At 44.7% G+C, this 144,179-nt stretch overlaps 3 protein-coding genes across 3 annotated transcripts in view; 1 reads left to right on the top strand and 2 right to left on the bottom strand.

Moving 5' to 3' along the window:
* Positions 1-17,496: 17,496 nt before the first annotated feature.
* LOC106613305 (neprilysin) lies at positions 17,497-95,832 on the bottom strand. The gene is made up of 23 exons (XM_045724839.2): positions 95,181-95,832; positions 82,123-82,302; positions 60,292-60,327; positions 60,000-60,161; positions 48,666-48,746; positions 48,436-48,531; positions 45,658-45,776; positions 42,917-42,985; positions 40,990-41,124; positions 39,150-39,251; positions 29,470-29,606; positions 26,971-27,064; positions 26,722-26,850; positions 26,198-26,296; positions 25,153-25,230; positions 24,831-24,934; positions 24,624-24,682; positions 23,121-23,240; positions 22,882-23,015; positions 22,460-22,525; positions 21,375-21,470; positions 20,857-20,933; positions 17,497-20,029 (listed from the first exon to the last, which is right to left on the bottom strand). Exons 1-23 carry the CDS (start codon positions 95,221-95,223, stop codon positions 19,930-19,932), a joined length of 2,316 nt encoding a protein of 771 aa, XP_045580795.1. The 5' UTR covers positions 95,224-95,832; the 3' UTR covers positions 17,497-19,929.
* Positions 95,833-114,262: 18,430 nt separating this feature from the next.
* LOC106613307 (urokinase plasminogen activator surface receptor) lies at positions 114,263-119,385 on the bottom strand. Its single transcript, XM_014215395.3, has 6 exons — positions 119,295-119,385; positions 118,705-118,848; positions 118,445-118,540; positions 115,469-115,621; positions 115,255-115,365; positions 114,263-115,078 (listed from the first exon to the last, which is right to left on the bottom strand). The coding sequence occupies exons 1-6, from the start codon at positions 119,341-119,343 to the stop codon at positions 114,840-114,842; spliced, it is 792 nt and encodes a 263-aa protein (XP_014070870.1). The 5' UTR covers positions 119,344-119,385; the 3' UTR covers positions 114,263-114,839.
* Positions 119,386-140,321: 20,936 nt separating this feature from the next.
* LOC106613303 (putative G-protein coupled receptor 149) overlaps positions 140,322-144,179 on the top strand; it is a 30,569-nt gene continuing 26,711 nt past the window's right edge. The window contains exon 1 of the mRNA XM_014215392.3: positions 140,322-141,638. Coding sequence (XP_014070867.3) covers positions 140,655-141,638 — 984 coding nt within the window. The 5' untranslated portion in view covers positions 140,322-140,654. The remainder of the gene's footprint in view (positions 141,639-144,179) is intronic.

Here is a 144,179-nt window from a genome sequence, read left to right on the forward strand (position 1 = left end):
TGTTGTTAACCTACAGCAAGCTGCCAAAAAAGAGAGGAGGGGGGATGGAAGAGAGAGGTAGAGAGAGAGGTGGAAGAGAAAGAGAGAGAGAGAGAGAGAGAGAGAGATGGAAGAGAGTGAAAGAGAGGGAGAGATAAAGAGAGAGAGAGATAAAGAGGGAGAGAGAGAATGAGAGGGAGAGAGAGAAAGAGGGAGAGAGAGAAAGAGGGAGAGTGAGAGAAAGAGAGAGAGAGGGAGAGAGAGAGGGAGAGAGAGGGAGAGAGAAAGGGAGGGAGAGAGAGAGAGAGGGAGAGAGAGAACAAACAGCAAAAACATATTCATGATCAAATACAAATCTTAGAATCAACTATTAAAGACTACCAGAACCCAATGGATTATCCAATTACATTGAATGAACTACAGAACAAAATACAAACCCTCCAACCCAAAAATGCCTCTGGTGTTGATGGTATCCTAAATTAAATGATACATTGGCTATACTTAAACTCTTTAACATCATCCTCAGCTCTGGCAACTTCCCCAATATTTGGAACCAAGGACTGATCACCCTAATCCACAAAAGTAGAGACAAATTTGACCCCAATACCTACCACAGGATATGCGTCAACAGCAACCTTGGGAAAAAATCCTCTGCATTATCAATAACAGCAGACTCGTAATTTTCCTCAGTGAAAACAATGTACTGAGCAAATCTGAAATTGGCATTTTACCAAATTACGGTATGACAGACCACGTATTCACCCTGCATACCATATTGACAAAAAAACTAACCGAAACAAAGGCAAAGACTTCTCATGCATTGTCGATTTCAAAAAAGCTTTCGACTAAATTTGACATGAGGGCCTGCTATAAAAATTGATGGAAAGTGGTGTTGGGGGAAAACATACAGCATTATAAAATCCATGTACGCAAACAACAAGTGTGCTGTTAAAATTGGCAAAAAAACACACATTTCTTTCCTCAGGGCCGGAGGGTGAGACAAGGACGCAACTTAAGCCCCACCCTCTTCAACATATATATCATCGATTTAGTGAAGGCACTAGAACAGTCTGCAGCACCCTACTAGAATCTGAAATCAAATTTCTACTGTTTGCTGATGATCTGGTGCTTCTGTCCCCAACCGAGGAGGGCCTACAGCAGCACCAAGATCTTCTGCACAGACTTGGGCCCTGAAAGTAAATCTCAGTAAAACAAAAATTATAGTGTTTCAAAAAAGATCCAGTTGCCAGGACCACAAATACAAATTCCATCTAGACACCGTTGCCCTAGAGCACACAAAAAACTATACATACCTCGGTCTAAACATCAGCGTCACAGGTAACTTCCAAAAAGCTGTGATCGAGCTGAGAGACAAGGCAAGAAGGGCATTCTATGCCATCAAAAGGAACATAAAATTCAACATACCAATTAGGATCTGGCTAAAAATACTTGAATCAGTTATAGAACCCATTGCCCTTCATGGTTGTGAGGTCTGGGGTCCGCTCACCAACCAAGAATTCACAAAATCGGACAAACACCAAATTGAGACTCTGCAAAATATCCTCTGTGTTCAAAGTAAAACACCAAATAATGCATGCAGAGCAGAATTAGGCCGATACCCACTTATTATCAAAATCCAGATAAGAGCCATTAAATTCTACATCCACCTAAAAGGAAGTGATTCCCAAACCTTCCATAACAAAGCCATCACCAACAGAGAGATGAACCTGGAGAAGAGTCCCCTAAGCAAGCTGGTCTTGGGACTCTGTTCACAAACACAAACAGACCCCACAGAGCCCCAGAACAGCAACACAATTAGACCCAACTAAATCATGAGAAAACAAAAAGATAATTACTTGACACTTTGGAAAGAATTAACCAAAAAACTGAGCAAACTATAATGCAATTTGGCCCTAAACAGAGAGTACACAGTGGCAGAATACAGAGAGTACACAGTGGCCACTGTGACTGCCCCAAATTTAAGGAAATCGTTGACTATGTACAGACTCAGTGAGCATAGTCTTGCTATTGAGAAAGGCAGCAATTGGTAGACATGGCTCTCAAGAGAAAACAGGCTATGTGCACACTGCCCACAAAATGAGTTGAAAACTGAGCTGCACTTCCTAACCTCCTGCCAAATGTATGACCATATTAGAGACACATATTTCCCTCAGATTAGACAGATCCACAAAGAATTCGAAAACAAACCTGATTTTGATCAACTCTACAGGGTGAAATACCACAGTGTGCCATCACAGCAGCAATATTTGTGACCTGTTGCCACAAGAAAAGGGCAACCAGTGAAGAACAAACACCATTGTAAATAAAACCCATATTTATATTTATTTATTTTCCATTTTGTATTTGCATATCATTACAACACTGTATATATACATAATATGACATTTGTAATATCTTTATTCTTTTGGAACTTCTGTGAGTGTAATGTTTACTGTTAATTTTGCTGTTTATTACACTATTTTTATTATATATTATCACTTGCTTTGCAATTTCAACATGTTTCCCATGACAATAAAGCTCTTAAATTGAATTTAAATGGAATTGAATTGACAGAGAGAGAGACAGAGATTTTATTTTATTTTATTTTGATGTCTTTTAGTCCCCATTTGGACTAATCTTCCAAGAGTCCTTAAACATTAAAATACAATTTATAATACGAACACATTTTCACATATAACACACTATTACAAACATACATAATATACTAACATAATGACCCAATAAATACTCAATCTAATTGATTCTTCATCTACTATAGTCCCACAACATTTCTATGTATTATATTTAAATCGTTTTAAAATAATGTTTACATTTATATATTGAATGGTTTCTGGTTTGCTCAGTTAATTTATTCAATTTCTTTTTTGCTCTAAATCGAAATGTTCTTTTCCCTATTTATCTTTTCTGTCTGGATAATGCATAGATGATGGACAAACTATTTCTAGTATTTATGAAATGTCTGTCTCTTACCAACTGAATATCGTTGTGCATAGAACTTGGCCGTTTTAAATGATGTATATTATGAAATAAAATAAGCATGTTTTTTCAATTATCTTGTCGATTGATGACCAACCAAGAACATTGTGCATGACTGCAACAGAAGAACCTTATCTCCACCTTAAAACAATCTTTGCTGCTTTGTTCTGTGCTTTCTGCAGCCTCCTAACTTCACTTGATGATGCATTTTCCCAGACCACAGAATAGTAGTTCACCTGACTCTCAATTATTTCTTGAGTTATTTGCTTAAGACTTTTTCCTGGTAAATATTTAGCTATCCTTCTGATTATGCATGCTGTTTTAATAATTGTTTTACATAGATTAGTTATGTGAGACGACCATGATAAGCAGCTGTCTAGCTGCACTCCTAGTAGTTCTGTTTCTGCCACTTCTTCAATTTGGACTCCCCCCCCATACTTAATTGTATCCCATGCTGTTTTGGCATTTTCCTAGTGGAACAGACCAACATAACTTTGGTTTTCTTGGTGTTTAAACAAGGTTGTTCTGGCAAACCCACTCCCTGATATTCTCCAAATCTCCTTGTAAAGCTTGCTGTACCTGTTTAACCAATTGTCTTGCTGCATAAATTGTAGTATCATCTGCAAATATAGTAGCTTGAGTTTCAGCTAAGGCATAGGGAAGGTCATTGGTATATATTAAATAAAGATATATTATATTAAATAAAGAAGTGGCCCAAGGCAGCTGCCCTGCGGTATTCCACAATTTAACGCATGAGGGGAAGAAAATGAACCATTGATATAGATGGACTGTTTCCTGTCAGTTAGATATGACTGTACCCAATTCAATGCTACCTCCTTAAAACCATAATGCATTAATTTTGTCAAAATTATTTAATGTCCACTAAATCAAATGCTGCACTGAAATCTAAAAATAGTACACCCACAAACTTGCCATTATCCATAGCATTGAACCACTAGTCAGTCATGTCAACCAATGCAGTGGTAGTGGAATGGTTTTTGCAATAAGCATGCTGATTGGCTGTAATCAGATCATTCTTTTCCATGTACTCCCATATTTGTCTACTCACAATATCCTCCAATATCTCACTGAGTGAAGGGAGTAGACTAATTGGTCGACTATTGGCAGGAGTAGCGGGTTCTTTGCTGTCTTTCGGAATAGGACACAGTTTCGCATGCTTCCATACATTTGCAAACATCCCCTTTTCCAGTGACCAATTAAATATGTATCTCAGTGGAACTGTAATCTGGGGAGCAGCACAGCGAAGTAAAACATTGTCCATAAGACCATAACCTGTAGATTGACCATCGGGTAATGACTTCAATAGGTTTAACACCTCCTCCACTGACACTGTTTGTAGACTAAAAAGTGCAGATCTTGTTGCTCATAACATGATCATGAATCCATTGGACAATAGCTTGTTTGGAAGAATGTATGTTTACATTGTTGCTCAGTAAATTCAATTTCTTTGTAAAAAAATCTGCAAAATTATTGGCAATATCAACTGGTTTTGTTATTATTCTCCCGTCAACCTCCACACTAGATGTGTTCCAAACCTTTTTACAATAATTTTTACAATCAATAAAAGCATTGTTGTAAAATAACTTTTTTTTCTTTCGATTCAATTTAACTGCATAATTACATTATGTTCTATAATTCTGTTCATCCATTTCTAATTTTGACTTGGTTGCTAAGACTTTTGCCATATTTCTTTGAGAAAAAGCCTCACCCAGTTCATCATCAATCCATGGAGATGGACGAGCACCAACTGTACTCTTTCTTATAGGGGCATGGTGGTCCATTACATCATTGAGCAAATCAGTAAAACATTCTGTAGTGTGGTTTAAATCATCCTCTAGAGGAATCAGCTCCCAGGGTACAGCAGCCAAATCATTTAGAAATAGCTCATGATTAAATGTTTTAAAATTTCTCTTGACCACAATCCTAGGGGGTTTCTTTGGAACCTTGGTGTTCATGGTTATGGTCACAATATTATGGTCTGTCCAGCCCACTGGCATTGTTCTGGCTTTTAAGCATTGCAATGGTATATTACAGAAAATCAGATCAATGCATGTGTCTGAACGATGACCCAACTTAATTGACGATCTAGTAGTATCATTAACCATTTGTTTCAAACCACAGTTCTTGGCATATCTCATCAATTTTGTTCTATTCGAATTATTGTGATCCTTCCAATTTATATTAAAATCAACCAAGATAAATACATCTCTGTTGCTATCTGTGGCCTGGTCAAACCCAGTACATAAGTCATCCAAATAGGACACCTTAGAAGCTAGGAGGTCTATACACACATCCCACCAATATGGCTGCCTGGTGAGGCAGATGTACTTGAGCCCATGGTGCCTCTATTTTACATACATTAAGGTCATCCCTCCTCTTAACAGGTATATGATTCTGAATGTACAGAGCTACACCCCCACCATTCCTATCCCTGTCTCTTCTCAGTAGACTATATCCATGATTCCTGTCCCTTCTCAGTAGACTATATCCATGATTCCTGTCCCTTCTCAGTAGACTATATCCATGATTCCTGTCCCTTCTCAGTAGACTATATCCATGATTCCTGTCCCTTCTCAGTAGACTATATCCATGATTCCTGTCCCTTCTCAGTAGACTATATCCATGATTCCTGTCCCTTCTCAGTAGACTATATCCATGATTCCTGTCCCTTCTCAGTAGACTATATCCATGATTCCTGTCCCTTCTCAGTAGACTATATCCATGATTCCTGTCCCTTCTCAGTAGACTATATCCATGATTCCTGTCCCTTCTCAGTAGACTATATCCATGATTCCTGTCTCTTCTCAGTAGACTATATCCATGATTCCTGTCCCTTCTCAGTAGACTATATCCATGATTCCTGTCCCTTCTCAGTAGACTATATCCATGAATGTTAATTTGCCCATCATTTACAGATGCATCTAAATGCGTTTCGGTCAAGGCCAAAATATGATTATTTTTTATGTTGACCAAGTTAAAAACCTAATGTATTTTGTTAGAAAGGCTACATACATTAACCTGAGCTATATGCAACCCTTTCCTTGTCAAGTGGAGATCAACAGATCATGAACATAGCATAGAGCATGTATTCGTTATAGTTGAAGGTGTCATGATACACTACAACAAACTCAGATTTGAACATGAAATTAAAATAGCCAGGGAGTCACTCTAGAGTCCCGATACAATTGCCCGTTGATATAAAGTTTATCCATCAGCATGGAGACTCGTTGATTCAGGCAATGTTTTTCCTTCATGATGGGATATTTTTTCTCCTTTCATTGATCTCGGTGGGGAAGTGATCATTCATTCCAAAATCAGTGTTTCTGAGTTCTCTGCCCCTGCTCTTCGTCATTTCCTTTTGCTTAAATTTGTCAAAACATGCAATAATAGCCCGTGGCCTATTTCCAGAGGCCTTACCTATTCTATGGACTCTGGAGAAAGTGACATTACGCACAACAATCAGTGGGCAGTTTTAGTTGAGTTGACATAAAGTCTCGGACTGTGTCCTCACAGCCTCTGCTGTTGTCATTCTCCGGTATCCCTGAAAATATGACATTGTCCCGCATTGATCGACACCGTACATCAAGCAAGGTTTCTTTAAGTTGTTTGTTCTCCCTCTGCACCACCTCCACCTTGCCATGAATAGAGTCTACAGTACCTTTCAGCTCCGCGTTCCCTTTAGCTTAGATCATCATTCTGACATTGGCTGAATTCTAAACTAGCACATAATGCATTGATGTCCTCTCGTAATATATCCAAGATATCAAGTTTGGCAAGCCTTTCATTGATGGATTTTAACAAGTCAACATCCATATCAGTAAACCTCTCCCCACTCTCCACACGCGCCCTCTTTCTAGGGGAGAGAGAGATTGAAGAGAGAGAGAGAAGTGGAAGAGAGAGATGGAAGAGAGAGAGGTGGAAGAGAGAGATGGAAGAGAGAGAGGTGGAAGAGAGAGAGAGAGAGAGATCGATGGAAGAGAGCGAGAGAGAGAGAGATGGAGAGAGAGAGGTGGAAGAGAGAGAGATGGAAAAGAGAGAGAGAGGTGGAAGAGAGAGAGAGAGAGAGAGAGAGAGAGAGAGAGAGAGAGAGAGAGAGAGAGAGAGAGAGCGAGGAGAGAGAGAGAGAGAGAGAGGTGGAAGAGAGAGAGAGAGAGAGAGTGAGAGAGAAAGATGGAGAGAGGAGAGAGAGAGAGAGAGAGAGAGAGAGAGAGAGAGAGAGAGGTAGTAATGAAAATACAGAAAAGATCATTAACATTTTGGCTACATCTAAATTCAAGTCCAAATGCAAGTCTGCAATTTAAAGCACTTCAAACCCAGGAGCTGAGCCCAGAAACGAGCCCTCTCAGTCAGCTGGTGTTGGACCTCACCAACCAAGCTGACACCAGCACTGCTTCAAAAGAATGAATTATAATAAGTAAAATCATGAACCAATCAAAGGAGTCATATTTACAACATTGAAAAAAACGAAACAAAATCCCAAAGCCGACTAAATTGCTCTCTGACCCTAAACAGAGAATATGAATTGGCTAATTATCTCTATTCTGTCAGAGATATGAAGCTGAGACAGATCTTTACCAAGTACAGGCTGAGTGACCGCCAATTGGCAATAGAAACCAGCAGACATAAAAAGACATGGCTACCCAAAGAGGACCGTGTATGTGGTCACCTCAAATCAGGGGAGGTAGAAACAGAGATGCACTTTCTCCTTTACTGTGATAAATATTCCTTACAAAGAGATTCATTATTCACAGAAATGACTACGTTTATTCCAAATTTTAACTTATTAAACCCAGAGGAAACACAAAAAATACTCATGGGCAAAGGAGCAATGGCTCCTCTTGCAGCCAAATATGTATTTGCCTGCCATAGCCTGAGGGACACTGAATGATAACATCTGCATAGTAAGCAGTAACTTACTTATTATTACTATTATTGTTATTACTGTTATTGTTATTACTATTATTATTGTTGTTTATCATTCCAAATAGTAGTGGTAAAATTGTGAAAATAATTATCTTCTTTGGTTTTTCATTTTTATTGCACACTTGTTTTCTGTGTACATACATTTTATTAAGTCATACACCTTACCACCAAGCCCACTTTGGAGAGGGCTTGGTGGTAATGATAGCAGTTTAGTGATGGTGGTAGTAGTAGTGGTATGGGTGGTAATGGTAATGATAGCAGTTTAGTAGTGGTGGTGGTAGTAGTAGTGGTATGGGTGGTAATGGTAATCATAGCAGTTTAGTGATGGTGGTAGTAGTAGTGGTATGGGTAGTAATGGTAATGATAGCAGTTTAGTGATGGTGGTGGTAGTAGTAGTGGTATGGGTGGTAATGGTAATGATAGCAGTTTAGTAGTGGTGGTGGTAGTGGTAGTGGTATGGGTAGTAATGGTAATGATAGCAGTTTAGTGATGGTGGTAGTAGTAGTAGTGGTATGGGTGGTAATGGTAATGATAACAGTTTAGTGATGGTGGTGGTAGTAGTGGTATGGGTGGTAATGGTAATGATAGCAGGTTAGTGATGGTGGTGGTAGTAGTAGTAGTAGTGGTATGGGTAGTAATGGTAATCATAGCAGTTTAGTGATGGTGGTAGTAGTAGTGGTATGGGTAGTAATGGTAATGATAGCAGTTTAGTGATGGTGGTGGTAGTAGTAGTGGTATGGGTGGTAATGGTAATGATAACAGTTTAGTGATGGTGGTAGTAGTAGTGATATGGGTGGTAATGGTAATGATAGCAGTTTAGTGATGTGTTGGAGGTATGGGTAGTAATGGTGATGATAGCAGTTTAGTGATGGTGGTAGTAGTGGTATGGGTGGTAATGGTAATGATAGCAGTTTAGTGATGGTGGTGGTAGTAGTAGTAGTGGTATGGGTGGTAATGGTAATGATAGCAGTTTAGTAGTGGAAGTGGTAGTAGTAGTGGTAATGACGATGGTAGTTGTAGTACTGATGTAATGGTGAAGATGACCGTTATTTAGTTATAAGTTAGTAATAGATTCATTTTCCATATTTAGATTTTTATATTTATTACATTTCTACTATTGACTTTTACCATTTTATTGTTGTTATTTTTGTATTTAATTTTGTATTATTGTTAACTACCATTTTATATTATTATTTGTTATTGTTTATAATTGTATTATAATGTATGTTGTATACCTTCTTGCTTTGGCAATATTGACACAATGTTTTTCATGCCAATAAAGCAGCTTGAATTTGAGAGAGAGAGAGAGAGAGAGAGAGGAGAGAGAGAGAGGAGAGAGAGAGAGAGAGAGAGAGCGAGCCCTGTCAGACATGGGCCCTGACAGTAAATCTCAGTAAGACCAAAATAATGGTGTTCCAAAAAAGGTCCAGTCACCAGGACCACAAATACAAATTCCATCTAGACACTGTTGCCCTAGAGCACACAAAAAACTATACATACCTTGGCCTAAACATCAGCGCCACAGGTAACTTCCACAAAGCTTTGAACGATCTGAGAGACAAGGCAAGAAGGGCATTCTATGCCATTAAAAGGAACATAAAATTCAACATACCAATTAGGATCTGGCTAAAAATACTTGAATCAGTCATAGAACCCATTGCCCTTTATGGTAGTGAGGTCTGGGGTCAGCTCACCAACCAAGAATTCACAAAATGGGACAAACACCAAATTGAGACTCTGCATGCAGAATTCTGCAAAAATATCCTTTGCGTACAACGTAGAACACCAAATAATGCATGCAGAGCAGAATTAGGCCGATACCCACTAATTATCAAAATCCAAAAAAGAGCCGTTGAATTCTACAACCACCTAAAAGGAAGCGATTCCCAAACCTTCCATAACAAAGTCATCACCTACAGAGAGATTAACCTGGAGAAGAGTCCGCTCAGCAAGCTGGTCCTGGGGCTCTGTTCACAAACAGACCCCACAGAGCCCCAGAACAGCAACACAATTAGACCCAACTAAATCATGAGAAAACAAAAAGATAATTACTTGACACTTTGGAAAGAATTAATACAAAAACTGAGCAAACTAGAATGCTATTTGGCCCTAAACAGAGAGTACACAGTGGCAGAATACCTGACCACTGTGACTGACCCAAACTTAAGGAAAGCTTTGACTATGTACAGACTCAGTGAGCATAGCCTTGCTATTGAGAAAGGCCGCCGTAGGCAGACCTGGCTCTCAAGAGAAGACAGGCTATGTGCACACTGCCCACAAAATGAGGTGGATTTCCTAACCTCCTGCCCAATGTATGACCATATTAGAAACGCATATTTCCCTCAGATTCCACAGACCCAGAAAGAATTCTAAAACAAACCCAATTTTGATGAACTCCCATATCTATTGGGTGAAATACCACTGTGTGACATCACAGCAGCAAGATGTGTGACCTGTTGCCACAAGAAAAGGGCCACCAGTGAAGAACAAACACCATTGTAAATACAACCCATATTTATGCTTATTTATTTTCCTTTGTGTACTTTAACCATTTGTACATTGTTACAACACTGTATATATACATAATATGACATTTGTAATGTCTTTATTCTTTTGAAACTTCTGTTTGTGTAATATTTACTGTTCATTTTTATTGTTTATTTCATTTTTGTATATTATCTACCTCACTTGCTTTGGCAATGTTAACACGTTTCCCATGCCAATAAAGCCCCTTGAATTGAATTGAATGGAATTGAGAGGGAGAGAGAGAGAGAGAGAGAGAGAGAGAGAGAGAGAGAGATGGAAGAGAGAGAGAGAGAGAGATGGAAGAGAGAGAGAAAAAGCATTATAACCATTAGAACTGGAATAAATACAAAAATCAATAAAATGCATGTCTGAAGCTGAATTAATATGAATATAACAGTGGGTCCTGATGATGGGGCAGAGAGAGGTGGTGGAGAGGAGGGAGAGATGGAGGAATGGAGGGACAGAGGTCGAGACACATGTAGAGATATGCTGAAGTTCACTGATTGCTGACCTGGGTATGGAGGGAGGGCTGGAGGTTCATATTTGATTTTCTCTCTGCTGGCTGTAAAAACTATGACAACAAATGTCTCACTACTCCTGCCACCCTCTCTCTTTCTGTATATCTCTCTGCTTTCTCCCTTTATATATCTGTTTCCTTGTATCTGTCTCCCTCTCCCGCTGTCCCCTCTCAGTAGACCTATCTCTCTCCCTCTCTTCCGCTGTCTCCTCTTAGTAGGCCTATCTCTGTCCATCTCTCCTTCTTCCAGTAGACCGATCTGTCCCTGTCTTTCCTTCTCTCAGTAGGCCTATCTCTCTCCCTCTCTGTCACTCTCTCCTTCTCTCAGTAGGCCATACTCTCTCCCTCTCTCCTTCTCTCAGTAGGCCTATCTCTCTCCCTCTCTGTCACTCTCTCCTTCTCTCAGTAGGCCGTACTCTCTCCCTCTCTCCTTCTCTCAGCAGGCCTATCTCTCTCCCTCTCAATTCAATTCAATTCGCTTTATTAGCATGATGTAACAATGTACATATTGCCAAAGCTTATTTTGGATATTTACAATATAAAAATAAATAAAAATGAGAATCAAAATTGTCAATGAGACAACAGTAACAACAATAACCAAGGGTCAAAATAACCATACATTCAACAATAACAATAAGCATACAGTAGAGTACATGTGCAGGTTGATTGGTCTGTCAGACACTGTCCCTCAACGTATGGCAGGCAGCAATGTAGTGCGCTGCCAACCCACAGCTCTTTGCGTCCTCCCCCAACAGAACGAGTAGCCTATCCTCATCAGAGAGGTCTTTCTAATTCCCTGAGATCTGGATCTTCTCTCATTATTTTTGTATTTTTGGGGTTTACTGCCAGGGCCCAGGTTTGGCAGTACTGCTCTAGCAGGTCCAGGCTCTGCTGTAGGCCATGTGCTGTGGGTGACAGCAGGCATAGGTCATCTGCGAAGAGTAAGCATTTAACTTCTGAAATGTGGAGACTAACACCAGGGTCTGAGGATTTTTCTCAAATAGTGGCCAATTCGTTAATGTAAATATTGAAGAGTGCAGGGCTCAGATTGCAACCCTGGCGAAGGCCCCACCCCTGGTTAAAGAATTCTGTTCTTTTCTTACCAATTTTAATGCTGCACGTATTGCCAGTATACATCGATTTAATTCTGTCATATGTTTTACCCCCTACACCACTTTCAATAACTTTGTAGAACAGTCCTGTATGCCAAATAGAATCAAATGCTTTTTGGAAGTCGATAAAGCAAGCATATATTTTGGTATGAGTTTGGTGGACATGTTTATCTATCAGGGTGTGTAGGGTGTAAATATGATCAGTCGTGCGATGTTTTGGTATAAATCCAATTTGGCTTTTACTCAAGACGTTGTGCTTATTAAGGAAGTTTAGAACTTTTACATTGATAATACTACAGAAAACCTTCCCCAGGTTACTCTTCACACAAATGCCTCTGTAATTGTTAGGGTCAAATTTGTCTCTGTTCTTAAAGATTGGGGTTATGAGTCCTTGATTCCAGATGTCAGGGAAATAACCTACACTCAGGATCAAATTAAACAGTTTTAATAAAGCCAAATTAAATGTTGCACTAGTGAGTTTGAGCATCTCATTTAGGATGCCATCAGGTACGCATGCTTTTTTAAATTTGAGAGCCTGAAGTTTCTTATAGAGCTCCTGGTCAGTAATTGGGGAGTCCAATGGATTTTGATTGTCCTTTATAGCTTTTTCTAATCCATTCAACTTCTCATGAATTTGGCGTTGTTCTGCGTTTGTGTCAATTTGAACGGTGTAGAGTGTTTTAAAATGGGTCGTCCATACGTCAACATTTTGTATCGCTGATTCCTCTTGTTTTTTTTTTTTATTCAATTTTGCCAGAAGTTGTTTGTGTTTATTGACTCCTCAGTTAGTGTCAGCTGCTTGCTGTTGTACTGTGCTTTTTTGGTTCTGAGTGTACGTTTATAGAGTTTTAAAGTCTCACAGTAGTGAAGGCATAATTCACCATTATTTGGGTCTCTGTGCTTTTGGTTGAATAGTGTTCTAAGTTTTTTCCTTATAATTTTACAATCTGCATCAAACCAGTTGTCATCTGTGATCTTTTTTGTTTTTTGTTTTTATCAATTTCAATTGTGCTTCTTTTGCCGTTTGCCTGAATATATAGTTGATGTTTTTTACTGCTAGATTGATGCCTTCTTTACTGTGAGTGAATGTGATATCCAGAAAGTTATCTAAGAGTGTTTGGATATTTTGGTTCCAGGTTGCTTTCTAGTATTCTTCTGTGGTGTTTTGTGCCCATCTGTATGAATTTCTTATGTTGTACAGCTTACTGGGCTGTGAATGTGTGGTTGTTTCCATGTCTGTTCTTTTGAGGAACAACGTAATTTGGCTGTGATCAGACAGAGGTGTTAGTGGCTTGACAGTGAATGAGCTGAGAGAGAAAGGGTCAATGTCAATGATCATATAGTCTACTGTACTGTGGCCAAGAGGTGAGCTGTAGGTGAATCTCCCCAAAGAGTACCCCCATAACCTACCATTGACCTGTCACTGTCTCCTTCTCTCAGTTGGCCTATCTCTGTCCCTCTGTGTCTCTCCTTCTCTCAGTAGGCCTATCACTCTCCCTCTGTCTCCATCTCTCCTTCTCTCAGTAGGCCTATCTCTCTCCCACTGTCTCCATCACTTCTTCTCTCAGTAGACCTATCTCTCTCCCACTCTCTCCTCCTCTCAGTAGACCTAACTCTCTCCTTCTGTCTCCATCTCTCCTTCTCTCAGTAGGCCTATCTCTCTCCCACTGTCTCCATCACTTCTTCTCTCAGTAGACCTATCTCTCTCCCACTCTCTGCTCCTCTCAGTACACCTATCTCTCTCGCACTCTTTCCTCCTCTCAGTAGGCCTATCTCTCTCCCACTCTCTTCTTCTCTCAGTAGACCTATCTCTCTCCCTCTGTCTCCATATCTTCTTCTCTCAGTAGGCGTATCTCTCTCCCACTCTCTCCTCCTCTAGGTAGACCTATCTCTCGCTGACTCTCTCCTTCTCTCAGTAGGCCTATCTCTCTCCCACTCTCTTCTTCTCCCAGTAGACCTATCTCTCTCCCTCTGTCTCCATATCTTCTCGCTCAGTAGGCGTATCTCTCTCCCACTATCTCCTTCTCTCAGTAGACCTATCTCTCTCCCTCTGTCTTCTTCTCTCAGTACTCCTATCTCTCTACCCCTCCTGTGTCAGTGTCTTTCTTTCCTGAGTGCCAACAAATGTGGTTCTATTCAGGGCAGTGTGGGGTATATTTAACATTTTCCTGGGGCGGCCATTAAGATAGCGCAGATACACTCTCCACAAATCAGTCTCAGGGGAGGAGGGCTCACACTGTCAAATTGTGGGTGCATTCCTCTGCCCAGGCGTTGCTGACACATTTCAGACCTCACAACACTTACGTATCATCATATAGCAATCTGTCAGTCGATGAAGCAGTTGATTAACTAGCACACAACCATTGGTTGATGTATGCAACGGAACAGTGGATGTGACCCATGTCTCAACCAGTGGCTGGTGGGAGGAGCTATAGGAGGATGGGCTCATTGTAATGGCTGGAATGGAATTCATGGAACGGAGTCAAACCTGATTCCCATTTGTTTGATGTGTTTTATTTCCATTAATTCCATTCCAGCGATTACAATGAGCTCATCCTCCTATAGTTCCTCCCACCAGCCTCCTCTAGTCTCAACGCAGCCAAAATGCCCTATTCACTCACTTAGAATCAATGGTGAACAACTTGAGTTGTGGAGGGACACAGTCCTGGAGTCGTGTTTCTCCCTAAGCCTTAAAGTATCAAAATATGTCACAATCAAACCAAAACTATTGATTTAGGTCAGTGGTTCCCAAATTGTTTATTGTCCCATACCCCTTGAAACATATAACGGACCCCCTCTAGCACCAGGGTCCGCACACCCTAAAATTGTGTTTTTTTTCCAGCATTGTCACGTCCTGACCAGTAAAGGGGTTATTTGTTATTATAGTTTGGTCAGGACGTGGCAGGGGGTGTTTGTTTTATGTGGTTCGGGGTTTGTTGGGATATGTATTTATGTAAGAGGGGTGTTTGTTTTATGTGTTCCGGGGGTTTTGGGTATTGTTCTGGTTTTGTATTTCTATGATTTTCTAGGTTGTGTATATCTTTGTTGGCCTGGTATGTTGGCCTGGCTCTCAATCAGGAACAGCTGTACATCGTTGTTGCTGATTGGGAGTCATACTTAGGTAGCCCTTTTTTCACTTATGGTTTGTGGGAAGTTGTTTTTGCATAGCTGTGTGTGTGTGTGTGTGTGTGTGTGTGTGTGTGTGTGTGTGTGTGTGTGTGTGTGTGTGTGTGTGTGTGTGTGTGTGTGTGTGTGTGTGTGTGTGTGTGTGTGTGTGTGTGTGTGTGTGTGTGTGTGTGTGTAGCCTGCATTACTGTTCGTTCGTTTTCTTGTTTTGTTTTTTCAGTGTTCTAATAAAAGTTAAAATGAGCACTCAACCCGCTGCGCCTTGGTCCATTACATACGACGACCGTTACAAGCATTGTAAGTCTGCCAATCACACACACTATACAATCAATTTATTAAACATAAGAATGAGAGAGTTTTTGTCACAACCCGGCTCGTGGAAAGTGACAAAGAGCTCTTACAGGACAAGGGCACAAATAATAATATAATAATAATCAATAATTTTGCTCTTTATTTAACCATCTTACATATAAAACCTTATTTGTTCATCAAAAATTGTGAATAACTCACCACAGGTTAATGAGAAGGGTGTGCTTGAAAGGACGCACATAACTCTATAATGTTGGGTTGTATTGGAGAGAGTCTCAGTCTTAAATCATTTTCCACACAAAGTCTGTGCCTGTATTTAGTTTTCATGCTAGTGAGGGCCGAGAATCCACTCTCACATAGGTACGTGGTTGCAAAGGGCAACAGTGTCTTAACAGCACGATTTGCCAAGGCAGGATACTCTGAACGCAGCCCTATCCAGAAATCTGGCAGTGGCTTCTGATTCAATTCAATTTTCACAGAACCGCTTGTTGTAATTTGGATGAGGCTCTCTTGTTCAGATATCGGTAAGTGGACCGGAGGCAGGGCATGAAAGGGTTAACGAATCCAGTTGTTTTTGTCATCCGTTTCGGGAAAGTACCTGCGTAATTCTGCACCCAACTCGCTCAGATGCTTCGTTATATCACATTTGACATTATCCATAAGCTTGAGTTCATTTGCACACAAAAAAATCATACAATGATGGAAAGACCTGTGTGTTGTCGTGAAAATTATGGTCAGTGAAGAAAACTTTAAGCTCGTCTCTCAATTAAAAAAAAACGTGTCAATGTGGTTCTCATCATATTTGCGCCTCTTTGATGGTCCAACGTCCCTGTCTGTTGTTCTGTGCTTTCCCGGGTAAGTGTGCAGTAGCTCTTTGGCTAAATTAGATTCCCAACAATCAGTGTCCATGCTAGAAGGGCTAACAACAAATGTAGATTTACTGATGCTAGCATTGGATGTGCTGGTGGAAACAGAACCACTTGTGTTGTTGACAGGTGCAGGTGTAGTTGGTGGTAGTAGCAGTACTACCAGGAGAGCTGGTATGGGTCTCTACTTCTTTAAATCATGAATCAATTTTCGAGCAAACGGAATGAGCAGCAGTTTGGCTACATACGGACCGTTAGTGGAATTCCCGCGAGAGAGTGGTTGGTTAATGTGGTTGGATGTTAATTATTAATAAACTCACCCAAATGTATAGCCCCCTCCCCCCCCCAATTTTTTTTTAAACATTTTTATTTGGCGTAACTAAGACTTAGGTTTTGGATGATCACAGTCAATTTACCAAGGGATCTGTACACACACCTGGTCTAAACCAATCAGAAGAGGTGGATGAGAGCCAGCACCCCCCCCCCCCCCCCCCCCACACACACACACACACACACACTCGAGGTAGACATATGCCAGCACCACTCTTGCCATTAGTAGCACAATGAGATTATAGAAAAAAGTAGAGTTGCATCTCGCAGGTTGTCTCAGGGATTAGGGAAAGTCCAAGGAAAACTCTGTGTTGCCTGGTAACTGGCTGTACAGGATGTCCATCCACTTGTTTTCATCTCAAATAGACCCTGATGGTACAGTATCACTCTCTCCCTCTCTCTCCCTGTCTTTTTCTCTCCCGCCCTCTGTCTCCCTCTCTCTCCCTGTCTCTCGTTCTCTCCCACCCTCTGTCTCCCTCTCTCTCCCTTTGTCTCTCCCTGTCTCTTTCTCTCCCTCTCTATCTCACTCTTTCTCTCCCTTTCTCACACTTTCTCTCCCACCCTCACTCGCCCTCTGTCTCCCTCTCTCTCCCTTTGTCTCTCTCCATCTCCCTCTACATCTCTCTCTCTCGCCCTCTCTCTCTCCCTCTCGCATAATTTTTGTAATGTTTTATTTAACCTTTATTTAACCATGTAGGCCAGTTGAGAACAGTTCAAGTTAAAGAACAAGAACAAGTTCTCAAGATAAAGCAAAGCAGCATGTACCACACACAATAAGTGAAACATACCACCTGATCCTGAAGGATTTATTATTAAAGCAAAAAACATCAAGATGCTCATCATTGTTGTCATCATGATTTTTTTTAAATTACAAAGTATCTAAATACAGGCAACTGAGGTATATCTGTCTGTCCTACAGGTGTAATGGTTGTGTGTGTGTGTGTGTGTGGGGGGGGGGGGGGGGGGGTACAATATACAGAGAAAGCAGTGTGAGTGGACATGGCAACACTTACAGGTGACATTTTGAGAAACAGTAATGTTTTGAGTCCCATAACACATTGTGGACTGAACCTAATTTTCCCATACAAAGAAAATCAAAACGAATACAGTGACACCAACCAGATTTACAGAGGATTCTATCTGCTTTCTTTTACAAAGGAATAAAATACTGAAACTAAACACTTAGTAAATCTGTATTTACAAGAAACCACACTAAGGATGTAATCAACAGCGAGAACATGCCGTGTCTGTGTGTGAGGAGAGAGAGAAGAGAAGAACGAGAAGAGAAGAGTGAGAAAAGAGAGAAGGAGGAGAGAGAAGAGAGAGAGGTGGGAGAGAGAGAGAAGAGAAGAATGAGAAGAGAAGAGAGAGAGGTGGGAGAGAGAGAGAAGAGAAGAACGAGAAGAGAAGAGAGAGAGGTGGGAGAGAGAGAGAAGAGAGAGAAGATAGATAAGAGAGAGAGAGAGAGAGAGAGAGATAAGAGGGAGAAGAGAGAGAGAGAGAGAAGAGAGAGAAGATAGATAAGAGAGAGAGAGAGAGAGAGAGATAAGAGGGAGAAGAGAGAGAGGTTATTCGTGGTCCGTTTTTAAATCAGGAAAATATTATTTGAGATTGCTGGAAACCAGAGAGGCTCATATAGGGATTTGAAATTGGAAATCTTTCACATTAACAGTGTGTGTGTGTGTGTGTGTGTGTGTGTGTGTGTGTGTGTGTGTGTGTGTGTGTGTGTGTGTGTGTGTGTGGAGAAACAGAAATGGAGAGAATCAGAAGAGGGAGAAGACAGAGAGAGATTAGAGAGACAGAAAAGAAGGGAGTAGAGAGAGAGGAGAGAGAGAAGAGGAGAGAGAGAAGAGGAGACAGAGGGAGAAGAGAGAGAAGAGAGAGAGAGAAGAGGAGACAGAGGGAGAAGAGAGAGAAGAGAGAGAGAGAAGAGGAGACAGAGGGAGAAGAGAGAGAAGAGGGAGAAGAGAGAGAAGAGAGAGAGAGAAGAGGAGACAGAGGGAGAAGAGAGAGAGGAGAGAGAGAAGAGGAGAGAGAGGGAGAAGAGAGAGAAGAGAGAGAGAGAAGAGGAGACAGAGGGAGAAGAGAGAGAAGATAGATAAGAGAGAGAGAGAGAGAGAGATAAGAGGGAGAAGAGGAGACAGAGGGAGAAGAGAGAGAAGAGAGAGAGAGAAGAGGAGACAGAGGGAGAAGAGATAGAAGAGAGAGAGAGAGAGAGAGAGATAAGAGGGAGAAGAGGAGACAGAGGGAGAAGAGAGAGAAGAGAGAGAGAGAGAGAGAGATAAGAGGGAGAAGAGAGAGAAGAGAGAGAGAGAGAGAGATAAGAGGGAGAAGAGAGAGAGGTTATTCGTGGTCCGTTTTTAAATCAGGAAAATATTATTTGAGATTGCTGGAAACCAGAGAGGCTCATATGGGGATTTGAAATTGAAAATCTTTGGCGTTAACAGTGTGTGGTGTATATTCAGTCAAATGAAAGTTTATTTTCTTATATATACAATAAAATCCCCCCTATACAGTGTGACCGTATCGATCACTGTCAATGTATAGTCATCTAGAACGTATTGATATACAGTATACATTCTGGTTTATATATCGTGTAAAACAAATAAGATTTTGGACAAACAAAGTGACAGTTTAGAATAATGGATCTGGTTCAAAAATCGGAAATGTCTGTCTGTCTGTCTGTCTGTCTGTCTGTCTGTCTGTCTGTCTGTCTGTCTGTCTGTCTGTCTGTCTGTCTGTCTGTCTGTCTGTCTGTCTGTCTGTCTGTCTGTCTGTCTGTCTGTCTGTCTGTCTGTCTGTCTGTCTGTCTGTCTGTCTGTCTGTCTGTCTGTCTGTCTGTCTGTCTAAAAGAAGAATCCTGATTGAAATGCAAAGGGAAAAATGTAATTCAAAAGTACATTTTCAAACCCTCCCCCAACAATATTGTGATTTGGCGTGACTGTATTCAGTGGAAATCGGTGACCTGGGTGATTGGGTGAAGAGCCTGGGAGCTGGATATGAACAGCCCTCTGTAGTCCCTTGAAGCTGGTTGTTCTGTACGATCAGTGTAGCAGTCCTGGTCCCACCCTGCAGTGAACTGGGGAACATCGACCATATCCCTGTCCCAGACTAGTGCTCTAACAGTCAAGTGGGAAAATGAGGTGATGAGGGGGAAGAGGACACAAGCCCACCTCTCACCCTCTACCAGCCTCAGTGCAAGGCTAGTGTCAGGACTACAGTATCACCAGACTTGGCAAGTCTTGTCAGGCACCATGTAGCTGTTCTTGGGACAGTTGAAGGCCTTGGCAAACTCTGGGAAGTTCTGGAGGGACCCCAGAACCCTGAAAATGAAATAGTCATTATCGGCCAGAATGACTAGGCAATCACCACACCTGGTGTCCCAGGTCTACATCCGACACTCATTAAAATGAAATAAGGAAAACCAGAGACACTGAGGAACACAAACCATTAATATGGACAGAGATGGAGTGAGGGGAAGAGGAAGTGGCATTGAGTTAATATGGACAGAGATGTGGTGAGGGGAAGAGGAAGTGGCATTGAGTTAATATGGACAGAGATGGGATGAGGGGAAGAGGAAGTGGCATTGAGTTAATATGGACAGAGATGGGATGAGGGGAAGAGGAAGTGGCATTGAGTTAATATGGACAGAGATGGGATGAGGGGAAGAGGAAGTGGCATTGAGTTAATATGGACAGAGATGGGTGTGAGGGGAAGAGGAAGTGGCATTGAGTTAATATGGACAGAGATGTGGTGAGGGGAAGAGGAAGTGGCATTGAGTTAATATGGACAGAGATGGGGTGAGGGGAAGAGGAAGTGGCATTGAGTTAATATGGACAGAGATGTGGTGAGGGGAAGAGGAAGTGGCATTGAGTTAATATGGGCAGAGATGTGGTGAGGGGAAGAGGAAGTGGCATTGAGTTAATATGGACAGAGATGGGGTGAGGGGAAGAGGAAGTGGCATTGAGTTAATATGGGCAGAGATGTAGTGAGGGGAAGAGGAAGTGGCATTGAGTTAATATGGACAGAGATGGAGTGAGGGGAAGAGGAAGTGGCATTGAGTTAATATAGACAGAGATGGGGTGAGGGGAAGAGGAAGTGGCATTGATTGATACAGGAGAGGAATGGAATGAGGAGTGAGAGATCGTACCTGAACTTCCCTGGACTGTGTACATCTACTTTGATGGAGTTGACAGCTTGTTCTGGTCGATGTGTTCCACACCACACCTGGAGGAGGAAGAGATGGGAGTGAGATAGTCTGTGACATCCATCCATCCATCCATTCAACCACCCATCCATCAATTCATCCACCCACCCACCCACCCATTCATTCATTCACCCACCCACCCATTCATTCATTCATTCATTCATTCATTCATTCATTCATTCATTCATTCATTCATTCATTCATCCACCCACCCATTCATCCACCCACCCATCCTTTCATTCATCCACCCACCCACACATCCATTCATTCACCCACCCAGCCATTCATCCACCCGCCCATCCATTCATCCACCCATCCATTCATCCACCCACCCACCCACCCATTCACCCACACATCCATTCATCCACCCATCCATTCATCCACCCACCCATACATCCACCCACCCACCCATCCACCCACCCATACATCCACCCACCCACCCATCCATCCGTCCATCTGACCTGGGCGAAGTTGACAAAGAAGAGTTGTTGATGGTTGAGGTTTATTCCAGGAAGGAGAGGCTCATTCCCATTCTTCTCCACATAGTTCAGGTATGCCTGAAATCATCACAACCACCACTTCAAACCTCTCTGGCCTAAAATAGTTACAACACCACTTCAAAACTCTCTGGCCTGAAATCATCACAACACCACTTCAAAACTCTCTGGCCTACAATAGTTACAACACCACTTCAAAACTCTCTGGCCTAAAATACTTACAACACCACTTCCAGCCTCTCTGGCCTGAAATCATCACAACACGACTTCAAAACTCTCTGGCCTGAAATCATCACAACACCACTTCAAAACTCTCTGGCCTAAAATAGTTACAACACCACTTCAAAACTCTGGCCTGAAATCATTACAACACCACTTCAACCCTCTCTGACCTAAAATAGTTACAACACCACTTCCAGCCTCTCTGGCCTGAAATCATCACAACACCACTTCAAAACTCGCTGGCCTGAAATCATTACAACACCACTTCAAAACTCTCTGGCCTGAAATCATTACAACACCAGTCTTTAATACTTGACAATAGATAGATAGGTACTTTATTTAACACCAATCACATCAGATGATCTCAGACTCTCCTACCTTGTTAGAAAACGTGTAAAGTAAGCATAGGGCTCTCAGAATCTGTGAAGAAGTGTTCTGCATCCCTCTGTCATCACTTTGTCTTCCCTCTGGACACTAACCCGAGACGCCTGGTTGGCCAATCACATTGCTCATTACTCACACCATGCTCCGGGAGCATGTCTAATTGTTCAATCAGAGAGCTGGCAGGAGGACATGGTAATTAGTAATATTACTGGCAGATGGCAATTACCCACAAGTCTATCCGATCTCATTTAATCTCACAACATGTCATTCAGACGTATAGCTAATCATCAAATGCTAAAACAATGTACATTTGAGGGAGAAATAGAGAAAATGGTGTAACAGATTACTGGAATCAATTTCTTGCCTGGGGTAAAAGACTGTCTTCATATTGTGTGTGCATATTTTTTCTGTAAGATGTGTCTTGCTACAGTATGCATCCCTACCTGGTATGACTGGCGGATGCCGCCATTGTCTGCGATGTTCTCTCCCAGAGTGTTATTCCCATTGAGCTGCTTACAGAAAACAAAAAGACAGATGAATACAGACTGTAATTTAGAGCTGTATTTCAGCAGTTCTACATCCCATTCCAGGGAAACCATTTTCCACTCTGCGGGTTAAAAGGCAATTTTTCTCAGAGCATAAAACAAATGCTATTGTTCACTGGAACAAGTCAAGGAAGGACAGGAGATGAGCAGACGTGACGAGACAGAGGAGTATAAATGTGAACCCAGCACTAATTTCCTGAAAAGAAAGGAGAGAAAACAGATTCAAATAAGAAAAAGGGAGGGGAGGAGAGGGGAGGGGAGGGGAGGAGAGTGGAGGGGAGAGGCGAGGAGAGGAGAGGGGAGGAGAGAGTAAAACATACATTCAGTCTGTTGGCCAGGTCCCAGGAGAAGCTTCCATACTGGTCCACCATGCACTTGGACAGATTCACAAAATTCTGGGTGGAGCTTGGCGTCCACCAGTCCTTCAGGTCACCATCTTTATCATAGTTACGACCTGGCAACAGGTCAAATAAACTCTGTTTAGGACAGCTGACTAGCTAGTCCACATGTCATGAAACAACACTTTGAATTTGACTGTCCATTCTGCAGTGTGTTTTACCGTTGTCATCGAACCCGTGTGTGATCTCATGTCCGATCACCATGCCGATACCGCCAAAGTTCAGAGACTTGGTCTGGCCCTTACCGAAGAATGGAGGCTGTAGGATGCCAGCTGGGAACACTGAGGAAAGGAGGAGGAGGGAGAAAGAAATAATCTCACATCTTTCAACTTCAGAGTGATGGGAGAAGACAATAGAGGTGATGGGAGAAGACAGTAGATGTGACGGGAGAAGACAGTATATGTGACGGGAGAAGACAGTAGAGGTGACGGGAAAAGACAGTAGAGGTGATTGGCGAAGACAGTAGAGGTGATTGGAGATGACAGTAGAGGTGATGGGAGAAGACAGTAGAGATGACAGTAGAGGTGATGGGAGAAGACAGTAGAGGTGATGGGAGAAGACAGTAAATGTGATGGGAGAAGCCAGTAGAGGTGATGGGAGAAGCCAGTAGAGGTGATGGGAGAAGCCAGTAGAGGTGATGGGAGAAGCCAGTAGAGGTGATGGGAGAAGCCAGTAGAGGTGATGGGAGAAGACAGTAGAGGTGACAGTGGAGGTGATGGGAGAAGACAGTAGAGGTGATGGGAGAAGACAGTAGAGATGACAGTAGAGGTGATGGGAGAAGACAGTAGAGGTGATGGGAGAAGACAGTAAATGTGATGGGAGAAGCCAGTAGAGGTGATGGGAGAAGCCAGTAGAGGTGATGGGAGAAGCCAGTAGAGGTGATGGGAGAAGCCAGTAGAGGTGATGGGAGAAGCCAGTAGAGGTGATGGGAGAAGCCAGTAGAGGTGATGGGAGAAGCCAGTAGAGGTGATGGGAGAAGACAGTAGAGGTGATGGGAGAAGACAGTAGAGGTGATGGGAGAAGACAGTAGAGGTGACAGTAGAGGTGATGGGAGAAGACAGTAGAGGTGATGGGAGAAGACAGTAGAGATGACAGTAGAGGTGATGGGAGAAGATAGAAGTGGTGACAGTAGAGGTGATGAGGAAGACAGTAGAGGTGATGGGAGAAGACAGTAGAGATGACAGTAGAGGTGATGGGAGAAGACAGTAGAGGTGATTGGAGTTTACAGTAGAGGTGATTGGAGGTGACAGTAGAGGTGATTGGAGGTGACAGTAGAGGTGATTGGAGGTGACAGTAGAGGTGATTGGAGGTGACAGTAGAGATGATTGGAGGTGACAGTAGAGGTGATTGGAGGTGACAGTAGAGGTGATTGGAGGTGACAGTAGAGGTGATTGGAGGTGACAGTAGAGGTGATTAGAGGTGACAGTAGAGGTGATTGGAGTTTACAGTAGAGGTGATTGGAGGTGACAGTAGAGGTGATTGGAGGTGACAGTAGAGGTGATTGGAGGTGACAGTAGAGATTATTGGAGGTGACAGTAGAGGTGATTGGAGGTGACAGTAGAGGTGATTGGAGGTGACAGTAGAGGTGATTAGAGGTGACAGTAGAGGTGATTGGAGTTTACAGTAGAGATGATTAGAGGTGACAGTATAGGTGCCTCTGTTACCTATTTGGTTTTTACTTGAGGAGTAGAAGGCGTTCACAACGGCTGCTCCTGTTACCCATCTGGGGATGAGGCACGAAGACGTTTCACAACGATATTGAATAGAGGAGTTCATAACTAATCAGAAGTTAATCACTGCTGTAATATTAGTGCTGTGGCTGCTATTTTGCGCCAGCGCAGACAATGGGTTTTGGAAAGGGAGGATCTTACTCTTCCTTGTTAACTTTGACCCGTAGCTTCCTCAGACGTTTCTTCTGTATGTACTCCAGGTTCTGAAGGATGTTCTCAAAGTACTCCTCTGCACTGTAGCTCAACTAACACACACACACACACACACACACACACACACACACACACACACACACACACACACACACACACACACACACACACACACACACACACACACACACACACACACACACACACACACAATGACAGATATCAGATATGATAGTTTGAACCATGTGTTCAATGTACCACGTCTACAGACAAAATACATTATCGTGTCCTTTCACCTTTTAACACTCACATTTTTATACTCGTTGTTCAGGTAAGTGTCATTCTTGATGTTGTCGGAGTAGCCAATCCGCTCACGGATAGCTTGTGCCTACAGAAGATTTGAAGAGTTTGAGGGGAATAAGCAGTGGTGTAAAGTACTTAAGTAAAAATACTTTAAAGTACTACTTAAGTAGTTTTTCGGGGAATATGTACTTTACTTTACTATTTATATTTTTGCCAACTTTTACTTTTACTTCACTACATTCCTAAAGAAAATGATGTACTTTTTACTCCATACATTTTCCCTGACACCAAAAAGTACTTGACAAGAAAATGGTCTAATTCAAACACTTATCATAAGAACATCCCTGGTCATCCTTACTGCCTCTGATCTGGAGGACTCACTAAACAGAGAACATCCCTGGTCATCCCTACTGCCTCTGATCTGGAGGACTCGCTAAACAGAGAAATCCCTGGTAATCCTTACTGCCTCTGATCTGGAGGACTCACTAAACAGAGAACATCCCTGGTCATTCCTACTGCCTCTGATCTGGAGGACTCACTAAACAGAGAACATCCCTGGTCGTCCCTACTGCCTCTGATCTGGAGGACTCACTAAACAGAGAACATCCCTGGTCATCCCTACTGCCTCTGATCTGGAGGACTCACTAAACACAAATGCTTCGTTTGTAAATGATGTCTGTGTGTTGGAGTGTCCCTGGCTATCTGTCAATTTTAAAAAATACAAGAAATTTGTGCCGTACAAGGAATTTGAAATGTTTTATACTTTTACTTTTGATACTTAAGTATATTTTAGAAATTCCATTTACTTTTGATACTTAAGTATATTTAAAACCATTTCTGTTTTTACTTTTACTCAAGTACTATTTTACTGGGTGACATTCACTTTTACTCAAGTATGACAATTGAGTACTTTTTCCACCACTGGGAATAACAAAACAGAATGTATGAATTGAGCTTGTGATTGTGACAGTTGACAGAGGTAAAACAGAGACAGGTAAAACAGGTCAGCCTGAGGTCAACAGGTAGAAATCAAAATGGCAGGTGAGTCTCACCTTCTCTTCAGCAGCCTTCTTGGTCTTTACATCCATCCATCTTAGGTGGTCTAAGTTACTGATGAACACCTCCCGTATCACAGATATCATCTCTTCCATCTAATATACACACACACACACACCACACACACACACACACGCACACGCACACGCACACGCACACACACACGCACACGCACACACACACACACACGCACTTTAAACAGATCAGCATGTACTGATAATGTCACTATTGTGGATCTCAGACCAGGTTCCCCTGGAACAGAATGTGATAGGCATCTCTTCTTTCAGAATGTTAAGGAAAACAATGCTTTAGAGTGAACTTGAAATGAGCTTAAAATAGCTGTGTATATGTCAGGGGCCTGACTAAACGTTTCATAGAAAATATGTGTTTGGATCACGATCTGTGTGAGCATAAACTCAACGGTATGAGACCCTATTGTGTCAGCCAATGGGTGATCTGAACAGGCTTACGGACACACACACACACACACACTCTCCCCCCACCCCCTCGTTAAACTCACCAGTTCTTTGCTCTCCCCAGAGAAGGCCTCCTCTACATACAGTCTTCCGACAGCGTTGTCCATATTGTTGTTGACGTAGATGACACACTGCCGCCACACCGCCGCCTCCGAAGTGGTACCGTACAGTGCCTGCAGGGGGGCAGCAGGGCATGGCTCACACTGATGACATCACACTCCAGAGAGATAGTGACATGTAGAGAAAAAGGAGGGAGGTGAGAGTGAAAGGACGAGTAGATGGCGTGTCTGTACCTTGCGGAAGGCTTTCCTGGTGTCCCTGTACTGCCTGCTCAGCCCCACCACCATGTTCATGACAAAACGCCACACAATGTAGTTCTGCAGGTCTCTGGAAACAACAACATGGAAACACTACACCAGCAACTACAGTTGATCTACAATATACTAGAAATTACAATGTTTGCATAACTGACGCTTATCATCATATTATAATGATGTGCTTTTCTCAATGTTCTCCGTGTACATGGCAAGGATAGGGTTGAGTCAGTGTCCTCCGTGTACTTGGCTAGGATAGGGTTGAGTCAATGTTCTCCATGTACAAGGCTAGGATAGGGTTGAGTCAGTGTCCTCCGTGTACTTGGCTAGGATAGGGTTGAGTCAATGTTCTCCATGTACAAGGCTAGGATAGGGTTGAGTCAATATTCTCCGTGTACATGGCTAGGATAGGGTTGAGTCAATGTTCTCTGTGTACATGGCTTTATAAGGTTGAGTCAATATTCTCCGTGTACATGGCTAGGATAGGGTTGAGTCAATGTTCTCCGTGTACTTAGCTAGGATAGGGTTGAGTCAATGTTCTCCATGTACATGGCTAGGATAGGGTTGAGTCAATGTTCTCCATGTACATGGCTAGGATAGGGTTGAGTCAATGTTCTCCGCGTACATGGCTAGGATAGGGTTGAGTCAATGTTCTCTGTGTACATGGCTTTATAAGGTTGAGTCAATGTTCTCAGTGTACAAGGCTAGGATAGGGTTGAGTCATTGTTCTCCATGTACTTGGCTAGGATAGGGTTGAGTCAATATTCTCCGTGTACATGGCTAGGATAGGGTTGAGTCAGTGTCCTCCGTGTACTTGGCTATGTTAGGGTTGAGTCAATGTTCTCCATGTACAAGGCTAGGATAGGGTTGAGTCAATATTCTCCGTGTACATGGCTAGGATAGGGTTGAGTCAATGTTCTCCGTGTACTTAGCTAGGATAGGGTTGAGTCAATGTTCTCCATGTACATGGCTAGGATAGGGTTGAGTCAATGTTCTCCATGTACATGGCTAGGATAGGGTTGAGTCAATGTTCTCCGCGTACATGGCTAGGATAGGGTTGAGTCAATGTTCTCTGTGTACATGGCTTTATAAGGTTGAGTCAATGTTCTCAGTGTACAAGGCTAGGATAGGGTTGAGTCATTGTTCTCCATGTACAAAGCTAGGATAGGGTTGAGTCAATGTTCTCCGTGTACTTGGCTAGGATAGGGTTGAGTCAATGTTCTCCAGGTACTTCGCTAGGATAGGGTTGAGTCAATATTCTCCGTGTACATGGCAAGAATAGGGTTGAGTCAATGTTCTCCGTGTACTTAGCTAGGATAGGGTTGAGTCAATATTCTCCGTGTACATGGCTAGGATAGGGTTGAGTCAATGTTCTCCGTGGACTTTGCTACGATAGGGTTGAGTCAATGTTCTCCATGTACAAGGCTAGGATAGGGTTGAGTCAATGTTCTCCATGTACATGGCTAGGATAGGGTTGAGTCAGTGTCCTCCGTGTACTTGGCTAGGATAGGGTTGAGTCAATGTTCTCCGTGTACTTGGCTAGGATAGGGTTGAGTCAATATTCTCCGTGTACTTGGCTAGGGTAGGGTTGAGTCAATATTCTCCGTGTACATGGCTAGGATAGGGTTGAGTCAATGTTCTCCGTGTACTTAGCTAGGATAGGGTTGAGTCAATATTATCCGTGTACATGGCTAGGATAGGGTTGAGTCAATGTTCTCCGTGTACTTGGCTATGATAGGGTTGAGTCAATGTTCTCCATGTACAAGGCTAGGATAGGGTTGTGTCAATGTTCTCCATGTACAAAGCTAGGATAGGGTAGAGTCAGTGTCCTCCGTGTACTTGGTTAGGATAGGGTTGAGTCAATGTTCTCCATGTACATGGCTAGGATAGGGTTGAGTCAATGTTCTCCGTGTACATGGCTAGGATAGGGTTGAGTCAATGTTCTCAGTGTACATGGCTTTATAAGGTTGAGTCAATGTTCTCAGTGTACATGGCTAGGATAGGGTTGAGTCAATGTTCTCTGTGTACATGGCTTTATAAGGTTGAGTCAATGTTCTCAGTGTACAAGGCTAGGATAGGGTTGAGTCATTGTTCTCCATGTACAAAGCTAGGATAGGGTTGAGTCAATGTTCTCCGTGTACAAGGATAGGATAGGGTGGAGTCAATGTTCTCAGTGTACAAGGCTAGGATAGGGTTGAGTCAATGTTCTCAATGTACAAGGCTAGGATAGGGTTGAGTCAATGTTCTCAGTGTACTTGGCTAGGATAGGGATGAGTCAATGTTCTCAGTGTACTTGGCTAGGATAGGGTTGAGTCAATGTTCTCCGTGTACAAGGCTAGGATAGGGTGGAGTCAATGTTCTCAGTGTACTTGGCTAGGATAGGGTTGAGTCAATGTTCTCAGTGTACTTGGCTAGAATACGGATTAGTCAATGTTCTCAGTGTACTTGTCTAGGATAGGGTTTAGTCAATGTTCTCACCTCTTAGTGTTCTTGGCTAGGATAGGGTTGAGTCGTCTGTAGTAGTTAGGTGCGTAGTTGATGACACTCTCTGTGTCAGGCACAGTGATGCCGACAGTCCCCATGATCTTCCTGGTGAAGTAACTCCAGTCAAACACCTGAGAGGAGGGGTTCATCATCACATGAGAGGAGGGGTTTATCGCATCCCGTGTATGATAGTTTTATCCTGCCTCAATCACGATGCTTGTTGCCCATTCCCTGCCTGTACTGTTGCTATTTTTGAACCTACTGTGACCTTCTGCCTGCTCCTGGACCCATCTACCTGCCTGCTCCAATGGTCACTTGCATTAAACATCTGCTGCGCTCTGAGCTTCAAACCAGCTATCTGTCTCATACGAGTTCAAAACACATCTGAGGAGAGGGGTTTATCATCATCACCTGAGAGGAGGGGTTTATCAACATAATCTAAGAGGAGGGGTTTAAAATCAACACATGAGAGGAGGGGTTTATCATCATCACCTGAGAGGAGGGGTTTATCATCATCACCTGAGAGGAGGGGATTATCATCATCACCTGAGAGGAGGGGTTTATCATCATCACCTGAGAGGAGGGGTTTATCATCATCTGAGAGGAGGGGTTTATCATCATCATCTGAGAGATTAGGGGTTTATCATCACCTGAGAGGAGGGGTTTATCATCATCACCTGAGAGGAGGGGTTTATCATCACCACCTGAGAGGAGGGGTATATCATCATCACCTGAGAGGAGGGGATTATCATCACCACTTGAGAGGAGGGGTTTATCATCACCTGAGAGGAGGGGTTTATCATCACCTGAGAGGAGGGGTTTATCATCATCTGAGAGGAGGGGTTTGTCATCATCTAAGAGGAGGGGTTTGTCATCATCACCTGAGAGGAGGGGTTTATCATCACCACCTGAGAGGAGGGGTATATCATTATCACCTGAGAGGAGGGGTTTATCATCACCACTTGAGAGGAGGGGTTTATCATCACCTGAGAGGAGGGGTTTATCATCATCTGAGAGGAGGGGTTTGTCATCATCTAAGAGGAGGGGTTTGTCATCATCACCTGAGAGGAGGGGTTTATCATCACCACCTGAGAGGAGGGGTTTATCATCATCACCTGAGAGGAGGGGTTTGTCATCATCACCTGAGAGGAGGGGTTTATCATCATCACCTGATAGGAGGGGTTTATCATCACCACCTGAGAGGAGGGGTTTATCATCACCACCTGAGAGGAGGGGTTTATCATCATCACCTGAGAGGAGGGGTTTATCATCATCACCTGAGAGGATTGGTTTATCATCATCACCTGAGAGGAGGGGTTTATCATCATCTGAGAGGACGGGTTAGTCATCATCTAAGAGGAGAAGTTTGTCATCATCACCTGAGAGGAGGGGTTTATCATCATCACCTGAGAGGAGGGGTTTATCATCATCACCTGAGAGGAGGGGTTTATCATCATCACCTGAGAGGAGGGGTTCATCATCACCACCTGAGAGGAGGGGTTTATCATCACCTGAGAGGAGGGGTTTATCATCACCTGAGAGGAGGGGTTTATCATCACCACCTGAGAGGAGGGGTTTATCATCACCTGAGAGGAGGGGTTTATCATCACCTGAGAGGAGGGGTTTATCATCATCTGAGAGGAGGGGTTTGTCATCATCTAAGAGGAGGGGTTTGTCATCATCACCTGAGAGGAGGGGTTTATCATCACCACCTGAGAGGAGGGGTTTATCATCATCACCTGAGAGGAGGGGTTTATCATCATCACCTGTGAGCAGGGGTTTGTCATCATCACCTGAGAGGAGGGGTTTATCATCACCTGAGAGGAGGGGTTTATCATCATCACCTGAGAGGAGTGGTTTATCATCATCACCTGAGAGGAGTGGTTTATCATCATCACCTGAGAGGAGGGGTTTATCATCATCACCTGAGAGGAGGGGTTTATCATCATCACCTGAGAGGAGGGGTTTATCATCATCACCTGAGAGGAGGGGTTTATCATCACCTGAGAGGAGGGGTTTATCATCATCACCTGAGAGGAGGGGTTTATCATCATCACCTGAGAGGAGGGATTTATCATCACCTGAGAGGAGGGGTTTATCATCATCATCTGAGAGGAGGGGTTTGTCATCATCACCTGAGAAGAGGGTTTTATCATCATCATCTGACAGGAGGGGTTTATCATCATCACCTGAGAAGAGGGGTTTATCATCATCATCTTAGAGGAGGGGTTTGTCATCATCACCTGAGAGGAGGGGTTTATCATCATCGTCTTAGAGGAGGGGTTTGTCATCATCACCTGAGAAGAGGGGTTTATCATCATCATCTTAGAGGAGGGGTTTGTCATCATCACCTGAGAGGAGGGGTTTATCATCATCGTCTTAGAGGAGGGGTTTGTCATCATCACCTGAGAGGAGGGGTTTATCATCATCTGAGAGGAGGGGTTTATCATCATCACCTGAGAGGAGGGGTTTATCATCATCACCTGAGAGGAGGGATTTATCATCACCTGAGAGGAGGGGTTTATCATCATCATCTCAGAGGAAGGGTTTATCATCACCTGAGAGGAGGGATTTATCATCATCACCTGAGAAGAGGGGTTTATCATCATCATCTTAGAGGAGGGGTTTGTCATCATCACCTGAGAGGAGGGGTTTATCATCATCGTCTTAGAGGAGGGGTTTGTCATCATCACCTGAGAGGAGGGGTTTATCATCATCATCTGAGAGGAGGGGTTTATCATCACCTGAGAGGAGGGGTTTATCATCATCATCTGAGAGGAGGGGTTTATCATAATCACGTGAGAGGAGGGGTTTATCATCATCATCTGAGAGGAGGGTTTTATCATCATCAACTGAGAGGAGGGGTTTATCATCACACTGAGAGGAGGGGTTTATCATCACCTGAGAGGAGGGGTTTATCATCACCTGAGAGGAGGGGTTTATCATCATCTGAGAGGAGGGGTTTGTCATCATCTAAGAGGAGGGGTTTGTCATCATCACCTGAGAGGAGGGGTTTATCATCACCACCTGAGAGGAGGGGTTTATCATCATCACCTGAGAGGAGGGGTTTATCATCATCACCTGAGAGGAGGGGTTTCATCATCACTCACCTGAGAGGAGGGGTTTATCATCACCTGAGAGGAGGGGTTTATCATCATCACCTGAGAGGAGGGGTTTATCATCATCACCTGAGAGGAAGGGTTTATCATCACCTGAGAGGAGGGTTTATCATCATCACCTGAGAAGAGGGGTTTATCATCATCATCTTAGAGGAGGGGTTTGTCATCATCACCTGAGAGGAGGGTTTATCATCATCGTCTTAGAGGAGGGGTTTGTCATCATCACGTGAGAGGAGGGGTTTATCATCATCATCTGAGAGGAGGGGTTTATCATCATCAACTGAGAAGAGGGGTTTATCATCATCACCTGAGAGGAGGGGTTTACCATCATCACCTGAGAGGAGGGGTTTATCATCATCACCTGAGAGGAGGGGTTTATCATCACCTGAGAGGAGGGGTTTGTCATCACCTGAGAGGAAGGGTTTATCATCATCACCTGAGAGGAGGGGTTTATCATCATCATCACCTGAGAGGAGGGGTTTATCATCATCACCTGAGAGGAGGGGTTTATCATCACCTGAGAGGAGGGGTTTATCATCATCTGAGATGAGGGGTTTATCATCATCACCTGAGAGGAGGGGTTTGTCATCACCTGAGAGGAGGGGTTCATCATCATCTGAGAGGAGGGGTTTATCATGATCACCTGAGAGGAGGGGTTTATCATCATCACCTAAGAGGAGGGGTTTATCATCATCACCTGAGAGGAGGGGTTTATCATCACCTGAGAGGAGGGGTTTATCATCACCTGAGAGGAGGGGTTTATCATCATCACCTGAGAGGAGGGGTTTGTCATCATCACCTGAGAGGAGGGGTTTATCATCATCACCTGAGAGGAGGGGTTTATCATCATCACCTGAGAGGAGGGGTTTGTCATCATCACCTGAGACGATGGGTTTGTCATCATCACCTGAGAGGAGGGGTTTATCATCACCTGAGAGGAGGGGTTTGTCATCATCACCTGAGAGGAGGGGTTTATCATCACCTGAGAGGAGGGGTTTGTCATCATCACCTGAGAGGAGGGGTTTGTCATCAACACCTGAGAGGAGGGGTTTGTCATCATCACCTGAGAGGAGGGGTTTATCATCACCTGAGAGGAGGGGTTTATCATCATCACCTGAGAGGAGGGGTTTATCATCATCACCTGAGAGGAGGGGTTTATCATCACCTGAGAGGAGGGGTTTATCATCACCTGAGAGGAGGGGTTTATCATCATCTGAGAGGAGGGGTTTATCATCATCACCTGAGAGGAGGGGTTTATCATCATCCTGAGAGGAGGGGTTTATCATCATCACCTGAGAGGAGGGGTTTGTCATCATCACCTGAGAGGAGGGGTTTGTCATCATCACCTGAGAGGAGGGGTTTAGTCATCATCACCTGAGAGCGAGGGGTTTGTCATCATCACCTGAGAGGAGGGGTTCGTCATCATCACCTGAGAAGAGGGGTTTATCATCACCTGAGAGGAGGGGTTTATCATCATCTGAAAGGAGGGGTTTATCATCATCTGAGAGGAGGGGTTTATCATCATCTGAGAGGAGGGGTTTATCATCATCACCTGAGAGGAGCGGTTTGTCATCATCACCTGAGAGGAGGGGTTTGTCATCATCACCTGAGAGGAGGGGTTTGTCATCATCACCTGAGAGGAGGGGTTTAACATCAACATCTGAGAGGAGGGGTTTATCATCATCACCTGAGAGGAGGGGTTTATCATCACCTGTTAGGAGGGGTTTATCATCAACACCTGAGAGGAGGGGTTTGTCATCATCACCTGAGAGGAGGGGTTTATCATCACCTGAGAGGAGGGGTTTATCATGCTCACCTGAGAGGAGGGGTTTATCATCATCACCTGAGAGGAGGGGTTTATCATCACCTGAGAGGAGGGGTTTATCATCATCTGAGAGGAGGGGTTTATCATCATCTGAGAGGAGGGGTTTATCATCATCTGAGAGGAGGGGTTTATCATCATCTGAGAGGAGGGGTTTATCATCATCACCTGAGAGGAGCGGTTTGTCATCATCACCTGAGAGGAGGGGTTTGTCATCATCACCTGAGAGGAGGGGTTTGTCATCATCACCTGAGACGAGGGGTTTGTCATCATCACCTGAGAGGAGGGGTTTGTCATCATCACCTGAGAGGAGGGGTTTGTCATCATATGAGAGGAGGGGTTTATCATCATCTGAGAGGAGGGGTTTGTCATCATCACCTGAGAGGAGGGGTTTATCATCATCACCTGAGAGGAGCGGTTTGTCATCATCACCTGAGAGGAGGGGTTTGTCATCATCACCTGAGAGGAGGGGTTTGTCATCATCACCTGAGAGGAGGGGTTTATCATCACCATCTGAGAGGAGGGGTTTATCATCATCACCTGAGAGGAGGGGTTTATCATCATCATCTGAGAGGAGGGGTTTATCATCATCACCTGAGAGGAGGGATTTATCATCACCTGAGAGGAGGGGTTTATCATCATCATCTGAGAGGAGGGGTTTATCATCATCACCTGAGAGGAGGGGTTTATCATCATCACCTGAGAGGAGGGGTTTCCCATCATCACCTGAGAGGAGGGGTTTATCATCATCACCTGAGAGGATTGGTTTATCATCACCACCTGAGAGGAGGGGTTTATCATCACCTGAGACGAGGGGTTTGTCATCACCTGAGAGGAGGGATTTATCATCATCACCTGAGAGGAGGGGTTCATCATCATCACCTGAGAGGAGGGGTTTATCATCATCACCTAAGAGGAGGGGTTTATCATCATCACCTGAGAGGAGGGGTTTATCATCACCTGAGAGGAGGGGTTTATCATCATCACCTGAGAGGAGGGGTTTGTCATCATCACCTGAGAGGAGGGGTTTATCATCACCTGAGAGGAGGGGTTTATCATCATCACCTGAGAGGAGGGGTTTATCATCATCACCTGAGAGGAGGGGTTTCATCATCACCTGAGAGGAGGGGTTTGTCATCATCACCTGAGAGGAGTGGTTTGTCATCATCACCTGAGAGGAGGGGTTTCATCATCACCTGAGAGGAGGGGTTTGTCATCATCACCTGAGAGGAGGGGTTTTTCATCATCACCTGAGAGGAGGGGTTTATCATCACCTGAGAGGAGGGGTTTATCATCATCACCTGAGAGGAGGGATTTCATCATCACCTGAGAGGAGGGGTTTATCATCATCATCTGAGAGGAGGGGTTTATCATCACCTGAGAGGAGGGGTTTATCATCATCTGAGAGGAGGGGTTTATCATCATCTGAGAGGAGGGGTTTATCATCATCTGAGAGGAGGGGTTTATCATCATCTGAGAGGAGGGGTTTATCATCATCACCTGAGAGGAGGGGTTTGTCATCATCACCTGAGAGGAGGGGTTTTTCATCATCACCTGAGAGGAGGGGTTTATCATCATCACCTGAGAGGAGGGGTTTATCATCACCTGAGAGGAGGGGTTTATCATCACCTGAGAGGAGGGGTTTATCATCATCACCTGAGCGGAGGGGTTTGTCATCATCACCTGAGAGGAGGGGTTTATCATCATCACCTGAGAGGAGGGGTTTATCATCATCACCTGAGAGGAGGGGTTTGTCATCATCACCTGAGACGATGGGTTTGTCATCATCACCTGAGAGGAGGGGTTTATCATCACCTGAGAGGAGGGGTTTGTCATCATCACCTGAGAGGAGGGGTTTATCATCACCTGAGAGGAGGGGTTTGTCATCATCACCTGAGAGGAGGGGTTCGTCATCATCACCTGAGAAGAGGGGTTTATCATCACCTGAGAGGAGGGGTTTATCATCATCTGAAAGGAGGGGTTTATCATCATCTGAGAGGAGGGGTTTATCATCATCTGAGAGGAGGGGTTTATCATCATCACCTGAGAGGAGCGGTTTGTCATCATCACCTGAGAGGAGGGGTTTGTCATCATCACCTGAGAGGAGGGGTTTGTCATCATCACCTGAGAGGAGGGGTTTAACATCAACATCTGAGAGGAGGGGTTTATCATCATCACCTGAGAGGAGGGGTTTATCATCACCTGTTAGGAGGGGTTTATCATCAACACCTGAGAGGAGGGGTTTGTCATCATCACCTGAGAGGAGGGGTTTATCATCACCTGAGAGGAGGGGTTTATCATGCTCACCTGAGAGGAGGGGTTTATCATCATCACCTGAGAGGAGGGGTTTATCATCACCTGAGAGGAGGGGTTTATCATCATCTGAGAGGAGGGGTTTATCATCATCTGAGAGGAGGGGTTTATCATCATCTGAGAGGAGGGGTTTATCATCATCTGAGAGGAGAGGTTTATCATCATCACCTGAGAGGAGCGGTTTGTCATCATCACCTGAGAGGAGGGGTTTGTCATCATCACCTGAGAGGAGGGGTTTGTCATCATCACCTGAGACGAGGGGTTTGTCATCATCACCTGAGAGGAGGGGTTTGTCATCATCACCTGAGAGGAGGGGTTTGTCATCATATGAGAGGAGGGGTTTATCATCATCTGAGAGGAGGGGTTTGTCATCATCACCTGAGAGGAGGGGTTTGTCATCATCACCTGAGAGGAGCGGTTTGTCATCATCACCTGAGAGGAGGGGTTTGTCATCATCACCTGAGAGGAGGGGTTTGTCATCATCACCTGAGAGGAGGGGTTTAACATCACCATCTGAGAGGAGGGGTTTATCATCATCACCTGAGAGGAGGGGTTTATCATCATCATCTGAGAGGAGGGGTTTATCATCATCACCTGAGAGGAGGGATTTATCATCACCTGAGAGGAGGGGTTTATCATCATCATCTGAGAGGAGGGGTTTATCATCATCAACTGAGAAGAGGGGTTTATCATCATCATCTGAGAGGAGGGGTTTACCATCATCACCTGAGAGGAGGGGTTTATCATCATCACCTGAGAGGAGGGGTTTATCATCATCATCTGAGAGGAGGGGTTTATCATCATCACCTGAGAGGAGGGATTTATCATCACCTGAGAGGAGGGGTTTATCATCATCATCTGAGAGGAGGGGTTTATCATCATCAACTGAGAAGAGGGGTTTATCATCACCACCTGAGAGGAGGGGTTTATCATCACCTGAGACGAGGCGTTTGTCATCACCTGAGAGGAGGGGTTTATCATCATCACCTGAGAGGAGGGGTTCATCATCATCACCTGAGAGGAGGGGTTTATCATCATCACCTAAGAGGAGGGGTTTATCATCATCACCTGAGAGGAGGGGTTTATCATCACCTGAGAGGAGGGGTTTATCATCATCACCTGAGAGGAGGGGTTTGTCATCATCACCTAAGAGGAGGGGTTTATCATCACCTGAGAGGAGGGGTTTATCATCATCACCTGAGAGGAGGGGTTTATCATCATCACCTGAGAGGAGGGGTTTATCATCACCTGAGAGGAGGGGTTTGTCATCATCACCTGAGAGGAGTGGTTTGTCATCATCACCTGAGAGGAGGGGTTTATCATCACCTGAGAGGAGGGGTTTGTCATCATCACCTGAGAGGAGGGGTTTTTCATCATCACCTGAGAGGAGGGGTTTATCATCACCTGAGAGGAGGGGTTTATCATCATCACCTGAGAGGAGGGATTTATCATCACCTGAGAGGAGGGGTTTATCATCATCATCTGAGAGGAGGGGTTTATCATCACCTGAGAGGAGGGGTTTATCATCATCTGAGAGGAGGGGTTTATCATCATCTGAGAGGAGGGGTTTATCATCATCTGAGAGGAGGGGTTTATCATCATCTGAGAGGAGGGGTTTATCATCATCACCTGAGAGGAGCGGTTTGTCATCATCACCTGAGAGGAGGGGTTTGTCATCATCACCTGAGAGGAGGGGTTTGTCATCATCACCTGAGAGGAGGGGTTTAACATCACCATCTGAGAGGAGGGGTTTATCATCATCACCTGAGAGGAGGGGTTTATCATCATCACCTGAGAGGAGGGGTTTATCATCATCACCCGAGAGGAGGGGTTTATCATCACCTGAGAGGAGGGGTTTGTCATCATCACCTGAGAGGAGGGGTTTGTCATCCTCACCTGAGAGGAGGGGTTTATCATCACCTGAGAGGAGGGGTTTGTCATCATCACCTGAGAGGACGAGTTTGTCATCATCACCTGAGAGGAGGGGTTTATCATCACCTGAGAGGAGGGGTTTATCATCATCTGAGAGGAGGGGTTTATCATCATCTGAGAGGAGGGGTTTATCATCATCTGAGAGGAGGGGTTTATCATCATCTGAGAGGAGGGGTTTATCATCATCACCTGAGAGGAGCGGTTTGTCATCATCACCTGAGAGGAGGGGTTTGTCATCATCACCTGAGAGGAGGGGTTTGTCATCATCACCTGAGAGGAGGGGTTTAACATCACCATCTGAGAGGAGGGGTTTATCATCATCACCTGAGAGGAGGGGTTTATCATCATCACCTGAGAGGAGGGGTTTATCATCATCACCTTTGAGGAGGGGTTTATCATCATCTGAGAGGAGGGGTTTATCATCACCTGAGAGGAGCGGTTTATCAGATATACTTAACAGAGCAGACAACACACATTGAGTCTCTTACTTGTGTGTCGACCTCCAGGCTGAAGTTAGCATTGAGAACAGCCAACTCCATTTTGTTGTAGAGGAGAACTGGGTTGTTACGGTCCTCTGGAGTATCAGTTGCCTGGGGGAGAGAGAGTGAAAGAGGGTGAGCGAGAGAGCGAGAGCAGAGGAGAGAGAGCACAATTTGCAAATTCAGCTCAAACACCAATCAAATAAAGCATTATATAGGTTTGGCTTGACGATCTGTCCTCTGGCTGTCACAGAGTGCAATTGTCAATAACAGGCACTGCTGGTACCATCATAAATGTCTGTCTTTCAATAAACACACACACACACACACACACACACACACACACACACACACACACACACACACACACACACACACACACACACACACACACACACACACACACACACACACACACACACACACACAGCATGTTTGGAGGCCCAGTGGTCCCTACCCTGTAAATCTCAGTACCAGAGCAGCATGTTTGGAGGCCCAGGGGTCGCTACCCTGTAAATCTCAGTACCAGAGCAGCATGTTTGGAGGCCCAGGGGTCCCTACCCTGTAAATGTCAGTACCAGAGCAGCATGTTTGGAGGCCCAGGGGTCGCTACCCTGTAAATCTCAGTACCAGAGCAGCATGTTTGGAGGCCCAGGGGTCGCTACCCTGTAAATCTCAGTACCAGAGCAGCATGACTGCCCTGAAAAGGCAGCAGCGTAGCACTGAGCTATGGGAAACACAGGGATCTGTTACAAGTTTGTTTAGAAAGAGCCCATGGGCTCAGCGCCTGGTTAACACAACAACTGGTAAGAACCATCGTCCCCTGGTTAACACAACAACTGGTAAGAACCAGCGTCCCCTGGTTAACACAACTGGTAAGAACCAGAGCCGCCTGGTTAACACAACAACTGGTAAGAACCAGAGCCGCCTGGTTAACACAACTGGTAAGAACCAGAGCCGCCTGGTTAACACAACTGGTAAGAACCAGAGCCGCCTGGTTAACACAACAACTGGTAAGAACCAGAGCCGCCTGGTTAACACAACTGGTAAGAACCAGAGCCGCCTGGTTAACACAACAACTGGTAAGAACCAGAGCCGCCTGGTTAACACAACTGGTAAGAACCAGAGCCGCCTGGTTAACACAACTGGTAAGAACCAGAGCCGCCTGGTTAACACAACAACTGGTAAGAACCAGAGCCGCCTGGTTAACACAACTGGTAAGAACCAGAGCCGCCTGGTTAACACAACAACTGGTAAGAACCAGAGCCGCCTGGTTAACACAACAACTGGTAAGAACCAGAGCCGCCTGGTTAACACAACTGGTAAGAACCAGAGCCGCCTGGTTAACACAACTGGTAAGAACCAGCGCTGATTAGTTAAAGCAACAACTAGTAAGATGGAGAGGTGGTTAGGGGCTGAAGTCTGGCTTCATAAACACAGTTATAGAGAGGTGGTTAGGGGCTGAAGTCTGGCTTCATAAACACAGTTATAGAGAGGTGGTTAGGGGCTGAAGTCTGGCTTCATAAACACAGTTATAGAGAGGTGGTTAGGGGTTGAAGTCTGGCTTCATAAACACAGTTATAGAGAGGTGGTTAGGGGCTGAAGTCTGGCTTCATAAACACAGTGATGGAGAGGTGGTAACGGCAGAAGTCTGGCTTCATAAACACAGTGATGGAGAGGTGGTTAGGGGCTGAAGTCTGGCTTCATAAACACAGTGGTGGAGAGGTGGTTAGGGCTGAAGTCTGGCTTCATAAACACAGTGGTGGAGAGGTGGTTAGGGCTGAAGTTACAAAACTAAAGCAGATGGTAAGTAAAGCAGGTTTTCCTAGAGCAGTAGTGTTGAACTTACATTGGCGATCTCCCTCTCCAGCTCAATGACCCTGGTGACCTCCTCTCTGATTTGTGTCTCGTTGACCACTAGGCTGCGGTCGGTACGGATCAGCCTGACCACGTCTATCATGAACTGTTCATACGCTCTACATGGCTGGGAAGACAGACAGACAGACAGACAGACAGACAGACAGACAGACAGACAGACAGACAGACAGACAGACAGACAGACAGACAGACAGACAGACAGACAGACAGACAGACAGACAGACAGACAGACAGACAGACAGACAGACAGACAGACAGACAGACAGATTAAAAACATGTATTGTAGTATCAACAGAAAAAAAGCAGTCATAAGTAGTTGGGTAGACGAGGAAGAATGAGAGATACTGTATTCACATCACTGTAAATAGAATGAGAGATACTGTATTCACATCACTGGAAATAGAATGAGAGATACTGTATTCACATCACTGTAAATATATATTAGGCTTCATCATCTTCTGTTTGGTATTAAGAGACAGGAAGAGAACACTATGAAAATAGAATCTGTCTAATCAATGAACCTCAAAGCACCACACACACACACACACACACACACACACTCCTATCCCCGCCGCGCCAAGTTTTGCAAGTACAGAATCCTTTCAGAATATCAATCAGTGGTGGTAGTCAGTAAAGTGAAACCATACAAGAGAATATCCACCACAAACACTCACATCTGGTTTGAGTTGGGCTGCGACCAAATCGGTCATCTCACTTCATTAGTTTAATGATCACATTGCTCCAGATGGTATCTCATACACACACACACACACACACACACACACACACACACACACACACACACACACACACACACACACACACACACACACACACACACACACACACACACACACACACACACACACACACACACACACACACACACACACACACACACACACACACACACACTCCAGCTAGTCACATTGACAGTTACATAAGTTGGAACACAGGTTATCCGTGGGTCAAACATCAGACTGGTGTTTAGGGGGGGAAATGGATCATAATGTGGTTTATAGTTTCTCCATAACAGAGACCTCAGGCAAACAGGCTTATTTGGAGGTCTGTGTTAAACCACACTAACACAGGAGGTTTCAAACCCATTAGAGCATGTCAATGCTAATGATTAGTTCAATCATTAAAAACTACAGTAAAATATTCAGGTTCAAATCTCATCAGCTTTAGAGTTCTTCACATCTAGTTCTGGATGTTCATTAAACCATGCTGGAGGATTGGACCCAGCGTCAGCATAATTACCTAGAGAGGGTGGTGATCCTATCCCAGACTGATGCTGAGGGCTTGCAGTCACGGATCATTGTGTGTTCTGGGTGGATGAACCAGTGATCAGAACAATAGAGAGTTGAAACCCAGACTCTGACATACCTGGCCAGAGAAATAATTTCCTTGAAACTCAGACATACCTGGCCAGAGAACTAATTTCCTTGAAACCCAGACAGAGAACTAATTTCCTTGAAACCTGGACATACCCGGCCAGAGAACTAATTTCCTTGAAACCTGGACATACCCGGCCAGAGAACTAATTTCCTTGAAACCCAGACATAACTGGCCAGAGAACTAATTTCCTTGAAACCCAGACATAACTGGCCAGAGAACTAATTTCCTCCACAGATCCAGACATTTACATTTTAGTCATTTAGCAGACACTCTTATCCAGAGCGACTTACAGCAGTGAATGCATACATTTCATACATTTATTTTCTCCATACTGGTCCCCCGTAGGAATCAAACCCACAACCCTGGCGTTGCAAACACCATGCTCTACCCGCTGAGCCACACAGGACCAGACAGAGAACTCATTTCCTCCACAGACCCAGACAGAGAACTGGATATCATTGATATGTGTGTGTGCATGTGTGTAGCAGGTACAGTCTTACCTCTGCATAGGGCCCGGTGCATGTATAGTGCTCTCTGGATAAGAGACCAAGGCTGGTTTGCTGGTCAAACTGGCAGGGGAGAGAGAATCAGGACACAAGCAGCCATTCATTCAACAGCAGGGGAAAGACAAAGCACTCACTGGAACATAAAGTTCAGAGAGATTAGTGTGTGAATACTTAACAATGCCTCGGTTAGATTTGGGTAGTTTACTGAGCAAATAGGTACACTAAATTCCTAACTAAGAGAGAGGGTTAAGGGGTACAAGTGATGGGGTACAGGTGTGTTCATGTGTCTATCATGTGATGGGGTACAGGTGTGTTCAGTGTCTATCACTTGACGGGGTACAGGTGTGTTCAGTGTCTATCACGTGATGGGGTACAGGTGTGTTCATGTGTCTATCATGTGATGGGGTACAGGTGTGTTCAGTGTCTATCACTTGACGGGGTACAGGTGTGTTCAGTGTCTATCACGTGATGGTGTACAGGTGTGTTCATGTGTCTATCACGTGATGGGGTACAGGTGTGTTCATGTGTCTATCATGTGATGGGGTACAGGTGTGTTCAGTGTCTATCATGTGATGGTGTACAGGTGTGTTCAGTGTCTATCATGTGATGGTGTACACAATGTATATACGACCCTTGGATTTCTTAAAATGTTATTGTGTTACAAAGTGGGGTTAAAATGGGTTCAAATGTTTTTTGTTGATGTTGTTGTGAATGATCTACACAAAATAACCTGGAAGATCAAAGTGGAAGAAAAATTAATAAAAAATAAAAAAAGATGAATGGAAAATAAAACACTAATATACCTTAAGTATTCACATGCTAGAAACACCATCGTCAGGTATTACAGTTGTGAGTCTTCTTGGGTAAGTCTCATAAGAGCTTTGTGCAATATTTGTCCAATTATTCTTTGCAACATTCTTCAAGCTCTGTCAAGGTGTTGGGGATCATGGCTTGTCCTCCATTTTCAAGTCTTGCCATAGATTGTCAAGCAGATTTAAGTTAAAAATGTAAACTTGGCCATTCAGGAACATTCTCTGTCTTCTTCTAAGCAACTCCTGTGTAGATTTGGCTTTGTGTTGTAGGTTATTGTCCTGCTGCAAGGTGAAGTATTTTCACATACCTGCCTCCTCTAACCACTAGGCTACCTGCCTCCTCTAACCACTAGGCTACCTGCCTCCTCTAACCACTAGGCTACCTGCCTCCTCTAACCACTAGGCTACCTGCCTCCTCTAACCACTAGGCTACCTGCCACCTCTAACCACTAGGCTACCTGCCTCCTCTAACCACTAGGCTACCTGCCTCCTCTAACCACTAGGCTACCTGCCACCTCTAACCACTAGGCTACCTGCCTCCTCTAACCACTAGGCTACCTGCCACCCCTCTAACCACTAGGCTACCTGCCACCTCTAACCACTAGGCTACCTGCCTCCTCTAACCACTAGGCTACCTGCCTCCTCTAACCACTAGGCTACCTGCCTCCTCTAACCACTAGGCTACCTGCCGCCCCTCTAACCACTAGGCTACCTGCCGCCCCTCTAACCACTAGGCTACCTGCCTCCTCTAACCACTAGGCTACCTGCCTCCTCTAACCACTAGGCTACCTGCCTCCTCTAACCACTAGGCTACCTGCTTCCTCTAACCACTAGGCTACCTGCCTCCTCTAACCACTAGGCTACCTGCCTCCTCTAACCACTAGGCTACCTGCCTCCTCTAACCACTAGGCTACCTGCCTCCTCTAACCACTAGGCTACCTGCCTCCCCTCTAACCACTAGGCTACCTGCCTCCTCTAACCACTAGGCTACCTGCCTCCTCTAACCACTAGGCTACCTGCCTCCTCTAACCACTAGGCTACCTGCCTCCTCTAACCACTAGGCTACCTGCCTCCTCTAACCACTAGGCTACCTGCCTCCTCTAACCACTAGGCTACCTGCCTCCTCTAACCACTAGGCTACCTGCCTCCTCTAACCACTAGGCTACCTGCCTCCTCTAACCACTAGGCTACCTGCCTCCTCTAACCACTAGGCTACCTGCCTCCTCTAACCACTAGGCTACCTGCCTCCTCTAACCACTAGGCTACCTGCCACCTCTAACCACTAGGCTACCTGCCTCCTCTAACCACTAGGCTACCTGCCACCTCTAACCACTAGGCTACCTGCCACCTCTCCCAGTGTCTGGTTTAAAGCCGACTGAAGCTAGAATTTTGCCTGTGCTTAGCTCCATCCAGTTTCTTTTCATCCTGAAAAACTTCAGTCTTTGCCGATGTCAAGCATACCCATACCATGATGCAGCCACCACCAGGCTTGCAAATAGGGAGGCAGTTACTCAGTGATGTGTTGGATTTGCACCAAACATAAGACTTTGCATTTTGGCAAAAAAAAGTGTACAAAGCTGTCATCAAGGCAAAGTGTGGCTACTTTGAAGAATGTAAAATATATTTTGATGTGTATAACACCTTTTTGGTTGCTACAAGATTCCATATGTGTTATTTCATAGTTTTGATGTCTTCACTGTTATTCTACAATGTAGAAAATAGTACAAATAAAGGAAAACCCTTGAATGAGTAGTTGTGTCCAAACTTTTGACTGGTAGTGTATATTCCAATCCCACTTTGTAACGCAACAAAATGTGAAAAACAATCAAGGGCCTGTAGACCTTCTATAGTGTCTGTGCATGTGACAGTCATGTGATGGGCTGTAGGTGTGTTCAAGTGTATGTGCACGTGACGGCCACCTACGTGAATGATGTGTGAATTGGAGTCTTTGTCATCAGTGCCGATAAAAAAATTAACCAAGACATGAGTTCCGTATTTCTCATTTAGTCTGGCAATGGCATCCTCCAACTTCCATGTGTTCCCTAAGTAGGAGAGGAGAGGATTGGTTTGAGGAGAAGAGAGGAGAGGAGATAATTGGTTTGAGGGGAAGAGAGGATTGGTTTGAGGAGAGGAAATAATTGGTTTGAGGAGAGGATTGGTTTGAGGAAAGGAGAGGAGATAATTGGTTTGAGGAGAGGAGAGGATTGGTTTGAGGAGAGGAGAGGAAAGGATTGGTTTGAGGAGAGGAGAGGATTGGTTTGAGGAGAGGAGAGGATTGGTTTGAGGAGAGGAGAGGATTGGTTTGAGGAGAGGAGAGGAGAGGATTGGTTTGGTTTGAGGAGAGGAGAGGATTGGTTTGAGGAGAGGAGAGAATTGGTTTGAGGAGAGGAGAGGATTGGTTAAAGGAGAGGAGAGGATTGGTTTGAGCAGAGGATTGGTTTGAGGAGAGGAGAGGATTGGTTTGAGGAGAGGAGAGGATTGGTTTGAGGAGAGGAGAGGAAAGGATTGGTTTGAGGAGAGGAGAGGATTGGTTTGAGGAGAGGAGAGGATTGGTTTGAGGAGAGGAGAGGATTGGTTTGAGGAGAGGAGAGGAGATAATTGGTTTGAGGAGAGGATTGGTTTGAGGAGAGGATTGGTTTGAGGAGAGGAGAGAATTGGTTTGAGGAGAGGAGAGGAGATAATTGGTTTGAGGAGAGAATTGGTTTGAGGAGAGGATTGGTTTGAGGAGAGGAGAGGATTGGTTTGAGGAGAGGAGAGGATTGGTTTGAGGAGAGGAGAGGATTGGTTAAAGGAGAGGAGAGGATTGGTTTGAGGAGAGGAGAGGATTGGTTTGAGGAGAGAAGAGGAGAGAATTGGTTTGAGGAGAGAATTGGTTTGAGGAGAGGATTGGTTTGAGGAGAGGAGAGGATTGGTTTGAGGAGAGGAGAGGATTGGTTAAAGGAGAGGAGAGGATTGGTTTGAGGAGAGGAGAGGATTGGTTTGAGGAGAGGAGAGGAGAGGCTTGGTTTGAGGAGAGAAGAGGAGAGGATTGGTTTGAGGAGAGGAGAGGATTGGTTTGAGAGGAGAGGAGATAATTGGTTTGAGTAGAGGATTGGTTTGAGGAGAGAATTGGTTTGAGGAGAGGATTGGTTTGAGGAGAGGAGAGGATTGGTTTGAGGAGAGGAGAGGATTGGTTTGAGGAGAGAAGAGGATTGGTTTGAGGAGAGAAGAGGATTGGTTTGAGGAGAGAAGAGGATTGGTTTGAGGAGAGAAGAGGATTGGTTTGAGGAGAGAAGAGGATTGGTTTGAGGAGAGGAGAGGATTGGTTTGAGGAGAGGAGTTAAGTGGTTTGAGGAGAGGCGAGGATGGGTTAGAGGAGAGGAGAGGATTGGTTTGAGGAGAGGAGAGGATTGGTTTGAGGAGAAGAGAGGAGGTAAGTGGTTTGTGGAGAGGAGAGGATTGGTTTGAGGAGAGGAGAGGAGATAATTGGTTTGAGGAGAGAATTGGTTTGAGGAGAGGATTGGTTTGAGGAGAGGAGAGGATTGGTTTGAGGAGAGGAGAGGATTGGTTTGAGGAGAGGAGAGGATTGGTTAAAGGAGAGGAGAGGATTGGTTTGAGGAGAGGAGAGGATTGGTTTGAGGAGAGAAGAGGAGAGAATTGGTTTGAGGAGAGAATTGGTTTGAGGAGAGGATTGGTTTGAGGAGAGGAGAGGATTGGTTTGAGGAGAGGAGAGGATTGGTTAAAGGAGAGGAGAGGATTGGTTTGAGGAGAGGAGAGGAGAGGCTTGGTTTGAGGAGAGAAGAGGAGAGGATTGGTTTGAGGGAGAGGAGAGGATTGGTTTGAGAGGAGAGGAGATAATTGGTTTGAGTAGAGGATTGGTTTGAGGAGAGAATTGGTTTGAGGAGAGGATTGGTTTGAGGAGAGGAGAGGATTGGTTTGAGGAGAGGAGAGGATTGGTTTGAGGAGAGAAGAGGACTGGTTTGAGGAGAGAAGAGGATTGGTTTGAGGAGAGGAGAGGATTGGTTTGAGGAGAGGAGTTAAGTGGTTTGAGGAGAGGCAAGGATGGGTTAGAGGAGAGGAGAGGATTGGTTTGAGGAGAGGAGAGGATTGGTTTGAGGAGAAGAGAGGAGGTAAGTGGTTTGTGGAGAGGAGAGGATTGGTTTGGTTTGTGGAGAGGAGAGGATTGGTTTGGTTAGAGGAGAGGAGAGGATTGGTTTGAGGAGAGGTGAGGATTGGTTTGAGGAGAGGATTGGTTAGAGGAGAGAAGAGGATTGGTTAGAGGAGAGGAGAGGATTGGTTAGAGGAGAGGAGAGGATTGGTTAGAGGAGAGGAGAGGATTGGTTAGAGGAGAGGAGGTAAGTGGTTTGAGGAGAGGATTGGTTAGAGGAGAGGAGAGGCTTGGTTTTAGGAGAGGTGAGGCTTGGTTTGAGGAGAGGAGATAATTGGTTTGAGGAGAGGAGATAATTGGTTTGAGGAGAGGAGAGGATTGGTTTGAGGAGAGGAGAGGATTGGTTAGAGGAGAGGATTAGTTTGAGGAGAGGAGAGGATTGGTTTGAGGAGAGGAGGTAACTGGTTTGAAGAGAGGAGAGGATTGGTTTGAGGAGAGGATTGGTTTGAGGAGAGGAGATAATTGGTTTGAGGAGAGGAGGTAATTGGTTTGAGGTGAGGTTAACTAAAATAGGTGTAGGAAACACAGAGGTCGAAGGGCATAGTGTAGTTCACCATAGACAGTCTCCCAGTGGTCTGTTGCTATTGGCCACTCAAACACATTAGGAAGTATGTCTAGTAAAGGAGCTCCACCCCTTTTCTCAATCTGACCTTCAGAGGGGGAAAAAAAACACAAAAGTCACCCAGGTTAACTCACAGCTTAAAGGTAGACAGCTCATTGGACTTGGAATGACTTACTGAATTGAAATGTACTTGACCTCAACAAAACAGACCAGCAGACTCACTCTCATTGGTGCAGGATCTGTAGAGGGTCTTGGCTTTAGTGAGGGCACTGGCCTCCCCCTTCACACTTCTCTCTAGAACACCTACAAAATATTATAGAGGTTATAGATTTGCAGCACATCTGTGTTGATGTTTGCTTTTAAACTGAAAATCAAAAAGAGGTTTGGATATGAGTTGAGCTGTGAGTGTTGCAAGTAACATGGAGCATGTGAGCTGTGTTTTGCAGGACAATGTCCCCCTCAGAGAGACTGTAACATGTCTCTTTAGACCAGACAGAACACAGTCAGACTCTGGGCCAAGGGGCTGTCGGTCTGCTGGCACTGCTGCTTTTCACTACATAACAAGCATTGAGAAACATCACAGAACTGTGGAAACCAAAAAACAAGCAGGAAAAAAACAATGCTTTAAATCTGTGGTCATTGCATGCACTGGTAATTGAAGGAAAAAATCCATTTGCTAGAGTTAAGACAAAGAATGTGCTTTTCATTTTCTCTCTACCCTTTTTGAATCTCACACTGAAATGCTACCTCTCCTCTGCCACAATCATTCTTCTTTCTTAAAGTAACAGCTCTCTGCCCTAATCTTTCTTCATTCTTACAGTAACAGCTCTCTGCCCTAATCTTTCTTCATTCTTACAGTAACAGCTCTCTGCCCCAATGTTTCTTCATTTTTACAGTAACAGCTCTCTGCCCTAATCTTTCTTCATTCTTACAGTAACAGCTCTCTGCCCAATGTTTCTTCATTTTTACAGTAACAGCTCTCTGCCCCTCTCTCTTCATTCTTACAGTAACAGCTCTCTGCCCCTCTCTCTCTCTTCATTCTTACAGCAATAGCTCTCTGTCCTCTCTCTTCTTTCTTAAAGTAACAGCTCTCTGCCCTTTCTCTTCATTCTTAAAGTAACAGCTCTCTGCCCCTCTCTCTCTCTTCATTCTTACAGTAACAGCTCTCTGCCCTCTTTCCCTCTTCATTCTTACAGTAACAGCTCTCTGCCCTCTTTCCCTCTTCATTCTTACAGTAACAGCTCTCTGCCCTCTTTCCCTCTTCATTCTTACAGTAACAGCTCTCTGCCCTCTTTCCCTCTTCATTCTTACAGTAACAGCTCTCTGCCCTCTTTCCCTCTTCATTCTTACAGTAACAGCTCTCTGCCCTCTTTCCCTCTTCATTCTTACAGTAACAGCTCTCTGCCCTCTTTCCCTCTTCATTCTTACAGTAACAGCTCTCTGCCCTTTCTCTTCATTCTTACAGCAATAGCTCTCTGTCCTCTCTCTTCATTCTTACAGTAACAGCTCTCTGCCCCTCTCTTCATTCTTACAGTAACATTTCCCTGCCCCTCTCTCTTCATTCTTACAGTAACAGCTCTCTGCCCTCTCCCTCTTCATTCTTACAGTAACAGCTCTCTGCCCTAATCTTTCTTCATTCTTACAGTAACAGCTCTCTGCCCTCTCCCTCTTCATTCTTACAGTAACAGCTCTCTGCCCCTCTCTTCATTCTTACAGTAACAGCTCTCTGCCCCTCTCTCTTCATTCTTACAGTAACAGCTCTCTGCCCTCTTTCTTTCTTCATTCTTACAGTAACAGCTCTCGGTCATCTCAACTCTCATTCTTCCTCTTTCCCTCTACTTGAAATCCTCTCATCATCCACTGTTTTGGTTAGGGCAGAACCCCTGCAGTCTCATTACCTAGTGTGCACACTTTTTATGTGCTCATGTAATGTTAATGAAGCGCTGGGTTAGGGAACCTTCATAGGGTGCTTCCTGCCAAAGGGCGCAGATCATGTGTGTGATTGGATTAACAACTGAATTCTGGGGGAGAGGGGGGGTTCTGTTTAGATTAAAGACCACCTGATGCTCGTGTGGCAAACACCCCTTTAAATACAAGTTCACCTACTTTGGAAGCTTTCGGGGCTTCCCTTTACTTTTTACACGTTTTACACTTTTTTGGGGGAAAGGATGGAGGACGAGATATTTTCATGTTTTTTTCAACCCTGCGGTTCTGTCACTCTTTACGGTGCTGTGGTTAAACTCCTGAGACCCAGAACACACACACGTGCGCAAACACACACACACACACACACACACACACACACACACACACACACACACACACACACACACACACACACACACACACACACACACACACACACACACACACTTAAATAATGTGACCTTATCTGGGCCCCAACCTCAGGGCCCATCCTGATAAAAAAAAGGAACTACACAGGAAGTGTGTCTCCCCAGAGCCAATCCCCCTGTGTATATGTATTCAACACAGAACACTGCAGAGCCCACGGGCCTCAAATCCACCACATGGACTCAACTAGGGTACATACAACTGGAAACAGCTGCATTGTTGCTGAAGAGCTGAATATGCACAGATCTAGTGCTGTCTGACCCTCTGTGATGTCATAAGATTTCTGACTTAGACATTCTGTCAAACCCTCTGTGATGTCATAAGATTTCTGACTTAGACATTCTGTCAAACCCTCTGTGATGTCATAAGATTTCTGACTTAGACATTCTGTCAAACCCTCTGTGATGTCATAAGATTTCTGACTTAGACATTCTGTCAAACCCTCTGTGATGTCATAAGATTTCTGACTTAGACATTCTGTCAAACCCTCTGTGATGTCATAAGATTTCTGACTTAGACATTCTGTCAAACCCTCTGTGATGTCATAAGATTTCTGACTTAGACATTCTGTCAAACCCTCTGTGATGTCATAAGATGCCTAATGCCGCGTTCAAATCTCCGACTTCAGTACTTTCAAAACAACTGGGAACTCTGGGGAAAAAGGACTGGGATTTTTATTTTTATTTCAACGGTCATTTTGGTAAAATACCAAGTCCATATTATGGAAAGAACAGCTCAAATAATGACTTCATTACTTTAAGACATGAAGGTCAGTCAATAGAGAACATTTCAAGAACTTTGAAAGTTTCTTCAACTGCAGTTGCAAAAACCATTCAGAGCTATGATGAAACTGGCTCTCATGAGGACCGCCACAGGAATGTTGCATAGGATAAGTTCATTAGAGTTACCAGCCTCAGAAGTTGCAGCTCAAATAAATGCTTCACAGAGTTCAAGTAACAGACACATCTCAACACCAACTATTCAGAGGAGACTGTGTGAATCAGGCCTTCATGGTCGAATTGCTGCAAAGAAACCACTACTAAAGGACACCAATAAGAAGAAGAGACTTGCTTTGGCCAAGAAACATGAGCAATGGACATTAGACCAGTGGAAGTTTGTCCTTTGGTATGGAGTCCAAATTGGAGATTTTTGGTTCCAACCGCCGTGTCTTTTTGAGACGCGGTGTAGGTGAACGGATGATCTTCGCATGTGTATTTCCCCACCGTAAAGCATGGAGGAGGAGGTGTTATGGTGTTGGGGTGCTTTGCTGGTGACACTGTCTGTGATTTATTTAGAATTCAAGGCACACTTAACCAGCATGGCTACAACAGCATTCTGCAGCGATACTGTAACGATATACGCTGAAAGTCAGGAAGCAAGTCCAGGGAGTGAATAATTTAATTAACCTGTTGGGGATAGTGGGCAGTATTTGCACGGCCGGATAAAAAAGGTACCCGATTTAATCTGGTTACTACTCCTGCCCAGTAACTAGAATATGCATATAACTGTTTGATTTGGATAGAAAACACCCTAACGTTTCTAAAACTGTTTGAATGGTGTCTGTGAGTATAACAGAACTCATTTGGCAGGCCAAAACCTGAAAAGATTCCAAACAGGAAGCGCTTTCTCTGACTTTTTCTTGGCCTTCTTGATCATCTCTAACCAAAACAGGGGATCTCTGGCATGACGTGACATTTTCTAACGCTCCCATATGCTCTCAGATGGCGCCAGAACGATGAATGGTGGCTTTGCAGGCCCTGGCTGAAAAACAGTAGCGCATTTTGTAAGTGGTCGATCTGAGGACAATGAGACTGGAGGCGCGTGCACGAGCCGACACCATGTTTACTTTCTCTCTCTTTGAACGAAAACAACGACTCCCGGTCGGAATATTATCGCTTTTTTATGAGAAAAATATCATAAAAATTGATTTTAAACAGCGTTTGACATGCTTCGAAGTATGGTAATGGAATATTTAGAATTTTTTTTGTCACGAAACGCGTCGGGCGCGTCACCCTTCTTTACCCTTCGGATAGTGTCTTGAACGCACGAACAAAACGCCGCTATTTGGATATAACTATGGATTATTTGGAACCAAACCAACATTTGTTATTGAAGTAGAAGTCCTGGGAGTGCATTCTGACGAAGAACAGCAAAGGTAATCAAACTTTTCTAATAGTAAATCGGAGTTTGGTGAGTACCACACTTGGTGGGTGTCAAAATAGCTAGCCTGTGATGGCCGGGCTATCTACTCAGAATATTGCAAAATGTACTTTCACCGAAAACCTATTTTAAAATCGGACATAGCGAGTGCATAAAGGAGTTCTGTATCTATAATTCTTAAAATAATTGTTATGTTTTTTGTGAACGTTTATCGTGAGTAATTTAGTAAATTCACTGGAAGTGTTCGGTGGGAATGCTAGTCACATGCTAGTCACATGCTAATGTAAAAAGCAGGTTTTTGATATAAATATGAACTTGATTGAACAAAACATGCATGTATTGTATAACATAATGTCCTAGGATTGTCATCTGATGAAGATCATCAAAGGTTAGTGCTGCATTTAGCTGTGGTTTGGGTTTATGTGACATTATATGCTAGCTTGAAAAATGGGTGTCTGATTATTTCTGGCTGGGTACTCTGCTGACATAATCTAATGTTTTGCTTTCGTTGTAAAGCCTTTTTGAAATCGGACATTGTGGTTAGATTAACGAGAGTCTTGTCTTTAAAATGGTGTAAAATAGTCATATGTTTGAGAAATTTAAGTAATAGCATTTCTAAGGTATTTGAATATCGCGCCACGGGATTACACTGGCTGTTGAGTAGGTGGGATGCAAGCGTCTCACTGGCCCAGAGAGGTTAATAAATGAACGAAACACAAACAGCGCACCGACATGAAACAGCAACAATGACGACTGGGGAATGAACCAAAGGGAGTGACATATAAAGGGCAGGTAATCAAGGAGGTGATGGAGTCCAGGTGAGTGTCATTATCCTGTTAGGGCTAGGGGGCAGTATTGACACGGCTGGATAAAAAACATACCCGATTTAATCTGGTTACCACTCCTACCCAGTAACTAGAATATGCATATACTTATTACATATGGATAGAAAACACCCTAAAGTTTCTAAAACTGTTTGAATGGTGTCTGTGAGTATAACAGAACTCAAATGGCAGGTCAAAACCTGAGAGATTCATTTACAGGAAGTGGCCTGTCTGACCATTTCTTGAACTTCTTTTCCATCTCTATCTTTTACTAAAGATCTCTGCTCTAACGTGACACTTCCTACGTCGTCCATAGGCGCTCAGAGCCCGGGAAAAACCTGAATGTCGTCATCCCAGCCCCAGGCTGAAACACATTATCGCCCTTCTCAAGTGGTCGATCAAGGGACTCTGGGCTTAGGCGCGTGACCTGACCGCCCCCGTCTTTGTGATTTTTTTCCTCTGTTTGCCGAAAAGGAGATTCCCGGTTGGAATATTATCGCTTTTCTACGAGAAAAATGGCATAAAAATTGATTTTAAACAGCGGTTGACATGCTTCGAAGTACGGTAATGGAATATTTAGAATTTTTTTGTCACGAATTGCGCCATGCGCGTGACCCTTCTTTACCATTTCGGATAGTGTCTGGAACGCACGAACAAAACGCCGCTATTCGGATATAACGATGGATTATTTTGGACCAAACCAACATTTGTTATTGAAGTAGCAGTCCTGGGAGTGCATTCTGACGAAGACAACAAAAGGTAATCAAACTTTTATAATTGTAAATATGATTATGGTGAGTGCTAAACTTGCCGGGTGTCTAAATAGCTAGCCCGTGATGCCTGGGCTATGTACTTAGAATATTGCAAAATGTGCTTTCACCAAAAAGCTATTTTAAAATCGGACATATCGAGTGCATAGAGGAGGTCTGTATCTATAATTCTTAAAATAATTGTTATGCTTTTTGTGAACGTTTATCGTGAGTAATTTAGTAAAATGTTAGCGAATTCCCCGGAAGTTTGCTAGTTCTGAACGTCACATGCTAATGTAAAAAGCTGGTTTTTGATATAAATATGAACTTGATTGAACAAAACATGCATGTATTGTATAACATAATGTCCTAGGGTTGTCATCTGATGAAGATCATCAAAGGTTAGTGCTGCATTTAGCTGTCTTCTGGGTTTTTGTGACATTATATGCTAGCTTGAAAAATGGGTGTCTGATTATTTCTGGCTTGGTACTCTGCTGACATAATCTAATGTTTTGCTTTCGTTGTAAAGCCTTTTTGAAATCGGACAGTGTGGTTAGATTAACGAGAGTCTTGTCTTTAAATAGCTGTAAAATAGTCATATGTTTGAGAAATTGAAGTAATAGGATTTTTAAGGTTTTGAAAATCGCACCACAGGCTTCAAGTGGCTGTTACGTAGGTGGGACGAATTCGTCCCGCCTAGCCCAGAGAGGTTATGCGCGCAACGTTGGTGACAGGTGTGCGCCCTAACGAGCAGCCTGGTGACCTAGAGGCCGGAGAGGGAGCACACGTGACAGATACGCCATCCCATCTGGTTTGGGTTTAGTGGGACTATCATTTGTTTTTCAACAGGACAATGACCCAACACACCTCCAGGCTGTGTAAGGGCTATTTTACCAAGAAGGAAAGTGATGGAGTGCTGCATCAGATGACCTGGCCTCCACAATCACACGACCTCAACCAAATGAGATGGTTTGGGATGAGTCGGACCGACAGCAGAGTGAAGGAAAAGCAGCCAACAAGTGCTCAGCATATATATGTAGGAACTCCTTCAAGACTGTTGGAAAAGCATTCCAGGTGAAGCTGGTTGAGAGAATGCCAAGAGTGTGCAAAGCTGTCATCAAGGCAAAGAGTGGCTACTTTGAAGAATCTCAAATTTCAAATATATTTTGATTTGTTTAACACTTTTTTGGTTACTACATGATTCCATATATGTTATTTCATAGTTTTGAAGAAAATAGTAAATAGTAAAAAAAAATTGAAAATAGTAAAAATAAAGAAAAACCATTGAATGAGAAGGTGTTAATACTTTTGACCGGTAGTGTACGTTATGACAAAATGTTGTATTCTTTGTTAGTTTTGGTGTTCAGCGTGGGTTTTTTTAGGCTGTTCGTGCACACATATTTTTCCCTGCCAATTAAAACCAGTTAAATGTAACTAAATGTAATCTATGTAATCCACAAAAGTAAGTATTTATCATGAGAGGGCCATGAACAATAACTAGTAATACTGCACACTCCAAGAAAGGTTAAAATCTCACCTTTCTGATTTAAATAGTTATAAATTACTGAAGTGTAGTCACTTCTGAGGATACAGGTGTCCAGGTGTGGTCAGTCCACTGCTGTTTAACACCTGACGTGAACTGTCCAGGTGTGGTCAGTCCACTGCTGTTTAATACCTGATGTGAACTGTCCAGGGGTGGTCATATTTCCATCCATTTACATCTGTCTAGCATTATTCAGACTCATCTTGGATGAAGAATATCTAGGATTTTCATCACGTGCACTGTAGGGGATCTTTAACAGATGGGAAATATTCTACACTGTAGGGGCTCTTTAACAGAGGGTAAATGTTCAACACTGTAGGAGCTCTTTAACAGAGGGTAAATATTCTACAATGTAGGGGATCTTTAACAGATGGTAAATATTCTACACTGTGGGGTCTATTTAATAGATGGTAAATGTTCAACACTGTAGGAGCTCTTTAACAGAGGGTAAATGTTCAACACTGTAGGAGCTCTTTAACAGAGGGTAAATATTCTACACTGTAGGGGCTCTTTAACAGAGGGTAAATATTCTACACTGTAGGGGATCTTTAACAGATGGTAAATATTATATACTGTAGGGTCTCTTTAACAGAGGGTACATTTTCTACACTGTAGGGGCTCTTTAACAGAGGGTAAAAGTTCTACACTGTAGGGGCTCTTTAACCTCTATGGGATAGGTGTTCGTAAACCGGGACGGTTGTTGCTAAGGTGCGCTAATGTGACTAGAATGACATTGTAAACAACAGCCAACTTTTCGGGACATAGACATGTCTTATATGGCCAGAAAACTTTAATTATTGTTAATCTGACTGTAGGGTCCAATTAACAGCAGATATTACAGTGAAAAAATACCATGCTATTGTTTGATGTCATGATAAAACAACTTTTATCACAGCATCTGGTTTGATACATTCACCTCTGAAGGTAAATAATGTACTTACATTCAGTAATCTTGCTCAGAATTGTCATCCTGCAGGTCCCAGAGATAAAATGTAGCATAGCTTTGTTTGACAAAATCAATTTTTATGTTCAAATGTAGGAACTGGGGTCTACAGTTTGACCCCACTGCTGTCTCTGGCTCCACACCCACCCTGTCCGACCATCTAGATATCCGAAAGCTATTGTATAAGCTAATGATCCATCATGTATGACATTTCTGGGAGAGTGTAAACTAAAACAATTTATTACCATAACATTCTTTATAGTTATGTACTTGAAAATGTATCAATTGACCAATTCGGCACATTTGGGCAAACTCCTTGCAGACTAGGTGTAATGTAATTCTTCACTGGATCAGTCTAAAACTTTGCACACAAACTGCTGCCATCGGGTGGCCAAAATCTAAATTACACCTAGACTCCAATCTGAAAGTATGGCCTTTCTCTTGCATTTCAAAGAAGATAGAAAAATATTTTTAAATGCATGTTTTTTTCTTCGTATTATCTCTTACCAGATTTAATGTGTTATATTCTCATACATTAATTTCACATTTCCAGAAACTTCAAGGTGTTTCCTTTCAAATGGTATCAATGATATGCATATGTTAAAAAAAGCGTACGATCCTTATTAACAGACCATAAATGTCAGACAACCCCCTCTGCCCTTCCACTTGGTCAGCCTGCTCAGGATTCCACTGGCCTTCTCAAAAACCTGCAGCAGGTAACGTGGAACATGTAACTCAGCACTGATACACACACACAGACAGACCTCACAGCCCCCACCTCCCAGGTCTAAGGGGACCCTTCCTGTAAATCCACTGTCAAGATGGAGCTAACAAGATGCTCATTCCTAGTCAATCAATCAATCAATCAATCAAATCAATCAATCAATCAAATGTATTTATATAGCCCTTCTTGCATCAGCTGATGTCACAAAGTGCTGTATAGAAACTCAGCCTAAAACCCCAAACATCAAGCAATGCAGGTGTAGAAGCACGGTGGCTAGGAAAAACTCCCTAGAAAGTCCGGAACCTAGGAAGAAACCTAGAGAGGAACCAGACTATGAGGGGTGGTCAGTCCTCTTCTGGCTGTGCTGGGTGACGATTATAACAGAACATGGCCAAGATGTTCAAATGTTCATAGATGACCAGCAGGGTCAGATAATAATAATCACAGTGGTTGTATAGGGTGCAACAGGTAAGCACCTCAGGAGTAAATGTCAGTTGGCTTTTCATAGCGAATCATTCAGAGTAACTCTACCGCACCTGCTGTCTCTAGAGAGTTGAAAAACGCAGGTATGGTACAAGGTAGTACGTCCGGTAAACAGGTCAGGGTTCCATAGACGCAGGCAGAATATTTGAAACTGGAGCAGCAGCACGACCAGGTGGACTGCACCTTTTAAAGGAAATTTTCCTGCATTGGCAGAGACTGCATTCACAGTAAAACGCTGTAGATAGCAAGGAGACAGCTAGTCAGATGGCCAGACCCACATCCGCTTCAGAGTCATCTCCCTAGCAGATGTTAAAGGCATCCAACTATTGTAATCAGATTGTGCTTGTCCTCTATGCACCTTTTAAAGGACATTTTCCTGCGTTGGAGGGGACTGCATTCACAGTAAAACGCTGTAGATAACAACAGTAGCTATTCCCAGAGTCCCTGTCTTTCCCTGAATGAGAAGCTGCTTAAACTCTAGTATATCCTCCAACCAAACCTAGCCCTCACTCTCACTTCCCTGGACAACAGATCCAAACCTAGCCCTCACTCTCACTTCCCTGGACAACAGATCCAAACCTAGCCCTCACTCTCACCTCCCTGGACAACAGATCCAAACCTAGCTCTCACTCTCACTTCCCTGGACAACAGATCCAAACCTAGCCCTCACTCTCACTTCCCTGGACAACAGATCCAAACCTAGCCCTCACTCTCACCTCCCTGGACAACAGATTCAAACCTAACCCTCACTCTCACTTCCCTGGACAACAGATCCAAACCTAGCCCTCACTCTCACTTCCCTGGACAACAGATCCAAACCTAGCTCTCACTCTCACTTCCCTGGACAACAGATCCAAACCTAGCCCTCACTCTCACTTCCCTGGACAACAGATCCAAACCTAGCCCTCACTCTCACTTCCCTGGACAACAGATCCAAATAAAGCCCTCACTCTCACCTCCCTGGACAACAGATCCAAACCTAGCCCTCACTCTCACCTCCCTGGACAATAGATCCAAACCTAGCCCTCACTCTCACCTCCCTGGACAACAGATCCAAACCTAGCCCACACTCTCACTTCCCTGGACAACAGATCCAAACCTAGCCCTCACTCTCACTTCCCTGGACAACAGATCCAAACCTAGCCCTCACTCTCACTTCCCTGGACAACAGATCCAAACCTAGCCCTCACTCTCACTTCCCTGGACAACAGATCCAAACCTAGCCCTCACTCTCACCTCCCTGGACAACAGATCCAAACCTAGCCCTCACTCTCACTTCCCTGGATAACAGATCCAAACCTAGCCCTCACTCTCACTTCCCTGGACAACAGATCCAAACCTAGCCCTCACGCTCACCTCCCTGGACAACAGATCCAAACCTAGCCCTCACTCTCACTTCCCTGGACAACAGATCCAAACCTAGCCTTCACTCTCACCTCCCTGGACAACAGATCCAAACCTAGCCCTCACTCTCACCTCCCTGGACAACAGATCCAAACCTAGCCCTCACTCTCACTTCCCTGGACAACAGATCCAAACCTAGCCCTCACTCTCACCTCCCTGGACAACAGATCCAAACCTAGCCCTCACTTCCACCTCCCTGGCAAACTCACTGGATCCAAACTACGCCACAAAACCACTCTGACCTGGACACACATATTCTGCTTCCTAGCAAAACATTATGTGTGTGTGTGTGTGTGTGTGTGTGTGTGGTGTGTGTGTGTGTGTGTGTGTGTGTGTGTGTGTGTGTGTGTGTGTGTGTGTGGTGTGTCTCTAACCTTTGAGGACCACCTCCAGTTCGTCTCGTAGGATGTCGAAGGTGCTGTATCGGGAGGTGGTCTCTGGGATGATGTTCTTCTTCAACCAGCCCCCACAGGCGTACTGATAGAAGTTGTCGCACGGGTCCACATTGGCATCCATGTTCTCTATCAGACGAGACGCTGCACACAGACAAATACAGCTCATATTCTACCGGGGTGTGTGTGTGTGTGTGTGTGTGTGTGTGTGTGTGTGTGTGTGTGTGTGTGTGTGTGTGTGTGTGTGTGTGTGTGTGTGTGTGTGTGTATTTACCTGACTGAGTGCAGTCTGCCGTGGTGCAGACACCATCTAAAAAGGGGAAAACAACATAAATCAGCCTGGTTATTCATCAATGCCAACTTAAAGAATAATTATATATATTTTTTTACAAACAAATCTCTATTTTTTATGTAATAGGCATGTTATAGAAGGTTCCAGATTCTTTGTTTGTGATTTCACTTGTTTTTCAAGTGACTCGAGCGATACCCCTCCGTCCAGTCTAGCAGCAGGCTACACAGAGAATGGAACAGCTGGAAAGGGAAAACAGCTCAAATCACACAAAATGGAATGTAATGTTACAGATGAAGTTCGGAATGACTCAATTTCAATGTACAACATCTAAAGACCCGTATCACTATACTGAGACCCGTATCACTATACTGAGACCCCGTATCACTATACTGAGACCCGTATCACTATACTGAGACCCGTATCACTATACTGAGGACCCGTATCCCTATACTGAGACCCGTATCACAATACTGACAGCGTTTCCCTTTCTAAAAGGGGTATTTGGGTGTTTTGGAGCATTCATACCAGAGTCCCCGTACTGCACAATGAGGATGAGGAAGTCATTTTATTTGTCACATACACGTGTTTAGCAGATGTTATTGCGGGTGTAGCGAAATGCTTGTGTTTCTAGCTCCAACAGCGCAGTAAAATCGAACAAGTAATATCTAACAATACACACAGTGGGTCTAGGGTGTCAGGTAAGGTAGAGACTCCTTGACTAGTTTCTCAAAGTACTTCATGATGACAGAAGTGAGTGCTACGGGGCGATAGTCATTTAGTTCAGTTACCTTTGCTTTTCTTGGGTACAGGAACAATGGTGGACATATTGAAGCATGTGGGGACAACAGTAAACACTCCAGCCAGCTGTTCTGCATCTGAGCCGGCAGCCTTGTGAGGGTTAACAGGCTTAAATGTCTTACTCACGTCAGCAATGGAGAAGGAGAGCCCACAGTCCTTGGTAACGGACCGCGTCAGCGACACTATGTTATCCACAAAGCGGGTGAAGGTGTTTAGCTTGTCCAGAAGCAAGACGTCGGTGTCCGCGACGTGGCTGGTTTTCCCTTTGTAGTCCATGACTGTCTGTAGACCCTGCCCATACACGTTGCCTGTCTGAGCTATTGAATTGCGACTCCACTTTGTCTCTATACATGCCTGTTTGATTGCCTTATGGAGGGAATAACAACACTGTTTGTATTCGGCCAAATTCCCAGTCACATTGCCGTGGTTAAATGTGATGGTTTTGTGCGAATGCTGCAATCTATCCATGGTTTCTGGTTAGGGTCAGTTTTAATAGTCGTGTAGGCGTGTATAGGTGTGTATATGGGAGGCGAAGTCAAGTGCAGGAGAGCGGAGTATAATAAACAGGCGCACTTTAATACCGGTTAACATAATACAGCAACTAACACATACCAGTGCCACTAACACGGTCTAAAACAAAAGTGCAGCGCCTGACAAATATCCACGTAACAATAAACAATCACTCACAAATACAACATGGGGAACAGAGGGTTAAATAATAAACAAGTAATTGGTTGAGTGAAGCCAGGTGTGATAAGACAAAGACAGAACAAATAGAAAATCAAAAGTGGATCGGCGGTGGCTAGAAAGCTGGTGACGTCGACCGCCGAACGCCGCCCGAACAAGGAGAGGGACCAACTTTGGCGGAAGTCGTGACAGTAACCCCCTCTTGCGCGCGTCTCCAGCAGCGCGCCGACACCGACCTCGGGGACGACCCGGAAGGCGCAGGGCGATCCGGATGGAGACGGTGGAAATCCCGCAGCAACGAAGGGTCCAGGACGTCCTCCAATGGCACCCAACATCTCACCTCCGGACCGTACCCCTCCCACTCCACGAGGTACTGAAGGCCCCTTGCCCGACGTCTCAAGTCCAGGATGGCTCGAACAGCATACGCCGGGGCCCCCTCGATGTCCAGAGGGGGCGGAGGAATCTCCCGCACCTCAGCTTCCTGGAGTGGACCAGCCACCACCGGCCTGAGGAGATACACATGGAACGAGGGATTAATGCGATAATCTGGGCGAAGCTGTAACCTGTAGCATACCTTGTTCAGTCTCCTCAGGACTTTAAATGGCCCCACAAACCACGGACCCAGCTTCCGGCAGGGCAGGCAGAGGGGCAGGTTTCGGGTCGAGAGCCAGACCCAGTACGAACACCGGGGCCTCGCTGCGGTGGCGGTCGGCGCTCGCTTTTTGCCGCCTCATGGCACGTTGTAGGTGCACATGGGCTGCGTCCCAGGTCCCCTCCGAGCGCTTGAACCATTCGTCCACCGCAGGAGCTTTGATCTGGCTCTGATGCCACGGTGCCAGAACCAGCTGATAGCCCAGTATGCACGGGAAAGGAGAGAGGTTAGTGGAGGAGTGGTGGAGTGAGTTTTGGGCCATCTCTGCCAAGGGGATGAACATCGCCCACTCCCCCGGCCGGTCCTGGCAATATGACCGCAGAAACCTACCCATATCCTGATTTACTCTCTCCACCTGCCCATTACTCTCGGGGTGAAAACCCGAGGTGAGGCTGACCGAGATCCCCAGATGTTCCATGAACGCTCTCCAGACCCTGGACGAGAACTGGGGACCACGATCAGAAACTATGTCCTCAGGCACCCCGTAGTGCCGGAAGATGTGTGTGAACAGGGCCTCCGCAGTCTGTAGGGCCATAGGGAGACGGGGCAAAGGGAGGAGACGGCAGGACTTAGAAAACCGATCCACAACGACCAGGATCGTGGTGTTGCCCTGTGAGGGAGGAAGATCCGTCACGAAGTCCACTGACAGGTGCGACCACGGCCGTTGTGAAATGGGTAGGGGTTGTACTTTCCCTCTGGGCAGGTGCCTGGGAGCCTTGCACTGGGCGCACACCAAGCAGGAGGAAACATAAACCCTCACGTCCTTGGCCAAGGTGGGCCACCAGTACTTCCCACTAAGGCAACGCACTGTCCGACTGATACCAGGATGACCAAAGGAGGGTGACGTATGGGTTCAATAGATCAAACGGTCACGGGCAGCAGACGGAACGTACAGGCACCCAGCTGGACACTGGAGGGGAGTGGGCTCTGTGCGTAACGCCCGCTCGATGTCCACGTCCAGCTCCCGCACCACCAGTGCCACCAGGCAAGAGGCCGAAAGTATGTGAGTGTGATCCATGGACCGCTCCTCTGTGTCACACATCCGGGAAAGTGTGTCTGCCTTAGCGTTCTGCGGACCTGGTCTGTAGGATAGAGTGAAAACAAAATGGGTAAAGAACATAGACCACCTTGCCTGGTGAGAGTTCAGTCTCCTCGCCACCCGGATGTACTCCAGATTGCGGTGGTCAGTCCAGATGAGAAAAGGGTGTTTAGCCCCCTCAAGCCAATGTCGCCATGCCTTCAGAGCCTTGACAACAGCCAACAGCTCCCGGTCCCCCACATCATAGTTTCGCTCCACCGGGCTGAGCTTCTTCGAAAAGAAAGCACAGGGGCGGAGCTTTGGTGGCATGCCCGAGTGCTGAGAGAGCACGGCTCCTATCCCAGCCTCGGACGCATCCACCTCCACTATGAACGCCAAAGAGGGATCCGGATGAGCCAGCACGGGAGCCGAGGTAAACAGAGCCTTCAGGTGACCAAAAGCCCTGTCCGCCTCAGCTGACCACTGCAGCCTCACCAGTCCCCCCTTCAGCAGTGAGGTAATGGGAGCTGCTACCTGACCAAAATCCTGGATAAACCTCCGGTAGTAGTTGGCAAACCCTAGAAACCGCTGCACTTCCTTTACCGTGGTGGGAGTCGGCCAATTACGCACAGCTGAAATGCGGTCACTCTCAATCTCCACCCCTGACGTGGAAATGCGGTACCCTAGGAAGGAGACGGACTGTTGGAAGAACAGACATTTCTCAGCCTTGACATACAGGTCACGATCCAACAGTCAACCAAGCACCCTGCGCACCAGGGACACATGCTCGGTGCGTGTAGCGGAGTATATCAGAATGTCAGCGATATAGAACACTACACCCTGCCCGTGCAGGTCCCGGAAAATCTTGTCAACAAAGGCCTGGAAGACTGATGGATCATTCATCAACCCATAGGGCATGACGAGGTCCTCATAGTGCCCTGAGGTGGTACTAAATGCCGTCTTCCACTCGTCCCCCTCTTGGATACGCACCAGATTGTAAGCGCTCCTGAGATCCAATTTTGTGAAGAAGCATGCCCCGTGCATTGACTCGATCGCACTGGCGATGAGAGGCAGCGGGTAGCTGTACATCACAGTGGATCTGATTGATACTTCGATAGTCAATACATGGGCACAGACCCCCATCCTTCTTCACAAAAAAGAAACTTGAGGAGGCAGGTGAAGTGGAGGGCCGAATGTATCCCTGTCCCAGGGATTTGGAGACATATGTTTCCATAGCCACCGTCTCCTCCTGTGACAGAGGATACACGTGACTCCTGGGAAGTGCTGCATCTACCAGGAGATTTATCGCACAATCCCCCCGTCGATGAGGTGGTAATTTAGTCGCCCTCCTACAGAAGGCGAGATCCAAATCGGCATATTCTGAAGGGATGCGCACGGTGGAGACCTGGTCTGGACTTTCCACCGTAGTCGCACCGATGGAAACCCCCACACACCTCCCTGAACACTCTCGTGACTCCCCCTTGAGAGCCCTCTGTTGCCACGAAATAGTGGGGTCATGACAGGCCAACCAGGGTAAGCCCAGCACCATGGGAAACGCAGGAGAATCAATAAGGAAGAGACTGGTTCTCTCCTTATGATCCTCCTGCATAACCATGTCAAGTGGAGCGGTGGCCTCGCTAATCAGCCCTGACCCTAATGGTCGACTATCTAGGGCGTGCACAGGGAAGGGCATATCCACAGGATCAAGGGGAATCCCTAAACTACGAGCAAATGAACGGTCAATAAAATTCCCAGCTGCGCCTTAATCTACTAGCGCTTTATGCTGGGACTGCGGGGAAAACTCAGGAAATGAAATAAAGACATACATGTGAGCAACAGGGGGCTCTTGGTGAGCCTGGTGCCAACTCACCTGGGTGACGATAGTGCCCTGTCTCGACTCCCTGAAGAACCCCCCCAGCACCGACCAGCAGTGTGCCCTCTGTGGCCACAGATGGTGCAGGGAATGGTCCCTCCTCCAGTCGCCCTAAGTGCAGCACCTCCCAGCTCCATGGGCGTCGGAGCGGAGGTGCTGGAACTGACAGGTCCCGATCCGGACGTCCGCGGGCAGTCCGGATGGACAGGTCCACCAGCTGGTCCAATGTGAGGGTGGTGTCTCGGCAGGCTAACTCCCGACGGACGTCCTCACGCAGACTGCACCTGTAGTGATCGATCAGGGCTCTGTCGTTCCATCCCGCGCTGGCGGCCAGGGTCCGGAAGTCCAAGGCGAAATCCTGCGCGCTCCTCGTCCCCTGCCTCAGGTGGAACAGACGTTCACCCTCAGGCGGGTGGTCGAACACTGCCCGAAAGCGGCGAGTGAACTCTGCGTAATGGTCCAACGCCGCATCTCCCTCACTCCATACGGCGTTGGCCCACTCCAGGGCTTTGCCTGAGAGGCAGGAGACGAGGGCGGACACACTCTCACGCCCCGGAGGAGCCGGGTGGACGGTCGCCAAGTAGAGTTCCAGCTGTAGTAGAAACCCCTGGCATCCGGCAGCCGTCCCCTCATACTCCCTCGGGAGCGTGAGTCGAATCCCGCTGGGACCAGGTGAAAGAGGGGTGGACAGTGGGACCTGTTGTAGTGGGGCTGGTGGAGGCGCTGAAAAACCTCCTCCTCTCTCCCAACGATCCATCGTCTGCAGCACGCGATCCATGGCTCTGCCCAGACGTTACAACATGGTCGCGTGCTGCTGAACACGCTCCTCCACTGCAACTGGGAGGGCGTCTGCTCCTGCTGACTCCATTCTTCGGGTAAGTGATTCTGTAATGCGTGTATATGGGAGGCGAAGTCAAGTGCAGGAGAGCGGAGTATAATAAACAGGCGCACTTTAATACCGGTTAACATAATACAGCAACTAACACATACCAGTGCCAATAACACGGTCTAAAACAAAAGTGCAGCGCCTGACAAATATCCACGTAACAATAAACAATCACTCACAAATACAACATGGGGAACAGAGGGTTAAATAATAAACAAGTAATTGGTTGAGTGAAGCCAGGTGTGATAAGACAAAGACAGAACAAATGGAAAATCAAAAGTGGATCGGCGGTGGCTAGAATGCTGGTGACGTCGACCGCCGAACGCCGCCCGAACAAGGAGAGGGACCGACTTCCGCGGAAGTCGTGACACACAGTGGGTACAACATCTCCTATACACTTCCTGATGAAAATCAGTCACTGCGTCTGCGGATTCATCTATGCTGTTCTCGGAGGTCAACCCCGAAAACATATCCCAGTCCGCAAGGTCAAAACAATCTTGAAGTGTGGATTCCGATTGGTCAGACCAGCATTGAATAGTTCTTAGCACGGGTACTTCCTGTTTGAGTTTCTACCTATAGGAAGGGAGGAGCAAAATGGAGTTGTGATCAGATTTGCCGAAAGGGAGGGCAGGGGGAGGGCCTTGTAGGCGTCCTGAAAGTTGGAGTAGCAATGGTCGAGTGTTTTACCAGAGTGAGTACCACAGTCAATGTATTGGTAGAACTTCGGTAGCGTTTCCCCCAAATTTACTTTGATAAAATCCCCAGCTACAATAAATGTGGCCCTCAGGATATGTGGTTTCCAGTTTGCATAAAGTCCAGTGAAGTTCTTTGAGGGCAGTCGTGGTATTGGCTTGAGGGGGAATATACACGGCTCTGACTATAACCAAAGAGAATTCTCTTGAGAGGTAATACAGTTCGCATTTTATTGTGAGGTATTCTAGGTTGGGTGAAGAAAAGGACTTGAGTTTCTGTATGTTATCATAATCACAACATGTGTAGTTAATCATGAAACGTACACCCCGCCATTCTTCTTCCCGGAGAGATATGTATTCCTGTCTGTGCAATGAACTGAGAACCCAACTGGCTGAACAGACTCAGACCCGATAGAGCCATGTTTCCGTGAAACAGAGTATGTTACAATTCCTGATGTCTCACTGGACGGAAATCCTTGCCCTGAGCTCGTCAATTTTATTATTCAGAGACTGAACATTAGCAAGTAATATACTCAGAAGCGGTGGGTGGTGTGCGCGCCTCCTGAGTCGGAATAAAAGTCCACTCCGAGTACCTCTTTTCTGCCGGCAGCCTCTGGAATCAGCTCAATTGCCCTGAGGGGCACGAACATAAGATCCAATTCGGGAAAGTCGTATTCCTGGTCGTAATGCTGGTAATGCTGGTGAGTTACCGCCACTCTGATATCCAATAGTTCTTCCCGGCTGTATATAATAACACAAAAAATTATGTAATAATGTAAAAAAAATAATTAAAAAAAACACACAAAAAAAACATTGCAAAGTTTCCTAAAAGCTAGAAGCACGGCAGCCTTATACGTTGGCGCCATTTTAAGTTTCTCAAAAACAAGTCAAATCGCAAAAATAAGTGTTTGGACCATTCCATAACGTTACATTTAAAAAAAAAAATGATTTGGTTTGATTTGGTCAAAAAGCAAACTTCTCCTTTAAGCACTCTGAGTATATACTACATAATCTAGAATATGGATCACTCTGTCATAATTTTTATTTATTTTTATTTTAGTTAACTTGGCAAGTCAGATAAGAACAAATTCTTATTTACAATGACGGCCAAGGAAAAGTGGGTTAACGGCCTTGTTCAGGGGCAGAACGACAGATTTTTACCTTGTCAGATCGGGGATTCGATCTAGCAACCTTTCGGTTACTGGCCCAACGCTCTAATGACTAGGCTACCTGCTGCCCTCAAGATACTACAGGATGTACATATGCACATCTCCGTGAACTGACTGAAATGTTTGACTTGGTTGAATGAACATTTGGCTCCTGAGAGCACTTCATGGTTTACTTGTACGGATTGTTTGGCATAATCTATGTCCCCATCTATCTTCCGAGCTCGTGGTGCTAGGTGACCTAAACTGGGACATGCTTAACACCCCGGCCATCCTACAATCTAAACTTGATGCCCTCAATCTCACACAAATGATCAATGAACCCACCAGGTGCAACACCAAATCTGTAAATACGGGCACCCTCATAGATATCATCCTAACCAACTTGCCCACCAAATACACCTCTGCTGTTTTCAACCAAGATCTCAGCGATCACTGCCTCATTGCCTGCATCCGTAATGGGGCTGCGGTCAAACGACCACCCCTCATCACTGTCAAACGCTCTCTAAAACACTTCAGCGAGCAGGCCTTTCTAATCGACCTGGCACAGGTATCCTGAAAGATATTGACCTATTCCCGCCAGTAGAGGATGCATGGTTATTCTTTAAAAGTTCCTTCCTCACCATCTTTTAAATAAGAATGTCCAATTCGAAAAATGTGGAACCAGGAACAGATATAGCCCTTGGTTCTCTCCAGACCTGAGTGCCCTTGACCAGCACAAAAACATCCTGTGGCGTTCTGCATTAGCATCGAATAGCCCCCGTGATATGCAACTTTTCAGGGAAGTTAGGAACCAATATACACAGGCAGTTAGGAAAGCTGAGGCTAGCTTTTTCAAGCAGAAATCTGCATGCTGTAGCAAAAACTCAAAAAGGTTCTGGGACACTGTAAAGCCATTGGAGAATAAGAGCACCTCCTCCCAGCTGCCCACTGCACTGAGGCTAGGAAACACTGACACCAACGATAAATCCACTATAATTGAGAATTTCAATAAGCATTTTTCTACGGCTGGCCATACTTACCACCTTTCTACCCCTACCCCGGTCAACAGCCCTGCGCTCCCCACAGCAACTCGCCCAAACCTCCCCCACTTCTCCTTCACCCAAATCCAGATAGCTGATGTTCTGAAAGAGCTGCAAAATCTGGACCCCTACAAATCAGTCGGACTAAACAATCTGGACCCTCTCTTTCTAAAATTATCTGACGAAATTGTTGCAACCCCTATTACTAGCCTGTTCAACCTTTCTTTCGTATTGTCTGAGATTCCGTGGTCATCCTCCTCTTCAAAGGAGGAGACAATCTAGACCCAAACTGCTACAGACCTATATCTATCCTACCCTTCCTTTCTAAGGTCTTCGAAAGCCAAGTTAACAAACAGATTACGACCATTTCGAATCCCACCACACCTTCTCCGCTATGCAATCTGGTTTCAGAGCTGGTCATGGGTGCACCTCAGCCACGCTCAAGGTCCTAAACGACATCATAACCACCATCGATAAGAGACATTACTGTGCGGCCGTATTCATCGTCCTGGCCAAGGCTTTCGACTCTGTCAATCACCACATTCTTATCGGCAGACTCGACAGCCTTGGTTTCTCAAATGATTGCCTCGCCTGGTTCACCAACTACTTCTCTGATAGAGTTCAGTGTGTCAAATCGGAGGGCCTGTTGTCCGGACCTCTGGCAGTCTCTATGGGTGTACCACAGGGTTCAATTCTCGGGCCAACTCTCTTCTCTGTATACATCAATGATGTCGCTCTTGCTGCTGGTGATTCTCTGATCCACCTCTACGCAGACAACACCATTCTGTCTACCTCTGGCCCCTCTTTGGACACTGTGTTAACTAACCTCCAGACGAGCTTCAATGACATACAACTCTCCTTCCGTGGCCTCCAACTGCTCTTAAATGCAAGTAAAACTAAATGTATGCTCTTCAACCGATCGCTGCCCGCACCTGCCCGCCCGTCCAGCATCACTATTCTGAACTGTTCTGACTCTGTGGACAACTACAAATACCTAGGTGTCTGGTTAGACAGTAAACTCTCCTTCCAGTTTCACATTAAACAATTCTAATCCAAAATTAAATCTAGAATCGGCTTCCTACATACCCTCATAAACATACCCTCGTAAAACTGACCATCCTACCGATCCTCGAATTCGGCGATGTCATTTACAAAATAGCCTCCAGCCTTCACCAAAGCCCCATATACTACCCACCACTGCGACCTGTACGCTCTCATTGGCTGGCCCTCGCTTCATACTCATCGCCATACCCACTGGCTCCAGGTCATCTACAAGTCTCTGCAAGGTAAAGCCCCGCCTTATCTCAGCTCACTGGTCACCATAGCAGCACCCACCCATAGCACGCGCTCCAGCAGGTATATCTCACTGGTCACCCCCAAAGCCAACTCTTCCTTTGGCCGCCTCTCCTTCCAGTTCTCTGCCTTCAATGACTGGAACGAACTGCAAAAATCACTGAAGCTGGAGACTCATATCTCCCTTACTAGCTTTAAGCACCAGCAGTCAGAGCAGCTCACAGATCACTGCACCTATACATAGCCCATCTGTAAATAGCTCATTCAACTACCTCATCCCCATACTGTATTTATGTATTTACCTTGCTCCTTTGCACCCCAGTATCTCTACTTGCACATTCATCTCCTGCACATCTACCATTCCAGTGTTTAATTGCAAAATTGTAATTACTTCGCCACCATGGCCTATTTATTGCCTTACCTCCCTTATCCTACCTTATTTGCACACACTATATATAGACTTTTTCTACTGTATTATTGATTGTATGTTTGTTTATTCCATGTGTAACTCTGTGTTGTTGTATGTGTCGAACTGCTTTGCTTTATCTTGGCCAGGTCCCAGTTGTAAATGAGAACTTGTTCTCAACTAGACTGGTTAAATAAAGGTTAAATAAATACAAAAAAAAAAAAAAAATGTTAATCTCCCAAGTTTGGGAGACCCTGCAATAGATGATATTCACACAGTAACAACTAACGGATAAACAAGAAACACATCCTTCTCAATCCCTTCATCCCTTCCCATATCTCTAGACCTCATCTCTTTCATTTCCTCTGCTAGTATGCTAATGTTGATCATGATTATCAATTCAAATTTAACAAAAATAAGTAGATGTTTTGAACATGAATGTAATGTTGGGCGGGCTCCAGACATGGGGGTAAATATTTACTCTTTCAGGCTGTTTTCTGTCAGACTCAATTCAGATATATATTTTTTCCACTAATTGGTCTTTTGACTAATCAGCTCTTAAAAAGATGTGATGTGAAAAGATGTGCTGTGATTAATCAAATGACCAATAAGTGTAACAATATCAGAATTGGGCTGCCTGTGTAAAAGGTTAATGCTATCTACATTCCTTTGGACATCCCTAACCTAAAGCCTAACCTTAATCCTTACCCTAACTATTTTAAATTTCAACTTCAATGAGGCAGAGACGTCCCAAGGAGCCCTGATAGCAAGGTCCCTATGTAAACGCAACAAGTTTGGGGCTAATGTCTGTTTTAAATGCTACACTATGAAACCACACACTGTTGAATCATTCCCACAGTGCAGGACTAGGCCTGTTACACTATGAAACCACACACTGTTGAATCATTCCCACAGTGCAGGACTAGGCCTGTTACACTATGAAACCACACACTGTTGAATCATTCCCACAGTGCAGGACTAGGCCTGTTACACTATGAAACCACACACTGTTGAATCATTCCCACAGTGCAGGACTAGGCCTGTTACACTATGAAACCACACACTGTTGAATCATTCCCACAGTGCAGGACTAGGCCTGTTATACTATGAAACCACACACTGTTGAATCATTCCCACAGTGCAGGACTAGGCCTGTTACACTATGAAACCACACACTGTTGAATCATTCCCACAGTGCAGGACTAGGCCCGTTATACTATGAAACCACACACTGTTGAATCATTCCCACAGTGCAGGACTAGGCCCGTTATACTATGAAACCACACACTGTTGAATCATTCCCACAGTGCAGGACTAGGCCCGTTACACTATGAAACCACACACTGTTGAATCATTCCCACAGTGCAGGACTAGGCCTGTTACACTATGAAACCACACACTGTTGAATCATTCCCACAGTGCAGGACTAGGCCCGTTACACTATGAAACCACACACTGTTGAATCATTCCCACAGTGCAGGACTAGGCCTGTTACACTATGAAACCACACACTGTTGAATCATTCCCACAGTGCAGGACTAGGCCCGTTATACTATGAAACCACACACTGTTGAATCATTTCCACAGTGCAGGACTAGGCCTGCTACACTATGAAACCACACACTGTTGAATCATTCCCACAGTGCAGGACTAGGCCCGTTACACTATGAAACCACACACTGTTGAATCATTCCCACAGTGCAGGACTAGGCCTGTTACACTATGAAACCACACACTGTTGAATCATTCCCACAGTGCAGGACTAGGCCTGTTACACTATGAAACCACACACTGTTGCAGAGACTTTGATATTACCGGCTGCAATTGATTTGGTGAAAACGATGTGTGTGGAGGCAGAGGCACAGAAACTCACATCAAAACCTTTGTCAGAAAACACTGTTAAACAAAGAATGTATGCTCTCGCTAGCAATCAAGAGGAAACTCTGACTGAATGACTCAAAAACTCCCCAGTTTGTGCTCTCCAAATTGACTTATATATATATATATATGAGGGCCGAGATTCCCATGCATTGACTTTTGTTCGCTACATGTCGGGGGATGCTATTCACAAGTACAAATTCTTCTGTCTCACGATTCCCGAGCATGGAGCGGCACAGGGGATGTTCAGTGTGCTGCATGGCTATATTATAAAAACAGATTCCATACGGGGTCGAATGGTGGGCTTCTGCACAGATGGGGCTCCATCTATGGCGGGATGGCGAGCAGGCCTCTACACTCTAGTTATGTCTCCCTCTGCCATATGGACACATTGTATGATACACCCACTGAGCAAAAATGGATACACCCAGAGCAACTGCCAGCAAAAGAGCTGAGAGCAGAACTCAGAGATATACTGCAGCAGGTAACTTTGATTGTAAAGTAAATCGCACAAACGCCTGTTCACAAAACTATGTGGAGATATGGGATCAGAGCATGACAATGTTCTATTTCACACCGAGGCTTGGTGGTTATCGAGGGGGAGTGGTGGAAAGACGTTTTGCATTGAGAGAGGAACTGTTATCATTCACAATGGATGTCATAAAAAAAAAAGACTTGGTTGATTTTCTGTGTTAGAAAATGTGTCTCCTTGCCTGTGTAACAGACATATTTGGTAAACCAAATGAACCGAACGCAACATTCTATAGATGAGTGACCCAATCAGTGGATTCAGATCAGAGGAAAGAATTCTTATTGGAGTCTTTGCCCCCCATCCCACGGCTGTGCGTGTTTCTAACAGAACACAGGATCTGTGTCCCACATGAGTGATGACTGCTCACCTCTGATGGGTTCTGAGTTCTAAACTTGAAAATATGAAGTATCCTTAACCATATCACTGAGGGAGAGAGGGGAATGTAGAACGTTTACATTCTGTCAGAATATTTTATTGTTGGACATCAGGGATACTATGAGTGAGGAATTTTGTCAGGTCAGATTAAATGAGGAAGAACAGATATCTCTAAGGTTCTGGATAGTGTCGTGTCTTTACTATCGATTAAATGATATGACATGCTATTTTATGAAATCAATTCTCTGTCATTTATATTACCTGATTAAACTAATCATGTAAATGTAATTAACTAGGAAGTCGGGGCACCACGGAAGAATGTTTATAGAGCTGTTGTCTTCCGAATAAACTCTGAAAGATCTGGTCATCTTTTACATAAATAGCAGTCAGTTATTAATTGTCACCTTATTTCATTCGCATCTGAACGTCGTACAATTATTGGGTATCTTCATGAACCCTGGCTAACAAGTTGAATCAGCAATACAAAAATTGGTTTAATTATTTCTTTACTAAACACCTAAATAATCACACAGAATTAAATATACACAGGATGGATCAGACATTGATTACTAATTATGTCATAAAAGAAAACGTCCCTAGCAGACAAAACCGATATGACGACTGGTTACACAAAGAAAGAGGGTTGGGTTTGAATGAAAGCGCGGGAAGACTGAGGAACAAAAGGATTGGGTCTCTATCGGACCTCATGAAGCTATGCTATCATAAATACAGAATCTTATGCATTCTAAATAACCTCCCATTCGGAAAAGGAAAATGCAATAAATATATTTACTCTGAGCTGCGCTTTGATAGATTGGTCGAAAATGGAAGGCTGGGTTGCCCAGCAGAGATCTCCCTTGTGCTTTGAAGAATATTTCTGGGCGGATACATTGTAGTCTGTCGCCGTGTGGTAGAACGGATACGATGTAGTGCCCTGTCGTTCTGAAGAGATTGTCCGTCCTTTCCTAGGCCACGCACGTTTACAGCTGCTGCTGATAACTCGATGTCTAGGATGTATCACTTCTTTAGTGAATAAGAGTTCAAAGTTCATACCAAGTTGCCATACTACAAGCTCATGCTATATTCTGGCTGGTATTGTCGAAATTCATCCTTCCAGCTTGGCGATCGTCACTTCCACATTGAAATTAGCCATTTTAAACGTATGGACAGCAGTCCTCACGTCAATGGGAACACAATGTTAATTTTGTTAGGTTGTAGTAATTCAACCATTCGCAACCAGAGCTCATGCTGAGGTTGGTTTAGTTCGCCGTGAATTGGGGGCTCTTATAGAAATTTAGAAAAGGGGTTGGTTCATCATTTCCAACCAATGCCTATTTCACGTGGGTGTGGCCACTGAGTCAGCATATTTTACTTATGAAAACAATTCTCTCACTCTAAAAACTAAAATTACATTTCATTTTTTCACAAATAGTTTAATATATAAACATTTAAATTGCACAACAATTCCATGTGAATCTGATAACTAGAATGTGTAGACTTTCCCAGATACAGTTTATGTCGTCCTGTCATCAGTCATAATGTCTCAGACGACAACTGATCTGACATCATATTCTTAAGAACCAACGGATACTTTCAACTGGTTGGATTACCGAAATATTGTTTCGTTCCCAACGTTTTGATGTTACCATACTCTCTCTATGTTAACAAAGGGCTTTCCAAGAGTCCATTCTGTAGAGTAGAGAGAAAAAAGGGGGGAAAGGTATTTATGGGGGTCATAAACCTCACCAACAGGGCAACGTCATGACAATAGCAACAGAGGTGTATTGGCTGTTCAGATGTGTAAGGAGGGGCTCAGAGAAAGTGTTAAATATCAGTGCTTGTGTGAATATGTTCTTTGTCTTATGTAGCTGTATGACCCAGTGGGTGAAGAAACTTGGTGTGAGCTTTACTATGCGTCCATGAGTTTTTTACTCTGTTTATTTAGCACCTCCAACGCTTGGAAGAGCACCTTGGGACCTACTTCCCAATCCGTTTGACTGTGATCCTGGCTCAGCTGATATGCTGGTAAGTGAAACCAAACGGCTGATGGAGCTATCATGTGACTGAATGCTGCAGACAACGCATTCACAGCTGACTACGGAGGAGTTTTGATTTCTGACTCAAAGGGAATATCCTGCCAGAAACTGGGATCTTGTTTTGAATGGTCATCCCACTCCAACTCGGGAACTCTGACCTCCTTCTAGAGCTCAGACTTTCTGACCTGAAGATCACTGATGTCATGATTTTGACCTCGTATTTTTCAGAGTTCCTGGTTGTCTTGAAAGCACCATAAAACTCATGGTACCCGTCGCCAGCTCGAGAGGCAAAACACACACACACATAAAGTGACACACACACACAGTGACACACATACACACTGTGACACACAGGCAGTGACACACATACACACTGTGACACACACACACACAAACAGAGGGGTGCGGAGACTCCTGTGGCAAACTAGCTCCCTGTTGCATCCTGCCTGCTGTGACTGTTTAGAAATCTATCCACTATAATTGGCAGGGAAAATGGTTTTTCAGGACTTATGGTGGTAGAAATGTACACAATTGTTACCTGGAGGAAAATGGGGGAGGGTCATGCTTTTTAATTTCAGTATGGGAGTGGGTTTAGTGGGTTTTTATTTAGTCCAGAGGGTAATGTAATTTGTAATTGATTAACAAACCTAACGCAACGTAAATCCTCATCTGCACTTTATATCACTCCAGTGTAAATTTCTAAATTGTAATTACTTTGCCACTATTGGCCTATTTATTGCCTTACCTCCTTACTTCATTTGCACACACTGTATACAGATTTTTCTATTGTGCACGTTATTGTGCACGTTTGTTTATCCCATGTGTAACTCTGTGTTGTTGTTTTTGTTGCACTGCTTTGCTTTATCTTGGCCAGGTCGCAGTTGTAAATGAGAACTTGTTCTCAAGTCAAATCAAATGTTATTGGTCACATACACATGGTTAGCAGATGTTAATGCGAGTGTAGCGAAATGCTTGTGCTTCTAGTTCTGACCATGCAGTAATATCTAACAAGTAATCTAACAATTTCACAACAACTACCTAATACACACAAACACACACAAATGTAAAGGGTGAATAAGAATATGTACATATAAATATAAACTGGCCTGCCTGGTTAAATAATGGTGAAATAAAAATAAATACATTTAAAAAATCTAAAAAGGTATAGGTTCGGGGGTGTCAGAAATATTGAAGCTATTTTCGCAACCAAAAATGTTCATTGCAGTGCTGGTGATGGCGCGAAAGTGCTGGGTTTTGATGAATAAACCAGTTGTGGGTGTGTCGAGGCTTGGCCCCGAACTGGCCAATCAGAACTTGCTCCATGACTAAATATGTGGTTGCTTCAAGTTGGGTATTTTCGGTCTTATATGTACTGCTTTGGAATCAACTCCAATTCCAATGATAGTCCATTATAGTTTGTTAAAGAGCTAACAGAAACCAAATAACAAAATGTAGACCCATCCCATATATGTTATGTTAACTTGAACCTGTTTGCAGTCAACATTGTTCTAAGTAATTGCATGGCTTTCATGTTGAAATATATACATATCATTCACACTGATATAGGGGCTATGCCTGCTGTAGATTGCAATATGGCTGAGCATGCCAAACGTTGTCAATAAGCAAGATACAATTCAATATTAATAAGGCCTAAAAAGAGTGAATAACTATCATCAAATTCTAAACAAAACGAAATAATAACTGATATGATTTACACACATCCACATTTTTCACAGTAGCAGAACAAAGATCCAATATAAAGAGAAGGGGAGAATGTCCACTCACCATTTATACTGCTCCCAAATATTATGTGTTATATGCATATTGGAATCATCTTTCAGATAGCATTCTCACTTCTCCAGAAGTTGCATTGCATACGCGTCATGGACGTTCTCACCAATCAAACCAGAACAGTGTGAATCATAATAATACGTTTGGTTTTAATAAAATTCTATGACAAAGACAAGCAATCTGTTCTGTTTTTTTTTCAACAACAACAATAAATACATGTAAAATGTAATGATATCATAATATCGTCAGGATTAAAAAAAATTGCTGTTGAACTAGCTCTGACCTCGGGTAAGGGTAGCCTATGGAGGGATTTGGGTTTAAAAAATGTGAAACTGGAAAGAAGCAATTTTTTAACGAAAATAACTTCTAAATACAGGTTTACCGGTATTCGCCAAGGTTCTCATCTCTGGCTTCATGATGACACATGTAGCCTACATCATGAAGGGTGTATTACCGGCATCCAAATAATGGCTAAAATAATGTAGGCCAAGCTACAATACATAGATAAAAAGGGAATGTCAGCTCACGGTTTTGCTCCTCTCAAACTTGATCTTTTAATAAAGCTTCACCATCTGGCAGTCTGATGGACAAATCTGGGTTTGGAGGATGCCAGGAGAACGCTACCTGCCTGAATGCATAGTGCCAAGTGTAAAGTTTGGTGGAGGAGGAATAATGGTCTGGGGCTGTTTTTCATGGTTCGGGCCCATTAGTTCCAGTGAATGGAAATCTTAACGCTACAGCATACAACGATATTCTAGACGATTCTGTGCTTCCAACTTTGTGGCAACAGTTTGGGGAAGGCCCTGTCCTATTTCAGCATGACAATTCACCCAACATCAGTGTCCTACCTCAGTAATGCTGTTGTGGCTGAATGGAAGCAAGTCCCTGCAGCAATGTTCCAACATCTAGTGGTAAGCCTAGAAAGTGGAGGCTGTTATAGCAGCAAAGGGGGGACCAACTCCCTATTAAAGCCCATGATTTTGGAGTGAGATGTTCGACAAGCAGATGTCCACATACTTTTGGTCATATAGTTTATTTCATCTAACATAACCAGGAAATGCATGATTGATATTTTGATGAGCAACCTGTCAAAGAATTATCAGATGTGTTTTTGGCTCTTCAGAGAATTTACCGCCATCTTTGTGCATATTGACTTATAGCCTATATTATATTAGTGGGAACTCAAAACACTTAGCTAGATTTCTAACCCTAAATATGATATCATTGCTTTACAGCCATGTTGGCTAATTGATTAATTTATCAGTAAATGTAGGCTAATGTCCTACAAAAACGTTGCAGTGCAAGGCTACCTATGGGACTGCAAACAGTGCACTCTGCTCCGCTCCACAGGTGCATCAAAACCATGCTAGGCTACAGACATGCTAGGCCACAGACATGCTAGGCTACAGACATGCTAGGCTACAGACATGCTAGGCTACAGACATGCCAGACTACAGACATGCTATGCTACAGACATGCTATGCTACAGACATGCTACGCTACAGACATGCTAGGCCACAGACATGCTAGGCCACAGACATGCTAGGCCACAGACATGCTAGGTTACAGACATGCTAGGCTACCGACATGCTAGGCTACAGACATGCAGGACTACAGCCTACAGAACAACAGTAGATGCATTTGAAAACTGTCTTTTTCCAGCAATTGCATTTGAGCAAAGGTCATATGCTTGTGCTTCTCATAATGCATCTTTCCTTCCTCTGTGACCACAGTGGGGAGAGGGAGTGAGAGTGGCTCGCTCACACAGCAGCAGACAGTGAAACAGGGACAAGCAGATACTTTCATAGCAGGAATCAACATAATGAATAGGCTATTACTGTTGACCAAATAATGGTTCTAGAACATTCTACTGGAACATTGTGTAGAAATAATTATCCAAATTCGCAAAAACTCTTCAATAAGAAGGCAACGTCGGTGTCTGTCATTTTCGGTTTATCAGAGACTTGTCAGAACCTGGCTTTGGGATGCAGGGGGGAAAGTGGGGCTGTAGAGCGAGATGATATATTCAACGACAGCCTACTTTTCTATATTCAAGGGGAGAGAGAGACAAACATAGCTAGACTGTTATTTTACTATTAAACTCAATACTAGTGTTGTTTTCAATTTCTAAAGTAGTTTGTGTTTCTTAACCAGGCAAAGCTAAATAGTAGGCTGGTGACTGATGGCTACGGGTGATGTGTAGCCTATGTTCGGAGACTCCCTGCCCACACTCATGGCTTGCTCCCCTGCAGCTCACCAGCTGATGTAGGCTGCGTGTGCCGGGTATGAAGCGTCCTTCCACACCTACAGAACAGAACCCTCGCTGCTCTGCGCACCCAGTGCTAACATTCTGATTATCATTGTAGCCTATCCAGTCCAAGTGCAAATAGGCACGAGAAGGCAGTCGGTGTCACCCAATGGTCAAGTCTGAGTCTGAGTGCAGTCGGACTCGAGTACTACAACACCGGGAAACAGTACTGCTGATCAGACAGTAGTAGTCAGTAGTATAACTATACTGAAGGAAACAGTACTGCTGATCAGACAGTAGTAGTCAGTAGTATAACTATACTGAAGGAAACAGTACTGCTGGTCAAACAGTAGTAGTCAGTAGTATAACTATACTGAAGGAAACAGTGCTGCTGGTCAGACAGTAGTAGTCAGTAGTATAACTATACTGAAGGAAACAGTGCTGCTGGTCAGACAGTAGTAGTCTCAAAGCACTTGAGAGACAGTGACCTATGCTATAGGAAAAACCCTTTCATTCAGAGGCGTCAAACATACAACACACTGTTGTTCTATTCTCTATGTTTTTGTTCCTTTTTCACCAATAGGAACACTTTAATAGGGCGCCCAATCGGGTGGCTCGAGTCCAAAAACGAACAAACTAAAATTAAAACCAAATGGAAACTGTGTGAAAATTATAATGGACCTACATTCAAACAGTTTCTAGACTTTAATAATAATTAATAATCATTGGGACAGTCAGCGAGCATAAAACAATCCTAAAACAATGGATATAGGACTATTTTTGGCAAATTTGGATGGCTAGCTAGCCTTTTAGCTTCACACATCACCAATTGAAATAATCTGATTCAAAATTAAATAATATACCGTGACAAATATTCAATGTATACTCTTCCATATCTTCTGAAAATAGAATGTCATATTTTTTTGTCAATGACAAAAAAAAAGCACATAGCTATCTGTTTTTATGTTTCAAAATAGCCTACAATAACATTATCACTTCTTAACAAAGACTCTTCTTTTGGGGAGGATTCTAATAAGGATACAATATCGTTTGGTTTATTGTTTGAACAGTCGCTGAGATTAGATTTGGGTATCAATGCAAAACAGGTTGCTTATTTAATGCCAAGCTAAACCAAGACAGCAATCTTGAAGTTGAAATGATTTTGAAGTTGATTAGCTTCCCACATCGCCAAGTGAAATAATCAGATTTATAATGATATAATATGCCCTGGCAAATATTCTTCTACATGCCAGTGTAACCTACAACATTATCCCAGTTTGATATGCAGCTTGAATATATTCACTCCCATATCAGCTAAAATACAATGATATCATGTTTTGGTCGAGGAGAAAAAGCTCATATCTCGCAGCTGTTTTTTATCAATAGCCTGGAATCACTAGTTTTACTTCTAAACAAAATACCTTTTGGGAAGGATTCTAATAAGGCTGTTGTTTGGTGTATTGTTTGAACAGTCGCTGAGATTATTTTGGGTTATCAATGCAAAATAGGCTACTTTGATGCATAACCTATAGCCTATAGATCAGATCAATGATCGAAGCAAGCTTCATTGCCTACACAAGTTACATGCGCCGAATACAACAGGTTTAGACCTTACAGTGAAATGCTTACCAACCTCCCTTTCCATGCCATGTCCCCCTGTACTGACCCTCCAAAAACAACACTCAAGAGTCCTCTAGCAACCTGTTGAAAACCCTGTTCCTTAGTGGAGTGGGTTTCAATTTTCAGACCACTACATACGCTTCAACGCTCTCCTTGAGCTGACAAACGTTAACCGGGCCAATCTGCAGTTTGAACAATAACAAAGCCGACACACCGCCACTGTTTTGGTAAAAAGCTGTGGGATGAGGCTGGAGAAATGTAACCACTCTCAAAGCTATGGATGCAAAGACTGACCATCCATGATATCAAAAGTATTTTTAAACCATGTTTTGAGGCTATTCAGTGTTTACAATTTTAAATGTTTAAAAACCATCTTATCTTTTGAGTTCCGATGGGCAACGACAGTTGACCTAAGCTAGTGAGGCATCTATAAATTATATTCTTCAAGAATCAATGGGTATTGATATCATTCATATAAAAGTCACAAAAATGTATGTAGCAACCGCATATTTCCCCCATTTTAAGTCTGAAACTCACATATTAAATGTGCCATAACATTTGACTTAAGAGTATGTTTTAGTGTTCTAGCTGCCAGAAAGTAGGCTACACTAGTGTACAAGATTACAACCGTAAGAATAGTAAACTCATCAGTGATTTATTCTTTCAATAGCACATCATGTGTCATCATACCACCATATCATCTGTTGAGATGGCTAAATACACTTTACATAACGTTTTATCTCCATTTCATTTGTCTGACTGACTGTCTAATTGATTGATTCATTGATTCCTTGCTCGATTGATTGACATATTGATTGCTCTATGAGTTTCTCCACTCACCGCTGTCAGTCCTTTGTGTGGCGAAGAGGACGATGAGGGCCACTATGACGATGAAGAGGAGGGAGACGATGGTGAGCAGGCCGATCTCCAGAGAGGTCCAGCGGGGCTTCTTAGCCGACTTAAGGGGGACGGTCTCCACCATGCTTAACACTCCTTCAGCTGCTGGCTGTAATGACTCACCTGGAGGGGAGGGAGGGAGGGGGGGGGGAGGGAGGGAGGGAGGGAGGGAGGGAGGGAGGGAGGGAGGGAGGGAGGGAGGGAGGGAGGGAGGGAGGGAGGGAGGGAGGGAGGGAGGGAGGGAGGGAGGGAGGACAAGGAAGGTTTTAACTCTGAAATAATCTCCTTGAAAGATATAATCCAACTAAACATGATCAAATAATCTCCTTGAAGAATATAAACCAACTAAACATGATATCTCATAGAAAGATGTGGCAACAACTCAGCTGTAGAACTAAAAGGACAACCATCATGATCAACACCATGATAAAGGACAACCCTCCACCAACACCATGATAAAGGACAGCCCTCCACCAACACCATGATAAAGGACAACCCTCCACCAACACCATGATAAAGGACAGCCCTCCACCAACACCATGATAAAGGACAACCCTCCACCAACACCATGATAAAGGACAACCCTCCACCAACACCATGATAAAGGACAGCCCTCCACCAACACCATGATAAAGATCAACCCTCCACCAACACCATGATAAAGGACAACCCTCCTCAACACCATGATAAAGGACAGCCCTCCACCAACACCATGATAAAGGACAGCCCTCCACCAACACCATGATAAAGGACAACCCTCCACCAACACCATGATAAAGGACAACACTCCACCAACACCATGATAAAGGACAACCCTCCTCAACACCATGATAAAGGACAACCCTCCTCAACACCATGATAAAGGACAACCCTCCACCAACACCATGATAAAGGATCAACCCTCCTCAACACCATGATAAAGGACAACCCTCCTCAACACCATGATAAAGGACAACCCTCCACCAACACCATGATAAAGGACAACCCTCCTCAACACCATGATAAAGGACAGCCCTCCACCAACACCATGATAAAGGACAACCCTCCACCAACACCATGATAAAGGACAACCCTCCACCAACACCATGATAAAGGACAACCCTCCACCAACACCATGATAAAGGACAACCCTCCACCAACACCATGATAAAGGACAACCCTCCACCAACACCATGATAAAGGACAACCCTCCACCAACACCATGATAAAGGACAACCACTCCACCAACACCATGATAAAGGACAACCCTCCACCAACACCATGATAAAGGACAACCCTCCACCAACACCATGATAAAGGACAACCCTCCTCAACACCATGATAAAGGACAACCCTCCACCAACACCATGAAACACCATGATAAAGGACAGACACCTCCACCAACACCATGATAAAGGATCAACCCTCCACTCAACACCATGATAAAGGACAACCCTCCTTCAACACCATGATAAAGGACAACCCTCCACCAACACCATGATAAAGGACAACCCTCCTCAACACCATGATAAAGGACAGCCCTCCACCAACACCATGATAAAGGACAACCCTCCACCAACACCATGATAAAGGACAACACTCCACCACACCGACACCATGATAAAGGACAACCCTCCCCAACACCATGATAAAGGACAACCCTCCACCAACACCATGATAAAGGACAACCCTCCTCAACACCATGATAAAGGACAACCCTCCACCAACACCATGATAAAGGATCAACCCTCCTACCAACACCATGATAAAGGACAACCCTCCTCAACACCATGATAAAGGACAGCCCTCCACCAACACCATGATAAAGGACAACCCTCCACCAACACCATGACGGCACCCCCCAACACCATGATAAAGGACAACCCTCCACCAACACCATGATAAAGATCAACCCTCCTCCAACACCATGATAAAGGACAACCCTCCTCAACACCATGATAAAGGACAACCCTCCACCAACACCATGATAAAGGACAACCCTCCTACCAACACCATGATAAAGGACAACCCTCCCCCACCGAACACCATGATAAAGGACAACACTCCACCAACACCATGATAAAGGACAACCCTCCACCAACACCATGATAAAGGACAACCCTCCACCAACACCATGATAAAGGACAACCCTCCACCAACACCATGATAAAGGACAACCCTCCACCAACACCATGATAAAGGACAACCCTCCACCAACACCATGATAAAGGACAACACTCCACCAACACCATGATAAAGGACAACCCTCCACCAACACCATGATAAAGGACAACCCTCCACCAACACCATGATAAAGGACAACCCTCCACTCAACACCATGATAAAGGACAACCCTCCACCAACACCATGAAACACCATGATAAAGGACAACACTCCACCAACACCATGATAAAGGACAACCCTCCACCAACACCATGATAAAGACAACCCTCCTCAACACCATGATAAAGGACAACCCTCCACCAACACCATGATAAAGGACAACCCTCCACCAACACCATGATAAAGGACAACCCTCCACCAACACCATGATAAAGGACAACCCTCCACCAACACCATGATAAAGGACAACCCTCCACCAACACCATGATAAAGGACAACCCTCCACCAACACCATGATAAAGGACAACCCTCCACCAACACCATGATAAAGGACAACCCTCCACCAACACCATGATAAAGATCAACCCTCCTCAACACCATGATAAAGGACAACCCTCCTCAACACCATGATAAAGGACAACCCTCCACCAACACCATGATAAAGGACAACCCTCCTCAACACCATGATAAAGGACAGCCCTCCACCAACACCATGATAAAGGACAACCCTCCACCAACACCATGAAACACCATGATAAAGGACAACACTCCACCAACACCATGATAAAGGACAACCCTCCACCAACACCATGATAAAGGATCAACCCTCCTCAACACCATGATAAAGGACAGCCCTCCACCAACACCATGATAAAGGACAACCCTCCACCAACACCATGATAAAGGACAACCCTCCTCAACACCATGATAAAGGACAACCCTTCACCAACACCATGATAAAGGACAACCCTCCACCAACACCATGATAAAGGACAACCCTCCACCAACACCATGATAAAGGACAACCCTTCACCAACACCATGATAAAGGACAACCCTCCTCAACACCATGATAAAGGACAACCCTCCACCAACACCATGATAAAGGACAACCCTCCACCAACACCATGATAAAGGACAACCCTCCACCAACACCATGATAAAGGACAACCCTCCACCAACACCATGATAAAGGACAACCCTCCACCAACACCATGATAAAGGACAACCCTCCACCAACACCATGATAAAGGACAACCCTCCACCAACACCATGATAAAGGACAACCCTCCACCAACACCATGATAAAGGACAATCCTCCTCAACACCATGATAAAGGACAGCCCTCCACCAACACCATGATAAAGGACAACCCTCCACCAACACCATGATAAAGGACAACACTCCACCAACACCATGATAAAGGACAACCCTCCACCAACACCATGATAAAGGACAGCCCTCCACCAACACCATGATAAAGGACAACCCTCCACCAACACCATGATAAAGGACAACCCTCCACCAACACCATGATAAAGGACAGCCCTCCACCAACACCATGATAAAGGACAACCCTCCACCAACACCATGATAAAGGACAACCCTCCTCAACACCATGATAAAGGACAACCCTCCACCAACACCATGATAAAGGACAACCCTCCACCAACACCATGATAAAGGACAACCCTCCACCAACACCATGATAAAGGACAGCCCTCCACCAACACCATGATAAAGGACAACCCTCCACCAACACCATGATAAAGGACAACCCTCCACCAACACCATGATAAAGGACAACCCTCCTCAACACCATGATAAAGGACAACCCTCCTCAACACCATGATAAAGGACAACCCTCCACCAACACCATGATAAAGGACAACCCTCCTCAACACCATGATAAAGGACAGCCCTCCACCAACACCATGATAAAGGACAACCCTCCACCAACACCATGAAACACCATGATAAAGGACAACACTCCACCAACACCATGATAAAGGACAACCCTCCACCAACACCATGAAACACCATGATAAAGGACAACACTCCACCAACACCATGATAAAGATCAACCCTCCACCAACACCATGATAAAGGACAACCCTCCTCAACACCATGATAAAGGACAGCCCTCCACCAACACCATGATAAAGGACAGCCCTCCACCAACACCATGATAAAGGACAACCCTCCACCAACACCATGATAAAGGACAACCCTCCACCAACACCATGATAAAGGACAACCCTTCACCAACACCATGATAAAGGACAACCCTCCACAAACACCATGATAAAGGACAACCCTCCACCAACACCATGATAAAGGACAACCCTCCACAAACACCATGATAAAGGACAACCCTCCACCAACACCATGATAAAGGACAACCCTTCACCAACACCATGATAAAGGACAACCCTCCTCAACACCATGATAAAGGACAGCCCTCCACCAACACCATGATAAAGGACAGCCCTCCACCAACACCATGATAAAGGACAACCCTCCTCAACACCATGATAAAGGACAGCCCTCCACCAACACCATGATAAAGGACAACCCTCCTCAACACCATTATTATCAGCTCTGCCTCTCACCAAGTTATAGATCAACTCCTCAGCTCTGCCTCTCACCAAGTTATAGATCAACTCCTCAGCTCTGCCTCTCACCAAGTTATAGATCACCTCCTCAGCTCTGCCTCTCACCAAGTTATAGATCAACTCCTCAGCTCTGCCTCTCACCAAGTTATAGATCAACTCCTCAGCAAAGTGTACGTATTTAGCTCTCCCTCAACAGGAAATGAATCCTTGTTCCCCGCACGTAAAGTACCACACACACACACTTTTTCAATCTGGTTAGGTGACCTGAGTCTGCAGAAGGGAGGGTCCTGCTGTTAGCTGGCTGAGATGAGAGCACCCGACCAAGGGACAAAGTCCCTCTGTCTCCATTTCAACCACACTCCACACACACACACACACACACACACACACACACACACACACACACACACACACACACACACACACACACACACACACACACACACACACACACACAGGTGTGTGATGTCTATTTCAAGTACGTCTTTAGAATGGTTGAACACGTAGATAGAACAACACTGTCCATTACTGTTCTACATCTGTAACCTTGGCTTGTTAGGCACCTAACGTCAGGAACATTAGGAGGACAGATAATTGGCCATTTCAGTGGGGGAGTAGAGAACACCAGACACTCTGACACCGCCTTTGCTGTAACTCATGATAATTGAGATGATACGTCGTCTCCTCAGGCATCATGCGTTAGATGTGCTGTCTCCTCAGGCATCATATGTTAGATGTACTGTCTCCTCAGGCATCATGTGTTAGATGTGCTCGTCTCCTCAGGCATCATGTGTTAGATGTGTTGTCTCCTCAGGCATCATGTGTTAGATGTACTGTCTCCTCAGGCATCATGTGTTAGATGTGTCGTCTTCTCAGGCATCATATGTTAGATGTGTTGTCTCCTCAGGCATCATGTGTTAGATGTGTTGTCTCCTCAGGCATCATGTGTTAGATGTACCGTCTCCTCAGGCATCATGTGTTAGATGTACCGTCTCCTCAGGCATCATGTGTTAGATGTGTCGTCTCCTCAGGCATCATATGCACAGCACAGAGAAAACATGTATGAAATGTATGAAATTGTATGAAATGTATGCATTCACTACTGTAAGTCGCTCTGGATAAGAGTGTCTGCTAAATTACTAAAATGTAAAAATGTAAAATATGTTAGATGTACCGTCTCCTCAGGCATCATGTGTTAGATGTACCGTCTCCTCAGGCATCATGTGTTAGATGTGTTGTCTCCTCAGGCATCATATGTTAGATGTGTCGTCTCCTCAGGCATCATGTGTTAGATGTGTCGTCTCCTCAGGCATCATGTGTTAGATGTGTTGTCTCCTCAGGCATCATATGTTAGATGTGTCGTCTCCTCAGGCATCATGTGTTAGATGTGTCGTCTCCTCAGGCATCATGTGTTAAGATGTGTCGTCTCCTCAGGCATCATGTGTTAGATGTGTCGTCTCCTCAGGCATCGTGAAAACTAACGCATACACATATTCCATCATCCCAGTCGGCTTCAGTTCAGTGATTGACAGCCAGGAGTTGCTATATTTCACCTAGAAAAAAGACATTCCATACAGGCTATAGGTTGATAATATATAGACTGAAAGACATATGGGGGGCTGCAGCAGGACTTTGTGTGTGAGCCATATTCTTGTCAGGCACTAGAGAGAGACGGCAGAAGAGAGACGGAAGAAGAGAGACGGCAGTAGAGAGACGGCAGAAGAGAGACGGAAGAAGAGAGACGGCAGAAGAGAGACGGCAGTAGAGAGACGGCAGTAGAGAGACGGCAGTAGAGAGACGGAAGAAGAGAGACGGCAGTAGAGAGACGGCAGTAGAGAGACGGCAGTAGAGAGACGGAAGAAGAGAGACGGTAGAAGAGAGACGGTAGTAGAGAGACGGCAGTAGAGAGACGGCAGTAGAGAGACGGCAGAAGAGAGACGGCAGTAGAGAGACGGAAGAAGAGAGACGGCAGAAGAGAGACGGCAGTAGAGAGACGGCAGTAGAGAGACGGCAGTAGAGAGACGGCAGTAGAGAGACGGCAGAAGAGAGACGGCAGAAGAGAGACGGCAGTAGAGAGACGGCAGAAGAGAGACGGCAGTAGAGAGACGGAAGAAGAGAGACGGCAGTAGAGAGACGGCAGTAGAGAGACGGCAGAAGAGAGACGGCAGAAGAGAGACGGCAGTAGAGAGACGGCAGTAGAGAGACGGCAGAAGAGAGACGGCAGTAGAGAGACGGAAGAAGAGAGACGGCAGAAGAGAGACGGCAGAAGAGAGACGGCAGAAGAGAGACGGCAGTAGAGAGACGGCAGTAGAGAGACGGCAGTAGAGAGACGGCAGAAGAGAGACGGCAGTAGAGAGACGGAAGAAGAGAGACGGTAGTAGAGAGACGGTAGAAGAGAGACGGAAGAAGAGAGACGGTAGTAGAGAGACGGTAGTAGAGAGACGTAGAAGAGAGACGGTAGAAGAGAGACGGTAGAAGAGAGACGGTAGTAGAGAGACGGTAGAAGAGAGACGGTAGTAGAGAGACGGTACTAGAGAGACGGAAGAAGAGAGACGGTAGAAGAGAGACGGTAGTAGAGAGACGGTAGAAGAGAGACGGTAGTAGAGAGACGGTAGTAGAGAGACGGCAGTAGAGAGACGGCAGTAGAGAGACGGCAGTAGAGAGACGGCAGAAGAGAGACGGCAGAAGAGAGACGGCAGTAGAGAGACGGCAGTAGAGAGACGGCAGTAGAGAGACGGCAGAAGAGAGACGGCAGTAGAGAGACGGCAGTAGAGAGACGTAGAAGAGAGACGGTAGAAGAGAGACGGTAGAAGAGAGACGGAAGAAGAGAGACGGTAGAAGAGAGACGGTAGTAGAGAGACGGTAGTAGAGAGACGGTAGTAGAGAGACGGAAGAAGAGAGACGGTAGTAGAGAGACGGTAGTAGAGAGACGGTAGTAGAGAGACGGTAGTAGAGAGACGGTAGTAGGAGACGGAAGAAGAGAGACGGTAGTAGAGAGACGGTAGTAGAGAGACGGAAGAAGAGAGACGGAAGAAGAGAGACGGTAGTAGAGAGACGGTAGTAGAGAGACGGTAGTAGAGACGGTAGTAGAGAGACGGTAGTAGAGAGACGGAAGAAGAGAGACGGAAGAAGAGAGACGGTAGTAGAGAGACAGAAGAAGATAGACGGTAGTAGAGAGACGGTAGTAGAGAGACGGTAGTAGAGAGACGGTAGTAGAGAGACGGAAGAAGATAGACGGTAGTAGAGAGACGGTAGTAGAGAGACGGTAGTAGAGAGACGGTAGTAGAGAGACGGTAGTACATAGCCGCGGGAAGTTGTTTGGGGGTGGGGGTGGGGGTGTGCAGAAAAAAACAACTGCCCACGTTGAAGACGTCTACAGTTGGGGAAAAAAGTATTTGATCCCCTGCTGATTCTTTGCGTTTGCCCACTGACAAAGAAATGATCAGTCTATAATTTTAATAGTAGGTTTATTTGAACAGTGAGAGACAGAATAACAACAAAAAATCCAGAAAAACGCATATCAAAAATGTTATAAAATGATTTGCATTTTAATGAGGGAAATAAGTATTTGACCCCTCTGCAAAACATGACTTAGTACTTGGTGGCAAAACCCTTGTTGGCAATCACAGAGGTCAGACATTTCTTGTAGTTGGCCACCAGGTTTGCACACATCTCAGGAGGGATTTTGTCCCACTCCTTTTGCAGATCTTCTCCAAGTCATTAAGGTTTCGAGGCTGACGTTTGGCGACTCGAACCTTCAGCTCCCTCCACAGATTTTCTATGAGATTAAGGTCTGGAGACTGGCTAGGCCACTCCAGGACCTTAATGTGCTTCTTCTTGAGCCACTCCTTTGTTGCCTTGGCCATGTGTTTTGGGTCATTGTCATGCTGGAATACCCATCCACGACCCATTTTCAATGCCCTGGCTGAGGGAAGGAGGTTCTCACCCAAGATTTGACGGTACATGGCCCCGTCAAATGATGCGGTGAAGTTGTCCTGTCCCCTTAGCAGAAAAACACTCCCAAAGCATAATGTTTCCACCTCCATGTTTGACGGTGGAGATGGTGTTCTTGGGGTCATAGGCAGCATTCCTCCTCCTCCAAACACGGTGAGTTGAGTTGATGCCAAAGAGCTCCATTTTGGTCTCATCTGACCACAACACTTTCACCAGTTGTCCTCTGAATCATTCAGATGTTCATTGGCAAACTTCAGACGGGCATGTATATGTATTCTTGAGCAGGGGGACCTTGAGGGTGCTGCAGGATTTCAGTCCTTCACGGCGTAGTGCGTTACCAATTCTTTTCTTGGTGACTATGGTCCCAGCTGCCTTGAGATCACTGACAAGATCCTCCCGTGTAGATCTGGGCTGATTCCTCACCGTTCTCATGATCATTGCAACTCCACGAGGTGAGATCTTGCATGGTGCCCCAGGCCGAGGGATATTGACAGTTCTTTTGTGTTTCTTCCATTTGCGAATAATCGCACCAAATGTTGTCACCTTCTCACCAAGCTGCTTGGCGATGGTCTTGTAGCCCATTCCAGCCTTGTGTAAGTCTACAATCTTGTCCCTGACATCCTTGGAGAGCTCTTTGGTCTTGGCCATGGTGGAGAGTTTGGAATCTGATTGATTGATTGCTTCTGTGGACAGGTGTCTTTTATACAGGTAACAAACTGAGATTAGGAGCACTCCCTTTAACAGTGTGCTCCTAATCTCAGCTCGTTACCTGTATGAAAGACACCTGGGGAGCCACTGTATATGGGTCCTCTAATACAGGACTAGTAAAGGGTTAGAGTTAGTACTACTCTAATACAGGACTAGTAAAGGGTTAGAGTTAGTACTACTCTAATACAGGACAAGTAAAGGGTTAGAGTTAGTACTACTCTAATACAGGACTAGTAAAGGGTTAGAGTTAGTACTACTCTAATACAGGACTAGTAAAGGGTTAGAGTTAGTACTACTCTAATACAGGACTAGTAAAGGGTTAGAGTTAGTACTACTCTAATACAGGACTAGTAAAGGGTTAGAGTTAGTACTACTCTAATACAGGACTAGTAAAGGGTTAGAGTTAGTACTACTCTAAAACAGGACTAGTAAAGGCCCAGTGCACTACTTTTGTTAAAACAAATACTAAATGTATTTGAGTGTTTACCAGCGTTTGCAACTTGTAAGTATCTGTACAAAACAATTAATCTGATAATACTTGTGGAATATAAAAATACTTGCTTGATATGTGTTTTCCAGTTTCTTGAAATACTTTGCAAATGTAACTTATTTAAATGTGAAAACTGAAATAGTCTATTCATTCCTTTTCCATCTTTGTAGAGGCTCTTATCCAGAGCAACTTACAGTAGTGAGTGCATACATTTCTATACTGTATCGTACTGGTCCACCGTCGGAATTAAACCCACAACCGTAGTATTGCAAGCGCCATGATCTACCAACTGAGCCACATCATCACAAACCCCTTGATGTTTCCATGTACTCAGTTACTGTATTGTACATTGTTTTATTGTCATGGTGATAGAAAGTCTACAGGTACAAACCTAGATGACCAGCCTATGTACTATACAGTTATGTACATTTACATTAAGTGGTTTGTAAGGATGGTAAACTAATGCTGCACAAAAAATATTCCTTGTTATTTGATCAATCATTTTTTTTAAATTTCATGTAAATGTTTGAGCACACGGTTTTGTTCTTTCTTGATTCCATTAGAGATGACATCACAGAGAAAGGGACAGAAAGGCAACAGTTCTTACAATTACAAACAATTGAACCCTGCAAAATTCTGGTCTTAATTATACAACTACATTTTTTTCCAAAGTGGAGATTCTGAATGATACAGTAGTGATACAATAGTACACTATGAAAGGCCCAGTGGTCTACTTTTGTGAAAAAAAATATGTTTTTTCCAAAAATATATATTTTGAAAAACATTATAAACATTTTTTTGTATTATTCTGCTTTTCCGGGGTAGCTGCAGCACCCTCAAAACCCTTACTTCCCACGGCTATGATGTAGCATTTAGGAGTGAGACAGTGTGATCCTCTTACTGTAGGAGTGAGACACTGTGACCCTCCTACTCTAGGAGTGGGACAGTGTGATCCTCTTACTGTAGGAGTGAGACAGTGTGACCCTCTTACTCTAGGAGTGAGACACTGTGACCTCTTACTCTAGGAGTGAGACAGTGTGACCATCTTACTGTAGGAGTGAGACACTGTGACCTCTTACTCTAGGAGTGAGACCGTGTGACCCTCTTACTGTAGGAGTGAGACAGTGTGACCCTCTTACTCTAGGAGTGAGACAGTGTGACCTCTTACTGTAGGAGTGAGACAGTGTGACCTCTTACTCTAGGAGTGAGACAGTGTGACCTCTTACTCTAGGAGTGAGACACTGTGACCTCTTACTCTAGGAGTGAGACACTGTGACCCACTTCCTCTAGGAGTGAGACAGTGTGACCTCTTACTGTAGGAGTGAGACAGTGTGATCCTCTTCCTCTAGGAGTGAGACAGTGTGACCTCTTACTGTAGGAGTGAGACACTGTGACCTCTTACTGTAGGAGTGAGACAGTGTGACCCTCCTACTGTAGGAGTGAGACAGTGTGACCCTCTTCCTCTAGGAGTGAGACAGTGTGACCTCTTACTGTAGGAGTGAGACAGTGTGATCCTCTTCCTCTAGGAGTGAGACAGTGTGACCTCTTACTGTAGGAGTGAGACACTGTGACCTCTTACTGTAGGAGTGAGACAGTGTGACCTCTTACTCTAGGAGTGAGACCGTGTGACCCTCTTACTGTAGGAGTGAGACAGTGTGACCCTCTTACTCTAGGAGTGAGACAGTGTGACCTCTTACTGTAGGAGTGAGACAGTGTGACCCTCTTACTCTAGGAGTGAGACAGTGTGACCTCTTACTCTAGGAGTGAGACACTGTGACCTCTTACTCTAGGAGTGAGACACTGTGACCCACTTCCTCTAGGAGTGAGACAGTGTGACCTCTTACTGTAGGAGTGAGACAGTGTGATCCTCTTCCTCTAGGAGTGAGACAGTGTGACCTCTTACTGTAGGAGTGAGACACTGTGACCTCTTACTGTAGGAGTGAGACAGTGTGACCCTCCTACTGTAGGAGTGAGACAGTGTGACCCTCTTCCTCTAGGAGTGAGACAGTGTGACCTCTTACTGTAGGAGTGAGACAGTGTGATCCTCTTACTGTAGGAGTGAGACAGTGTGACCCTCTTACTGTAGGGCATGAGTTGTAGGTGGCACTTAAAGTAGGACGTAAGAATACACACACACATAGTCTCAAACATATTGTCTCGCACACAGCTCTGTTTATGTCTGATGCATGGGGGCTCCAGATGGGTTTAAGACTCCCCACACACACACACACACACACACACACACACACACACACACACACACACACACACACACACACACACACACACACACACACACACACACACACACACACACACACACACACTATTTGTTTATGATCATTTTCTGTTACTCTAATCTGAAACATCACAATCCCCCTGAGACCTCGACTTCAAAATTAATCTCATGTTTCGCTGTAACCACAACCTCCCCCCCCCCCCCCCCCAACACACACACACACACACACACTTTAACTTAAGCCTATTCCCTTAAGTTATGGTTCCACTAAGACATTATTGTTAAGTTTACAAAAGTCTAGATGATAAAAACACTTCTATGACTGAAATGCAACGTTCAAATAATGGATAAACACTTGAATATCATGTTAGACTAGGCTATACTTCTCAAAACCTAACCCCTATTGGGAATCATTACAATGGAGAGCAGCACATAGATCCATGACTGTCCCCAACACAACACAACTTCAAACGGTAGTTTATTTACAGAAATGCCAGAGCTGACTGGTATTAAATATGTCCACATACTTTGACAAAAATCCATCCCCAAAACACATTCTAGTCTTTGCGAAGTATGTGCAAAGGGGAAGCTAGTAATATAAAACATTTTATTATGTGCGCAAAAACAATTATGTCTAAAAATATGACATCAATAAACACATGATCATATCTGGCGAGAGACACTGAATGGCCAAGAAGGAAATGGAGCTGAATGCATATAGGACAATGAATGAATGTCCTAACTGTTGCACATCAAATAAGAGCAAAGAAAACTCAGAGGGATGACATGGTGATCAACCGGTGAATGCCACTTGTCACACACACACACAGAGAGAGAGACGAAGCATCACAGAGCAATATTTAGAACAGTTTTGGCACGCGTAACTGACTTACCAGTTGTCTCTGGAAATTTTCGATCGATGATGTAGATGGGCATTACATCAATCAATCAAACGTCCGTCAAAGGTCAATCAGATGCGCGGAGAGAATACGACCTGGGAATCGATATTGGTGAGAATGTCGGATACCTGTTTAGTTTAGTTTATTAGGATCCCCATTAGCTACAACATATGCAGCAACTACTCTTCCTTTCTTGATGCCTTTTCGTGGGTTTCAAGCACAACCCGCCTCTCTCTTCCCTTGCTGGCACAGAACGAGCACACACGCTTATCTCGCCTACCTGTTAACGCCACGAGTCTACAACATCCCCCAGCCAGAGTCCAAGACAGTTGTGTATATATATCTATATTGAACGGACGCTTCAGCGAGAAATGTAGGATAGATCAACGGAAAACTCTAATGACCGGCATGTGAACGTGTGACCTGGCAGTGAAGTTCCCCTGTTACCGGTTACCGATACCTTGCCTCTCTAAAAGGCTGCGTTTAGAAGTGAGCCTGTTAAAGAAGCTCGAGTTGCGAGCAGATGAGTAGCGCGCCACAAGTCACTCCTAAATAGCTGGGGAGAGCGGATTTCGCCTGGAGCGAATAGGCTGCCTATACCGCGGTTCGGTCAGACATGTTTGATGATGGTTGCTTCTTGCCTCTGATGATGAATGTATTGCTTGTTCAAACTCCCTTATCTCAATACCTTGTAAGTTGCAACAAACCCTGGGTCAGGGGTCAGGCTTAAATTGTGTATTGCGCAATGATCTTCAGCCTCAGTCTTTGAGGCCTATATTGCCTGGTCTTTATAACAGAGGATTTACAAAAATAAATATATTTCACCTTTATTTAACCAGGTAGGCTAGTTGAGAACAAGTTCTCATTTACAACTGCGACCTGACCAAGATAAAGCAAAGCAGTTCGACACATACAACAACACAGAGTTACACATGGAATAAACAAATATACAGTCAATAATACAGTAGGAAAATCTATATACAGCATGTGCAAATGAGGTAGGATAAGAGAGGTAAGGCAATAAATAGGCCATGGTGGCAAAGTAATTACAATATAGCAATTAAACACTGGAATGGTAGATGTGCAGAGGATGAATGTGCAAGTTGAGATACTGGGGTGCAAAGGAGCAAGATAAATAAATAAATACAGTATGGGGATGAGGTAGATTGCGTGGGCTGTTTACAGATGAGCTATGTACAGGTGCAGTGATCTGTGAGCTGCTCTGACAGCTGGTGCTTAAAGCTAGTGAGGGAGGTAAGAGTCTCCAGCCTCAGAGATTTTTGCAGTTCGTTCCAGTCATTGGCAGCAGAGAACTGGAAGGAGAGGAGGCCAAAGGAAGAATTGGCTTTGGGGGTGACCAGTGAGATATACCTGTTGGAGCGCGTGCTACGGGTGGGTGCTGCTATGGTGACCAGTGAGCTGAGATAAGGCTGGGCTTTACCTAGCAGAGACTTGTAGATGACCTGGAGCCAGTGTGTTTGGCGACGAGTATGAAGCGAGGGCCAGCCAACGAGACCGTACAGGTCGCAGTGGTGGGTAGTATATGGGGCTTTGGTGACAAAACGGATGGCACTGTGATAAACTGCATCCAATTAGTTGAGTAGAGTGTTGGAGGCTATTTTGTAAATGACATCGAGGATCGGTAGGATGGTCAGTTTTACGAGGGTATGTTTGGCAGCATGAGTGAAGGATGCTTTGTTGTGAAATAGGAAGCCGATTCTAGATTTAATTTTGGATTGGAGATGTTTAATGTGAGTCTGGAAGGAGAGTTTACAGTCTAACCAGACACCTAGGTATTTGTAGTTGTCCACATATTCTAAGTCAGAACCGTCCAGAGTAGTGATGCTGGACGGGCGGGTGGGTGCGGGCAGCGATCGGTTGAAGAGCATGCATTTAGTTTTACTTGCATTTAAGAGCAGTTGGAGGCAAAGGAAGGAGAGTTGTATGGCATTGAAGCTCATCTGGAGGTTAGTTAACACAGTATTCAAGAAAGCTCCAGAGGTATACAGAATGGTGTCGTCTGCGTAGAGGTTGATCAAAGAATCACCAGCAGCAAGAGCGACATCATTGATGTATACAGAGAAGAGAGTCGGCCCGAGAATTGAACCCTGTGGCACCCCCATAGAGACTGCCAGAGATCCGGACAACAGGCCCTCCGATTTGACACACTGAACTCTATTGGAGAAGAAGTTGGTGAACCAAGCGAGGCAACCATTTGAGAAACCAAGGCTTTTGAGTCTGCCAATACGAATGTTGTGATTGACGGAGTCGAAAGCCTTGGCCAGGTCAATGAATACGGCTGCACAGTAATGTCTCTTATCGATGGCGGTTATGATATTGTTTAGGACCTTGAGCATGGCTGAGGTGCACCCAAGACCAGCTCTGAAACCAGATTGCATAGAGGAGAAGGTACGTTGAGATTCGAAATGGTCGGTAATCTGTTTGTTAACTTGGCTTTCAAAGACCTTAGAAAGGCAGGGTAGAATAAATATAGGTCTGTAGCAGTTTGGGTCTAGAGTGTCTCCCCCTTTGAAGAGGGGGATGACCACGGCAGCTTTCCAATCTATGGGAATCTCAGACAATACGAAAGAGAGGTTGAACAGGCTAGTGATAGGGGTGGCAACAATTTCGGCAGATCATTTTAGAAAGAGAGGGTCCAGATTGTCTAGCCCGGCTGATTTGTAGGGGTCCAGATTTTGCAGCTCTTTCAGAACATCAGCTATCTGGATTTGGGTGAAGGAGAACTGGGGGAGGTTTGGGCGAGTTGCTGTGGGGAGCGCAGGGCTGTTGACCGGGGTAGGGGTAGCCAGGTGGAAAGCATGGCCAGCCTTAGAAAAATGCTTATTGAAATTCTCAATTATTGTGGATTTATCGGTAGTTTCCTAGCCTCAGTTCAGTGGGCAGCTGGGATGAAGTGCTCTTATTCTCCAGGGACTTTACAGTGTCCCAGAACTTTTTTGAAAAACAAGTTTTAATGTCTCCAAGTGTATGTAAACTTCCCAATACAACTGTACATAGTCACTTTCTCTAGCAGGCCACGACCCGGCTACTCAACCCTGCACCTTAGAGGCTGCAGCCCTATGTACAGGGTATGGTACTGGGTGGAGGCCAGCTCGTGAAGGCTATTTAAAACCTGTTGGGGCTCGGGGGCAGTATTGAGACATTTTGAAAAAAATATGTGCCCATTTTTAACTGCCTCCTACACCAACTCAGAAGCTAGGATATGCATATTATTAACACATTCGGATAGAAAACACTCTGAATTTTCTAAAACAGTTTGAATGGTGTCTGTAAGTATAACAAAACTTATATTGCAGGCAAAAACCTGTGAAAAATAGATCCCCAAAAAAATGTGAATTTTGTGACTGTACTATTTAGTGTCATTGTTTTATAGATACCATAGTGAGAAAGGATTAATTTCGCAACACCTACGGCTTCCACTAGATGTCAACGATCTTTATAAAGTTGTTTGAAGCGTCTATGATAAACAGAGAGCAAATTAGAATCCAAGGAAGTTGACATGTCATCACGTCATTTTTTTGCGCCTGCGCATAAATCTGAGAAACGTGAGTTTGTCATCATTTTTTATCTAGACATAGGATAGGTTGTGTGAAAATATTACTGATGTTTAACGTTAAAAATGGACCAAAAGATTAATGCTAAACAACATTTGACATGTTTGAACGAACATAAATAGATTATTTACTAGGTTTTTTTAGCTTTTCGGCGTGATTTTACACTCCCCTCACCATGTTTTTTGGGAGCATAATGAACGCTAAGTACTTGGTGTTATTTGGACATAAATTATGAACTTTGTCAAAAGAAACCACATTTGTTCCGGACCTGGGATGCCTTCCGGACCTGGGATGCCTGCCTTCTGATGGAGATAATCAAAGGTAAGGGGATATTTACAATGTTATTATCGATTTTAGATGATGCTAACTGTATAGCATAGCCTGTTGTTCTTAGCATAGCACCCCGTTTATTGCAAAATGTGATTTCCCAGTAAAGTTATTTTGAGATCTGGCCATTCGGTAGCAATTACGAGATGATAATATATTATTCTTTGAATGACAATATTATAATTTACCAATGTTTTCGAATAGTAATTTTGTTATGTTCACCGGAAGCATTTCAGAGATGAAAAAAATCTGAATTTCACGCTACTGTAAAATGCTGTTTTTGGATATAAATATGAACTTGATGGAACAAAAAATGCATGTATTGTATAACATAATGTCCTAGGAGTGTCATCTGATGGAGATTGACAAAAGTTAGTGCATAATTCTAGCTGGTTTCTGCTTTTGGTGACGCCTGACCTTGAATTGAAAATGGATGTTTGTACTTTTGTGGCTATGTACTGTCCTAACATAATCTAACTTTATGCTTTTGCCGTAAAGCCTCTTTGAAAATCGAACAATGTGGTTAGATTAAGGAGATGTTTATCATTTAAATTGTGTAAAATAGTTGATTGTTTGAGAAATTGAAATTATTAGATTTTTGATGTTTTGAATTTCCAGCCTTGTTAGCAATCCCGACTCGGGGTTCATTGCTAACCTGTAGCCCCAACAGGTTATTAACAGTCTGATGGCCTTGAGATAGAAGTTATATCTCGGTCCCAGCTTTGATGCACCTGTACTGACCTCGCCTTCTGGATTTTGAGACAGGAAGCGACAGGAAGTGAGGATGTCGTCCAGAATCAGTTGGTCACAACTCCTCCTAACAGTTTTTAATCATTTTTCTTTATTTAAGCAATAAAAGGCATGTCGGGGGGTTGTGGTATATGGCCAATATACAATGGCGCAACGCAGAGTGCCTGGATACAGCCCTTAGCCGGGATACATTGGCCATATACCACAAACCCCTGGTGTGCCTTATTGTTATTATAAACTGATTACCAACGTAATTAGAGCAGTACAAATAAATATTTTCCATTTGTGTTTATTTCATAGTCTTAATCTCTTCGCTATTATTCTACAATGTAGAAAGTAGTAAAAATAAAGAAAAACCCTCGAATGAGTGGGTGTGTCCACATTTTCGACTGGTACTGTAAATTATTCAGTGAAGCTGACATCAGACATGCCTCTCAGAGAATGGGTTCTTTAGCCCTGGAACAGACCAGACATGCCTTTCAGAGAGTGGGTTCTTTAGCCCTGGAACAGACCAGACATGCCTCTTAGAGAGTGGGTTCTTTAGTCCTGGAACAGACCAGACATGCCTCTCAGAGAGTGGGTTCTTTAGTCCTGGAACAGACCAGACATGCCTCTTAGAGAGTGGGTTCTTTAGCCCTGGAACAGACCAGACATGCCTCTCAGAGAGTGGGTTCTTTAGTCCTGGAACAGACCAGACATGCCTCTTAGAGAGTGGGTTCTTTAGCCCTGGAACAGACCAGACATGCCTCTCAGAGAGTGGGTTCTTTAGTCCTGGAACAGACCAGACATGCCTCTCAGAGAGTGGGTTCTTTAGCCCTGGAACAGACCAGACATGCCTCTCAGAGAGTGGGTTCTTTAGCCCTGGAACAGACCAGACATGCCTCTCAGAGAGTGGGTTCTTTAGCCCTGGAACAGACCAGACATGCCTCTTAGAGAGTGAGTTCTTTAGTCCTGGAACAGACCAGACATGCCTCTTAGAGAGTGGGTTCTTTAGCCCTGGAACAGACCAGACATGCCTCTCAGAGAGTGGGTTCTTTAGCCCTGGAACAGACCAGACATGCCTCTTAGAGAGTGGGTTCTTTAGCCCTGGAACAGACCAGACATGCCTCTTAGAGAGTGGGTTCTTTAGTCCTGGAACAGACCAGACATGCCTCTCAGAGAGTGGGTTCTTTAGTCCTGGAACAGACCAGACATGCCTCTTAGAGAGTGGGTTCTTTAGCCCTGGAACAGACCAGACATGCCTCTTAGAGAGTGGGTTCTTTAGTCCTGGAACAGACCAGACATGCCTCTCAGAGAGTGGGTTCTTTAGCCCTGGAACAGACCAGACATGCGTCTCAGAGAGTGGGTTCTTTAGCCCTGGAACAGACCAGACATGCCTCTCAGAGAGTGGGTTCTTTAGCCCTAGGCGATGACTGAAAAACCGTCCACAGTGAGCGCTATTACCTTCAAGTAGGTTTGTGGCTTGCTCAGGTATTATGGATGTGGGTGGCTGATGGGTGTCAGCCAACTCCGAGGATCGCAATCTCAGTGATAGGCAATTGTTTTTTTAGTTTAGTTTTTTTTACCCTGTCTCAAACTGTAACCCTTACCTTAACCGTTTCGGGAATTAATTCCTAAACTAAATGTTTTAACCCTTTCCCAAAATCTTAACCCTTACCTTAACCATTCAGAATGAATGCCTATACTTAACCTTCAAAATTTGATGTTAATGGATACATTTTCGATTCTGAATTGAAACTATGAGACCTTGTTGGGGTGTTTGTTTGCTTGCATGAGTGTGCGTGTGGTGTGCTGCTGACGTATATAAGTTTTGCAAAATGTTGGACTGTCTGTAAAAAGAAATCCCCAAGCTCTGTGTTTATTTAACTTTGGACATGATGATGATTCTAATTAGCTATGACTTACAACCAGATACTCTGTTTCTCATGGAATATACTTGTGGTTGAACATTGTTAACTGGTGTTGACAGTCATCACTGTGAATCATAGGCTGACACACTAGGTTGTTAGATCTGGTTTCTCTCTGCGTTTCTGCCTAACAAAGGAGTCGTTCTCTCCCATTCACTTCTCTGGAGGCTTTCTGGGGGCTCTAGTTCTATGTTCCCGCAGAGCACTTTGTGTAACATGTCTTAGGAAAGATTTCTGTCCAAATCTTAAGTGATTGTTTGTGTGGTTTCCTTCCCGCCACAGTTCCCTGAGAGAGGAGTATATCTGCAGTCATCAGAGGCTTTGTTACTCTCCTGCTGAGAAACTGACCCCATCACCAGACCACCACGGACATTCCTCTCTCTGGTGTTCTGCCTCAATCTCCTCTCTGACTCCTTCCCTCATTCGTTCATTCATTCATTCACGCACCCCTCTCTCTCTCTCTCTCTCTCTCTCTCTCTCTCGTTCTCTCTCTCATCTTCTCTCTCACTCTCTCTCTCTCTCTCTCTTCTTCTCTCCCTCTCTCATTCTCTCTCGTTCTCTCTCGTTCTCTCTCTCTCTCTCTCTCTCTCTCACTCTCTCTGTCTCTTTCTCTCTCTCTCTCTTCTCTCTCGTTCTCTCTCGCTCTCTCTCTCTTTCTCTCTCTCTTCTTCTCTCCCTCTCTCTCTCGTTCTCTCTCGTTCTCTCTCTCTCTCGCTCTCTCTGTCTCTTTCTCTCTCTCTCTCTTCTTCTCTCTCGTTCTCTCTCTCATCTTCTCTCTCGTTCTCTCTCTCTCTCTGACTTTGTCTCTCTCTAATAGAGACATTGCAGTCAATCAGTATCTCGCTCAGCTCTTCTTTCTCCCTCTTTGAAAGATGGATGGAGAGAGAGAGACTTAAAGGAGAGGATAGAATGTGGTAAACATATAGAGAGTGATTGATAAGACTGAATCATTGCCAGAAATAAATCACAGGAGCAGAATATGATGCCCCCTTGTCCCATGTAAAACCACCCAAGCCAAAACTATAGCAATTTATTCTTCTTTCCAATACCACCTCCTGCAGAGTACCAATTATTTGAAATTCTTCTTGTGGAAACATTTTCCAAATTTGAAAAGGTGGTCAAACATGAAATATTCAACCTGTCTGAATTGACATAGACGCTGGATTCCATTTTTATACCTTTCTGTTTTGTTTCATTCTTTTGAACACACAGTTACTCTACTTAAACAGAGTGAGGTCAATACTTCCCCCAACTGCGTGTGTTTTTGGACAGAACTCCCAGTAATAGTAGTCCGTTGGTCAAAAAGGGCTTTTAAAAAGCTTCCTGGTGTTTATTGGTATTTATAAAAAAAAAAACAGGGTATATACGTAAATAACATTAAAAGAAAGGAGATTCATAAAAGTAGAATCATCCCTTAAGGCCTGTAAATTGTGTTGCTCTTCTTGACTGAGGAAATTCATAATCATACAGAACAAAAAAAGAGGCACTTTAACTGAAACAGGCAACGTGTGGATGACATTGCTGAAACAGGCAACGTGTGGATGACAGCGCTGAAACAGGCATCGTGTGGATGACAGCGCTGAAACAGGCAACGTGTGGATGACAGCGCTGAAACAGGCATCGTGTGGATGACAGCGCTGAAACAGGCATCGTGTGGATGACAGCGCTGAAACAGGCATCGTGTGGATGACATCGCTGAAACAGGCAACGTGTGGATGGCATCATTGAAACAGGCATCGTGTGGATGGCATCATTGAAACAGGCATCGTGTGGATGACATCGTTGAACAGGCAACGTGTGTCACGTCCTGACCCTTGTAAGAGGTCATTTTCCATAGTAGAGCGGTCAGAGCGTGACAGGTGGGTTGTTTTTGGTGGTTTTTGGGTTTTCTGTTTATATGTGGGGTTTTTCTAGATTTCTATTTCTATGGTTTTGTTTTCTATGTTTTGGCCGGGTATAGTTTCCAATCAGAGGCAGGTGTCTTTCGTTGTCTCTGATTGGAAGCCATACTTAGGCAGCCTGTTTTTCATTTGGGTTTTGTGGGTGGTTGTTTTCTGTTTTGTTCCTTGTAACCTGACAGTACTGTTGACGGTCGTTTTTGTTGTTTTGATATAGTGTTTCATTAGAGTAAAATATGAGCACTTCACACGCCGCGCCTTGGTCCCCTTTGTACGACCCTCGTTACAGAACTACCCACCATGACTGGATCAAGCGGTGTGCCCAGGCAGAGATGAACACCTGGTCACACATGGAATGGATGGAGAGGAGAAACTGGACTTGGGGGCAAGTCATTGACAGATATCGGAGCCTACCGGGGAGGAACAAGAGGCAGCCCCCAAAACAATTTGGGGGGTGGCACACGGGTAGTTTGGCTGGGCCAGGGGTGAGCCCTGAGCCAACTCCACGTGCTTATTGTGGTGATCATGTGCCTGCCTCTCGCACTCTCTCTCCGGTACGCCTCCATAATCCAGTACGTCCAGTGCCTGCTCCTCGCGCTCTCCCTCCAGTTCGCCTCCAGAATCCAGGAAGTCCTGTGCCTGCTTCCCACACTCTCCCTCCAGTTCACCTCAATAGCCCAGTAAGGCCGGTGCCTGCTTTGAGCACTCGGTCCTCAGTGCGTCTCCCCAGTCCGGTGAGACCGGTTCCAACTCCCCGTAGGAAGCCTCCAGTGATAATCCATGGCACGAAGCCTCCAGTGATGATCCATGGCCCGGAGCCTGTAGTGATAATCCATGGCACGAATCCTCCAGTGATGATCCATGGCCCGGAGCCTGTAGGGATGATCCATGGCACCAAGCCTCCAGTGATAATCCATGGCCCGGAGCCTCCAGTGATGACCCATGGCGCGGAACCAGTAGTGATGATCCATGGCACGGAGCCTGCAGCGAAGGTCCCCAGTCCGGAACCTACAGAGACGATCTCCAGTCCGGAGCCTCCAGCGACGCTCCTCAGCCCGGAGCCTCCAGCGACGCTCCTCAGCCCGGAGCCTCCAGCGACGGTCCGCAGCCCAGAGTCTTCAGCAACGGTCCGCAGCCCAGAGCCTCCAGCGACGGTCCGCAGCCCAGATCCTCCAGCAGTGGCCCGCAGCCCAGAGCCTCCAGCGGCGGCCCGCAGCCCAGATCCTCCAGCGGTGGCCCGCAGCCCAGATCCTCCAACGGTGGTCTACAGCACAGAGCTTCCGGTAAGGATCTACAGTCCGATAATGATCCACAGGCCAGGGTTACAGAAGCGGAGGGATCTGCGGGCGGAACGGGGGTTACGCCCTGAGCCGGAGCCACCTCCGTTGCTGGAGGATCGGAGGGAGAGGAAGGGTCTGGGTGTAGCACATGAGCCGCCATAGACGTTTGTCTCCCTCCCTTCCCTCCCTTTGTGTTTGGGGTTGTTTTTGTTGGTTTTTGTTTATGGTGCAGTCGGGTTCTGCACCTTTGGGGGGGGGGGGGGGGGTACTGTCACGTCCTGACCCTTGTAAGAGGTCATTTTCCATAGTAGATTGGTCAGAGCGTGACAGGTGGGTTGTTTTGGGTGGTTTGGGGTTTTCTGTTTATATGTGGGTTTTTTCTAGATTTCTATTTCTATGGTTTTGTTTTCTATGTTTTGGCCGGGTATAGTTTCCAATCAGAGGCAGGTGTCTTTCGTTGTCTCTGATTGGAAGCCATACTTAGGCAGCCTGTTTTTCCTTTGGGTTTTGTGGGTGGTTGTTTTCTGTTTTGTTCCTTGTAACCTGACAGTACTGTTGACGGTCATTTTTGTTGTTTTGATATAGTGTTTCATTAGAGTAAAATATGAGCACTTCACACGCCGCGCCTTGGTCCCCTTTGTACGACCCTCGTTACAACGTGTGGATGACATCGTTGAAACAGGCAACGTGTGGATGACATCATGTCAGTAAGATAATCTCCTATCATGATTCTGGAGCATTAGAAGATAACTATACTCACTGTTTACTTTGGGTTGGGTTGGACTTATTAAAATCCAAGTCGTGTGATATGTTCTGATGCGTATTAGATTATGCTTTTTTTTAATGTTTTCATTACTCATTCTCTATTTTCAGAGGGAGTGAGGTTTTCAGTTCATGATTCTCATATTTCTCCTTTGATTGGAACCTATTGGCCGAGAGTGCTAAATGGCTGCTGTGTTCCCGTAGGAGCCAGTAGGCAGGACTAGCAGTCAGCTGTGTTGTGACAGGGACTCACCCAGTGTCTGCGCTAGCTAGTGTTTGTGTTTGTGTACAGTTGTCACGGGGCTAATGCACCCTGAGGAGAAGGATAGCGCCAGGTGCACATGTGTTCTAATGAATCATTTTTGCTAATTAAAGAGGAGACCACATACAGCAATATGTAAACACAAACACACACACACACACACACACACACACACACACACACACACACACACACACACACACACACACACACACACACACACACACACACACACACACACACACACACACACACACACACACACACACACACACACACACACAGGACACAACATGCTCACACTCACAATACACACGCCACATTGTGAGCTCAACAGATGGTCTATAAAATCCTTTTCTCATTTCCTCTCTTCTCTTCTGTCCTCTACCCCTCATTGATCCTGCATGAGAGAGTGAGCCGTGTCCAGATTCTCAACATAGAATAGAATCCTATTATTGGGCAGCTACGACAGAATTTACATGTTAGTGTCTCGGGGGTGGGGGGGGGGGGGGGACTCCCTGCTAGAATTACAATGATCTTTAATTCTGCTGTCTTCTTCCATGTCTAGCGTTCAGCACTCTGTGCTCTTGAGTGTGAGCGTTTGTTGTTTCCATCTGATGTTTGCTTTCTCTTGTCATGGTAATTGATTCCATTAAGCAGGGAGCACAACTGTAATTCATTATGGTGATCAGCGATGCTTCTAAAGCAGATTGTTTATAGGGGGGGCAGAAATCTATCCCGTGAGGAAATGGTGAGCTAGCTACTGTATCTAGCTCACAGCCACCAACGTCACTGAAGTGTCCCTCAACCCAGCTTTAATGGTTAATCTAAAAATTCCTCTTACAGCATTCTTCATCAGTGGTAATGTTATCACCCAGTTTAAGCATTTTGAACGGTTTTTGAGAATAAGGAAAAATGCAGTAACCCTAAAACTCAAGATGTGATTGTGATCTAGACGGTGAATCTAAATGACAGTCCTTGGCTGCATATCACTCTGGCTGCAGGCAGTTATCATTCTCTGTGTAACAGAAGGTCACATGGTTTGAACACCAGTCCAACAGGAAGTTATTACCTCACTTAACGTCAGTAAGACCAAGGAGCTGATCGTGGACTACAGGAGAAAGGGGAGGACGCTCCAGTTCACATTGACGGGGCTGTAGTGGAGCGGGTTGAGAGCTTCTAGTTCACATTGACGGGGCTGTAGCGGAGCGGGTTGAGAGCTTCCAGTTCACATTGACGGGGCTGTAGTGGAGCGGGTCTAGAGCTTCCAGTTCACATTGACGGGGCTGTAGTGGAGCGGGTCTAGAGCTTCCAGTTCACATTGACGGGGCTGTAGTGGAGCGGGTCTAGAGCTTCTAGTTCACATTGACGGCGCTGTAGTGGAGCGGGTTGAGAGCTTCCAGTTCACATTGACGGGGCTGTAGCGGAGCGGGTTGAGAGCTTCCAGTTCACATTGACGGGGCTGTAGTGGAGCGGGTCTAGAGCTTCCAGTTCACATTGACGGGGCTGTAGTGGAGCGGGTCTAGAGCTTCTAGTTCACATTGACGGCGCTGTAGTGGAGCGGGTTGAGAGCTTCCAGTTCACATTGACGGGGCTGTAGCGGAGCGGGTTGAGAGCTTCCAGTTCACATTGACGGGGCTGTAGTGGAGCGGGTCTAGAGCTTCCAGTTCACATTGACGGGGCTGTAGTGGAGCGGGTCTAGAGCTTCTAGTTCACATTGACGGGGCTGTAGCGGAGCGGGTTGAGAGCTTCCAGTTCACATTGACGGGGCTGTAGTGGAGCGGGTTGAGAGCTTCTAGTTCACATTGACGGGGCTGTAGTGGAGCGGGTTAAGAGCTTCTAGTTCACATTGACGGGGCTGTAGTGGAGCGGGTCTAGAGCTTCTAGTTCACATTGACGGGGCTGTAGTGGAGCGGGTCTAGAGCTTCTAGTTCACATTGACTCTGGAGGCTGAAAAGATTTGGCATGGGCCCTCGGATACTCAAAAATGTCGACAGCTGCACCATCGAGAGCCTCTTGACTGACTGCATCACCGCTTGATATGACAAATGCATCGCCATCGACCACAAAGCGTTACAGAGGGTGGTACGTCACTGCGGCCAAGCTCCCTGCCATCCAGAACCTTTATATCAGCCGGTGTTAGAGGAAGGCCCGAAAAATTGCCGCTTCAGCCACCCTAGTCATAGACCGTTCCGTCTGCTACCGTCCGGCAAACGGTACTGGAGTGTTGGCTCTGGCCAACAGGCTCTGAGACAGCTTCTACCCTCAAGCCATAAGACTGCTAAATAGCAAAAGATTCATTAATAGTTAATCAAATAGTTACCTGGACTATCTGCATTGATCCTATCTTGCACTGACTCTATGCACACTCGCTAGACTATATATACACACTCACTAGACTATATATACATGGATATACATTGATCTGGTACTGGTACTTCCTGTATATAGCTCCACATTGATCTGGTACTGGTACTTCCTGTATATAGCTCCACATTGATCTGGTACTTCCTGTATATAGCTCCACATTGATCTGGTACTGGTACTTCCTGTATATAGCTCCACATTGATCTGGTACTGGTACTCTCTGTATATAGCTCCACATTGATCTGGTACTGGTACTTCCTGTATATAGCTCCACATTGATCTGGTACTGGTACTCCCTGTATATAGCTCCACATTAATCTGGTACTGGTACTTCCTGTATATAGCTCCACATTGATCTGGTACTGGTACTCCCTGTATACAGCTCCACATTGATCTGGTACTGGTACTCCCTGTATACAGCTCCACATTGATCTGGTACTGGTACTTCCTGTATATAGCTTCACATTGATCTGGTACTGGTACTCCCTGTATATAGCTCCACATTAATCTGATACTGGTACTTCCTGTATACAGCTCCACATTGATCTGGTACTGGTACTTCCTGTATATAGGATTATTATTGTGTATTGTATACCTCTTGTGTTACTATTTTTAATTGTATTGATTTGATTGAACCTCAGTGTGAAACCAGCTCACAGGGTTGAACCACCAGACCAACAGCCCCCTCTAGTGTCAGCTCTCATCTAGGAAAGTCTGTGTGTTAGAAAAATATAATAATTTGTTTTGTGTTTATTCGATTTCAAACATGTACAAGTGTGTATTCATTCGCATGTGTTAATTATATATATATTTTTTAATTTTTATATTCCCAACTCTCCCTGAAACCCCTCAGAGAGTGGGGTCACGGCCAGGGTCAGTCATGGGGAAATTAGGGTTAAGTGCTTTGCTCAAGGGCACATCGACAGTTTGTTCAACTTGTCGACTCAGGGATTCGAACAAGCAACCATTCGGTTACTGGCCCAACACTCTAACCGTTAGGGTGTGTGTGTGTGTGTGTGTCTGTGTGTGTGTGTGTGTGTGTGTGTGTGTGTGTGTGTGTGTGTGTGTGTGTGTCCTTCTCCCGCAATCACCCAGGGTCCTCAGAGTTAACCAGGAAGCAGACAAGTGCTGATGTGTCATTTTGACTGTGACCTTGGAGTTTGACCTTTGCACCACACCAAAGGTGTCCACATACATATGTTCAGGTTGCTTCCAGCAAAACTCTGTCATTCAAACGTCTGTGGTTGCATATTCGCTTGAAAATTTGTAACAAATTACTGTTGTTTTTCCATCTTGAGATACCGTAGCGTCAACCTACCCAGGAGCACTTCCTCAAAATAAGCTGAATTAAGATAAAGATAAATTAAGAAAACAGTAATTCATTTTGATATTTATGCCGAGGAGGTATTAGTTACGCAATTTCACGTCTAACTAAGATGTTTGGTGCAATATTTCTCAAGTGGAAAAATGTGAATGAAAACTAGTCGTCTCTTGTTGAATGACAACAAACACTTAATTGTAGAATTGCATCCATAGTTCCCACTCCTACTAGGAAGAGTACTGTTGACCAATCGCTGACAAAGAGGAGTAGACTTCGGGTACTGAATTTCGACTTGCCTTTTTTTTTTTTAAGTGTGTCCGCGAACAGTAGAAATAAACCTGTCGAACACCGAAATGAACAAAAACGTCAAAACATTTTGTCGTAATATATGCATTATATGCAAACATATTGTAATCTTTAAACGCAAACACCTCCCCTCTGCCGCTGGGGCGGACTAGTGGTTAGAGTGTTGGACTAGTAACTGAAAGGTTGCAAGAATGAATCCCCGAGCTGACAAGGTAAAAATCTGTCGTTCTGCCCCTGAACAAGGCAGTTAACCCACTGTTCCTAGGCCGTCATTGAAAATAAGAATGTGTTCTTAACTGACTTGCCTAGTTAAATAAAGGTAAAAAAATAAATAAAAAAAATTCTCACACAGACACACACACTCACGGACACTGACCACACGGACACAGTGCACACAGACACACAGACACACATACTCACAGACACTGAGCACATAGACCCAAAACACACACTCAGACACTGAGCACACAGACACACATGTTCTATACAGATCATTTGTATTTCAACAGCACAATGACCCAAAACACACCTCCAGGCTGTGTAAGGACTATTTGACCAAGGAGAGTGATGGAGTGTTGCATCAGATGACATGGCCTCCACAATCACCTGACCTCAACCCAATTGAGATGGTTTGAGATGACTTGGACCGCAGAGTGAAGGAAATGTAGCCAAAAAATGCTCAGCATATGTGGGATCTCCTTCAAGACTGCTGGAAAAGGATTCCTCATGAAGCTGGTTGAGAGAATGCCAAGAGTGTGCAAAGCTGTCATCAAGGCAAAGGGTGGCTACTTTGAAGAATCTAAAATCTAAAATGTCTTTAAAAAAAAATTGGTTACTACATGATTCCATGTGTGTTATTTCAACGTTTTGATGTCTTCACTATTATTCTACAATGTACAATGTATTCTACAATTCTACAACCCTTGAATGAGTATGTGTCCAAACTTTTAACTTGTACTGTATGAAATGGGTAAAACAGTGTTTAAACATTATTAAAGTGACCAGTGTTCCATTATTAAAGTAACCTATGTTCCATTATTAAAGTGACCAGTGTTCCATTATTAAAGTGACCAGTGTTCCATTATTAAAGTGACCAGTGTTCCATTATTAAAGTGACCAGTGTTCCATTATTAAAGTGACCAGTGTTCCATTATTAAAGTGACCAGTGTTCCATTATTAAAGTGACCAGTGTTCCATTATTAAAGTGACCAATGTTCCATTATTAAAGTGACCAGTGTTCCATTATTAAAGTGACCAGTGTTCCATGTACATAGCGCAGCAGCCTCTAGGGTGCGGGGTCGAGTAACCAGGTGATAGCCGGCTAATGACAGTGACTAAGTTCAGGGTAGGGTACTGGGTGGAGGCCGGCTAGTAATGTCTATTTTAATAGTCTGATGGCCTTGAGATAGAAGCTGTTTTTCAGTCTCTCTGTCCCAGCTTTGATGCACCTGTACTAGCCTTGCCTTCTGGATGATAGTGAGGTGAACAGGCTGTGGCTCGGGTGGCTGAGGTCCTTGATGATCTTGGCCTTCCTGTGACACTGGGTGCTATAGATGCCCCTTGGGGCAGACCGCACCACCCTCTGGAGAGCACTGAGGTTGCGGACGATGCAGTTGCCGTACCAGGCGGTGATACAGCCCGACAGGATGCTCTCAATGGTGCATCTGTAAAAGTGTGTATGGGTCTTAGGGGACAAGCTGACTTTCTTCAGCCTCCTGAGGTTGAAGAGGTGCTGTTGAGCCTTATTCACCACACTTTCTGTGTGGATGGACGATTTCAGATTGTCAGTGATGTGAACAATGTTTTTGTGTTATTTTTTACATTATTAGCCCAGAATGTTTTTTGCATTATTACAAACAGCTCCTTTGTTCGTAACCCCCAAGGCGATTTAACTTATCCCAGAGTCTGCTCCAAGAGGTATTCAGAGTGGACTATACTTTCCACGGATATACTGTCCCCGTCCATACAGACAGCTGGGTTCTCAGAGTGCTTTATCTTTAATGAGCAGGCTGCGATCCCCTACTTAAGGATGGCATTAAGGGTGGCACCCCTGAGCTACCGGTTTCATCTTGATATTATTCTGGAATAGAGAAGAGGTGGAGTGGAGGAGGCTGGGTTTATGCAATCTCACTTCAAAGCTCAAATGAGCAAGACACACACACACACACACTGTCTTGCGCAGCCAACCTTGTGGGGACATACAATTCAGTCCCATTCAAATTCCTATTTTCCCTAACCCCTAACATTAACCCTAACCTGTACCCTTACCATTACCCTTACCCTAACCCTAAACCTAACCCTTACCCTAACCTTAACCCTTACCCTAACTCTTACCCTAAACCTTACCCTAGCTCCTAACCCTAACACTAACACTAGCTCCTAACCCTAAAACTTACCCTATCTCCTAACCCTAAACCTTACCCTAGCTCCTAACCCTAAAACTTACCGTAGCACCTAACCCTAAACCTTACCCTAGCTCCAAACCCTAAACCTAACCCTAGCTACTAACCCTAAAACTAACCCTAGCTCCTAACCCTAAACCTTACCCTAGCTCCTAACCCTAGCTCCTAACCCTAACACTAATTCTAACCTTAACCCTAAACCCCCTAGAAATAGCATCTGAGCTTGTGGGAACCAACAAAATGTCCCCAGTTGGTCAAATTTTGGTATGTTTACTATTCTTGCGGGGACTTCTGGTCCCCACAAGTATAGTTAAACATGTCCACAGTGAAGTGTGTGTGTGTGTGTGTGTGTGTGTGTGCCACATCATAATCGAATCATAGCTGTGTCAGCGATGGCGGAAATGTTGTCCTCTTTTACTGGCAAATTTGAAAATAGGTTTTGGTGGGATGTATTATCAAGTCTATGTTGTGTGATGTTGGTGGGAGTAATTATCACATCTTAACATGATACACAATATAGGAAAAAAACTGAATGTAAGTAGTATGAATGCTTATTATTTATTTACTAACATGTTTGATTAAATGCCAGTGTTGAAGTACATCTGTTAATTCATCAATCAATAAATCAATCAATCAATCAAATGTAAGTCCCTTTTACATCAACAGTTGTCACAAAGCGCTTTACAGTAACCCGGCTTAGACCACAAAGAGCTTTACAGTAACCCGGCTTAGACCACAAAGAGCTTTACAGTAACCCGGCTTAGACCACAAAGAGCTTTACAGTAACCCGGCTTAGACCACAAAGAGCTTTACAGTAACCCGGCTTAGACCACAAAGAGCTTTACAGTAACCCGACTTAGACCACAAAGAGCTTTACAGTAACCCGGCTTAGACCACAAAGCGCTTTACAGTAACCCGGCTTAGACCACAAAGAGCTTTACAGTAACCCGGCTTAGACCACAAAGAGCTTTACAGTAACCCGGCTTAGACCACAAAGAGCTTTACAGTAACCCGGCTTAGACCACAAAGAGCTTTACAGTAACCCGGCTTAAACCACAAAGAGCTTTACAGTAACCCGGCTTAGACCACAAAGAGCTTTACAGTAACCCGGCTTAGACCACAAAGAGCTTTACAGTAACCCGGCTTAGACCACAAAGAGCTTTACAGTAACCCGGCTTAGACCACAAAGAGCTTTACAGTAACCCGGCTTAGACCACAAAGAGCTTTACAGTAACCCGGCTTAGACCACAAAGAGCTTTACAGTAACCCGGCTTAGACCACAAAGAGCTTTACAGTAACCCGGCTTAGACCACAAAGAGCTTTACAGTAACCCGGCTTAGACCACAAAGAGCTTTACAGTAACCCGGCTTAGACCACAAAGAGCTTTACAGTAACCTCGGCTTAGACCACAAAGAGCTTTACAGTAACCTCGGCTTAGACCACAAAGAGCTTTACAGTAACCCGGCTTAGACCACAAAGAGCTTTACAGTAACCCGACTTAGACCACAAAGAGCTTTACAGTAACCCGGCTTAGACCACAAAGAGCTTTACAGTAACCCGACTTAGACCACAAAGAGCTTTACAGTAACCTCGGCTTAGACCACAAAGAGCTTTACAGTAACCCGGCTTAGACCACAAAGAGCTTTACAGTAACCCGGCTTAGACCACAAAGAGCTTTACAGTAACCCGGCTTAGACCACAAAGAGCTTTACAGTAACCCGGCTTAGACCACAAAGAGCTTTACAGTAACCTCGGCTTAGACCACAAAGAGCTTTACAGTAACCCGGCTTAGACCACAAAGAGCTTTACAGTAACCCGACTTAGACCACAAAGAGCTTTACAGTAACCCGGCTTAGACCACAAAGAGCTTTACAGTAACCCGACTTAGACCACAAAGAGCTTTACAGTAACCTCGGCTTAGACCACAAAGAGCTTTACAGTAACCCGGCTTAGACCACAAAGAGCTTTACAGTAACCCGGCTTAGACCACAAAGAGCTTTACAGTAACCTCGGCTTAAACCGCAAAGAGCAAGAAAAGAAGACAGTGAAGATGTTATCCTTATGCATTGGCCTAATAGGCTAGATTAAAGGAAAGTTAGATTACCCATCATTTCTTCACTCAACACAACCTCCAAGTTTAATAAATGAAATGCATCATTTCAGAAGAGTTTCTGTCCAACACAATCAAGTAGTCTTTTTTTTGGTCAGAATTGTTATATTCAGCAGCCTGCTGATGAGCAACAAGCAACAGATCCCACAGTACTCTAATGGGTCAGGAAGTGACAAGGTTGTTTCACTTTGGACAACACAGAGTATCATTTCATATTTTTAAATGTAAGGTTGTTTAACTATACAAATACTTTTTGAGATCAATCGACACTAACCAAAGAGTTTTGATCAAATTGAACAACTCTTGTTTAAATTTTAACACAGATGCCCACATAGCCAATCCTCATGAGAAAATACGCAAATCCTCAATAAACCCCCAATCAAGATTCATTGATTGACGGATTGTAGAAGTGTGGTGGTTGTTATCCCAACTAGTAGAGTGAGGACTGTAAGTGCTACAGGCTGAGCGGCATTCATAGGCATGTTTCTGTTGCAGAGACTTCCCTCACAGCAGGACACAGAACCAGAGTCAGAACCGGAGTCAGAACTGGAGTCAGAACCGGAACCACACATACTCTTGGAGACACAGCCTCGAAGAGTCACAGACCGACCATTACTAGCTGTCACTACAGAGAAAATATTACATTAGATCAAAAATATTGTCAAAAACAATACAATATGAATGAAACGTACAGAGATAATTCAAATAAACCTAACATTTATTATAACTGTATTTATTACACAAGGACCATAGTATAGCATGAACACAGCCAAACACAAACATTAATTGCATGTACTTTACCTGTGTCATTAAGACAGTGATCTTGAACTCCCTGGCAGGTCACAGCCTGATCACAAACTTCATCTTCTGGATCAGTGCAAGAAAAACACTGAAGTCCATTGTGGGGGTCGTCTGGAGAAACAACAAAACAACTCATGTAAGGATCAGACAAAAATAAATCTAATTCAACAAAGAACAATGGAGTTCAAAGTTCTAAGTTCTGAACAATATTTACCAGAGAAAGTGTCACTGTTGCAGCCAGATGAGTTGCAGCATGAAGAAGTGAATTGTTGGAAACCGATATTCAAAGATATTTTGGGGCTTGACTGACAAAAATGGTCATCCATGCATCCCTTCACGATCCTCTCATTGATACTTGAGTTTGAACCTGAAAGGTAAAAGATAAAAATAAAATTAATCATAACAATGTTTTGGTAAGATGGTACTAAAGAAGGTACATCCAAGTGCCTTGTGGCAGATGAATCAGAATTAGTTGGGTAACATAGATAATTAAGATGTTTTATTTCCATAATATGCTTATGTGAGATACTTGTCATTAGAATGTATCCATTTGGATAATGAATGTTAGCAGTTGTACTTCTTCCCTCAGCTGGGGTTCAGTCACTTGGGGCCCAGAGAGGGGAGAGGTCAGGCTTGTCTTTCACATATCCCTGGTGCTATGCAGAATATCAGAAAGGGAAGAGGACAGAATGGAACATTGTCTACATAGTGTGTGTGTCTTACTGAGGATGGGCATCTATGAGATAGCACTGACAGAGGAGATTTACGATGTCTTTGGGTAATAAAGCCTAAAGAGCATTCCAGATAACATGGAGCTAATGGTTCTGTTCTATACCGTACCAGGGAGAGACGGTTCCAGTTTGGAGTAGGAGGACCAGACACTGGTCTGTTCTATACCGTACCAGGGAGAGACGGGTCCAGTTTGGAGTAGGAGGACCAGACACTGGTCTGTTCTATACCGTACCAGGGAGAGACGGGTCCAGTTTGGAGTAGGAGGACCAGACACTGTCTGCTATGTTTTATAGATATCTTTCATACAAAACTTAACCTTGTGACCCATTCTATGTATCTGTGGTTCGTCATGTACGTTGACAGGGGTGTATCTTGGCTATAAAAGATCTTTGTACTTTAGTGTAGACACTTTTCAATGGTTCATTAGAAATGGCACATCATTGAAAGTCATTGCTAATACAAAGCTCTTATTATTAAAGATGTAGTTTAAGTATAACTCTGACTGGTGTGTGAAGTTTGTAACTCTCCTCATTTGGTAATGCAGAAATTAGCCACCACAGCCTTCAGAAAGTATTCATAACCCTTGACTTATTCCACATTGTTTTGTGTCACAGCCTGAATTGAAAATCGATTACAATTCACAATACCCCATAATGACAAACTCAAATTATATTTTTTGAAATATTAGCAAATGTCTTGAAAATGAAATACAGAAATATCTCATTTACATACAGTACAAGTCAAAACTTTGGACACACCTACTCATTCAAGGGTTTTTCTTTATTTTTACTATTTTCTACATTGTAGTATAATAGTGAATACATCAAAACTATGAAATAACACATATGGAATCATGCAGTAACCAAACAAGTGTTAAACAAATCAAAATATATTGTATATTTGAGATTCTTCAAAGTAGCCAACCTTTGCCTTGATGACAGCTTTACACACTCTTGGCATTATCTCAACCAGCTTCACCTGGAATTATTTTCCAACACTCTTGGCAAAGTTCTATGACATTCAGAATGAGACTGATGAGGTAATGATTAATAAGTGACTGTTATTGATGTATAATTTATAGATATATCTTTGAGTTTAATTCGGGAGATGGTAACTCTTTGCTCTTAAATACAAGTAAAACTAAATGCATGCTCTTCAACCGATTGCTGCCTGCACCTGCCCGCCCGTCCAGCATCACTACTCTGGACGGTTCTGACTTAGAATATGTGGACAATTACAAATACCTAGGTGTCTGGTTAGACTGTAAGCTCTCCTTCCAGACTCCCATCAAACATCTCCAATCCAAAGTTAAATCTAGAATTAGCTTCCTATTTCGCAACAAAGCATCCTTCACTCATGCTGCCAAACATACCCTCGTAAAACTGATCATCCTACCGATCCTCGACTTAAGCGATGTCATTTACAAAATAGCCTCCAATACCCTACTCAATAAACTGGATGCAGTCTATCACAGTGCCATCCATTTTGTCACCAAAGCCCCATATACTACCCACCACTGCGACCTGTACGCTCTCATTGGCTGGCCCTCGCTTCATACTCGTCGCCAAACCCACTGGCTCCAGGTCATCTACAAGACCCTGCTAGGTAAAGTCCCCCCTTATCTCCGCTCACTGGTCACCATAGCAGCACCCACCTGTAGCACGCGTTCCAGCAGGTATATCTCACTGGTCACCCCCAAAGCCAATTCCTCCTTTGGCCGTCTCTCTTTCCAGTTCTCTGCTGCCAATGACTGGAACGAACTACAAAAATCTCTGAAACTGGAAACACTTATCTCCCTCACTAGCTTTAAGCACCAGCTGTCAGAGCAGCTCACAGATCACTGCACCTGTACATAGCCCATCTATAATTTAGCCCAAACAACTACCTCGTCCCCTACTGTATTTATTTATTTATTTTGCTCCTTTGCACCCCATTATTTCTATTTCTACTTTTCACTTTCTTCAAATAACAAATCTACCATTCCAGTGTTTTACTTGCTATACTTTATTTACTTCGCCACCATGGCCTTTTTTGCCTTTACCTCCCTTATCTCACCTCATTTGCTCACATTGTATATAGACTTATTTTTCTACTGTATTATTGACTGTATGTTTGTTTTACTCCATGTGTAACTCTGTGTTGTTGTATGTGTCGAACTGCTTTGCTTTATCTTGGCCAGGTCGCAGTTGTAAATGAGAACTTGTTCTCAACTAGCCTACCTGGTTAAATAAAGGTGAAATCAAAAAATAAACTCATTAAACATCATTCTCCCGTGGTGTGGTTGAAAAAACTCAACATTTAATTAATTTTAAATTCAGACTGTCACACCTTCAAAATGTGGAAAAAGTCAAGGGGTGTGAATACTTTCTTAAGGTACTAACTCACTTATTATAATAATTAATGAAAACATAATCAATGAAAACAATTCCAGTCACAGATTTTGAGAGTTTTAACATACCAACATCGGGGTCGGTTGCTGTACGGTCTTTTCCCCAGCGGATATCAATGTCAACTTCCCAAATGGTAAAATGGATGCGTCCTCTGATATTACCAACTACAGTATTAAAAGTCAAACAGAGGGGATATTTCAAAACATGTGACAAGTTAATACTACTTAGTATGTCCATTCAAATGTACAATGTAAATTATTCATGCAAGTAGTCAACTGCAGTCTCAGAGGTTTTCTCTGGCAAGATAAAATGATACGTTTAACTTTACCGGAGGATTGCAGAGTGCTGCTGGTGTTTGTAGAACACACTTGTCCCTCACTGCAGGTCTCCAGGGTTTGTTCTGAGCAGGTGGGGTCTGCTGGATCTTTACAGGTGAAGCACTGCAGACCATGAGCTGCTGAAAAAGAGACGGCTACAAGAAACATTCATGTAAAGTAACCAAACCTGGGTTCAAATAATATTTCAATTATTTTAATTACTTTCACAATTCACATACATTTCAATTTAAATATTTGGATATGGTTTATTTGAATATACAAGGGGAAAAGTATTGGCATGTATGAGAAAATATTCAAATATACAAATATTTTAATACTCTCATGTATTTGGAAACAAGTATTTGAGAATTGTTTCAAATAGTAGGATATTTATAGGCAATGTTTTGAATATACTTTCAAATACTTCTAATTTATGAAGTTTATTCGGCACCACATTATATGAAAATACTCAGATATACAGAATATAAGTATTTAAATAACAAATACTTAATTACACAGGTATTTGAACCTAAGTCTGAAAGTAACACAATTGTCTTATTACACATATAACTAATCAAATGAAAGATGTAGAAAATATTACCAATGCAGAGCAGCATGCATGCCAACACGAGAATGATGGTGTGTTTCATTCTGAGCTGAAGCAGTGATTACCAGTACAACAAATGACTGTTTCCAGGACCTTATATAATGTGTAGTCACAAAAGAGTGAAAGTCAAAATGGAAAACAATAAGAATGATGTGTCAATTGATCTTTGTTTGTTCCTGGGGCATTGCAACCACAATCTACCGGAATATTTACCAGACAGACATTGTCACCTTGTTTAAAATCTACCTAACTCTTCGCTCCCACCCATTTTCCAGAACCTACCAGTATATCACATTCACATTTCCTTCAGGCTCAAACAAAGACAGCTGAGAAATATTATACTGCACAGAACAAAAGCAGAATATTACATGTCATGTTACCATTGCATGCCTTAACATGTTCCCAGTGTATTCAATTGCTGAAATATTGTGTGTTTGTGCATGAGTATCAGTACGTGTTTTGAGTCATTGTTCAGGCATACAATATGTTGTTCATCCTCTCCATACTAGGTAAAGACATTCTAAAAGACCAGACATCTATTGACTAAAAGACTGGACATCTACGGTCTAAAAGACTGGACATCTGGACCCTTCAGTCAGTTCTCCTGACTCCGTGACCCTTCAGTCAGCTCTCCTGACTCCGTGACCCTTCAGTCAGCTCTCCTGACTCCGTGACCCTTCAGTCAGCTCTCCTGACTCCGTGACCCTTCAGTCAGCTCTCCTGACTCCGTGACCCTTCAGTCAGCTCTCCTGACTCCGTGACCCTTCAGTCAGCTCTCCTGACTCCGTGACCCTTCAGTCAGCTCTCCTGACTCCGACTCCGTGACCCTTCAGTCAGCTCTCCTGACTCCGTGACCCTTCAGTCAGCTCTCCTGACTCCGTGACCCTTCAGTCAGCTCTCCTGACTCCGTGACCCTTCAGTCAGCTCTCCTGACTCCGTGAACCTTCAGTCAGCTCTCCTGACTCCGTGACCCTTCAGTCAGCTCTCCTGACTCCGTGACCCTTCAGTCAGCTCTCCTGACTCCGTGACCCTTCAGTCAGCTCTCCTGACTCCGTGACCCTTCAGTCAGCTCTCCTGACTCCGTGACCCTTCAGTCAGCTCTCCTGACTCCGTGACCCTTCAGTCAGCTCTCCTGACTCCGTGACCCTTCAGTCAGCTCTCCTGACTCCGTGACCCTTCAGTCAGCTCTCCTGACTCCGTGACCCTTCAGTCAGCTCTCCTGACTCCGTGACCCTTCAGTCAGCTCTCCTGACTCCGTGACCCTTCAGTCAGCTCTCCTGACTCCGTGACCCTTCAGTCAGCTCTCCTGACTCCGTGACCCTTCAGTCAGCTCTCCTGACTCCGTGACCCTTCAGTCAGTTCTCCTGACTCCGTGACCCTTCAGTCAGCTCTCCTGACTCCGTGACCCTTCAGTCAGTTCTCCTGACTCCGTGACCCTTCAGCAGCAAGATCACAGCACAACTACCAAATAATTAAACTTCATCACTTTACCCAGCTGTTTGTTACATCTGTTCATTCAGGTTTAGATGGAAATAAAGCACTGAATAACAATACTATCTACTGGATAACACTACTATCTACTGGATAACATTACCATCTACTGGATAACACTACTATCTACTGGATAACACTACCATCTACTGGATAACATTACTATCTACTGGATAACATTACTATCTACTGGATAACATTACTATCTACTGGATAACATTACCATCTACTGGATAACACTACTATCTACTGGATAACACTACTATCTACTGGATAACATTACTATCTACTGGATAACATTACCATCTACTGGATAACATTACTATCTACTGGATAACATTACTATCTACTGGATAACATTACCATCTACTGGATAACATTACCATCTACTGGATAACATTACCATCTACTGGATAACACTACCATCTACTGGATAACATTACTATCTACTGGATAACATTACCATCTACTGGATAACATTACTATCTACTGGATAACATTACCATCTACTGGATAACATTACCGTCTACTGGATAACATTACCATCTACTGGATAACATTACTATCTACTGGATAACATTACTATCTACTGGATAACATTACCATCTACTGGATAACATTACCATCTACTGGATAACATTACCATCTACTGGATAACATTACCATCTACTGGATAACACTACTATCTACTGGATAACATTACTATCTACTGGATAACATTACTATCTACTGGATAACACTACTATCTACTGGATAACATTACTATCTACTGGATAACATTACTATCTACTGGATGAACATTACTATCTACTGGATAACATTACTATCTACTGTATAACATTACTATCTACTGGATAACATTACTATCTACTGGATAACATTACTATCTACTGGATAACATTACTATCTACTGGATAACATTACTATTTACTGGATAACATTACTATCTACTGTATAACATTACTATCTACTGGATAACATTACTATCTACTGGATGAAATTACTATCTACTGGATAACATTACTATTTACTGGATAACATTACTATCTACTGGATGAAATTACTATCTACTGGATAACATTACTATCTACTGGATAACATTACTATTTACTGGATAACATTACTATCTACTGGATGAAATTACTATCTACTGGATAACATTACTATCTACTGGATAACATTACTATTTACTGGATAACATTACTATCTACTGGATAACATTACTATCTACTTCATGTTTCATCTGTTTTTCTGAATCCTCTCTTTCTCTCTCTCTTTTTCTATCTCTCTCTATCTCTCTCTCTTTGTCTCAGTCTCTCTGTCAGTCTCAGGAGGAGTTGAATCCTGAGTTACCCTCTCTCTATAATCTCTCTCTCTCTCTCTCTCTCTCTCTCTCTCTCTCTCTCTCTCTCTCTCTCTCTCTCTCTCTATCATCTCTCTCTATTTAAATTCAATTCAAAGAGCTTTATTGGCATGGAAACATGTTTACATTGCCAAAGCAAATGGAATAGACAATAAACAAAAAGGGAAATAAACAAGGGAAATCAGAAATTAACAGTAAACATTACACTAACAAAAGTTTAAAAATAATATAAATGTCTAATGTTGTATTATTGGCTATGTACAGTGTTGTAAACATGTGCAAATAGTTAATCTCTCTATCTCTCTCATCTCTCTCAATTCCCTCAAATTAACAGTAAACATTCCATTCACAGAAGTTCCAAAAGAATAAAGACATTACAAATGTCATATTATGTATATATACAGTGTTGTAACGATGTACAAATGGTTAAAGTACAAAATGGAAAATAAATAAGCATAAATATGGGTTGTATTTACAATGGTGTTTGTTCTTCACATGTTGACCTTTTCTTGTGGCAACAGGTCACAAATCTTGCTGCTGTGATGGCACACTGTGGTATTTCACCCAGTAGATATGGGAGTTCATCAAAATTGGGTTTGTTTTCGAATTCTTTGTGGATCTGTGTAATCTGAGGGAAATATGCGTCTCTAATATGGTCATACATTTGGCAGGAGGTTAGGAAGTGCAGCTCACTTTCCACCTTATTTTGTGGGCAGTGTGCACATAGCCTGTCTTCTCTTGAGAGCCAGGTCTGCCTACGGCGGCCTTTCTCAATAGCAAGGCTATGATCACTGAGTCTGTACATAGTCAAAGCTTTCCTTAAGTTTGGGTCAGTCACAGTGGTCAGGTATTCTGCCACTGTGTACTCTCTGTTGAGGGCCAAATAGCATTCTAGTTTGCTCTGTTTTTCTGTTAATTCTTTCCAATGTGTCAAGTAATTATCTTTTTGTTTTCTCATGATTTGTTTGGGTCTAATTGTGTTGCTGTCCTGGGGCTCTGTGGGGTGTGTTTGTGACCAGAGCCCCATGACCAGCTTGCTTAGGGGACTCTTCTCCAGGTTCATCTCTCTGTAGGTGATGGCTTTGTTATGGAAGGTTTGGGAATCGCTTCCTTTTAGGAGGTTATAGAATTTAACGGCTCTTTTCTAGATTTTGATAATTAGTGGGTGTCGGCCTAATTCTGCTCTGCATGCATTATTTGGTGTTCTACGTTGTACACAGAGGATATTTTTGCAGAATTATGCATGCAGAGTCTCAATTTGGTGTTTGACCCATTTTGTGAATTATTGGTTGGTGAGCTGACCCCAGACCTCATAACCATAAAGGGCAATGGGTTCTATAACTGATTCAAATATTTTTAGCCAGATCCTAATTGGTATGTAGAATTTTATGTTCCTTTTGATGGCATAGAATGCCCTTCTTGCCTTGTCTCTCAGATCGTTCACAGTTTTGTGGAAGTTACCTGTGGCGCTGATGATTAGGCCGAGGTATGTATAGTTTTTTATGTGCTCTAGGGCAACGGTGTCTAGATGGAATTTGTATTTGTGGTCCTGGTGACTGGACCTTTTTTGGAACACCATTATTTTGGTCTTACTGAGGTTTACTGTCAGGGCCCAGGTCTGGCAGAATCTGTGCAGAATATCTAAGTGCTGCTGTAGGCTCTCCTTGGTTGGTGACAGAAGCACCAGATCACCAGCAAATAGTAGACATTTTACTTCAGATTCTAGTAGGGTGAGGCCGGGTGCTGCAGACTTTTCTAGTGCCCGCGCCAATTAGTTGATATATATGTTGAAGAGAAATGTGTTTGTTTTTTTTTACTATTTTAACCGGACACTTGTTTGTGTACATGGATTTTATATTGTTGTATGTTTTTCCCCCAACACCACTTTCCATCAATTTGTATAGCAGACCCTCATGCCAAATTGAGTCGAAGGCTTTTTTGAAATCAACAAAGCACGAGAAGACTTTGCCTTTGTTTTGGTTTTGGTTTGTTTGTTTGTCAATTAGGGTGTGCAGAGTGAATACGTGGTCTGTGGTACGGTAATTTGGTAAAAAGCCAATTTGACATTTGCTCAGTACATTGTTTTCACTGAGGAAATGAACGAGTCTGCTGTGAATGATGATACAGAGGATTTTCCCAAGGTTGCGGTTGACGCATATCCCACGGTAGTTATTGGGGTCAAATTTGTCTCCACTTTTGTGGATTTGGGTGATCAGTCCTTGGTTCCAAATATTGGGGAAGATGCCAGAGCTAAGGATGATGTTAGAGTTTAAGTATAGCCAATTGTAATTTGTGGTATGTATATTTTACAATTTCATTGAGGATACCATCAACACCACATGCCTTTTTGGGTTGTAGCTCATTCAAGGTAATTGGAGAATCCAGTGGGTTCTGGTAGTCTTTAATAGTCTCTCTCTATATATATATATATATCATCTCTCTCTATCATCTCTCAATTCAATTCAACTCTATCACATTTCTCTCTATCATCTCTTTCTCTCTATCATCTCTCTCCATCATTTATATCATCTCTCTCCATCATTTATATCCTCTCTCTCTCTCTCTCTCATCTCTCTCTCTATCATACCTCTATCATCTCTCTCTCTATCAGGGAGTGTCATCTCTAGAGGTTAGTATTTAATGGGAGAGTCAGCCATAGAGGATAATATGTAATGGGAGAGTCATCTCTAGAGGTTAATATTTAATGGGAGAGTCATCTCTAGAGGTTAACATGTAATGGGAACCTAGTGGTATAGGAACCTAGTGGTATAAGAACCCAGTGGTATAGAAACCTAGTGATATAGGAACCCAGTAGAAAAGGAACCCAGTGGTATATATAATATATAAATATATATATAAAACTGCAAGACTGAATAGGAGAAAAAACAAGCAACAAACAAAGAAGATAGGCTTTTGAAAAATAACTATTTTTCATAAAATTGTAGTTATCTTAGCAAGCTGAATTGTTTACCAGTTGCTAAGCAGTTGCTAGGGACTCTTTTGGAAGAAGCTAGCTAGCTAACGAAGAACAACAAAGAATATCTAGTTAACAGAAGAAAAGAAAGAGAAAATCAGGACAGAAGAAAAAGGATATCAAAGTGAAACAGTTCTCTAAAGACACAGGAGACAATAATACAAGAAACAACACTTCTGTAGCTTGTCAACTATGTGTCTGTCTATCCCTGTTCTCTCCTCTCTGCACAGGCCATACAAACGCTTCACACCGCGTGGCCGCTGCCACTCTAACCTGGTGGTCCCAGCGCGCACAACCCACGTGGAGTTCCAGGTCTCCGGCAGCCTCTGGAACTGCCGGTCTGCAGCCAACAAGGCTGAGTTCATCTCAGCCTATGCTACCCTCCAGTCCCTAGACTTCCTGGCGCTGACGGAAACATGGATTACCACAGATAACACTGCTACTCCTACTGCTCTCTCTTCGTCTGCCCACGTGTTCTCGCATACCCCTAGAGCATCGAGCCAGCGGGGTGGTGGCACTGGAATCCTCATCTCTCCCAAGTGGACATTCTCTCTTTCTCCCCTGACCCATCTGTCTATCTCCTCATTTGAATTCCATGCTGTCACAGTTACCAGCCCTTTCAAGCTTAACATCCTTATCATTTATCGCCCTCCAGGTTCCCTTGGAGAGTTCATCAATGAGCTTGACGCCTTGATAAGTTCCTTTCCTGAGGATGGCTCACCTCTCACAGTTCTGGGTGACTTTAACCTCCCCACGTCTACCTTTGACTCATTCCTCTCTGCCTCCTTCTTTCCACTCCTCTCCTCTTTTGACCTCACCCTCTCACCTTCCCCCCCTACTCACAAGGCAGGCAATACGCTTGACCTCATCTTTACTAGATGCTGTTCTTCCACTAATCTCATTGCAACTCCCCTCCAAATCTCCGACCACTACCTTGTATCCTTTTCCCTCTTGCTGTCATCCAACACTTCTCACTCTGCCCCTACTCGGATGGTATTGCGTCGTCCCAACCTTCGCTCTCTCTCTCCCGCTACTCTCTCCTCTTCCATCCTATCATCTCTTCCCTCTGCTCAAACCTTCTCCAACCTATCTCCTGATTCTGCCTCCTCAACCCTCCTCTCCTCCCTTTCTGCATCCTTTGATTTTCTCTGTCCCCTATCCTCCAGGCCGGCTCGGTCCTCCCCTCCTGCTCCGTGGCTCGACGACTCACTACGAGCTCACAGAACAAGGCTCCGGGCAGCCGAGCGGAAATGGAGGAAAACTCGCCTCCCTGCGGACCTGGCATCCTTTCACTCACTCCTCTCTACATTCTCCTCTTCTGTCTCTGCTGCTAAAGCCACTTTCTACCACTCTAAATTCCAAGCATCTGCCTCTAACCCTAGGAAGCTCTTTGCTACCTTCTCCTCCCTCCTGAATCCTCCTCCCCCTCCCCCCCCCTCCTCCCTCTCTGCGGATGACTTCGTCAACCATTTTGAAAAGAAGGTTGACGATATCCGATCCTCGTTTGCTAAGTCAAACGACACCGCTGGTCCTGCTCACACTGCCCTACCCTGTGCTTTGACCTCTTTCTCCCCTCTCTCTCCAGATGAAATCTCGCGTCTTGTGACGGCCGGCCGCCCAACAACCTGCCCACTTGACCCTATCCCCTCCTCTCTTCTCCAGACCATTTCCGGAGACCTTCTCCCCTTCCTCACCTTGCTCATCAACTCATCCTTGACCGCTGGCTACGTCCCTTCCGTCTTCAAGAGAGCGAGAGTTGCACCCCTTCTGAAAAAACCTACACTCGATCCCTCCGATGTCAACAACTACAGACCAGTATCCCTTCTTTCTTTTCTCTCCAAAACTCTTGAACGTGCCGTCCTTGGCCAGCTCTCCTGCTATCTCTCTCAGAATGACCTTCTTGATCCTAATCAGTCAGGTTTCAAGACTGGGCATTCAACTGAGACTGCTCTTCTCTGTGTCACGGAGGCTCTCCGCACTGCTAAAGCTAACTCTCTCTCCTCTGCTCTCATCCTTCTAGACCTATCTGCTGCCTTTGATACTGTGAACCATCAGATCCTCCTCTCCACCCTCTCCGAGTTGGGCATCTCCGGCGCGGCCCACGCTTGGATTGCGTCCTACCTGACAGGTCGCTCCTACCAGGTGGCGTGGCGAGAATCTGTCTCCGCACCATGCGCTCTCACCACTGGTGTCCCCCAGGGCTCTGTTCTAGGCCCTCTCCTATTCTCGCTATACACCAAGTCACTTGGCTCTGTCATATCCTCACATGGTCTCTCCTATCATTGCTATGCAGACGACACACAATTAATCTTCTCCTTTCCCCCTTCTGATAACCAGGCGGCGAATCGCATCTCTGCATGTCTGTCAGACATATCAGTGTGGATGACGGATCACCAGCTCAAGCTGAACCTCGGCAAGACGGAGCTGCTCTTCCTCCCGGGGAAGGACTGCCCGTTCCATGATCTCGCCATCACGGTTGACAACTCCCTTGTGTCCTCCTCCCAGAGTGCTAAGAACCTTGGCGTGATCCTGGACAACACCCTGTCGTTCTCCACTAACATCAAGGCGGTGACCCGATCCTGTAGGTTCATGCTCTACAACATTCGCAGAGTACGACCCTGCCTCACACAGGAAGCGGCGCAGGTCCTAATCCAGGCACTTGTCATCTCCCGTCTGGATTACTGCAACTCGCTGTTGGCTGGGCTCCCTGCCTGTGCCATTAAACCCCTACAACTCATCCAGAACGCCGCAGCCCGTCTGGTGTTCAACCTTCCCAAGTTCTCTCACGTCACCCCGCTCCTCCGCTCTCTCCACTGGCTTCCAGTTGAAGCTCGCATCCGCTACAAGACCATGGTGATTGCCTACGGAGCTGTGAAGGGAACGGCACCTCCATACCTTCAGGCTCTGATCAGGCCCTACACACAAACAAGGGCACTGCGTTCATCCACCACTGGCCTGCTGGCCCCCCTACCTCTGAGGAAGCACAGTTCCCGCTCAGCCCAGTCAAAACTGTTCGCTGCTCTGGCACCCCAATGGTGGAACAAGCTCCCTCACGACGCCAGGACAGCGGAGTCAATCACCACCTTCCGGAGACACCTGAAACCCCACCTCTTTAAGGAATACCTAGGATAGGATAAAGTAATCCTTCTAACCCCCCCCCCCCCCCTTAAAAGATTTAGATGCACTATTGTAAAGTGGTTGTTCCACTGGATATCATAAGGTGAATGCACCATTTTGTAAGTCGCTCTGGATAAGAGCGTCTGCTAAATGACTTAAATGTAATGTAATGTAATGTAATGTATAGAAACCTAGTGATATAGGAACCCAGTAGAAAAGGAACCCAGTGGTATAGGAACCTAGTAATATAGGAACCTAGAGGTATAGGAACCCAGTGGTATAGGAACCCAGTGGTATAGGAACCCAGTGATATAGGAACCTAGTGGTATAGGAACCCAGTGGTATAGGAACCCAGTGGTATATGAACCCAGTGGTATAGGAACCCAGTGGTATAGGAACCTAGTAATAAAGGAACCTAGAGGTATAGGAACCCAGTGGTATAGGAACCCAGTGGTATAGGAACCTACAGTAGTGGTATAGGAACCCAGTGGTATAGGAACCCAGTGGTATAGGAACCCAGTGGTATAGGAACCCAGTGGTATAGGAACCTAGTGATATAGGAACCCAGTGATATAGGAACCCAGTGGTATAGGAACCCAGTGGTATAGGAACCCAGTGGTATAGGAACCCAGTGGTATAGGAACCCAGTGGTATAGGAACCCAGTGATATAGGAACCCAGTGGATATAGGAACCCAGTGATATAGGAACCCAGTGATATAGGAACCCAGTGGTATAGGAACCCAGTGGTATAGGAACCAGTGGTATAGGAACCCAGTGATATAGGAACCCAGTGGTATAGGAACCTAGTGGTATAGGAACCCAGTGATATAGGAACCCAGTGGTATAGGAACCCAGTGGTATAGGAACCCAGTGGTATAGGAACCAGTGGTATAGGAACCCAGTGATATAGGAACCCAGTGGTATAGGAACCTAGTGATATAGGAACCCAGTGGATATAGGAACCCAGTGGTATAGGAACCAGTGATAGGAACCCAGTGATATAGGAACCCAGTGGTATAGGAACCTAGTGGTATAGGAACCCAGTGGTATAGGAACCCAGTGGTATAGGAACCCAGTGGTATAGGAACCTAGTGGTATAGGAACCCAGTGGTATAGGAACCCAGTGGTATAGGAACCCAGTGATATAGGAACCCAGTGATATAGGAACCTAGTGGTATAGGAACCCAGTGATATAGGAACCCAGTGGTATAGGAACCCAGTGGTATAGGAACCTATTGGTATAGGAACCCAGTGATATAGGAACCCAGTGGTATAGGAACCCAGTGGTATAGGAACCTAGTGGTATAGGAACCCAGTGATATAGGAACCTAGTGGTATAGGAACCCAGTGATATAGGAACCCAGTAATATAGGAACCCAGTGGTATAGGAACCCAGTGATATAGGAACCCAGTGGTATAGGAACCCAGTGGTATAGGAACCCAGTGGTATAGGAACCCAGTGATATAGGAACCCAGTGGTATAGGAACCCAGTGGTATAGGAACCCAGTGGTATAGGAACCTAGTGGTATAGGAACCCAGTGGTATAGGAACCCAGTGGTATAGGAACCTACAGTAGTGATATAGGAACCCAGTGGTATAGGAACCTAGTGGTATAGGAACCTAGTGGTATAGGAACCCAGTGATATAGGAACCCAGTGATATAGGAACCTACAGTGGTATAGGAACCCAGTGATATAGGAACCCAGTGGTATAGGAACCCAGTGGTATAGGAACCCAGTGGTATAGGAACCCAGTGATATAGGAACCCAGTGATATAGGAACCCAGTGGTATAGGAACCCAGTGGTATAGGAACCCAGTGGTATAGGAACCCAGTGATATAGGAACCCAGTGGTATAGGAACCCAGTGGTATAGGAACCCAGTGGTATAGGAACCCAGTGGTATAGGAACCCAGTGATATAGGAACCCAGTGGTATAGGAACCCAGTGGTATAGGAACCCAGTGGTATAGGAACCTAGTGGTATAGGAACCCAGTGATATAGGAACCCAGTGGTATAGGAACCCAGTGGTATAGGAACCCAGTGGTATAGGAACCTAGTGGTATAGGAACCCAGTGATATAGGAACCCAGTGGTATAGGAACCCAGTGATATAGGAACCCAGTGGTATAGGAACCCAGTGGTATAGGAACCTAGTGGTATAGGAACCCAGTGATATAGGAACCCAGTGGTATAGGAACCCAGTGGTATAGGAACCCAGTGGTATAGGAACCCAGTGGTATAGGAACCCAGTGGTATAGGAACCCAGTGGTATAGGAACCCAGTGGTATAGGAACCCAGTGGTATAGGAACCCAGTGATATAGGAACCCAGTGGTATAGGAACCCAGTGGTATAGGAACCCAGTGGTATAGGAACCCAGTGATATAGGAACCCAGTGATATAGGAACCCAGTGGATATAGGAACCCAGTGGTATAGGAACCCAGTGGTATAGGAACCCAGTGGTATAGGAACCCAGTGGTATAGGAACCCAGTGGTATAGGAACCTAGTGGTATAGGAACCCAGTGGTATAGGAACCCAGTGGTATAGGAACCCAGTGGTATAGGAACCCAGTGGTATAGGAACCCAGTGGTATAGGAACCCAGTGGTATAGGAACCCAGTGGTATAGGAACCCAGTGGTATAGGAACCCAGTGGTATAGGGGCTTCCACAAAGGAAAGTGTATTCCTGTGTGTCTGTGTGCACAAGCGTTTTGGCACTCAATCCTGTGTGTGTGTGTGTGTGTGTGTGTGTGTGTGTGTGTGTGTGTGTGTGTGTGTGTGTGTGTGTGTGTGTGTGTGTGTGTGTGTGTGTGTGTGTGTGTGTCTGCGTCTTTTTGTAAACTATCATGACTGCTCTCTCTCTGACAAGAGGTCTTATCTCACACCGGACCACTTAAACTGACACTTGAAACGGAAGTTTTCCATTTTTATATCCGAGGTTTGTCTTAAAGAAGACAATGGACCTACCATTGATTTAATGGTATCTCTGTATCTCTCTTTCCACTTACTTCTCTCTTCCTCCCTCCCTGCCTCTCATTTATCCTCCCTCTTTCCCTGCCCAGCCCAGTTTTATGCCTCTTCTCTCCTCCCTTCATCTTCTCACCTCCCTTCCCTCCCTCCCTGCCTCTTCTCACCTCCCTTCCCTCCCTCCCTGCGTCTTCTCTCCACCCTTCCCTCCCTGCCTCTTCTCTCCTCCCTTCCCTCCCTCCCTGCCTCTTTTCTCCTCCCTTCCCTCCCTCCCTGCCTCTTCTCTCCTCCCTTCCCTCCCTCCCTGCCTCTTCTCTCCTCCTTCCCTCCCTGCATCTTCTCACCACCCTTCCCTCCCTCCCTGCCTCTTCTCCCCCTCCCTTCCCTCACTCCCTGCCTCTTCTCTCCTCCCTTCCCTCCCTCCCTGCCTCTTCTCACCTCCCTTCCCTCCCTCCCTGCCTCTTCTCTCCTCCCTTCCCTCCCTCCCTGCCTCTTCCCTCCTCCCTTCCCTCCCTCCCTGCCACTTCTCTCCTCCCTTCCGTCCCTCCCTGCCTCTTCTCTCCTTCCTTCCTTCCTTCCTTCCCTACCCATCTCTCTCTTTGTAATGTCTGCATTAGATATTCTGCAGCCATCCTCTGCTGTCACCACAGAATGTGTGAGGTTGTCTGAAGCACTTAAAGGAGATGTTCACCCATTTTTTTCTATGTTATATTGCGTTTGTGCACCACTGAGTGATGTTCTCTCTATCCCCTGGGTCATTTCATGTGTTCATGTGCATCTGAGTTGTTGGCATTCAAGCAGACAGAAATCCGTCCGGTATGACGTAGCACTGTGGTAAAGTCTCTCTCACTACACTGGAAGTTTGAAGGAATATGATTTTAAGATCTCTAAAACGTCTATCATACATGTCAGATTTCAATACTGGCTGATGTCATAACTCGGGAGGATGTCTTCTCTCTAATGAGCCATTGATCATATTGTTGCCATATTCCTACCTGGAGAAATGTGTAATTTAACAGAGGGTCTAGCACATGTTTCCTGTTTGTCTGTCTCTTTAGTCCAGGGTGCACTGCATGGTGCCGTTGTCAGAGATATTATAGAAAGGAGATAGGAATTCAATGAATGAATGAATAACGCCCCACCCACCAGACTGTTGACCAATCGCGTTCACGTTGTCATGCTGCGTCATGCGGTTGCTAAGCTAATCGTCAAGCAATCCTTTCTAAAAGTCTGTGTATATGTCGAGAAACGTGCCTATTTTCCTCATAAGTACGTAATGTCACGATTCCCAAGCTATACGATATTATATATAGCAAGTTAATTATCTCACATCTCAGAAAAGACATGTAATGCTGTACTTCTTGTTGACAAAATAAATTTGTGCTACTGTTCGGTTTATGAGCTGGCGCCAAATAGACTACGTTTTCTAGCTAGCTAGCTACTTAGCTAGCCAGCCAGCCCATAGAAAGAGCATTGCATTGTGGGTTTGTAGTCGACTTGAGCTGTAACAGATTTCCACAAGGATTGTCCATGTTGCTACCAACCTTATTATAACATCAGTATGAAACATTTGTTCACAAAAAATATTATTCTTACATATTAGTGTTATTTGACACTGTAAATTAAAGGAATTAGTGGTTTTGGGTGGATTTTTCCTTTAAGGGTCTTATTTAACCCCCCCCCTCCCCCCCTCTCTCCCTCTTCTCCATCTCTGTTTCTCAAACTTTCTCCCAGGAGCTATACAGACCTTCAGTGTGGTTCATGATGTGATAAGATCTGACGAAAACTGCTCTCTCTCTAGTTCTCCTTCAGGACAACACACTTACTAATGTTACAAACAGAAAAACTAACCTCTCTGTCTCGCCCTCTCTCTGTCTCGCCCTCTCTCTGTCTCTCCCTCTGTCTGTCTCTCCCTCTACCTGTCTCCTCTGTCTGTCTCCTTCTCTGACTGTCTCTCCCTCTGTCTGTCTCTCCCTCTGTCTGTCTCTCCCTGTCTGTCTCTCCCTGTTTGTCTCTCCCTCTGTCTGTGTCCCCCTCTATCCATCTCTCCCTCTATCTATCTCTCCCTCTATCTATCTCCCTCTGACTGTCTCCCTCTCTGTCTGTCTCTCCCTCTATCTCTCTCCCTCTGTCTGTCTCGTTCTGTTACTCTCTCCTTCTGTCTCTCTCTATCTCTCCCTCTATCTATCTCTCCCTCTGTCTGTCTCTCTATCTCTCCCTCTGTCTGTCTCTCCCTCTATCTATATCTCCCTCTGTCTGTCTCCTTCTCTGGCTGTCTCCCTCTGTCTGTCTCTCCCTCTATCTATATCTCCCTCTATCTATATCTCCCTCTGTCTGTCTCCCTCTATCTATATCTCCCTCTGTCTGTCTCCTTCTCTGTCTGTCTCCTTCTCTGTCTGTCTCCCTCTGTCTATCTCTCCCTCTGTCAATCTCTCCCTTTGTCTGTCTCCTTCTCTGTCTGTCTCCCTCTGTCTGTCTCTCCCTCTGTCTGTCTCTCCCTCTATCTATATCTCCCTCTGTCTGTCTCCTTCTCTGTCTGTCTCCCTCTGTCTGTCTCCCTCTGTCTGTCTCTCCCTCTATCTATATCTCCCTCTGTCTGTCTCCTTCTCTGTCTGTCTCCCTCTGTCTGTCTCTTCCTCTGTCTATCTCTCCCTCTGTCTGTCTCTCCCTCTATCTATATCTCCCTCTGTCTGTCTCTTCCTCTGTCTATCTCTCCCTATGTCTGTCCCATTCTCTGTCTGTCTCCTTCTCTGTCTGTCTCCCTCTCTCTGTCTCTCCCTCTGGCTGTCTCTCCCTCTGTCTGTCTCTCCCTCTGTCTGTCTGTCTCTCCCTCTGTCTGTCTGTCTCTCCCTCTGTCTGTCTGTCTCCCTCTCTGTTTGTCTGTCTCTGTCTCTGTCTCTCTCTGTCTCTCCCTCTGTCTCTCCCTCCCTCTGTCTGTCTGTCTGTCTGTCTGTCTGTCTGTCTGTCTGTCTGTCTGTCTGTCTGTCTGTCTGTCTGTCTGTCTGTCTGTCTGTCTGTCTGTCTGTCTGTCTGTCTGTCTGTCTGTCTGTCTGTCTGTCTGTCGTCTCCCTCTGTCTGTCTCTGTCTGTTACTCTCTCCTTCTGTCTCTCTCTGACTATTTGCTTGAGAATGAAAAAGGTTCTATTCTAAAAGTAGAAGAACGAGTTAAATTATACGAATGACTGTGACCACGTAAACTATGAAGCATGCACAAAACATAGAAAACAATGATAGCAAATTATCAAACTGTATTTCTGCAATAAAGTTATGTACGGGATATAAGAAACAAAAGCTATGTGTCGCGTAGTCATTTCTATATTATGTGTTAACAGGCAGAAAATGAAAAGGATATCTGTTAGGCAGGGGTTTAGTGTGCAGCCTGCAGTGAGGCTGTCACAACCATGAAATACACAAGACATGACAGGATGAGGCTTCTCTCTCTCTCTCTCACACACACTGACTGCTATTCCTTTCACTGGTCGTCCTTGGACACAGGACCAAGACAAACATTCCAGGGGTTGTGTTGTGTTGCGTTGTGTTGCGTTGTGCTGTGTTGTATTGTGCGTTCTAACTGCTGCCTTGGAAACAGAGGTACACATACTCTTTATACAACCAGTCAATCTTATCCTCCCTCCTCAAAAACCAACCAGTCACTCTTATCCTCCCTCCTCAAAAACCAACCGGTCACTCTTATCCTCCCTCCTCAAAAACCAACCAGTCACTCTTATCCTCCCTCCTCAAAAACCAACCAGTCACTCATCCTCCCTCCTCAAAAACCAACCAGTCACTCTTATCCTCCCTCCTCAAAAACCAACCAGTCACTCTTATCCTCCCTCCTCAAAAACCAACCAGTCACTCATCCTCCCTCCTCAAAAACCAACCGGTCACTCTTATCCTCCCTCCTCAAAAACCAACCAGTCACTCTTATCCTCCCTCCTCAAAAACCAACCAGTCACTCATCCTTCCTCCTCAAAAACCAACCAGTCACTCATCCTCCCTCCTCAAAAACCAACCAGTCACTCTTATCCTCCCTCCTCAAAAACCAACCAGTCACTCTTATCCTCCCTCCTCAAAAACCAACCAGTCACTCATCCTCCCTCCTCAAAAACCAACCAGTCACTCTTATCCTCCCTCCTCAAAAACCAACCAGTCACTCTTATCCTCCCTCCTCAAAAACCAACCAGTCACTCTTATCCTCCCTCCTCAAAAACCAACCAGTCACTCTTATCCTCCCTCCTCAAAAACCAACCAGTCACTCATCCTCCCTCCTCAAAAACCAACCACTCACTCTTATCCTCCCTCCTCAAAAACCAACCAGTCACTCATCCTCCCTCCTCAAAAACCAACCAGTCACTCTTATCCTCCCTCCTCAAAAACCAACCAGTCACTCATCCTCCCTCCTCAAAAACCAACCAGTCACTCTTATCCTCCCTCCTCAAAAACCAACCAGTCACTCTTATCCTCCCTCCTCAAAAACCAACCAGTCACTCTTATCCTCCCTCCTCAAAAACCAACCAGTCACTCATCCTCCCTCCTCAAAAACCAACCAGTCACTCTTATCCTCCCTCCTCAAAAACCAACCAGTTACTGTCCTTCATCTTTGGACGTCTCTCTCAAGGCTGCCTTACGTAAGCTATTTTCAATGGGTTAGTTATCTTACTGAACCTAGCAGTTCAATTCAATTACACTGCTCAAAAAAATTAAGGGAACACTAAAATAACACATCCTAGATCTGAATGAATGAAACCATCTTATTAAATACTTTTTTCTTTACATAGTTGAATGTGCTGACAACAAAATCACACCAAAATAATCAATGGATATCCAATTTATCAACCCATGGAGGTCTGGATTTGGAGTCACACTCAAAATTAAAGTGGAAAACCACACTACAGGCTGATCCAACTTTGATGTAATGTCCTTAAAACAAGTCAAAATGAGGCTCAGTAGTGTGTGTGGCCTCCACGTGCCTGTATGACCTCCCTACAACGCCTGGGCATGCTCCTGATGAGGTGGCGGATGGTCTCCTGAGGGATCTCCTCCCAGACCTGGACTAAAGCATCCGCCAACTCCTGGACAGTCTGTGGTGCAACGTGGCGTTGGTGGATGGAGCGAGACATGACGTCCCAGATGTGCTCAATTGGATTCAGGTCTGGGGAACGGCGGGCCAGTCCATAGCATCAATGCCTTCCTCTTGCAGGAACTGCTGACACACTCCAGCCACATGAGGTCTAGCATTGTCTTGCATTAGGAGGAACCCAGGGCCAACCGCACCAGCATATGGTCTCACAAGGGGTCTGAGGATCTCATCTCGGTACCTAATGGCAGTCAGGCTACCTCTGACGAGCACATGGAGGGCTGTGCAGCCCCCCAAAGAAATGCCACCCCACACCATGACTGACCCACCGCCAAACCGGTCATGTTGGAGGATGTTGCAGGCAGCAGAACGTTCTCCACGGCGTCTCCAGACTCTGTCACGTCTGTCACATGTGCTCAGTGTGAACCTGCTTTCATCTGTGAAGAGCACAGGGCGCCAGTGGCGAATTTGCCAATCTTGGTGTTCTCTGGCAAATGCCAAACGTCCTGCACGGTGTTGGGCTGTAAGCACAACCCCCACCTGTGGACGTCGGGCCCTCATACCACCCTCATGGAGTCTGTTTCTGACCGTCTGAGCAGACACATGCACATTTGTGGCCTGCTGGAGGTCATTTTGAAGGGCTCTGGCAGTGCTCCTCCTGCTCCTCCTTGCACAAAGGCGGAGGTAGCGGTCCTGCTGCTGGGTTGTTGCCCTCCTACGGCCTCCTCCACGTCTCCTGATGTACTGGCCTGTCTCCTGGTAGTGCCTCCATGCTCTGGACACTACGCTGACAGACACAGCAAACCTTCTTGCCACAGCTCGCATTGATGTGCCATCCTGGATGAGCTGCACTACCTGAGCCACTTGTGTGGGTTGTAGACTCTGTCTCATGCTACCACTAGAGTGAAAGCACCGCCAGCATTCAAAAGTGACCAAAACATCAGCCAGGAAGCATAGGAAATGAGAAGTGGTCTGTGGTCCCCACCTGCAGAACCACTCCTTTATTGGGGGTGTCTTGCTAATTGCCTATAATTTCCACCTGTTGTCTATTCCATTTGCACAACAGCATGTGAAATGTATTGTCAATCAGTGTTGCTTCCTAAGTGGACAGTTTGATTTCACAGAAGTGTGATTGACTTGGAGTTACATTGTGTTGTTTAAGTGTTCCCTTTATTTTTTTGAGCAGTGTACATTAGAATAAATGAATTTCAATGTATTTGGCATTTATTTCTCGTGTATTTTTTTCTTCATTTTTTGCTTGTTGCCCTCTGAAACCTGATGAACATGGTGGCACGATCAGACAACCAGTCAACTACACCTTATAAGGACAATAATATATACAGTATACCATTCTCTCCTGCGCCCCTCTGCACAACACACTGATCAACATATCCCATTGGTTAATCTGGTCCTCCCAGCCCGGTTAATCTGGTCCCCCCAGCCCGGTTAATCTGGTCCACCCAGCCCGGTTTATCTGGTCCACCCAGCCCGGTTAATCTGGTCCACCCAGCACGGTTAATCTGGTCCACCCAGCCCGGTTAATCTGGTCCCCCCAGCCCGGTTAATCTGGTCCCCCCAGCCCGGTTAATCTGGCCCACCCAGCCCGGTTAATCTGGTCCCCCCCAGCCCGGTTAATCTGGCCCACCCAGCCCGGTTAATCTGGTCCACCCAGCCCGGTTAATCTGGTCCCCCTAGCCCGGTTAATCTGGTCCACCCAGCCCGGTTTATCTGGTCCACCCAGCCCGGTTAATCTGGTCCACCCAGCCCGGTTTATCTGGTCCACCCAGCCCGGTTAATCTGGTCCACCCAGCCCGGTTAATCTGGTCCACCCAGCACGGTTAATCTGATCCACCCAGCCCGGTTAATCTGATCCACCCAGCCTGGTTAATGTTAATGTTATTAAACTCTTTATCTCCTAGCTGCATTACATGTTATTAAACTCTTTATCTCCTTGCTGCATTAATGCCCATGTAGGGCGCTGTAAATGCTTACAGGGTGAAATTGGCTTAAGTGAAGGAAGCCTGTCTGTCCATGTGCTCTCTTTGGTGCTCCCAATCACATTATTCACAGAAGTAAGGTGGTCCACACACACACACAACACCATCACCACACCATCACCTGGGGCGGCAGGGAGCCTAGTGGTTACAGCGTTGGGCCATTAACCGAAAGGTTGCTGGATCGAATCCCCGAACTGACAAGGTAAAAATCTGTTGTTCATCCCCTGAACAAGGCAGTTAACCCACTGTTCCCCGGTAGGCCGACGGTAGGCCGTCATTGTAAATAAGAATATGTTCTTAACTGACTTGCTTAGTTAAAAATAAAGGTTAAATAAAACAAATTACAAGACAGAGAGAACCACTGGCACCCAGCAGCATTATGGAGTGTGTGTGTAGTCTGAGACATGACAGAGAGAACCACTGGGACCCAGCAGCATTATGGAGTGTGTGTGTAGTCTGAGACATGACAGAGAGAACCACTGGCACCCAGCAGCATTATGGAGTGTGTGTGTAGTCTGAGACATGACAGAGAGAACCACTGGGACCCAGCAGCATTATGGAGTGTGTGTGTAGTCTGAGACATGACAGAGAGAACCACTGGGACCCAGCAGCATTATGGAGTGTGTGTGTAGTCTGAGACATGACAGAGAGAACCACTGGCACCCAGCAGCATTATGGAGTGTGTGTGTAGTCTGAGACATGACAGAGAGAACCACTGGGACCCAGCAGCATTATGGAGTGTGTGTGTAGTCTGAGACATGACAGAGAGAACCACTGGCACCCAGCAGCATTATGGAGTGTGTGTGTAGTCTGAGACATGACAGAGAGAACCACTGGCACCCAGCAGCATTATGGAGTGTGTGTGTAGTCTGAGACATGACAGAGAGAACCACTGGGACCCAGCAGCATTATGGAGTGTGTGTGTAGTCTGAGACATGACAGAGAGAACCACTGACACCCAGCAGCATTATGGAGTGTGTGTGTAGTCTGAGACATGACAGAGAGAACCACTGGGACCCAGCAGCATTATGGAGTGTGTGTGTAGTCTGAGACATGACAGAGAGAACCACTGGGACCCAGCAGCATTATGGAGTGTGTGTGTAGTCTGAGACATGACAGAGAGAACCACTGGCACCCAGCAGCATTATGGAGTGTGTGAAAGGTCTGAGACATGACAGAGAGAACCACTGACACCCAGCAGCATTATGGAGTGTGTGTGTAGTCTGAGACATGACAGAGAGTACCACTGGGACCCAGCAGCATTATGGAGTGTGTGTGTAGTCTGAGACATGACAGAGAGAACCACTGGGACCCAGCAGCATTATGGAGTGTGTGTGTAGTCTGAGACATGACAGAGAGAACCACTGGCACCCAGCAGCATTATGGAGTGTGTGTGTAGTTTGAGACATGACAGAGAGAACCACTGGGACCCAGCAGCATTATGGAGTGTGTGTGTAGTCTGAGACATGACAGAGAGAACCACTGGCACCCAGCAGCATTATGGAGTGTGTGTGTATTCTGAGACATGACAGAGAGAACCACTGGGACCCAGCAGCATTATGGAGTGCGTTTGTGTTCACTCTGTACTGTCTGAAACAGATCAGGCATGAATTCAGAATGGTAAAGGTTTGGGAGAGGGTTTAACCTAGTATCGGGATTGAACAGGCAAACCTCGATAATTGGAGCTCACACACACACACTCATACACACAGAACACACATGGCAGCTAGCCTCGAGGTTAGAGCGTTCTGCCAATATCTGACACGTCACTGGTTTGAACCCTTGAGCTGACAAGGTGAGCAATCTGTTGATGTGTCCTTGAGCAAGGCACTTAACCCCCAATGTTCCAGGGGCGCTGGACAATGGTGACCCTGGCCGTGACCCCACTCCCTGTGGGCATATGCAAGAAAAACATGTCCATTAAACACTTGGAACGATGAACACTTGTATAAGTATAAAGGTATTATTATTATTACAAAGCAGCCTACCCTTCTGCCATTGAAAGAAAAGACAGTGACGACAGCGTGAGGTTTGTAAAGTGCAGTACGCACTGCTCGGGTTTGTACATAAATCGCGGAGAATCATCCTCGAGGAGCATCGCCATCTATCTCCTCCGGTACGCGTCTAAAGTGCACTGGTGTCCTATTCTGGAAGCTACTTTCCGTTATGTATCCAAGATGTATCCAACTGGACTGCTGAAATATAGCCTATCAGAGTGACTCACCAGGGATGCAGTCTAGCCTATGTGTGCCGTTATAACTCTAGTAACATTTTGGCATTGGCTCAAAGTTTTTTTCTTCTATATAAATATATATATACGCGGCTGAACATTGGGCAACACAAGCCAGGTCGACAAAAGTTACCTAAATGAAAATGTCCTCGACTCTCAGCTCCCCTTCGCCGAACAACAGCAGCCTTTTTACGGCGAGCTACGAGTGGACGGACCTCACGGAGGCGCAAAGACACATGAACCTGCTTCTCTTCGGCTTGTGCGTCGCCATCGCCGCTCTTACCTTCTTGGGAAGTGTGTATTCTCTCATCTTTTTCATTCGGATGAGGTGGAAAACCATCCTGTGGCTCATCGTGGCTTCAATGTCCGTGGACGACCTGCTCAGCGTGATACCTCTCTCCCTCTTTATGCTCATGCAGTGGGAGAGTGATGGAGAGGGAGGGTCGGTGATCATATGCACTTTATCGGGACTTCTCTATGTGTTCCAAGGACTCTCCAGCAATATGAAGGCTTGCCTTATCGCAGCCTACACCTTTTACGTTACCAAGCGAGAAGGAAGCCCTCGGCCGTTGAGGGTGATGTTGGCGATAGCCGGGGTGTGGGTAGTGAGCCTGGCCGTCAGTGTATTACCCCTGTGCGGCTGGGGGAGTTTCACTCCGTTCTCGCTCGGCTGCTTCCCAGAGAGACGAGGTTTTTACCTTCTGCTCCTTTTCTCTTTGTACTCCGTGTGTTTCTGCGGATTGGTGTTCTTCTTCGTTCCTCTCACCTACCAGCTCCTGTGTTCCAGAGAGCCACAGAGGACGTTCTACCCGAGCTACTTGGATATAGCCAGGGATCTGAGAGGGGACGGGTCTGCGCCTCTCTGCGAACTCCCGTCCTTCTCTCGGGATAGCTTGGACAGAAGTTTCAGTACCTACAACGAGCTGAGTCCGGGTGGGTTGGGGAAAGGGTTAGGGGTGCGGGACACCGTGGAAACATGTACCTGTTCCAACCCTGCCTCTGACGGTGTACTGAGGGATGATGGGACCATCAGTAACTGGGAATCTCCGGTGTTCTTTGCACAAAAGCGCTTCTCCATGATCCTAGCGGTATTGAGAGTTGTCTTGTGGATGCCTATGATGGTGAGTGGCCTAGAGATGCTAAAATGTGTAGATTAAAAACAATATCAAATCATAGATATGCTCCTATAACAAATAGGTGTTCATGTGGGGTTTAATAATGGTATTGCGTTATATACCGTGTATTTTCTTAGTCCTGCAACGCCACGTTGAATAGCCCGTCTGCCTACTCTATAAAACATGTAGGGTAAGGTGGGGTAACAAGCCCCACAAAAAGGCATTGCACGTCTCACTGTTAATATCCTCACTATGGCTAGGTTTACATTCAATTGGCAACAGATTTTCATGCAAATATAAAAAAATATGTATAAAAGCAATATGTACATTTTCCCCACCACATATGTGTTTCCATCAAACTTACATGTTGTGGATTAAAGGCTGTGTGTGACGACGTAGTGCAAATAAAAATGACTTTTTCAGTATAATTCCCATCTCATTTTCAACTACTGAGGGGTTTTTTTCACCAAAAATGTTGCGTTATAAATGTGCCCACTCTGGTATTGGCAGTGCGCTCCAGCCAACAGCTCTCAGATACCGTGCGGGTATAGCCTACATGATGAGATTATTATGGATCAGCAGCTCTCAGATACCGTGCGGGTATAGCCTACATGATGAGATTATTATGGATCAACAGCTCTCAGATACCGTGCGGGTATAGCCTACATGATGAGATTATTATGGATCAACAGCTCTCAGATACCGTGCGGGTATAGCCTACATGATGAGATTATTATGGATCAACAGCTCTCAGATACCGTGCGGGTATAGCCTACATGATGAGATTATTATGGATCAACAGCTCTCAGATACCGTGCGGGTATAGCCTACATGATGAGATTATTATGGATCAACAGCTCTCAGATACCGTGCGGGTATAGCCTACATGATGAGATTATTATGGATCAGCAGCTCTCAGATACCGTGCGGGTATAGCCTACATGATGAGATTATTATGGATCAGCGTCAATGATCATATCAACAGAATAAGACCTTTGATATTTATTGGAAAACAGCATCAAGCTCATCACCATGCACTTTCAGCTGCCCCATTGGGGGGTTGGGGGCAACTCCCCCCCCCCCCCCCCTCAATGTGGCAGCTGAAAGTGCACAGTGATGAGCTTGATGCTTTACATTTTACTGCTTTATTAAAAACTGGTTACAATTTCTGTCTCTAAACAAGTGGGTTATTTATCTTTTGGCTCTCCTAGAGGAATATACTGTGCATTCGGAAAGTATTCATACCCCTTCCATTTTGGGAAGTGGATTAAATGGGTTACGTTTGTTCCTCATCATTCTACACACAATACCCATAATGACATCACAATACCCCATAATGACATCACACTACCCCATAATGACAAAGTGAAGACAGGTTTTTAGAAAAGATTTCTTAAATTTATTCAAAATTCAAAACAGAAATACCTTTTTTACATAATTATTTAGACCCTTTGCTATGAGACTCGAAATTGAGTTTGGGTGCATCCTGTTTCCATTGATTATCCTTGAGATGTTTCTACAACTTGATTGGAGTCCACCTGTGGTAAATTCAATTGATTGGACATGATTTGGAAAGGCACACACCTGTCTTTCTAAGGTCCCACAATTGACTGTGCATGTCAGAGACAAAAACCAAGCTATGAGGTCGAAGGAATAGTCCGTAGAGCGCCGAGACAGGATTGTGTTGAGGCACATATCTGGGGAAGGGTACCAAAACATTTCTGCAGCATTCAATGTCCTCAAGAACACTGTGGCCTCCATTCTTAAATGGAAGAAGTTTGGAACCACCAAGACTCTTCATAGAGCTGGCCGCCTGGCCAAACTGAGCAATCAGGGGAGAAGAGCCTTGGTCAGGGAGGTGACCAAGAACCCGATGGTCACTGACAGAGCTCTAGAGTTCCTCAGTGGAGATGGGAAACCTTCCGGAAAGACAACCACCTCTGCAGCACTCCACCAATCAGGCCTTTATGGTAGAGTGGCCAGAAGAAAGCCACTCCTTAGTAAAAGGTACATGACAGCCCGCTTAGAGTTTGCCAAAAGGTACCTAAAGGACTCTCAGACCATGAGAAACAAGATTCCTTGGTCTGATGAAACCAAGTTTAAACTATTTCGCCAGAATACCAATCGTCACATCTGGAGGAAACCAGTTTCTTCACCAACTTTTTATTTTTTCACCAATTTCGTCCTCACTATTCGCTGCCATTTTCCGTATCCGCTCAAGTCATAGTGCTCTCCTTCAAGGAGTGAATGGGAGTTTATTGAGCGCCAGCTCAAAAACACAACAATTAACTTGCTATATATAATATCGTATAGCTTTGGAATCGTGACATTACGTACTTATGAGGAAAATAGGCACGTTTCTCGACATATACACGTTTCTCGACTTTTAGAAAGGATTGCGTGACGATTAGCTTAGCAACCGCGTGACGCAGCATGACAACGTGAACGCGATTGGTTGACAGTCTGGTGAGGGGGCGTTATACGCTCCTTCATTCATTGAATTCCTATCTCCTTTCTATAATATCTCTGACAACGGCACCATGCAGT

This window comes from Salmo salar, chromosome 09 (genome assembly GCF_965601325.2).
Source record: "Salmo salar chromosome 09, fSalSal1, whole genome shotgun sequence".
NCBI lineage: Eukaryota > Metazoa > Chordata > Actinopteri > Salmoniformes > Salmonidae > Salmo > Salmo salar.

Coding starts and splice junctions, on each gene's coding strand:
- LOC106613305 (XM_045724839.2), bottom strand. CDS start 95,223: ATGCCCATCTACATCATCGATCGAAAATTTCCAGAGACAACTG. Junction 45,777..48,435: donor CCACTGGGAGACTGTCTATG/GTGAACTACACT, acceptor TCTCCTACTTAG/GGAACACATGGAAGTTGGAG. Junction 21,471..22,459: donor GCATCCGCCAGTCATACCAG/GTAGGGATGCAT, acceptor TGATGATTTCAG/GCATACCTGAACTATGTGGA.
- LOC106613307 (XM_014215395.3), bottom strand. CDS start 119,343: ATGAAACACACCATCATTCTCGTGTTGGCATGCATGCTGCTCTGCATT. Junction 115,622..118,444: donor AGCAACCGACCCCGATGTTG/GTATGTTAAAAC, acceptor TTTACCTTTCAG/GTTCAAACTCAAGTATCAAT. Junction 115,079..115,254: donor TCACTGTCTTAATGACACAG/GTAAAGTACATG, acceptor TTTTCTCTGTAG/TGACAGCTAGTAATGGTCGG.